Source organism: Homalodisca vitripennis, chromosome 2, assembly GCF_021130785.1.
Source record: "Homalodisca vitripennis isolate AUS2020 chromosome 2, UT_GWSS_2.1, whole genome shotgun sequence".
Classification (NCBI taxonomy): domain Eukaryota; kingdom Metazoa; phylum Arthropoda; class Insecta; order Hemiptera; family Cicadellidae; genus Homalodisca; species Homalodisca vitripennis.
Genome location: NC_060208.1, coordinates 144114912 through 144259090, shown reverse-complemented (window position 1 = coordinate 144259090; position 144179 = coordinate 144114912). Strand labels below are relative to the sequence as shown.

General features: G+C 34.5%; 2 protein-coding genes across 6 annotated transcripts; one reads left to right on the top strand and one right to left on the bottom strand.

Annotated features, from left to right (window-relative positions):
- Positions 1-38984: 38984 nt before the first annotated feature.
- Positions 38985-99952, bottom strand: LOC124354838. 4 transcript variants are annotated; one of them, XM_046805593.1, is made up of 6 exons: positions 99728-99952; positions 49006-49175; positions 47910-48034; positions 44976-45034; positions 39456-39542; positions 38985-39234 (listed from the first exon to the last, which is right to left on the bottom strand). In XM_046805593.1, exons 2-6 carry the CDS (start codon positions 49168-49170, stop codon positions 39083-39085), a joined length of 588 nt encoding a protein of 195 aa, XP_046661549.1. In that variant the 5' UTR covers positions 49171-49175; positions 99728-99952; the 3' UTR covers positions 38985-39082. The 4 variants fall into 4 exon arrangements, with proteins under 4 accessions (XP_046661549.1, XP_046661547.1, XP_046661548.1 ...); XM_046805591.1 differs by having other exon boundaries at positions 99778-99951; XM_046805592.1 differs by having other exon boundaries at positions 99635-99768.
- Positions 99953-116065: 16113 nt separating this feature from the next.
- On the top strand, positions 116066-131410 carry LOC124354837. 2 transcript variants are annotated; one of them, XM_046805589.1, is made up of 5 exons: positions 116066-116207; positions 125588-125750; positions 128220-128372; positions 129307-129368; positions 130772-131410. In XM_046805589.1, exons 3-5 carry the CDS (start codon positions 128285-128287, stop codon positions 131084-131086), a joined length of 465 nt encoding a protein of 154 aa, XP_046661545.1. In that variant the 5' UTR covers positions 116066-116207; positions 125588-125750; positions 128220-128284; the 3' UTR covers positions 131087-131410. The 2 variants fall into 2 exon arrangements, with proteins under 2 accessions (XP_046661545.1, XP_046661544.1); XM_046805588.1 differs by lacking the exons at positions 116066-116207; positions 125588-125750 and adding an exon at positions 127524-127664.
- Positions 131411-144179: the final 12769 nt, after the last annotated feature.

Below are 144179 nucleotides of genomic sequence, written 5' to 3'. Positions count from 1 at the left end.
ATGTTTGTTTATACAAAGTTGCATGATACAATTAACTAACAAAACTAGAAGTAAACTAGGAATCAAGAAACACTTAAGTAAATAACGAATAAACGAATTCAATACTTAACAAGCTGAATAGTGAGCTGTAAGTTATAGCACTTAGGTGAAAATAATAAAAAATGCTTGGGAAATCAGTAACAATAAGCAAGCAGAGTACTAAAATAATAGCAACCAATAAACTATTGAAAATTTCCTGTATAACAAAAAAATCCTGTATAAAATCAGCAAATAAAAATAACGACCAATTGAATAATAAAAATAGTGTATAAACAATAAGCGTGCAAGTATGTGTGTGTATGTTATGACACAGAAGAAGAAGTCAGGTTTTGGCTAGATGTTATATGAGGTCTACGAGATAGTATGTTGACGGGTTTAATTATCTGTTTAAATACATACAGAGGATTGGTTACTAGAATTAATTTAGAATAGACTTTGTATCTCAAAATATTTTAATATCAGCACAGTCAGTTTCGTTGTATTATTCATGTTAATATTAAGTGGTATTTCTATAATCCCTCCTTACATGTATACAGTATCTTTATTATGACTGATATCTTCAGCTTACTAACAGGTATGCGCTAACTTTGTTTTCCTTCTAATGAATGGAGCATAAGTATGTTCTTAAAACCCTCCGCCTTTGATTTTGACTCATAACGATGGTAAATATTTGCATATACATTTTGCTAAACACTAATAAGAGAGGTAATATGAAGCAAGGATAAGGAGGGTTGATGTATTAGAACTAAAGATTTTTATTCATTTCAAGTATACAAATCAATGTAGAAAGAATATGTTTAACTTTTTTCAATTTAGAGCTAAAGAAGTTTTACTTTTCTCATTTCCTTTTATCAGTTATCTGTACTCCCATCAGTGCCTTCATGAACTAATTTTGTGATCTTCTTCTTTTATATTAATTTATGCTTACTTTAATGTTGGCATTAATGAACGTTGAATGGTGGTTGTACAATTGTATTACATATGACATACAAAATACCCGTACATGGTATCAAAATACATGGGATCTTAATAAGTATACGAACAATAAAAAATGTTTAGACCATCTTATAACAGATAGGATCTCATTGTTCTATTGCTATAAGTACATACCAATTATATAACAGCAATTAGATTTAACAATTATATTATGTCAAGTTTGTTTAGAAATAACTTTACCCAGTGTTTTAATACATGAAAAATTAAAACTGAAACACAATCATGTTTTTTTTTATTATTTCTACTGCCCGAGTGTTATTTATATTAGTGTTAAAAGGTTAGTTCGTACTAGTTAAATGATACTCATATTTTGTAACAATTCATTTGTCTTATATGAGTAGAGTAACCCGGAGGATAGCCCCGCGCTCTGATTGGTCGAGAGCAGGTCACGTGATCCAAGATGGCGGCTAAGCCCCGCCCCCACGGGAAAAATCCCTCACGCGCGGGAAAAATCCCCCACGCGCGGGAAAAAATCCCCCACGCGCGGGAAAAAAATCCCTCAAATTGCGGGAACCAAAAAAAAGTGGCGGGAACTTTGAAAAATCAAATACTTACATAGAAAAAAACTTGTTTATTTTGTACTATAAGAGTATACTGCACTACAAGAGTCAGCCGTCAGCTGTACCCGTAGCCACCTGAAACAAAACACAGTAATCAGTAAAGCAGTCGCGTCCGGCTCGAGCCCACCACATCCGCGAAGGTCAACAGCACTCCTGTCTGGGAATGCCGCCTGTCTGGGAATGCGGTCTGTCTGGGAATGCCGCCCACCCAGGGTCACCGCGTCCGGGAAGCGCTGTCGCTAATCAAATTCGCAACCAACGCCTCATCCTGCTCCGGTTCCGCTTGGCAAGATTACCCGTCCGCCCAGGGTCAACGAGGCCATTGCCATATCCTGGATCCTTGTGACCGGGGCTTTATAAGAGACCGAAATTATTCCCTTCCAGTCAGTTGCGGTAGAGGCACGCTAGATTGCAGCACACCACAGCAACACATCCAAGTAATAGTCTATAGTATCGAAATCTAACCGACTAACCCACTAACTAAGTAGTACTAAGCATTCCTAACACTATACTATACTATACTTATACAGTTACTACAGTTATACAGTTACTATACTTATACAGTTATATACAGAGATGGAGCCCGTATGTGTAGTGTGTACCGACGAGACCTATGTTACAAGGTTTCGAGTCCGTGGTACTAAAGTGACTTTTAAATTTAATTCTGTCCCTGAAGGGGTTACGGAACTCGACTGGGTAAGACGGGGGTTCGCCGAAATCATGGACCGAATGAAGGCCGATGCCGAAGACACAGACCAACTCGGTTTCACTCTGAGGTCCCTAAATTTAAAATTCAAAGAGCCGGGGTACGTAGCATTCCGACCCGCCAGTGAGCTGGACAGTGACGTGTTGTGGACCATATTCGGAGGGATCGTCCAGAGCAATGCCGAAGCCCTCACCTCCAGCGATACATTCCAAGTAGAATGCACTAGAGTAAATATTCCGGTAGGAACGGGTAGAGTGAGACCTGGCTTGTACAATACTTTTTACGAAGAGTGTAAGTCCCGTAAGGGTATCGTAGTTATTAATAATAGCGACAACCTATGTTTACCGCGGGCGTTGGTTGTGGCCGAAGCCTACGCCAAGAAAGATCCTCAAATTAAAGCAATAAGGCAGGATAAGGGTAAGCGGCAAACTTGTAGAGCCCAAAAACTGATGACCAAAGCCGGTGTCCAAATTCCAGAACTGGGAGCGGGGATCCCCGAACTTTCAAAATTCCAAGACCACCTGAAAAATTACAACATTACAGTCTACAGCTATGGAAACAAAGGCCGGATTGTGTACTTTAATGGTAACAACTCTGATGCTCAGTACAAAATCAACCTGCTTTATCACGATGGACACTACAATGTGATTACATCTCTCACTGCGGCTTTTGTATGCACCTACTTCTGCGAGCCTTGCCATACCCCTTATGACCACAAGGGTGAACACAGGTGTTCCAATATCTGCCCTGCGTGTCAGACTGTATCTCCACCATGTAAAGAGGAGCATGGAGGAATAGTTTGTCCAAATTGTAACATCAAATTCAAAAACCAAATTTGCTTCGCAGCCCACAAGGGTGAGCGTTGCAAGTCAGTAAAGAAATGTAAAGACTGCCAAAAACTCGTATATTTCAAAAATCGTAAGTCAAAACACGTGTGCGGTGAAGAGTTTTGCAAAACTTGTAACGATTATATGCTACCAAACCATCAATGTTACATGCGGGTTGACACAAACAAACCCAAAACTAAAGATTTCCTGTTCATTTTCTTCGACCTTGAGACCCGCCAAGATGAAATTTTAACCGAAAATTCAAAAATTCATAAAGTCAATCTCTGTGTATCGCAGCAATTTTGTTGGAAATGCATTGATAAGGGAAATTGCCAAAATTGCAACAACCGCACCAGGGTCTTTAGACAAGACCCGACCAATCATTTTATGGAGTACGTAATGGAGGAGAGAAAAAAATTTAAAAATGTATGCGTCATTGCTCATAATGGCCAAGGTTTCGATTTTCAATTTCTGCTAAAGTACGTTCTCGAAAAAACCAAATTCACTCCAGAGCTAATTATGCGTGGCACTAAAGTCATACTTATGGAGTTGGACAATGTGCGATTTATCGATTCGCTAAACTATTTCCCCATGGCCCTCTCTGCATTACCCAAAGCCTTTGACCTTCCCCCGGAGAAGAAGAAGGGCTACTTCCCTCACCTCTTCAACACATTGGCAAACCAAAATTATGTAGGCCCCATACCATCCAAGGAGTACTACAGCCCTGAAACCATGTTCGAAAAAACCCACAGAGATTTTGAAAATTGGTATAACGAACAAGTCGCTAACAATGTAGTTTTTCATTTTCAAAAAGAGTTGATCGAGTACTGTATTTCAGATGTAGACATACTGGCGCAAGCGTGCATTAAATTCAGAGACATTTTCTTGAAAGAGTGCAATGTTGACCCCTTCATGGAAGCCGTTACCATTGCAAGCGCATGCAATCTGGCTTTCAGACGCAACTTCCTAAAACCAAACACCATCGGTCTGATCCCTAAGAATGGATACCGTCTTGTGGACATTCAGTCGCCTATCGCTTTGCAATGGCTGTCTTGGGAGGAAGAAAAGCGCGGTGTTCAAATTCAGCATGCGGGGCGGGGGAGAGAAATCAAAATTGAGGGGCTAAAAGTAGACGGTTTTGACGGAGAACGAATCTATGAATTTCAGGGCTGTTACTTCCACGGGTGTCCTAATTGCTTTCCTTTTAAAAGGGAAGAGCCCCTTACAGATGACCCTTCCGATACTCTGCATTTAAGGTTCGAGAGAACCAAATCTAAAACTTCTCGACTTGAGAATGCAGGGTATGAAGTAGTTGAAATGTGGGAGTGTCAGTTCCAAAAACTGAAGAAAGAACAACAATTGGATTATCTAAATTTTCTCCCCATTCTAAACACACTCCCGCTCAACCCCAGAGATGCCTTCTTCGGGGGAAGGACAGGAAATGCAAAATCATATCACAAGTGCGAGGACGGGGAAACTATCCAGTACGTGGACGTATGCTCACTCTACCCGTACGTCTGTAAACGTGGAATGTATCCTCGGGGGCACCCAAAAATCTGTGTAGGGGACAAGGAGTGTAGAGAAAGAGGCTTGAAGGCCGAAGGCCTCCTCAAGTGTAAAGTCCTGCCTCCTCTAAATTTGTATCATCCCGTCCTTCCAGCACGCATGAACAATAAATTAATGTTTGTTTTATGCCGTACATGTGGTCTAGAAACGTCAAACACAGAGTGTAATCACAACATCGAGGAAAGAGCATTGACAGGGACATGGACAATGCAGGAAATACGCAAGGCTGTGGAAAAGGGATACGAAATTGTAGAAATGTATGAGCTCTGGGAGTACGAGGTGACAAGATACGAGACAGGGGGTCTATTCACAGACTTCATAAACAAATTTTTAAAAATCAAACAAGAGGCATCAGGTTACCCCTCCTGGTGCCTAACTGAAGAAGACAAGGCCAAGTACATTCATAGTTACCACGAACACGAAGGTATTCACCTGGACCCGACCAAAATTGAGAAGAACGGGGGTCTTCGCTCCCTAGCTAAATTAATGTTAAATTCTTTCTGGGGTAAATTCGGTCAAAGAGAGAATCAAACAAAGACATCAATTGTTAGAGAACCATGCGACCTGTACAAATTACTTACAAGTCCGGGGGTCCAAGTAAACACGTTACAAGAAATAAATGAAAATGTACTCCTTGTTAATTGGCAACATATTGACGAAGTCGGGGAATCCTTGAGAACAGTTAACGTCGTACTAGCTGCCTACACCACCTCCCAAGCAAGACTCAAGCTGTACGAACATCTGGAAGCTCTGGAGAACCAGGTCCTCTATTACGACACAGACAGTGTCCTCTACGTACAAAGGGAAGGTATGTACAAGGTCCCCACAGGGGATTACTTGGGCGAGATGACCGATGAACTGGTTGACTACGGCCCCGGCTCTCACATCGTTGAATTTGTTTCAGGCGGCCCCAAGACTTACGCCTATCTTGTCTGGTCAACAAATAAAAACACACTAGTTGAAGTTTGTAAAATAAAAGGCCTTACTCTAAATTTAAAAACTAGCCAAACATTAAACTTTTCCAAATTAAAAGAAATGGTGCTGAGTGAGACCGATGTAAGCTTGGAGATAGTTGAAAACAGAATAAGACGTACTAAAGAAAAGAACATTGTTACCGTGGAGGAGCACAAATTATTTAAAATTACTGGACCCAAAAGGAAACTCGAAGGACCCTATGACACTTTACCTTTTGGCTTTAAAAAGCATAAAAACTAACACATTACATACAGCAAGACTTACCTGACTCGTCCCATACACCCTTGAGGATCGGTAGCAAACCACGTGGTCCCGACTCTTCAAAATGATGAAGCAACCCCTCTCTACTCTCGAATCTTCTGCATACCTGAAGAGCGGCTAGGGCTTGGAGAGTAGGGACCTCGTCCCACGGGAGCCATGCCGGGGTGACACAGGGGTCAGGTAGGGGCTTCCACAACTCAGAAACGGTGAAGTCGTACTCCACTACCTGACGGGTGCGCGAGCGGTTACCTCGACGTGACCTCCCAAAATAAAGTCGCCACTCGCGCCGTGCATCCCGCTCCAGCTGACGGTGAGCCCGACTCCATGCCCAGGCAGAGATGGATGGCTGCTGTGGCGGCGGGTCTGTCCATGCCAGGAGCTTAGACAATTTTACAATCACTTGCAGAATCGTTAGAAGTGAGGTCAACATTGTAACTAACTGTGTTTCAGAGCACGGGAGCTCAGCGTCCAAGTGGAGGGGAGGTCACATGACCGGTCATGTCACAAGCCTACATCCTGGGAGGTATCCAGTATAGCTCCAACCATTCCTACATCCAGTCCACTCTCGCTCTCAGTGCGGTCACCTGCAGAGATGGCTTCTACCCGATCACCGGACGAATGCGAGATCTGGCAAATAAGTTGTGACGACGGGTTCATGTTATACCACATTATGCCAAAATACGGGTGTAACGACTGTGAGCGCTGTTATAGGGCGATGAGATGTATTAGAAACTCTCTGGGGTATTCCGCTTACAGCGTGGACCCTATGCGCGAAATCCCTAAAACTCTTGCCAGTGAGCGCAGGGACATTGTGGATAGCCTGTATAGGTTTTTAAATTTTTGGCAGGCTCAACCGCGTGACGAAGAAGAATGGGAACTGCACAATGAACAATTGGAAGAGGCCCTTCTACACGATGCTATAGAAAGAGAATACTGGGAAGGTGTGGTGAACGAGGTAGACTATCTCCTAGCCTGGGAGGTAGAATTCAAAAAGCACCTCAAACGAAAAGGGTCCTGCTCGGCGTCCGAACAACCAAAAATCGCCAAGTTGTAAACACCCATCCTTTGTCCTGCACACTTCCAGTCGTCTTCATCACCCTTCTTTCCAACCGTCCCTGTGCAAATGGGTATGTATGAATGTGGGAGCTCAGTAAGGGGTTTGGACTTGGGCATGGAGATGAACAAGACTAGGCCCTCGAACGGTTCGGTACGAATGTGGTCCTTCGGGGTGGGCTAAACCCCATAAGTCCCTGAGACCGTGAATGTATGTGTAATGTCTAAGAATAAGGGATGGGGCATTATTGGGTCAAGGAGTATCAACCAGTCACTTCTGGACGGACTTCCAAACCCAATAATGTTTAACCTGGGCGTCAGACACTCGCGTGCCTGACGTGGATGTTTCCAAAACCACACCACTTAGACATTTATAAATACACTTGTATTACCACCTAAGGATCACTTCCCAACATGGACGCTATAGCGAGAGAACTGCACAAACCGGCTAGACGAAATTATCCTAGACGCAAGGTCACGCTGAAAGGACTTAACGATCTCTATCAGGCCGACCTTGTAGAGATGATTCCGCATGCAAGAGCGAACAAAGGGTACAAGTATATATTAACGATGCTCAACTGTGTCACAAAATTCGCATTCGCCATACCCATAAAAAACAAAACCGGTGCAGAGGTCGCAGCCGCACTAGGGTCCATACTAGCTAAACATAAGATGAAAAACTTGCAAACGGACCAAGGTAAAGAGTGGTACAACATTCACGTCAACAAACTCGTACGGAAACACAACATTAACCTGTACTCCACCCAATCACATTTGAAAAGTTCCATTGTAGAACGACTAAACAGAACTCTTAAAGAAAAAATGTATAAAATGTTTACGGCACGCGGTAGCTACGAATGGTTAAGCATCCTACCTATTATAGTTAATGAGTACAACAGTACTGTACACAGGACGACCGGCATGAAACCAAAAGACGTTAGACGAAAACATGTAAAACAGATTCTCGACCGAATAAACAAAAGTAGACCCATCAAGCCTACAAAACCTAAATACCATGTAAACGATCGGGTTAGGATAAGCAGACACAAAGGAGTTTTCAAAAAGGGTTATTTACCCAATTGGTCAAACGAGACGTTTACAATCTTTGCAATAAAACCTACAAAACCTGTAACATATATTTTACAAGATATACGAGGCAACATTTTGCAAGGCGGATTCTATGAGCAGGAACTGATAAGAACCGCAACAGGAAACGTCTATCTCGTCGATAAAGTTCTTAGGCGGAAAGGCCTCAAGGCCTTGGTGCGGTGGCGTGGCTTTGACCATACCCACGATAGCTGGGTAAACTCCAAAGACATTATTCGCCCAAACACAGTAAAATATAAAAGGTGACGCGGTGTCTTGGAAACTCCATTACCAAAATGAAGGTCGTAAAACAAGGTATAATGTTTAAAGTCTGCAATATGGACGAGTTTATAGGTAGCGGATTAGGTCGCAAAAACAAGAACGGTCCGCTCCTACCCGACACTATAAGGAGCCTGATTGTAGGCCCCTCGAACTGTGGCAAGACAAACGTACTATTCAATCTACTTGTAGATCCGAACGGATTACGGTTCGAGAATGTGTACGTATTTTCAAAATCTCTGTATCAGCCAAAGTACCAACTACTGTCAAAGGTAATGCCGAAGGAAGTTGGATATTTCGCCTTTGATGATAACTCGCAGGTCATTACGACGGACGAGGCCAAAGAGAACTCAGTTATGGTTTTTGACGATATAGCTTGCGAAAAACACGATAACATCCGTAACTACTTCACTATGGGCAGACACAAGAACATAGACACGTTTTATCTCGGGCAAACGTACACGCACATACCTAAACAGCTTATCAGGGACAATGCCAACTTTATAATACTGTTCAAACAAGACGACATAAACCTGCGTTACGCCTATAGCGATCACGTAAATACCGACATGGACCTGGAAAAATTCAAGCAGTTGTGCAATATGGCTTGGAAGGACAGACACGGGTTTATAGTCATAAGCAAGGACGATGACATTGATAATGGAAGGTACCGCGTAGGTCTCGACAGTTTTGTTCAAGATCTATAATGGTTAGGATCTACACTTATAACGACATTAGAGGGTTCTCGAACCAGAGACTCCACAAAGTCAATTCAAATCTGTGTACATGGTACTACCCAAACAAGAAAAAATTTTGCGGTAATTACTGTAGCAGACGACCACCACACGGCTTTCTATTCAATAGAAGGTGTTGGAGACACAAACGCCAAGGACAGTACAGTGCAACCATTCCTCCTGTAATTCTGCTAATGATCTCGTCCAGCGAACGCTTTTATAACCGCGATATCTGGATAGAATTTTTGAAAAAGAGCCAAGAGAAAGGTGTACCATTTGAACTAGTTGTGTATCACGAAGACATGTTAAAGTGTACTGTGCGGGAATCACAGAACTTCTTGTCCAGATTCAGACCATTTCCAGATCAATTCGGAAAGCTTGTACCGCTGAGAAACGCGCACGGTGGTATACAGTTTGCCCAAGTCTGTATAAAAATGTTAGAGTACGGTTGTAAAATCCCACACGCCTCACGTTGCATCATTCTCACGGAGCGAACTATACCTATTAGGAAACCTGTTACAATCTACAGACACGTACTGGCATCAAAGTGTTACAGTGACATCAGCTACAACGTAGCGTACGGCCCGGTCCCTGACGGACTGCCGAGAGGCGAGAGGAACAAAGTGTTTGCAGGCGTAAACAATCTGTGTCAGAGTCTCTTTACATCCGAATTTCTCAAGGCGGCTCTACCAACGGTGCCCATGTATTGCGACAGATTCGGAATAAGTCTGCGGGACGGGGTGTATAGCATTACAGACCGTAAGCAGTTTGAGGCGTGGAGGCGGTTCACAGGAGCCAATCCGAGTGAGTTCTGGCTACTCAACTCTTACCTAATTCACATACACGGTACAGTGAGAAACCCCATCGCACAGTTAAAAGGGTTTATGGATAAGACTGTAGAGAACGACAAGTATACAGTGGCCGAGATCCCCCAGTGGAGGGACGGCTGGAAGAGAACCTTTGTGTTCAGATCACGGGGACGAGTACAGATACCGAGATCGGTATACTTCAAGAAACTGGGTACGGAAGCGTCACTTTGTGAAATCATTCACTTCCTTCGTAAAACCAAAAAAAGGGCAATGTTCTTCAGACAAGTCGAACTACCTTAAAAATTGAGTGTATATAAGTGTTAAACGGACAGATGGTGTCATCATTGATAAAGATGGAGCGGAACGAGAAACAGCTAAAGGCCGAGATATCAAAGTTAAGAACGGCTATTAAACGAAAGTACAAGGAGTTCAAACAAGGAAACCTGTCCTCCGAAGTCCGTCTGGAAAAACAGTACAAACCCCTCCTCTCGGAACTGCGAAAGCAAACCAAGGACCCCGATATTAAAGGGGAACCAAAAGAAGAGCATGACGAGGACGGTATAAAAGACGAACCAACCAAGTTTTCTCCACCCGTAACGTCTTCTCCGACAGTACCAGCTGTACACAATAAAGTGCTGGAAACCACGGTACCCGACGTAAGCACGGCCCTCTCCACGGCCGAAGGTCAGCTGGAGGCCTCACAGTGGGTCAAAGATTCATTCCAGAACGCGTTGACTGTCAAGTACATGAAGGCACTAATGAAGGACATTCCCAGCAATAGAAAGATTGATTCCATATACGGTCCACGCTACGAAAACAGTACACTAATGGTCGGGAACAAACCGTTAACTTTCGATAATGACGGCAGTATAGTCATAGACGACGTACACTACACGCCTACAAAGGGTCTTTATGAATTGCTCTTCAAACGTGCACCACTCAAGGAAGAGTACGACGAAAACGATTTACACGCTTACAGGGATATAATGAAGCGGACACAGGCGCACAAAAGAGGTTACAACTATAAAAGCAACATAAACCGTAACAACTCCACAAAATATGAGCTCGTAATTTCAAAGTTATTCCCCAAAACACACACTGGTAAGGGATTCAAGGACCTGTCACGTCCTGACCCTGTGTACTATGACGACCCGAATGAATTGTGTGAGAGGCTAAGAGTGTTGGTAAGCTCCGCCGAGGCCGGTAATACGGGGCATAAAAACGAGATTATTAACATCGTAGAAGAGCTGAGGGAGCTAAAACTCATAAGCGGTAGTGGTAACGCCAGATACAGAGCTATGGTATAAATGTATAGACAAAACCCCTTAATGTACAGTTTCGAAATGAGCGTGGACAAGTTTGGTCGCACCGGTAGTGAGGCCGGTAAGAGAGGGCCGCCTGGACAAGGATTCAGTCTCACAGTCGACGGCAACTACGATATCAAAGGCAAACGGTTATGTAACGTGGCCGATGCGCAGCAGAGTCTAGACGTTGTAAACTTGCAGACCTTGAAAAATAATGTGGATAGCGCAGTCCTCAAGACTGTGTCTGACGTTTCGCTTGTATCCAAGAAAAATGTGATGGACGCTAAAGGTAACAGGATTAGCAACATAGGTGATGCTATACTCTGGACCGATGCTCTGAGTCTTCGCCGTCTTGCTAGTGAGGTGCCCTATAAGGACACGGACAGCAAATATTACAGGTTTGACAACTACAGATTGCGCATGATAGGTGATCCCACTGGGGATACAGATGCAGTGACGCTAAAATATCTTAAAACGAACACTCTAAAAAGAAGTAGTGATGGTAACGTCTGGGAATGTGATAACAAAAGACTCGGACAGATGGCTGATCCTCTTCTCGCTGGCGACGGGGTAAACCTGCAGACCTTGGACAAGAAATTAAAAGACACCAAAACAGATATGACCCGGTCTATGCTCAAGACACTAAATGCGAATAAACTCGATGCCAGAAATAATAGACTACCTAACGTAGCTGACCCCACGAACGAAGCGGACGCCGTCAACTTGCGAACGCTAAACAAAAGAACACTAAAGTTCGATACTGAGATAATAGACGCTAAAAAGAGAAGAATAATCAACTTGAGCGATGGTGAGGGACTGGGCGATGCTGTGACTCTGTCACAACTACGTACCCTTACACCTATCAAGAGTATTACAGATTCTATCTTTACATTCGATAATTTCAGACTCTGCATGGTTGGATGGCCAGTCGAGCCTACGGACGCTACGACTAAACGATATGTAGATAGGGCACTATCACTTCTACCTCAGATGAAAGACGGCTACTGGAGTTTTGGACGTATGCGTCTGAGCGAGATAGAAGAGCCTCTATACGAGGGCGAAGCTGTTAATCTGAAATACTTTCAAAAACACGCCATGAACAGAGCGGGGCGAAATTGGAACGCACAAACCGGTAAAGTCACTAATCTGGGAGATCCTACCGAAATGAGTGACGCGGTGTCCATGAATTACCTAGTGAGAGTACTGAGCGAAGTCTATTACGGTATGTACAAACTACTGGCTCCGACGCTGGACGCTATACACTTAACCGATAAAGACGAGTGGATCAGCTTCAACATTGTCAACCCATACTTTAGAGATCCAGTGAGCAGGGTTAGATCGAAACCGTGATGGTTTTATTTATATGTGAGTTGCTGACATTTTTACCGTCAGTTTACTTTAGAACCTGGCGAGATGCGGGTCTTGGTATTTATTCTATGTGTAGCTCCTCTGATTGCTGCTAATAAAACTTTGCTGTACTTGGAGAGATACGGCTATCTCGATACTAATACCTCAGAGCTATCCACAGACATTACACAGGCGATCGTTAGGTTTCAAGAGACGTTCGGCTTGAATGTGACCGGATATGTAAATGAGGAGACGACTAACTTAATGAACCAGCCCAGATGCGACAATTCAGACGAGTTAATAGCGTCTTTCACTGCAAACCCAAACTACGGATGGCGGAAAAACGATATTACCTGGTTTATGTACGGTAGTAATTATCAGTATGACCAACTATGTCGGGATGCGTTCGCCCTATTCTCAAGACATTCCAACCTGACCTTCCGGCGGGACCCTATAAGTCCCACAATCATTTTAAGTATCACTCCCAGGAAACATCTTTCGTATTATCTACGGAAAAATTGCAGTAGAGTGTTTGATGGTAGGGGTGGTTCAGTGGGTCACGCCTTTCTCCCTATATTGGGGATGAACCAGACAGATGTTCATATGGACGGTGAAGAAGATTGGGATTATACAATGGATCTACCTGCGCCCGGAAAAGTTTCCTTCTTTTTGGTTCTATTACACGAAATTGGACACGCTCTAGGCTTGCAACATTCATCACTTTCGTCGTCTATAATGTATCCTTTTTATTTTGTACCACATGGTATTTCAAATCTTTACCAATATGATTTAGACAGAGATGATCAAATGGCAATACAGTATATTTACGGACCACCGGCCTCCTCCACCTCAACATCCACTACAACATCTACAACACCATCCACAACAACAACAACAACATCAACTACGACGACAACATCGGCTACCAATAGACCAATAGAGGTCACGCCTACGCCTACACCTACAGATTTGGACATTTGTGATTTAAGACACAAACTCAACACGTTCTTAGTAGTGAGAAACAGACTATACGCGTTTTACGGTAAATACGTTTGGATACTAAGCCTGAACGAAGCCCATAGAACGCGTGAAGAGTTTACCAATCCTATGATAATTACAGAGTGGTTGACTTTCTTACCGTCAGACTTTACTAACGTTTCGGCCGTGTACCAGAGACCGAACGGGGACGTAGTCATGATCGTAGACAGAACTCTATACGTTATAGATTACCCGTCACTTAGACTGTCCAATCAAAGACCCATTAGCAGAATCGTACATACCAGAGTTAAGAAAGTCAATGCAGCGTTAAACAGTAATATGGGTAAAACCTACGTCTTCGTCGATGACAAGTTTGTTGTAGAGTTAAACGAATGCACCCTCACAGGCACCATGTTGGGGATGACTTCAAGCGTACTCCCCGGTGTTCCGGGGTCCATAAAGGGAGGTTTCAGATATAAAAACGGTCGTATTTATTTTATAACAGACAGTTACGTGCTGGAGTTTGACGAGTTTACCGGTACTGTCACAAAATCCGAGGCGGACATCTTCGACGTACTGCAGATTACGTGTGTGCGTGAATCGCTACTCAAACAGTTGTATAAAGTGATACGGTATATAAATGGCGAACCACAAACGTAATTCAAACAGAGTGAAACGAGCTGTCAAGCGGGGTAGAGGTATAGTGACCAGCGTACTGAACAACGCACTGCCCGCTGTAGGCACCATAATAAACCGTGCTGTTGACGCGTTACCTGTCGAATTACACCTTCCCGGCGGCTATCAGTACTGTGGGCCAGGTACGAGATTAGGGGTGAGATTGGCAAGGGGTGATAGGGGTATTAACAAACTCGATTCTGCCTGTAAGCTTCACGATATAGCGTACTCGAAATACACGGATTTAGAACACCGGCGAGAGGCCGATAAGGAATTGGCCGAAAGAGCTTGGCAAAGGGTGAAATCGGGAGACGCTAGTGTAGGAGAAAGGGCCGCGGCCTTAGCAGTGACGGCAGCAATGAAAGCTAAAACAGCGTTTGGGGGTGGGAGAAAGAAAAAACCAAAGACAAAGCGAGGGAGGGGTAAACCTAAGGGCAGAGGGCTCTACCTGAAACCGTATCCAAAGAGGGGAGGTGGTGGGGTGAGGAAAAAGAAGAGGTATTGTAAAAAAAAACAACAATCTCGATACCGATAAAACCTCTAACAAACCACGAATTGATCCGTTATGCGAGGCTACTCAATATTCCAAACTTTCGAGGTGTCTACATGAGGGACACACTGCCCAAGACCCCGCGGCAGTACGAGTCGGCCATAGTTAACCTGGACAGTTCCCACGGTGAAGGTACGCACTGGGTCTGTTATAAGAAACTCGGAGACAGAGTGTACTACTTTGACAGCTTTGGAAATCTGAGACCGCCGGTAGAACTCGTATCCTACTTTGGATCAGGGGTGAGCGTACAGTATAACTATGAGCGTAAACAGTCTGAGGACTCAGTAGTCTGCGGTCACTTGTGTTTAAAGTTTCTGGCGCGTAATGTTTTCACTTAACGGAGCTGCTCCGCACGTATCTTGCGAGGTCTTTCCACCAATGGATTTGAGCGATGGAGAGTACGAGATTGGTCTAATTGATCTCTCGACGTACTATACGATACCAAACATTGAAAGAGGTGTGAATGACATGTTCCACTACGGAGTCGACAAAGAAATAGTGATAGACGAGGGGTCGTATGAAATTGAAAACATAGAAGAATATATCAAGTCGCACATTGACGGAAGTGTGACGTTCAGTCTTAAGGCAAACAATAACACGCTAAAGTCCGAAGTATCGTGCAGTGAAGCGATACATTTTGAAAAGCCGAATTCGGTAGCCTCAGTACTTGGTTTCACCGCTAAGGAACTGGAGCCTCATAAGATCCACATGTCCGACCTCCCCGTCAGTATTATGGCGGTAAACACGATACGTGTCGAGTGCAACATTGCACGCGGTTCCTTTCAAAACGGTATGGAAGGACACGTGTTGCACGAGTTCTACCCCGATGTGGCTCCCGGGTATAAAATAGTTGAGAAACCGAGCACTGTCATCTATTTACCGGTGAACGTCCGCAGGGTGAACAATATAGAGGTCTCTCTCAGAGACCAAAACGGCGATTTAATCAACTTTAGAAACGAACCCGTCTCGTTACGCTTGCACATTAGGAAGCGGCAATGGGTCTAGTATTTAGAGAAGTGTCTGCTCAGGCATTGGCCAGTAAACACCGGAAGACGGTAGTGTTAACATCGCGAAACATTCGGTTTCTAGCGTCACTGGGGTTCAAATATGGCGCTACTGGCAATAGAGTCGGCCGCAGAGTATGATGAAGTTGTTACAGGTTGGGAGTTTCACTCTCATAAGCCTTACGCCTCGTCAACTCTGAAGAACAACGACGAAATCAGAATTCCGATAAGTCAACAGGATATAATTACGGCACCGTTCGAAAGCAGTATACACATCACTGGTAAAGTGAGTGCTAAGAAAGCTGACGGGAGTGAGGCCAGTATCTCACTAATAAACAATGCCATCGCATTTTTATTCGACGATGTAAGGTACGAGATAGGCGGTATAGAGGTTGACAGGACGAAAAATGTAGGTATAACGAGTACTATAAAAGGACTACTCTCCATTAGGGATGAAGAGCAAAAGTGTCTCGTAAACGCGTGCTGGCTCGGTCCCAATACGACAAGTGAGGCCGGTGAATTTACGTATTCGGTGCCTCTGAAACTTTTGATGGGTTTTGCCGAGGATTACAAGAGAATTGTTGCGAATGTTAAGCAAGAGCTTGTTCTCTTGAGGTCAGCTACGGATGTCAACGCCGTTATCTCACCGGACGCGTCAAACCTCGACTTTCAGATTACATCGCTCGAGTGGCGTGTACCACATGTTACAGTGTCAGATAGTTACAAATTAAAATTATTGCGCGTGATTGAGAAAGACACTTTGATTCACCTACCGTTTCGGTCCTGGGAACTTCACGAATATCCTTCACTACCGCAAACGACTCGACAGAGCTGGACAATAAAAACGAGTTCGCAAATTGAAAAGCCTCGGTACGTGGTGCTGGCCTTTCAGACCGGTAGAAAGAACGACCTAAGAAAGGACGCCTCTACTTTTGACCGTTGTGCCCTTACGAATGTTAAACTTTATCTGAATTCACAGTACTACCCTTACGACAATGTCCACGGCGATCTCTGTATATTTTACGACATGTACACACGATTCCAAAGTTCGTACTATCAAAAACCAGGGTCTCCGCTGGTTGACTTTAAAACATTCACGTCTCATGTGCCTCTGTACGTGATTGATTGTTCCAAGCAGAACGATTCGATCAAGTCGGGACCTGTAGATGTTAGGTTGGAATTTGAAGCTAAGGAGAATTTCCCGCCAAACACAGCTGCATACTGTCTCCTACTGCATGACTCCCACATGGCGTACACAGTGCTCACCGGTTCGGTACAACGTATAATGTAGGAGCGGTGGTGGTGGTGGGGGAACTCTTATAAATAGCTGAATTTTGTACGTGTGTCTCATTCTGTGTCATGGAGGAGCTAAACAGTTTTCTAAACGAGCCTGACTCGCTCGATGCGATCCGATACCTAAAATTAAAGACCGAACTACTCTGCAAGGTCGAGGGTATGCGAAGACTCTTTGCTCAATTTAGACCTACAGTTAGAGTACCCAGTGACCCTTATAATTACGACCATTTCAAGGAATGCGTGTGGTCACGACCCGAGGCTACGTCAGGTCCTGACACTTGTGGGTGCTACTATATGGATTCATACATTGGAGGTGCGATTACGATTTTGGATCAGTTAGTTGGTATGTACGACCCGTTTCTTTCGAGATTACAGGCTCTACTTGAACCCTTCCGTGATAACGCAACACAGTATTGTTAGGGTGGGGGTAATTGTATAAATTGAGGGTTCCTGATGCTAGACTTCATTAGCTCAATCATGTCTGACCGGGAGGGGCCTAACCAGTGTACCATAACTCTTCAACTGCTTAAAGATAACGTAACTGTTAGCACTAATAAATTAGATGTAGAAGAGGGCGAGTCTGATTACGGAGATGATTACGATGTAAGCAAACTCCCAGAGTTTGATGCATTTAGAATCATATTTGAGAGATATGAACCTGTTAGCGAAGGATACGACGAGACTGTTCTTGAGGATTTTGTTAATGTAATATTCAAGAAAGAGGGTAGCTCTGTTGGTGAACTAAGCATTAATGTGAAAGAGTGGCATCTGTTCCACTCTAAAATATTTTACGTCAAGGATTTTCCCGCCTTTGACGGTTTCGTGTTGGCGTATCTACAACACACTGTTGAGGATGATTTAGAGTTCTGCATGTATTGTAGCGATTACACATACGAGGTCCGTTACAATTAGAAAATTTAAATCTAACCGTATTTCCTAGCCCTCTTATTGGTCAAAATAAGCACGTCGCTGATTGGTCTAAATTGGGTATATAAGGGAGTAGTGTGAGGGGCTACGGTCAGACGGGACCTGGACTTCATTGGGTGCTGGAATTCATTAGCTCTCATCCACTCGGTGACATTCAAAATGGGCGTCGAAGCGTTTGTAACTGTTTACTTTTACAAAAACGGGAAATTATTAAAAAAAGGCCACATTAATTGCTACAAGTTTTCTTCCAATGCCGATATATACGATGTGAAGGACTACGACCAAATTAGGGTTAGGTTTTCCTCAGAATACGATTCAGACTTTGACTCTGACGAAGAGGAGGAGGAGGAGGAGGAAGAGGAGGTAGACGCGGAAACGGAACCCTTACTTCGTTAATTTGCTGCTTTCCATTGGTCGAAATAAGCACGTCGCTGATTGGTCTAAATTGGGTGGTATATAAGGGGTAGTGTGAGGGGTTACGGTCAGACGGTACCATGCAGGCTTCAGTGATGGACGTGGAACCTGCGAAGGTTCCCAGGCGTAAGGAACGCATAAATTCGTTAACGGGTATTTTCCTAAAGTCGGTTTACTTTTTAGGTAGCGATCTATCAAAGTGTGTAATTGTGGGGTTGTTTAAAGACAGAGGCGATTCTCTCGGGGTGCTATTCCATGGTAAGAAGGGGAGCGTTTACTGGTCGCACGATGTATTTAATCAGTTTGCTCCGAATTTCAACTGTATCACTCAGGCTTTGGAGACCTCGCAGAGGTTGAATATCAAGGTGGACAGTGGGGAGGATGTCAGGGTTTCGAACGTCTTTGGTCAAATGCATGCGTATCTCTATGACGGTGAACGTTCTTTAACGCTTAACAAGACCGAGTGGGTTCAGTTCGTTAACAACCTCCCGTCGATCTACATCGCATTACGGGATCTCTTTTCCATCGAGGTGTCAGCTAAGAGTGTTGTTCGGTGTCTGCTGGCTGGCGAGAAGGAGGAGGAGGACGTGGAGTATAACGACATCCCTAGTCCCGTACTTTGCAGACTGGTCCAGGAAGTTGACCTTTTTAAACGTTGGCCAAATGGAAGCGATAGTGGAGTTTCATGCATTCAAGGATAATGAGAACCGGTTTATTGTGAAGGAGTTTGTTGTGGTCAGTCATCTGTTTCGCTCACACATAGTGTTCAAACCCCCGTACAGCGTAACCGAATTAGATTCAAAAGCGGCTAGAACCGCCCGTTGGTTGGTGCGTCACTTTCATCATATTAATTGGAATGACGGAGGGATCCCTTTTGACGAAGATATCGTCCGCGCTCTCTGTAAACCCTTCGCTACTGTATATACTACAGGGTTAGAAAAAGTTCGATTTTTGTCTCGTTTTCACGATAACGTAGTTGATAGGAATATTGTAGATAGTAAGGAGGCTATTGTTTCCGATGCTCAATGTATTTTACCTCAACATAATAGTGACTGTACATATGCTTGTGCTTTAAAGAAGGCTCTAGGGCGGGGTGAGTGAGTGGCAAGCCCCTAAGGCTGGCGTAAAACCTGTAAGTCCTGGGGTTTTCAACTGCTCTTACGGCAGGCCTAAACTCCGTAAGTCCGGGGGCGGTTGTGTGTGTGTGTGTGTGTTTGGATACCTCTATGGCAGGCCTAACCTCCGTAAGTCCAGGGGTACGAGCCTCGCTCTAGTTGCTAAGAAAGATATGTAAAAAAATATACTAAAAAACAAAATGTTTCTTTGCGAGTGTTTTACGGGTTGCATTGAAAGGCTTCTCCGAGTAAAGCGGCTTGTTACACTAGCAAGGATTACAAAGAAAAAAAAAAAATTGTAAAATAAAAAAAAAAAAAAAAATATGTTGGGAGGTAGCAAATTTGTTATGGAGTGGCTACCACCGTAAAGAGCGATGGTTGGGGCTCTTTACACACACGTGGATAGGCCTACTGGGGAAGGAGCCACGTAAAATATCTCCTAACGCGCCGGGACCCTACCCCTTGGGTGGTGTGGAAACTTGGGTCACGTTGCAACAAGGACAAACGCACGTGTGGTGGGGGGGGGTACGCTGCGCTTGCATATAAGCGACTGCTGCGAATGTATCCAGCATTGTGCAATCATGTACAGTTGCAGGCACCTTGTGTTGGCGTTTTCCGTGGGAGTTATGACTGTGTCTACGGCCTTGATAGCGATTCTCTGCAGAGCACGCCTGCCTCCCGGAGTTGGCTACACTCGCTTGATGCTGATACTGGTGGGCCTTCTTATCGTTGCAGCACCCCTCGTTGCTGGTGACGACGACGGACCGCCTCCGCGGAAAGCCCCTCGATTGGTGGTAATGTTATTATTACTATTATAGAATTAATAATTAGATTCCGTTTTTCCGATTGGGTACAATTTGTTTTTGTTTTTTGAAGGGCAACGACGATGACCCCCGACCCGATCCCCACCCCGAGGTCCAGGACTCCCCATTGTCGCCTGACCCTGATGACAGTGTGGAGGTACGTGTGCGCTTGTGTTGGTTTTGTGTTTGTATGCGTGTTTGTTTGCGTTACGGGCTGAATTGTTTTTTCTTTCCAGGAGTATGACTCGGATGCCACCGTGGAGAACCTGATACCCGGTGTAAGTACAATTGGCTTCCTTGTTTTGTCCGTCTCGTGTTTTTTGCTATTTTCCTACGGTTTGTTTTTTTTGCAGTCTCCTGACCCGTGGGCTTTTGGACCGAGGCCTAGGCAGAGGCCTCTCAATGACACAGCGGTTGAGGACCTTCTGCTGGGACCCTGGGAAGTGTTGGAGGCTGCCATCACGGGTATGCCTCTACCACCGTCTCCATCACCGCCCCGGGCCGCAGCCCGCAGGCTCCCTCTCCAGACGATGCCGCTTCCTCGGCCGCGGCGACTTCCGAGGATAAGTATCGCCCCGGCCCAGGCCCCCTCGACGTCCCGGTCCTCTGGTGGGTCCAACGTAGCGACCGTCGCCCCGGCCCCCTCGACGTCCCGGTCCTCTGCTGGGCCCACGACCCAACCCTCTACCTCAACGGGTCGAACCGGCGCTTGTAGAAGGGTAAGTGTCCACCGGTAGTAGTGGTAGTAGTAGTAGTAAGTAGTATTAGTAGTAGTGGTGATACCTTACTTGCTTTTCAGCCTCCTACAGCTGCATCAGGAGTAGATGTTGCACGGCAGAGGTTACGGGAACTGGTGCTGGACCATTTCCTTCAAGTATTTGTTTCGCCGGCGCACGCTCCCGTGGCGTGCACTGTGGGGGCGTTGGTTGCGATGTCCACCCTGAGGGCCGAGCTCAGGGATATGCTCTGGCTCGTCGACCATCTTCTCGACGAGACGCCCCGTGACCAGAGCCTCGTGATAGCGTACGCGCTTTGGAGGGAAGTGCGCTCGTCGTTGGAGGGTCTGCTCATCGGCATCGGCGAGAGCATGGAGTCGGCGGCCTCGAGGGATCCCTACGACATCGACCCTGAGGAACCGGAACCGTCGCCCCCGGCTAGGCACGTTCGCTGCTGTGTCTGTATGGACAGATTGCCGACGGTAGGGTTGAGGCCTTGTGGACACACTCTGTGCCCACAATGTGCCCATAGGCTCTTACGTTGTCCAATCTGTCGGGTGATCATCCACGGGAGGATGCCATTGTTTTTTTCTTAAAATTTTTAAAATAAACACGTTTTTTTTTTGCTATGTACGTATTTGATTTTTCAAAGTTCCCGCCACTTTTTTTTGGTTCCCGCCATTTGAGGGATTTTTTCCCGCGCGTGAGGGATTTTTCCCGCATTTGAGGGATTTTTCCCCGTCAGCGTGTGGGGAGTGACGTCAGGGGGCGGGGCTTAGCCGCCATCTTGGATCACGTGACCTGCTCTCGACCAATCAGAGCGCGGGGCTATCCTCCGGGTTACTCTACTTATATGAATCTAAAACGATTCAATTGCACGTAAGGTTAATTTACATTAATAAATGCAATACGTAATAAATATTTGAATTTCTTAGTACTTCATTGTTTTACATTCATATTGTTAGACTTGCAAAATTATACAAGAATTATATAAACAGAATCACAAAATAGCTTCAATAAACAGATGGAGTGCAGCGTACTTCACTTGCAGGTACGTACCCAATTTTTTTCTAATAAATATTCATATAAATGTTTAAATTATAGTAGTAGCAAATAGGTGTATACAGCATGATTACGATCACTTAAACAATTTGAGTTAACAGCTAATTAATATCCATCATACTGTGCAACTTCCATGCAATTAATTGCTACACATTTATAAGCAAGTGATGTTGAACTGAAGGTGAATCAAAACTTTGAGACTGATGTGGTTGACTGCACCTGTTAGTAAGGATCTGTGTTTAAATGCTCGGAAACTCTCATGTGTTCCCTCTCAATACATGAACTTGATAATACCGCATTGTTAATTACTTTATTGTTTGTCGACTATTAGTTCACTGACTTGTCTAATGATGAGATTTCGCGCCCTGAGCTGTTGATGATGTAGTTCATTCGTCATTCATAACGTGTTTAATATTTTAACAGTTCAATGTTCTGACTGGCCTATTTGATCGCCTGAGTTTTTCTGCAAAATAAAATACTAAGCTGTTCAGGCTATTAAAATAATACTATTATAATGTGTAAAATTAATGTTTTATTTGGTAATGTGACAGATGACTAATTTAGCAATTTGAAAATAAATAACGATTTGTCTTGTAACGATAGAAAAAATAGACCTCATTATTTTTAATTATCTTATAAATAGTTTTAGTTTAGGATTCAATCCGTTGTTTATAATTTTACAGGATATTTAAAACGTACCGTATTATATTAATAATATACATAAGAACATGAACAGATTTAATTTTTATATAATCGCTTGAATTATATACTAATGATTTCCATAAGAATTTCGTAAATCCATGGTTAGAAGGAAGCCGATTTAATGTAAAATACTAAATTAAAAAGGCAATCAGCCTCCGTTTTTCATGTGGAGGAAGGATATTGAAACATGTATACGGTGTTTGATGATATCCTTGTTTAGTTTTGTAGAATTTCACCACTTTTCACCATTCACTTCTACCTATTATTTCTTTCAAAAGATAATATAAAAACATTAAATATATTAAAACAGACTTCACATTGTATGGGAGTTACATTTGATTCTGTCATTGCTTTGGATATTCTTTTTATTTTTTACCATTACTTTTTAGTCTTTTTACTTCTTATTTTTAGTCGTTATTTCATCAAATTCTAAAAATACAGACTATAGATAGGAGTTTATAGAATGTTATAATGTTTATATAGTCTGTAAACATTAATTATTTCACATTCAGGCAATGACGCCTAACTGTAGAATCTCTCCCTACAACATCGCTTTTTAACGGACATTTCTCATAAATATTGGACAGTATACGATGAATTATATCGCATATTGTGGAGTTGTACTGTTAGTACCTTACAACACAGGATCCCACAGTAAAGAATATTAAGATCTTTTGGAATCCGTTACTCCGTGACGGCCGACACGCTTATGGATTGCGTGCCAATGCAAACTTATTCTTTGAGCTAACGCTCTTGACATACTTGCAGATTTTCTGTTTGACTTTGATTTGTCTCTTCATTTAAGGAGTTCGAGCTTAGAAGTAGCAAATTTTCATTGCAACACACACACACACACACACACACCTTACCCCTAAACTTCGCCTTGTAAAATAAAACATCTTTACATTACTTTACTTTTACCTTAGAACAGAATGTGGATGGTAAAAAGTAAACCACTTTTGTATAACGTATTATAGATAATATAAATCGTGTCTAAAATTTGGAATTACAGTTTCCACATTTATTGAAACTTTCAAAGAAATTTAATATGGTGGTGTGTTTGGACCTAACATTACTTCCAAATATACTACTAAATCATGATTTTATTATACAAAATTCAAAGGCCAGGATAATATTCAATATTCCCCTTCAATCAATTGAAATATGAATACCTTACAGTAAATCCTATCTGCGTTATTAGAAACACTTATTTCTTTAGTAGGTTTTAATGGACGTGGTAGACACTACTTTAACTTTTGAGGTTTGATTATCCATCAACATCTGATTCGTTGTGTTCATTTTAAGGGTTGAAGTATATTTTATGCATGTAAATATAGCAGTTATGTTACAGTAGTTATTGTAACTCTGCACAATAGTAGTGGAGACTAAATATTTTAGATTCAGTAAAACATTACGATGCATGCAGAACATGTTAAATAAATTGCTTTTCCTTAATTGACTGAAATATAGAAGTCAAATTAAGCAGCAAAAGGGGGCAATTCAGAATATGGGTCGTCTGAGTTTGACAGAGGTTGATATATTGCCATTAGTGTTCCGGATATTACATGTCAGTTTGGAAAGTTGGAGAAACAAATACAAATTTTAAATCTTTACCAACTTTCTTCACAACATCGGTAAGCAGTAACAGTTGTTACCACCTGTAGCTCAGACGATTGATAGCCAGCGTTTACAGACAGCACGATCTAATTCTACAAGTGTTCCGAAAATTGCATTTCAGTTTGGAAAGGTGGAGAAATAAATACCATTTTGTAACCTTTACCACCTTTCTTCACAAAATCGGTGAGCAGTAACAGTTGTTACTACTAATAGCTCTGACGATTGATAGCCAGCGTTTGACAGATAGCACAATCCATTTCTACAAGTATTCCGGATATTACATGTCAGTTTGGGAAGATGGAGAAATAAATACCATTTTGTAACCTTTACCACCTTTCTTCACAAAATCGGTGAGCAGTAACAGTTGTTACTACTAATAGCTCTGACGATTGATAGCCAGCGTTTGACAGATAGCACAATCCATTTCTACAAGTATTCCGGATATTACATGTCAGTTTGGGAAGGTGGAGAAATAAATACCATTTTGTAACCTTTACCAACTTTCTTCACAACATCGGTGAGCAGTAACAGTTGTTACTACTAATAGCTCTGACGATTGATAGCCAGCGTTTGACAGATAGCACAATCCATTTCTACAAGTATTCCGGATATTACATGTCAGTTTGGGAAGGTGGAGAAATAAATACCATTTTGTAACCTTTACCAACTTTCTTCACAACATCGGTGAGCAGTAACAGTTGTTACTACTAATAGCTCTGACGATTGATAGCCAGCGTTTGACAGATAGCACAATCCATTTCTACAAGTATTCCGGATATTACATGTCAGTTTGGGAAGGTGGAGAAATAAATACCTATTTGTAACCTTTACCAACTTTCTTCACAACATCGGTGAGCAGTAACAGTTGTTACTACTAATAGCTCTGACGATTGATAGCCAGCGTTTGACAGATAGCACAATCCATTTCTACAAGTATTCCGGATATTACATGTCAGTTTGGGAAGGTGGAGAAATAAATACCATTTTGTAACCTTTACCAACTTTCTTCACAACATCGGTAAGCAGTAACAGTTGTTACTACTAATAGCTCTGACGATTGATAGCCAGCGTTTGACAGATAGCACAATCCATTTCTACAAGTATTCCGGATATTACATGTCAGTTTGGGAAGGTGGAGAAATAAATACCTATTTGAAGCCTTTACCAACTTTCTTCACAACATCGGTGAGCAGTAACAGTTGTTACTACTAATAGCTCTGACGATTGATAGCCAGCGTTTGACAGATAGCACAATCCATTTCTACAAGTATTCCGGATATTACATGTCAGTTTGGGAAGGTGGAGAAATAAATACCATTTTGTAACCTTTACCAACTTTCTTCACAAAATCGGTAAGCAGTAACACTTGTTACCGCTACTAGCTCAGAATATTGAGAGCCAGCGTTTGATAGATATTGCTTTTTGCAGAAATAATCCAAACATACCGAGAAAGGAGTAGGCAGCACAACTAAGCACAATAATGTGCTGACAGTACTCCAGTAGACAGTCAAAACACAATGTTTGGTCAAGCTTTTTTCTTAATTCAGATGTCCGATGGTATTTGATGAAATGTGTTACCATCACTGGAGGTCATGTTAGACTGTAGTTTAATAATGTATAGGGAAGAAATCTTATACACAAACTTGTCCTTTTATGCTAGTGACAATTTTTACTACAATGAATAAAAATATTGTTTTTTAAATATAAGATGGGTACTGGCACAGTGTAATTTTTAGAAATAGGTACAGATTAACGCTCTGTACATCATCATGGGTAAATAAAAATAGCGGTGTCTCGTAAGGGCCAATTTTAGGCTCTTTGGTATTCATTACTTTTATAAATTATCTGCCACATAATGCTTAGAATGATCTGGTATTGTATGGGGATGACACAACATACCTAGTAAAATGTAATTGATGGCAAGATATAAGATTATAAATTGTCAATTCTCTTGCACATTTAGACAAATGGCTTATTATATAATTTAAATGGTAATTGTCTTCCATTAAATAGTGACAAGACTCAAATTGTAAGATTTTACACAGTTTAAAATAAGGACTTGAATTTCTTTGGAAAAGCTCAGCTTGCTATCGAATGTACATTTTAAGGGCGTTTTGTATACAGCTATAATTGAATGCTTACCTATATCACACAGACAATAAATACATTTAAAACATGTACGTGTGTGTATGGGTAAGATAGACCGTGGATGTCACTACTATTTGTCAGCTTATCTTTACGTTTCCATGTTACAGTGTGATTTGTGTCAAGTATCTGACAGAGTTTCACACCATATAATAATGTGTCATACACAGTAAAGTATTATACACTCGTACAAAATAAACAGGTATGATATACTGTATGAAAATTAACACATCGAATGTAACATATAAGTTTTAAATAATTAAATGTATATATAATTTTATATATATAATTTATCTTTAGCACACGGTTAAATCGTTCAAAATTAGTAATACGAAGGAAATGTTCATGTTTGGAGCAAGTTTAGAAAAATAATATTGATTTGTTTTATTATTGTTACGTTTGAAGTTATTTTGGTCATTTAAATTACTGCCTACTATGACATTCTTTTATTAATTAACGATAATTATCTGGCTTCAATATATAACGGCAATATATATTAAAAAAGAAATTACACAATATTGAGTACTTTTGTTCTGAAAATGTTACTCTATGTTATTGTATTTCATTGTACATACATATTTTTATACAGGTATTTATGCGCATTATGCCCAAACACCCGTAGTGATGAAACAAACAAATCGTTTAATACCAAAGGTTATTCATTTTTATAGTAACATTAGGCTTAATTTGTCTACTTAATAATATAACAAGTTTTGAGTTATGTACTTATATTTCTTAATAAGTAACCTGTAGTTAAATTATATCCTTACATACATTTTAAAATTTCAGGATTTTTACGCGAAACAATGAGAATCTCAGATTAAGATTATTTTATCAAAGTACTCTTGGGATTTGACTATTAGATCAAACATGAACTGTTGAAAGCAAAGTTATCCGGATTGTACAGTTCAGCCGCCTCAGTAAATACTTAGTAGAGTGTGAATGTGTTCCGTTTTATGTATGCACTGTTTGTTGTATGTATTGGTTCTTAACGGATTACATCGTTGAATTTTGTGTAGTTAAACATCTTTTATATTCTGTATAGTCGTAATATTATCTCTTGTCTGGGTCATTAGAGGAACAACAAGAGAGTTGTTATTGAATTCCTTCTTCAATAATAAGAAAAAATCAAATTTTTATCATCTTTTTTAAATAAAAAGGTAAGGATGATCCCCTTTATTCTGCCCATCCTCATTGGATACTAGCTTATACGAGGTTACTATCAAATAATAATAATAACACAGAAGTCAATACAGTACAGTATAAAAACCTGATAAACAGTTCTGCAGTCATAGGCAGGATTTGAACCTGCACTATCTCCAACTCAGAACCAAAGTCTTATATCTAGGCGCGGAAAAGAGAGAATAAAATTTATTCTTTCCACCCTGTCTAGACCACAAGGCCATGGGATTTCTCAGAATATTATCTGTATTTCCTTTCTACTGCAAATGACCATACAAAATTACAACAGCGTTCAAGCATCAGCTCTGCTGAGTTAGATTCTATTAACATTGAACCAATTAACATAAAGAAATGCGTAATGATTACGCGTAAAAAAGAAGATAGTATTTATAATCGATGTGACTCATAACCGTGACCTGAATCAACGCGGCGATTGTCATTATTTTTAAATTTGTAACACCTATATATTGTAACGTCCTGTCACTCAAAAGCTACTTTTGAGTATTCCAAAGTTATGTTCTAGAGTTCTAGATTTGTAAGTAAGTACTTTAAGGGGCGTCCGGGGGCCATATGCTGCGCATGTTAAATTAGTCATTTTAAGGTACACATATCTCTAAAACCTTACAACGTAACCTACTCTAATTTTTTTTATTTTGTTATGTATGTCTTTTAGAGTATTTATGGCACAGGAATTTCTAAAATAACTTTATTTAGGTATTTTAACCAATTTTTCTAAAATTTACTTTTTTTATTCGAAAATGTTGACTTTGCAACCATGTAGAATTAGTGTTAGGTTTTAAAACCAAATTATTTCCTGTGCTGTAAATAAACCCCATGAAATTGTGAACAAAACAAAACAAAAACTATACTAATACCTCGAGTAATTTGGAAGATATGGGTACCGAAGTGTAAAAAAACAAGTTTTTCGGGAATTCCATTTATTCTAGGCTATAACCTAAACAGTAGTGACTCATGCACCCTGAGTGCATTCCTGCTGCATAGGCTGGGTTTTCTGGATCCTCCTGCTCATATATATCCTCCAGACGTCTTTTAGCTGCCTCCCGCTTCTGGCGACACTTCTTTTAATCTCTTCCACCACCTTTTTCGCCTTCCTTATACTCGTCTTGTCGAATCGCTTCATAACCTCAACACAGTTTTTGCCTGGCATTATGCCTACTTTCTTGAGTACTTCACATTTTAACAATGTTTCCTTTGTTGAAAGAGGCAATGACTTCATAAACACCAAACTCAAGGGTCTTTTTCATAACTAAAGTCGATTTTTGAATACGCAACCACACCACATTGTTTAGCGACTCGCTCGGATTTTGGGTCTGTCCATGAAGACATTTCACCAGCAGCGTGAGGTTAGCCAAGTCCTTGAAAATTTGTTTAACCTGTTCCATTACTACAGGGGCAATGTGGAAGTGTTCAATGTGGTCATAGGCTTCTTTCTTCTGGATAGCTGGTTGGTATTTGCACCACGTATCAGCAGTTTTCGGACACAAACTGTGCGCTGGTTCTTCATTTGTTGAAATGAGATGGAAATACTCCGCCCAAACAGCCCTCTTCATATTTTCCAGACTGTCAACATTTATTCTAATGGCTAGCCCATCTATAATTGAATTTCATTTATAGCCTCAAGAGTCAACCTACCTTTCCCCCTAATAGTTTTATCATCGGGAATTGTAAACAACACAATTCACAAAGCAAATAACACAGAAACTTTGGTTATAACAGATGACAACAAATGAGAAAGAACCATATGACAGTACAGAATAAACAGTGTTACCAACATAACAAGTATGTGTAGCTTATATTGTTACAACTGTAGTATGTATAAACACACGTCCCTCGCCCTGACGCTCCTGCCAGCGAAAAACACAGTGCAGACCATTACAAATAAATTAGTTACAAAAGGTTGCACTCGTCCAAATTGTATGTATGATATGTCAAATTACTCGTAAGATTCCACAGAATACAAAAATGTCAAAAAATAAAAATTGAAATTTTGACCCAAAATGGACCCCGGACGCCCCTTAAGAATACTTTTATATTAGTGAATAACATACACGTTGCGAACACTGCAGAAACATTAAAATTACAAAACTAACTTTATTGGTCCTGAAGTACACATCATTTTTATAAAAATCTAGGGATTTAATTAAACTTATACGTTGTATATAACTGCAAAAAGGCGTCAGTTTTTAAATTAATTTCCCTTATAAGTTTGTAAAAAAAACCGAAACAAACAAAAATGAAGAAAGACAAATTTTTTAAAGAGCTTTGTTTATTTTATCCTATGCACATTAAAAATAATACTATAGATACAAACAATTTTATACTGCCATATAACATCTTATGTTATAACTTTCAACATTTATTAAAAATAATAAAGAGTTGTAATTTATTATATTTTCTATGTTTCACATGATTAAAAACAATCATGTGATCCTACACTAACCATGGTGATCCAATAACTAGTACATTTCGTCTAACCGAACGTGTGTGAATCAAGTTATTTCAGAACTTTTATACATGAATTTTATGCAGAAAATTCATGACCAGCTTAATTTGTTTAATGATTATAATATAAGCTTGTTTTTGAATAATAACGTCTAATGTGGGTGATAGCGATTTAAATTATGACTAAGAGTGACCTCATTTAGAAAAAAATGTCATTTGTATACTTGTGTATAACTCGACTCGTGGTGTAGAGTACTCCTACCATGTATAGTATGAAATGTTTTATGAGCTATTGTTTCCAATTCAAGAATAAATTAAAAAATATTCATGACAGGGGATACCGTAAACTGTTACAGTATTGAGGTTTATTGTATTTCTTGAGCTGAAGTTATTTATTATATGTATGTATGTATGTATGTATATATATAAAGGCTGACTTCATTTAGAAAGAGAATATCATTTGTATACGCCTTGATAGCATTACTAATAATATGTTATTGTTAAATGTTGTTTAACATTGAATTTTCTAATAAAAACTCTTAAGTTAGATAAGCAGTTGGATAACGTGGCTGCAGATTTGCGGAAAACTCAAGCCTACTCGCAAGACCTTTATTACTTCCTGGAAAATAAAACGTTGTGGAAGTTATGACGTTTCTACCAAACAATACCCCTTGGAGCCTTTATATTTAAAGGGGTTTGACGTTTATATTACTCTGTGTAACATGTATAATACAAGGTAGCAGTACGCCACACCACGTGTCGTGTAACAGTCTTCGCTGAGGCTGCGTGCAAAATTACTAATCCATAACTTGTTAAATTCTCGAGATGTCCTGCAGGCAGATAGACAGATGGACAATAGTACAAAATATAATTTAACAAAATAATTCTGTTCATCCTAATTTCATGGTTGGTTATGTACTATAATTGAACCTTTCTTATATATGTAGAAATTTAGTTTCATGCAAAATTTAAAGTCTACGGATGAAATCTTTCTCAAGATATCTTGTCTCGTGATACATTCACATATTTTCTCATTAAATTACGTTTCATAGCAATGTTGAAATACGTTCCGAGGAGCTAGTATACTACAATCTAAAAGTGCGCTTAAATAAAATCATGTAACAGACTTTTAACATTGACTTGTCAATCTAGTTTGTTTTTCATTTTACTCTATGAATGAACATTTCATATGCATGTGATTATAAGTAGATTGTTTAAAAATGTATTTATTCTAAAACTTTCTTGTTGCCATCACGGTTACTTATAAGACTAATGTCAAAATATTCCCTAAAGCTCAGCCAAATCCCATTAAGTGACATGTATCATCATCGAAATCGGTGTATCTCATATAGCAACGAAGCTTCATGCAAAAATGTAAGTTATTTCGTTTTCGAATTATAGTGCGGAATACAGTCAGACAGAAATAAGTAATTTTCCTGCATCTCGAGTGATAGGCTTAACTAAAACTCATCCAATAATTAGTTTTAAGTATTCAAAGGACCTCTTTGTCACTCCTTTAAAAGAACTCGTTTAAAATCACAAACTGATTGATTAGGCTTTAAATAATTATGTAAGATAAATATATACACATTTATACTTTAATGTGCTTTAAGTTTTACGTTTGCAAACCTTCCACCTTCCAAGGGCGAAATTATACGCATTGGAAGATATCACGACCTTATCATCGTGACATATTAGAGCTAACTTCATAATTATACTTGTGTGTGTGTGTGCTTATGCTTGTGTGCGTATTGTTTATTACGGGTATTTTACAAAATATATGAAAGCTAAGTAGTATTTTTAAAGCTATTTAAATAAAGCTATTTACACGTTATTTGACAATTTCTTGATTGTAAATATTTCCTCACCTTGATGGTGGATGTTTAATGTTTATAGTTACGTATCATGTATTAAATATTATAGAATAAATCTAAAAATAATTTTAAATTCACGGGTTATTTATAAAAACGTTCTTGTTGAGTTTTATATACGTCAAGAGCCATTTGATAAGGCGGCCATTCAATTCTTTGAAATGTTTTTATTTATAATTTATTTTAATAAACTAGTAGTAAACTATAATAACTATAATGTCTAACTGATTTCTTTTTATACAAACCTAGTTCAATATTATTTAGTATGTCCTAAGTGAGTTCATAAGCAAGGAACAAACCCCACCAACTCCAACAGTCATCTCCCACAGTAGACTAGACCTATCGAATTGCCCATGAACCCCAGAATCTCGATATATGCGGTTAGTAATGTGCCGCTCCTGGACATACATAAGTTTGCCCAGATTGAAGTGACACATCTGTTTTTGCTGTGCCCAGTGGTGGGTTCAACTGGAAGGTATAAACCAGCCAGAAGTGATCCCTGGTGGGTAGACAGTTCGTGTTGCTCAAATCAAAACGCCTTACCCCCGTGCATGTAAGGGATAGGTTGAACTGTTTCATTAAACTATTAGTCTCTTCGAGCAATGGATTGTGACCTCCATCAAAATGAACAGGATCTAGTTTATAATATTTAATGTACGGATGAAACGATGCCATGCCAAGTCTGTTACAACTTAAACTTGAAATTCCAACTACTAAGCGATATTTCATTTTAGTTCATTACAAAGTAAATTGTATTTGAGAGGTGGATGGATACAAAGTTAAAATTCAAGTAAAAGTAGACTGAGTCCAAGAAACTCCTAAACAATAAAAATTTTTTATTAGCTGATCGTTAGCAAAGCCTATAACTCTAGACAGCTCTGTAACTTACGTCTGTCCACACGAATCTCAAGAACAGTCTACTCTATAGACTTAAAACTATGCATGAAGCTATATTTATACATAAGCAACGCGGGATCAATTATGTTGCATGTCCCTACGTCGATTTTGCTGAAGGTTTAGTGAATAATTTTGCATTGATCTTAGGTTATGGATAACCTAGATTACAACGATAAAAATTGCGTAATAAATTTGTAAACAAATTGAGTAAAATCATATGGCATTTTAACATATCATATACCACACTCTGGTTACACATGTTAGCTAATGAAATGAGTTACAGACTTAAAGTTGTGCGTACAACCTTAACAAGTTTGTGCATCGACAACCAGAGAAGTCTGTCGCGATATCTTACAATTAAAAATACGAAAATTTGACAAATTTATTATATATTTATTTAAAATCATTTGGAGAAATCAATCTTGACCTGATTTTTTGGTGACTTAATTTCCTTTTAAAAATCTTTGACACAAAATCATATTTTTATCAAAAGCTAAATATATTATTATCAATTTAAATTCAAATATCATTGCTTATACCCCATTACATGCCTATCATAATGATACAGATCGCAAAATCTTGGCTCTCTTATACATATGGAGATACTTACAATTTACAATTTCTTTGATACAATTCAAGTAACAAAAACAAAATATATTACAATATATTTTATTCGATTCCTCATATTGATAATTTAAATAATAATAAAATAAGTTACAAAAATTTTAATATTTAATTGGTTGTTGCAATGTTAACATGAACAGAAAAATACAGTACCGCCATTAATGATGGCCATAAAGTTCTGCAGACATCTGCAGTTTCTAAACTCAAACAGGTATCGTAAATAGACGTGATGGTTGTTCAGCGCCACCATGGTGTGATTGTTGTGTGCTCAACAATTAATTCTCATCAGCTTGCACTCAGCCGCTGTTGTTTTAACCTGGTAAATCAATCAATACCGGTGATAGAGCCTATAGATTTACAACAAATATAAAACCATTCTACATTTATAAAATTTACCATGTGAAAAACATTCCTTTTATTTCACATAACGTTTTATGCGTGTAATCTCAGAGGACAGATTACAAAAACTAGCAATAATGAATAAATAATAATTAAATAAATACAACAAAAACTAGAAATATTTACATTCAGATTAAAAGGTATACTGCATTATGATTTTATGCAATAATACTGATAATTTTTTCAATATTGAAATCCAATTTTTATTCCCGCCTAAAACTTTAATAAAACTGTGTAAAATTAATTGCGTATATGTGACTTAGTGCATTTATATATAGTTTATATATGTTTAAGGAAATGTAAAATCAGAATATAAATATTTATAATTAGAAACAAGATTTAAACATTATTATTAATCTTAACAAGATAGACTAAGTGGAATTTATAGAAATCTAAAATGAGGTTGTTGAATAAACCTTTTATAAACATAAGGCATGAATCTGCTTTGTATAAATTTATAACTAAACTCAAACAGGTTTAGTTTTAAAACCGTTTTACTCAAGAAATGTATGGCTCAATACAATCGGAGTAACCCCTCCGATGCAGTGATTTTAATTGTTTTAAAGAAAGCTATATGCTTCTCGCTTGGTTTTAACAAATACTACACAAATGTAACCAATAATAATACTAAATATTGGTACTTTTTGCTTACCTATTAACTCCAACACATTGAATCTTGATTTTCATTTAAATTAAATTAATCAGTTTCTAATTTCATCCATTTTTCCTTTTAACAGTTCTGACACTACACTTATATAGTGTAAGTTTTAAATATTTTGACTAGCAAAATTTTTAATTGCGGATTTACTATTTTTATAACTAGGACACCACCTTTTAAAGAAAATGTCCATAAAGTATGTTCATTTTTTATCTGATTCTCCCACATGTAATTTAAAATAAATATGCACACTCACTAGAAGAAAAATCTTTACTTCATCACAAAATTGAATAAAGAAATTATTTATTTTATGATTTTTCACATATGAAATAAATATCGTTCATCTTCTAATTTAAGCACTTTGATAAACACGAAGCATAAACATTAATAACTTAATTATATAATCAAACCCAACAAGAATACGCACACACAAATGATGCATTTGCTGCTGTAATTAACATGCATGCATTAACTCAAAAATAATGTGGATATTGTATATAAACATGGTGCGAAAACAATCAGCTAGTAAATTACTAAACTAAACGTTTCTTGACACTAACATTAATAATCGAACAGTGGAAACACACAGAAGCGGTACAATTATGCACAGTCCAGCATAATTCATGGTCAATAAGTAGCATCAAGGGAGCGGATAACTGGCAATTATGCCCGGGTTGAGTAGCACCGTTAGTGACGTAGGCTCAACAGACCCCTTAGGAGTATAACTTCAATAACTCAGACTTTGGTAAGTATTAGGAAACATATTACCTAATAGTAGCAAATGTCATTTCAATGCTAGTTTTTGAGGCGGCACTTATGAAAAGTGAAACCATAAGTCCATTATGGTTATAAACTTACAAATAGTGACTTTTGCATTATATAATCCACATACATTTTTGTATAAATATTAAACTACATTAAAAATGTAGTTATTTATTACCTTATTTATTAAAAATGTGTAATAAAGGCAAATATTTCTAATTTTAAAACTTTTAGTAAACTATTACCACAATACTTTAAAAAAGCATTACAATATACTATGTATTATTTCAATACAAATTAAATTAAAATAGTGAGCAGTACATGGCAATGTAGTGTATTTTGAAGTAAGGTGGAAAAGGTTAATGTTTGAATGAAAAATTCTACATTATTAATTTGAATTAAGTCAAGTGGAAATGTATAAACACAGCAACTTTGATTGGTTCTGAACGAATCAGTAATGTTTCTGGTAATTACACGAAAGTGCTTCTCACTCTTTAATTTTAAGTAACAGTTAAAATAAATTAAAACGTACTTTTATAAGAAATATTCCAGAGACTACATCAGATAATGCATTACTGAGTAATCAAAGATTAAGAAGAAGAACAATTCCTAATAATGTGTATTTGTTTGAACTTTAAATGTTGTGATGCAGTACCGTAATATGACATACTTTAAAAATTTAAGTATGATTCAGTATTAGTAACATTTCAATCAAACCCTATTATAAAACATCTTTAATAACAAATGGTGTAGTTATTTCAGTGATCTTGATGTTTAATGGGTAAAAGTATAAATCTTTAATCAGTACAACAACCGATGGTGTCAAGGTTCAAGGCAGAGTTAGCGTAAATTCAGATTTGAACCGGATCACTTTTTATCGCACTGTTCACCTGATCATGTTTGAACGATTCTTCCGACCATCATTCTGCATAATATGTTCAAGACCTTAGGCCAAGAATTGGAGGAATCTAGCATCTTCTTCAAAACAATAATTTTATTTAAAGTAACTTATGATTGTTTATACTTATACGATCAAATGTCCAGACTGGTGATGCTAAAATTAAAAATAATGACCGACCAGTTTTTATAGTTGCCAGTTGTTATTTAAAACATCTGGCTCATAAATATCGAAAAGTTTACGAACTTCACAGTTAAACAGTAAGGATTAGTAATTTTATAATATTATCTTATATAAATAAGATTGCATACAAATTGGAAACAGGTTAGTTTATTTGTCAACGTCCAACTATCATTTCAAACACATGTGTTTGTTTGCTTTTAAATACTGAATCGTATTTCAATCACCAATATACAGGATCTACAAAAAGTCCGGAAACGACATTTTATATTTGAACTATTGCATATAAAGCAATAGAACTTTACAAATAAGTAATATGTTTATAATCTACTTTTTAAGCAAATAGAAATTGTTTCTTCATACTAGGGATTCTCCACAAGGAATCAGAAATAGATTTTTAAATGTAAGCATGGGTTTATATGCACATTGAAGTAAAGGTTTTACTATTAGAGTACAATGTCGCAAACCTGACCTAATCCGGACAACTATGCCGGAAATGGCACAGTTCAAAGTCGACTTTAATTTAAAATTAATAATAGTATACAAGTCCTGGACGGTTAAATATTTTATAAACGATTTTAGATAGAGCCACAGAACACGGTTCAACATAAATTGGACATAATAATGTCATTTAGCACATATTCAATGACCCGTTATTTCCTCAGGAGGACGGCCCACAACGAGTCAGAATAAAATCTAAAATGTAAGCTTAGGTTAAATATGCACATCAAATTAAATAATTTTATTAGTTTAGTAACTGTTGTAAATTCTAAAACCTAAAACGCACCAATTTATAATTAATGGCAAATTCATGCCATCTTTTAGCTGCTGCCATTTCCAGCTCGGTTTTTAGAAATATATATAAATTTGAAATATATATATATTTCTAATTTATATATATAATATATATAATATATATACATACATTTCTAATTTGGTGGGGTGTATACGTGCCGTTCAACAATCTCCATCGAAAATAAAGTCGGATATTTTTACTTGTGCAAACTAACATTTAAATGCAATAACAACTTCCAGGGAAATTGCCTTGATATGTTATCACATCCAAGAAAGCACAGATTGAACCTGGTCTGTTACTGAACTTATCAATATATCAGAGTAATAACATTTCAGCTCGAATCTCATACATATTACAGTATCAGGGCGTTGAGCAACTGTCAGTTTGATAGTTGTTCGGCAGATCCGAAAACTTAAAATATATAATACACGCGACCAGTCTATATACAAAAAAGCTACAATCTAAAGTGAGACAGATATGAAGTTTAAATTAATTAGTTAAATTCGTTCCTATTTTATAAAATGCAAAAGGCTGTTTTCAATATTTTAGTGATTTAAAGTTATCTTAAAAATGAATAAATATTTGCTCAGCAAAATATAAGTTGTGCGAAAAACTGAAATAAAAAACATAATTTATACGTAATGGGATGATACATAAACTAGTAAAATCATAAATTACTGCAATTTACAGTTTTTTGGATGATAGTTGTCATTTTATATTATAATAAATCAATTTACAGCTTGAATATACTTGTTCATCATTTATAAACATTGTACATAATTTGAAATTAATTAAAATTTGTTATTGTAAATGGTAAAGTTGAATAAAACATTTACTAAAATTGGAATTTGAAATTCTTGCTAAACACAGTTAAATTCTAACTTCGCGCGTGGTGATTGGTCGGTTTAGTTCGTTTGTTTGGTCGCACTGTTATGACAGGTTAGAGGTTATAATTTGTTATTTTAAATGTTTGACTAGCAATACGCGCTGTTTCTTCTCAATCGACTGAATTACGATTGATTGCAGAGTGATTTAAACTAATAATTTACTTAACACTATCAACATTTGTCAATAGTATGACATAACCTATAAACTCAGTTTTCTCAACTTTTGTGTCAATCTAACAATTAATCAATCAATCATGTTTTACGATAATGAAATATCAGTGTACAATTATTTACCTTTATTGTTGTAGTTGTTGTAAATGACGAATCTAAGCACTCCACATTTTCACGAATAAACATAGTTATCTGCTTTATCCCGTGCGGCGGACCCACAGTTATCTGCTTTATCCCGTGCGGATCCCGTGCGGCGGACCCACTGGACGGGCATCGTAACGTTACCGGGCGTTACACTTTTTTATGAGTGACTCCGAGCCGCAACCTAATTTAAGACGTTGTCACGTCAATAATACAATGAATCTCTGGTAATGCATATTAATAAATCGCTCTGGTACAACTCCGCTTAAAGTTTTTTTTTCACTTGTATCGTTTTTACTGCAATCTTTCGTTAAATGACAAATTGTAAATATAAATATCTGATAGTGTCTTTTATGTAATGTATGCTGGCTGAATTGTAGTAACTAGTCAATATTTTGTATGAGATAAATAATTATATTCTCCTATTGTAATGCTCAAAGGCCTGTTCTTAGATCTGTAAACTTGTTTAAAGCAGATGGAGGTATGTGGGGTAAACCAAAATCAACTTGTAGTAGGTAATTCTCTGTTTATTCATTTAAAATATATTTAAACTTAAGTTCGCATGGTTTTCAAGTTAGCAAGACTATGAAAGATTGTCATCTTTTATTCAGCAGTCTTTACATCTTTTTTCACACATTCTTTTTCCATTGGCTATCCCACAAATTTCCAATCGATATCGCGCGCTCTCCAATCCTTTTCTGCATACCTCATCGTCTAAGGTCCAAGGGCAGTAGATGTCCACATGGAAGGGTGACTGACCTAGAACATCATATAGTTGTCCTTACTCACGTATTGATACTCACTTGTCTGACAGCAAGTAACAAAGGGACGTAGAGGATTAATACCAGCTGGAACACAGCAGATCGCTTAAGTTCCAAAAGCGTGTCTTTAAGTTCCTTCGCTTCATTTTTATATTAAGTTCTGTTGTTAAAAGCGTGAACACAAAAAGTTAGAAATTATAGCAATATTTGTAGACTTACCATACGGGCTACATACGTAGTAAGAAACAACTTGCGTCTCCTTGCAGTGATAAATAGTGTATGCATGCCATACAACCCCTCCTTCATCTGAAATTAAACTTAGTTGTAAGTAAAGTTGTCAACAACAACATACATTAGAAGTTTACTTTTGAATATGCTATGTTAATTTACATTTATGTTGGTAATCTGTAAAGTTTATTACAGCAATATTATTGTAAGTAATTTATAAAACAAATTTAAAATTAAGAAATGTTAAACAAATGTTTATTTTTACCTTTTAAGCGTTTTTAAATATTGTATAAATTATTATCTAGTCGTAGTCTTCACCATGAGGCAAGGAAATTTTGGAGGTTAAACCCATCCCCTTCCTTCACTAGGGAAGAATAATGAAAACAAAATTCACAGTAATACATAACTAATTGTTAAGGTTAATGAATGTAATTTTGTAAACAATACATAAACTAAAAGATTTAAAATGTTGCAAATATCCATCAACAAAAGATGCACCGCTGACAAGATGAAGGCTTGGAATTTAGTGTGTTCATAAACGTAAAATAAAATACTCCTATCTCTTTTAAAAAATAAATAATTACAGATCTTTCAAAAATCTTATTTTATTTAGTTCTTTACATTTATTTAGTTTGCAACATCTTTTCATTTATTTTAACATTTAGCAAAAGGTTCCACGAGCTTTTTGAATACCGATGTCTTAGAAGTCTGCCACCTGTGAGGATAACCCATCTTTAACTGCTTCTTTCACCTCGTTATCAGTGTTGAAGCGCTTAACACCGAGAGAGTCCGAGCGGGTGATCAATCTATTACTAACCAAATGATCTGATGAGATTTTTGGTTTGGATAGCAGAGTGGGGGGCCTGACGTTTTCATGTAACAAGAGAACTCCAGATGTCAATTGACTACGTTGTTTATTCTGTATTCCAAGTCGAAGTTTAGTCAGAGCATCTTCATAATCGGCTGCATTTATTGTTCTTCCTCGTTCCATAAACTCGACTAAAAATATTCCATGTTCATCCCAAAACACGGTCGCCATAAACTTGCATGTTGAGAACTTGTTTGTTTGTCCTGGACTTACCCGGTGACGTCGTGTGACGCCCTTCCATTAACTGGCGTTTTGTTTCTGGAGTATGTGAGAATCCCATGTCTCGTCACCTGTGACAATGTTCTCTAAAATGGTATCACCTTCCTCCTGATATTAGTACTAAAGCTCAAGCCAAAACTTATTCTTCTCATTTTGTGTTCCTAAGTAAACAAGTTGGTAACCCAACGCGAGCACGATATGCGAAATTTTAAAAGTTTAGTTAGGGACATTTTGTGCAATGTTTATTTAACTTACGGTTGGAAATTCCAATGCTAACAATGAAATGGTAAATCGCCAATCTCCACGAATCTTTTCACCAACGATATTGACTAAATCGTCCGTGGCCACTGATGGCTGGCTGGCCAGATCGCGGATTATCATAGATATTTTTCCGCCTATCTTTAAAAGCTCTCATCCATTTCCGCACTTATCACTGACTCATTAAGGTCGTACACTTCATTTATCTGTATATGAATATCCTGGACGTTCCTTGCTGTCAAAACACGGATAACTGATCATGTTTCGCAGTCGGTTGGTCTATCAATTGTTTTGAACATCTTAGATTCGCACAGTATGCTCTCTACAATGAGCTCAATGTAAATAGCATAAATTTCTACGCAATGCATGCTAGGAACCGGAACGCTGTTCGTTCGCCGTTCGAATAGTTATCGTGAAACGGACCTTACTTCCCGGATGACCTGGGTATATACGTCAGTAGAGAGTGGCAAACAGCGAGTTCTGTAACAACACTCCTTTTTAACAGACCCTTATATAGAAATTATAATTTTAATTATTGTTGAACTTAGTTCTTCACCTATGTCATGAAATCCCAAATCATAAAATCGTTTTCCTATTCTCGATTCGCGATATACAGAATTTTACTATGGACCATAGAATTTGGGAATATAGACGTCCATCGTACAAGTCTGTATTGTCGGACCCATGCACGCCTCTTCCGATGCACTATTTCCTGCTATTTAATTGTGACTTGCAAAGTTCAATGCGACTTCGTCTTCGGTGAATGTGATAGCACACTTCGGCTATGTTATTACTAATGTACGCAGCACTACAGTACACTCGTCCTCAACAGTCCTTGGTCATTTTGCCGGTTAGTCTACAAGCCACATTATACTCCTCGAGGAGTATGTTATACTCGTATGGTATAATATTTAAATGCTTTACATTAGAGCCGTTAACGATCTAGGGCATGGGACTATATTTTACCTGTTCACTGTTTTTAGATAGTTTTCATTTTCTTCGATATAACACCAAACTATCACACAAGCGTTTTGTTTAGTATACGTATTTTAAACATTTAAATGGAACAATAAACTATGTAGATCTCTTACTAAAACTGAGATACGAAATTATATATATATATATATATAATTATTATATATATATATATATATATATATATATATATTATCTTGATAAGAATTAGCTTCTTTTATTTATTTTAACAGTTATTAATACTATCCATCCAAATGAATAACTTAATATTTTCTCAATTTTTATTTCACTGTACAACTAGATGCTTCAACATTTCCTCCAGAATTAGAGTAAAATACATACCAAACACTCATGTAACTCCGTAGATGTTTGGATGCTAAATAAATGTATAATTTCCTCATACCGTTTTGTAATCTATGGTTATATAATTACAGTAGGCAAATAAACTAGTAATTTCTGTATGGTGTACACTCATTCCATGTTTGAATGCAGAACATTACTACTTAAACTTATGTATTTAATGTTTTTAATATTGCTGCTTTAAATATTGAGATCTAATAAATAAATCCTTACATATGAGATTTTTATTATTTATCAATGTTTTCATCAGCTATCAAGAAAACTATTGCAGTCAGTACAAGACCAATGGAGCTTTGTGGGTGACAGCAAGTAATGTTACATTTATAGAGTAATTCCTGAAATTGCAACAGAAAGTTACGGAAGTATTTACCCAAGGAAAACAGAAGACGCACGATTTTTCAAATTTAAACAAAGTAATGCTCGCCTGATACCAGGTCAGAGTGAAAGGTTTCACGTTTCTGTGCTCTTCGCACGAATACTCCCGTCATCCGCAACACAATTTCCGTTTCATAATTGTTGTAGTCCGTCAGAAAAATCTGCCACAGCCTTGATCCTTCGTTTCTACTGGTTTACACGTTTATTTTAATGAACCCTAGGTATAGCATTAATTATGAAATCTTTAGGATCTTATTACTTTAAACTTTGTAAATGCAAATATATTCTTACGTAATTTTAAAAATATGAAATGCACTTCATTAACATGTACATCACAACATTTACTTAATACATTTGGCCTTCTTCGACAAGACTTGCTGTCATATGATAGAAGATATCCACCCAATTACACGCATCCAACTTAGTATGGACGTAACCAGCGTGATTTACACTAATAGTGAGTATACAAACTTGCACTTGCCACGTGCCGTATTGCACCAATACCCTGCTCGCTACACGACCTGTAACTGAACTGAGTGCTACAAGCCTCGTATTTAGGAAGGGAATAAAGACATTTTTAAGACACATATAAGTTAGAGTGCAACAGTTTGTCCATAAATATTCGAGATAGAGCCTCACAAATACTGAATTTAAGAACTAGTTGTTATAGGAGACTAGATAGGAATACTGCTGAGACATTTGTGTTGTATTAGACGATTTTGCTACTATTTATCGTCGAAACGTGCTATTATTATTATACTTTAATAACATTAATACATTGGTACTCACTATACCATTATCACCCTAACCACTAAAATTTCTAAAGAAGGCAGACAAATACATAGTCTTCTCACGTTTTTGTTAAGAATGATATTGTACTTTTGTAGTGCTTGCAATTTTATTCGTATAATTTTACTGTACTTATAAAAGGATAAGAACTTAAATTAAAGGTATCTGCCGTCAACCTTTATAAGAACCATTATTATATGAAATATGTGTAACAAATTTTGTTAGTCTTACCATAAATTGGTAATAAAGAAATGTTCATGATTATTTAGTCCATTGGTGCAAGCAGAGCACACTGATTGTATTATCAGTGCTCGCGGTGCTAGTTAAGCTCAATGTTATTTTTATTTAGGCCGAAAACTTGTACTCGAAATAGCATCGAACCTTGACTTTCCTTTGTACAAGAGTTTAATATCCCTACTTTTACAAACCTCACGGGAAGGATTTTAACATTGGCGTTCACTTAACACTTCTGTTAGGAGTAAACAAGGCTAGAGAGTGGGTGAAACGATAACGATTACCCTAATTCCATCTCCAATAGTGACAAATAGACAGCTGCACTGTGTTTGGCCTACACTGACAATGCCAACAATGCCTTCCCCAACAGTTTCACTGCCCACGTCTAGTAGGCGCAAACAAGGACAGAGGCTGGATGAAATGATAACCACTAGGTCTAATTGCTCTAACTCCCTCACTAATGTACGATTAGCGCCTAATGATACTTTTGCTTCGTGCGGTGAACAAAAGTTCTTATCCTACGCTTAATTTAATTTGTGACGCTCTATGTTTATTACGCTCTATGTAATAAACATAGTGACTAATTTAATTACACTGTTATACTGTCAATGTTTCATATCAAACACAGCTGTCTTTTTGGATTTACTTAAGTGTGAGGGTAGCGCGCTGTAAAACTAGAATTGTGCGCTAGCAGATATTTCTGATCTCTGTTACAAGGTGACGAAAAGCAATCACTTTATAGACCAACTTAGTTATCAAATACAGCTGTTATTTGTGCAGTACGATAAAAATAAATGTGTTTTGTTACCTTATTATGGCTGTATGCTTTTAGGCAGTGATTTTATTTTTCTAGTTCATTATTTCCTGTGGATTCAGTATTTACTAAAACAACACCACAGTCATAACCGTTTGATCAGTACGGCATTTATTGAAATGTAAACTTATGTTCGAGAAAACATAGTGATAAATGTTCACTAATAGATCAATGACTATTTATTTCAGCATGTACTTAATGCTACTACGTCCTTTACTTACATAATAAAAGATCTGGAAATTATTGTTAGTTTATTAATAATAAAAATACAAAACAAATATTAATATAATGACGAGAAAATTTGATAAAACAACTAAGAATAATTATTTATTAAGGTTTTTTGAAAGCAAATCTCAGTCATTTTTTCGATTAAATTATATGACAGCAACAGACAACACTTGAAAAACAAAAAATATCAGGGATTAAATGTAGTTTATTGGTTTTGTAATTTAACTTATTGTTATTGTTAGACCTTTTATTAATAAAATATACATTACAAATTTAATCGTTTGAAGTTTCAGTTAAAGTGGAGTTCACTAAATTAAATTTTTAATCGTCTAAAAATTAAAAACTATCGTTATGTTTCATAAAATAGATCTTATAAAGCCTCAATACTTACTATTTGCCTCCATATAGTCGTCTATGTACGTTATGTTGTATCGACCAGTTTTTACGTAACTGAAAAATAAATCGTACAGTTAACTTAACTAGCTGAACTTACTATCTTAACAATAAGCATACTGCATCAGTATTATAGTACAACACGACTTATACTAGCCAATTATGTTGGCCTCGTAATAGATTAATTCTCAGGGGTTTTTACAATAGCCAATTAAGCCACCTATTTCTTTACTTTTTATATCTTTTTATTAATTTGATTGCTCTTTTAAACTTATGCATCTTCGTACCACATTACAAAAATATCAGGTATTCAAAATTTAAGGATACATTTAATTTAAGTCTAGAATAATTCAGTCGTAATCTTATTTAAAAATTGAATTCATTTTACTTTGAATCATTAAAGTGTTTTCTTTTAATTTAATTTAAGTAATCATGATGATACTATTGCCCTACTCTAACCCACAATTTATTAGGATATGTGTGGAAATAGATACTTGGTTACTGGTTAATGCTTTAGCTCTAGAGCATGGAGGAAAATCTACGTCAGTAACATTTGGGTTTTATCTACACTAGTAACATTTTGGGTTCTAACTACGCCAGTAGCATGGTGTTTTATATCTATGCTATGCTAGTGGCATTGTGGGTTCTATCTACGTCAGTAACATTTGGGTTTTATCTACACTAGTAACATTTTGGGTTCTAACTACGCCAGTAGCATGGTGTTTTATATCTATGCTAGTGGCATTGTGGGTTCTATCTACGTCAGTAACATTTGGGTTTTATCTACACTAGTAACATTTTGGGTTCTAACTACGCCAGTAGCATGGTGTTTTATATCTATGCTAGTGGCATTGTGGGTTCTATCTACGTCAGTAACATTTGGGTTTTATCTACACTAGTAACATTTTGGGTTCTAACTACGCCAGTAGCATGGTGTTTTATATCTATGCTAGTGGCATTGTGGGTTCTATCTACGTCAGTAACATTTGGGTTTTATCTACACTAGTAACATTTTGGGTTCTAACTACGCCAGTAGCATGGTGTTTTATATCTATGCTAGTGGCATTGTGGGTTCTATCTACGCCAGTAGCATTGGGGGTTATATCTACTGCTATCAATATTTATTTTAACTAGCAATAGTGTTCATGTGGCCTTGGTAGTCTTTTACCCGTACTCCACCCATCCATTTTCCAAATAGCTACACTCTGTTACGGGTTTATATAGTTACGTATTACTATTATTTATATTTAATTTACATTCTATACTTAGCTGTAATTTTAGGATTTGTTGTTGTGTGAGTGCTTCTAATCGCATATCGTATGATCAGGTAAGATTAGAACACAATCAAGGTTACAGTTATCCTGCCTCTCCTACTTAGACGACAACTTACTCAAAATAATTATTGTCTAAGTATGCTATGTACATATATCACTGTACATATATCTGTATATTATGTGAGGTTGAGTGGTAGAGAGGGCTAAATAGCCCTAACTCCGCCTCTTAAATAAAGGCATATTTCATTTCATTTCATTTCTATGTAGTAAGCATCCCAATAAAGCAATGTGAACCAAACACTTTCTCAATTATGATTGAATGTTATCGTAACAGTCAGTCTCTTGTGCCTGACTTATTATTATGCTCTTGGTTAGACTTATTTAGCCCCTGGCCTTTGCTATCCCTTTTGAAGCATATAATTTTGTTACAATCCACAAAGATTTGAACGCCGAACCTTCAGAAATGCTTCGTTTTTCGTTCTTTTCAATTTTCATTTTCCCGTTTACGAGTATTAGGCTTTGGCTCAGCAAACAATGGCTGCCACCTCTTCGGAATACTTTCTTGCGATGATAATACTTTCTTTCGTCGGTGAGTGGCATTATATCTACGTATAGTGGCCGTGTTTACCACTTGGATCAACGCTTATGTATATTCTCAATTCTATTTCCAACTTTTACTTGTAAAGAGTTCTCCTTAAATCTAAAATAAAATATCTGCTAGTATTTCATTTAAATTGATTATCTTCATTTACAGTTTTCACTGTTTTTCTATTGCCTGTCTTATTCCATTTTTACTTTCAACAGTTTTTACAAGTATTATTCAATCAATCTAAAATTTTTCTTTATTCAAAAATAACGTATGGTACAAATTTCCACCTTTCCAAAACGTATTCAGTAACAAGTAAAAAAAGCAGAGGCTATTTTGCCTTGTCAACTTACGCTGATGAACTGTGTGAGTATGTTTTTTTTTAAATGGATCCTGAGCAGAATACTGTACTGGATTCAATTGATTTCTTTACTATTTATAAAAGCTGTAGTTAATATATTTGGAAAGACTTGTTAAATTACTTATTCAAAAACTTTGGATTTGTGAGTTTTGCAAAGTGAAATATTTATATTTCAATGCTATTCAAGTTCTCTTCCTTGCAGTATTTAAATAAAACGCTAATGCATTATTCATTCCTAGTGATAACTATGCAATAAAAGGTATGGTGTTTTTATGACTTAGCGTTGTCATAGGAAGTAAAAATATAAGGCCATTGTCTCTCCTATATTCTTATTTAGCCCAGTTTAGTTAAAGGTATTGACATAAGCATTGCTTTAATTAGCCAATTACCTTCTGTAACAAAGTTAAACAGTGTTAAAACAATCAAAAAACACTGTTTAACTTTGTCACTAAAGATGGAAAGAAACAACACAAGGAATCTGTGGCAATAAGTATATTATTCTTTAACGACTTTACATTTATAAGATTTTAATCAAAGCTCACAGTTTCATTTAAAAGCCTTTCTCATAAAGTGTCCTTGCATTAAAAAAGTATAGTGCAAGGTTTCTGCCAGGCAATTCGAAATGTACTGGATAGAGAGTGTTTGATCTTTTATATTACTAGCGTACTTATAACGTTTGCCTTTATAATGTTAAGATAATCCATTTCTTACTTGCAGTTATTGTAGTACGTATCATAACACTCCTCTATACCGATGTGTGTTGATATGCAATCAGCGTGAGCTTCTTCGGCAAAAAATATCGAGTTGTAGACAATTCTCCAGTTATTATTGGCAAGCTGTAACAGAAACAGAAAACAAAACATCATCTCAAAAAATATATTTACTGAACTAAATTGAAATAAATAAGAAATCTCCCTACAATAATAGGGTTATGTGTCGTTTCGTGTCAATCTGTACGGTTGTATTTTAACTCGAATTACTCAACTCAGTTACAGTTAATATTTTCTACTACGACCAAATCAATTGTAACCTACAAAACCAATAAATGAAGTAAGACGGGACATAAAATAATATTGAGTAAATTATTAACTATGAAATTAATGTTGTAGTTTAAATATGGTTTAGTAATTTCTACTACATTGTAGATCCTCTTAATCCGATTCGATGTTCTTCCTAAATTTAAACTTCAATAATCTAATAATTTCAATGTTATGTTTGTTACCATAGTATTGTTGCTGTCTAGGGGAACGCAACAAAACACGTAAACTGAGTCATACAAATTGCATATAACTTAACCCCTAATTGCAGGCATTTCAATAACATATCACAAAATATAATATTTAAACTTTATTATCCTTTATTAAACCTTTTATTATGCTTTAATCACTGCTTTTATCACTTTCTTAATTAACATTGTATTGTATTATAATATAATATCAAGAATATAAAACCTTATACGAATTCTTATTTTAGTTATAAATATGGTTTTAATGTACTATTTTATCACTCAATTACAACCATCATTTCCTATCTGTATGATCAAACAAATTATACACGTTCTGTTACAATAACTAAGACTGAGTATATCACTGTGTAAATAAAATAAATGATGACTCGATATGAATAAAGATTATCTAATGACAATTGACAGCAATGAAAAATTGTCAGTCAATAAAACTATGACAATTGGGTGTTACAAAAATATCCAGGAAAGATACAAAAATATCCAAGCAATAGGTGTAAGCTATACAAAATGTTATACGTACTATTGTTTATATAGCCTCAGACATATCAAGAGTTGACAGACCTGTTCATCAAACGATGGAGGCAGAGCTCCTTCATTAACAGATCTGATACACGCAATAGTCTCCTCGTCACAAGGCGGATACTGAGTAGTAACATCGTCCCCGGCTGAGACCCCGCCAAAGAAACCATTTATCGCCAGTACCAGCAATATAGGTAATACTTCCATGTCGACTGAAACAATTTTTTTTTTCAATAATTATTGCAAATATTATTGTAGTATTATTTATGCTGATTAAATTTTGAAGCAAGTTCCTCATTTTCCATATTTACAGTACGTAGATTATAAACATAAAAATATAGTGTAACTGTAATAAGTATACTTCATATTTCTACCAGCAAATAGCAAATAAAATAATAGTTTTTTGTTTGATGCCTTAGATTTTTATGATACTCATGGATTTTTTAAAGTATTTACAAATACGTTTATTTGAAGCGCTGGTCCTAAACTCATCGCAGACTCATGAATCAGCGTTCAACTGTTAATTTTTAGCATTACGTTTGCCTTTTATGACGTCCCAAACGTTTCACAACAAAAGCTGATTTAGTGTTCATAGAAAAATCAGTAACTCTTCAAACAACAAAATAAAATCGGTAGAATCATTTCCAAACATACTAGCCTTCACTGTATTAAGAATAATTATATAGAAAATTTCTTCTAACATTTGAACACTGCAGTGCTGTTTAAATATTTTACAAGGCAATCCAGAACGTAGAGATAGTATTTTCTATTACAGTTAATAAATAATATATTTATTTATATTTTATTTATATTATCAATTAATTTATATAATCAAAATATAAATACTCTTATATTATTTATGTAGAATAATTCTACATATATTCATTCTTCAAGACGTATTTTATTATCACGCCTTGATTTGCAGATCATCCTCATATGATCAAATGCAATTACAAAGTTGGCTATTGTATTGCGCCATGATCACACGTGAAAGGTGAATAGACCAACTGTTTTAGGAAAGTTTCTATTAATAACAAATATACTCCGTTTTAAGAACACTCTTTGTTTAATATCGTTACGCATCCACCCGAACTTATCCAACTTGTATGACTGAACAAACATTTCATATAAAATACATGACGCTTAAATCTAAAACTGTCACAGTCGTAATGAAGCCCCTCATGCTTACAGTACCTTCATGATTAAGTCTAAGAATAATCAGTTGAGTAATATAAAATCTCTCTCAGAATAGGGATTCTTCTTTATATTTACTTTGTATTCTTTTTATTCATAGTAGAAATTTAGATCAAACAAATAATGAAATAGTTTTGAAAATCAACACTTACCTTATTTCAAGAATTATGTGTAAATATTTTCAATAGAAATAACTCTATTTCATCGATTAGAAAGTGTTTAACTACGAAATGTTACTATTTATCGCTTTTCTTTAAAGCAGCCACGGTTAACTATGCCATGCATGACTAAATAACTCAATTCGAAACATCAAAAGTTATCTGTTCGTGCATTTGGTTTTAACGGTTGTCACATTGTTTTATAGCGAGTGTTCGCTATAAAACTAGAGCTTTCTATGGAATAATCGTGCCCTTCAAATACATACAAGATAACTATAGGAAAGTATTTGTCATCATTTACAAATTTTGAAATTGAAATCCTTACTTCACATACTGGGATACTTTAATTTTAACATAGTGTTTTTTATTGTGGGGGAAGAATATTAAAATTAGTTGAAGACAAGTTTTTGTATTCTTAAATAACGAATACACCCCAAAAGTGCTACAAACTTATATATTGGTACAATTGGTACAAACTCTGATCATATCAAAGTTAAATCAAAATTAAGTTAAACATTGGAAGAAATTCTTAAGCCAATAAATCAAATTGGCTCACACAAAACTATGATTATAGAACGTATCTATCCCATAAACAACGTAATTAACTCTTTACCTAACCTAACATCTTCAACAATTAAAATATTTTCATAGTTCTTGAAGTACAAACTGGGTACTATGTGTTTAATGTTACCTAGCACTTAACAGACTACTCAGCACACTAGATCTGGACCAACCTATCCCGGTGAGCTCATGGATTTTATAGACTATTGTTTATGAGGGTCAACCAGTCTAATAGTCACCAAATCTGTTTAGCATGATAGGATTCAAAACGACGATGTTCCACTCCACCTTGTTATGTGGACACTGGAATAAACAAACACATGCTATGACATGCTTGCCTTACGATCAGGTGGGCGCTGAATCAACCCCTTTGAGAGATGAAAAATGCATCAAAACTTATTAATAAAAATTAGATATTGCATTTTATGAAGCTATCACAAAATATTAAAAATTAAAATATGAAAATCTATGACGGTTTCAGACTCTGTAGGTGTACGTCTATGTCGTATCCAGTCAGAACCAAAACTTTAAAATACACATAACGTTTGGCGCGAATAACGTATAAATGTGTATAGTTTATAACAATTTTATGTTTTAAAGTATTAGATAGAATGGTTGTTTAAAATGTATGAATATAATTTGAAAACAACATAAATAACACTTTTTAACGGTATATTTTTCTGATTTAGATTCACCCAAATCAATCTATGCACTGTGTTGGTTAAATACAATCGGTGTAAATTTGTAGTATGTTTACGATACTTTTTCATAATATGCATAAAAAGTAGATAATTTTATAACGTTTGCAAATCGGAAGTTGAAGTATAATTATGGTCATAGTGTTTTAGTTGTCATATTATCGATCTGGGTATAGTTAAAAACGTTATTAATTATATAGAATCAACGTTACAAGTTGGTATTTTAAAATATTACTCCACTACACAAACCATCTCGGCAACCATCTATCTAGCACAAATGTGAGTATGCTAGAGCTTACGTTCAGTAAAAAATGGATACCTTTTTATTTCTTAACCACTATTATTATTATTAATATTACATGGTTTTTGAGATATTGATATGTAGACTAATTGTTTTAACCCAAATGGTAGAGCTGGAAATAGTGCAGGAGACAATTAATAAATGAAATCAAGTCAACACAAACCAACAACCCGAAATTCAGGTGGAGAGGGTTTGTAACGAGGGTTTAACTTCATCATGTTACACAGATAATAGAGTAATGGATAGATTCTCGTGTTGCACTAATCTTTCTCTTCTCACCAATTTGAGTACGTGTTTAATATTCATATTTTGTTTGATTTTCAGATTTAAATTAACATAACATTTAAAACAACACATTTTGTTCAAGAATATTGTGAAACATTCATGTCGTATTTTTAAATATATTTTTGGGACTTTATGGAAAATCAGTCTTATGACCAAATTAATATCTGAATATGCTTTGCATTTTTACTAATCCTACCCCTCCATAATCAAAAAGCCTATTGATTAAAATATATATTAACAGAGTGTTCCCAAATGGGTGTCACAAACTTCTGTGCCTGATAGTATTCAACAGTAAAAAAAATTATATGTAAACATAGGTCAAGGATATTTTTGTTTAGCAGCTAGCCGCCATTTTGAATTTTTCATTAAAAACTTATCTCTAACACTACTTAAGTAATGAAATCTAATATAGCACATAATTGTAAATAGGTAAGAGGAAATTTAAAAAAATATAATAGTTATATTTTGTATAATGTTAACAAAATGGCGTCTGTTGAAAAAGTGTAAAGTTAAATAACACAAAAACCAGCATAGTTATAAAAAGGTTACTAGACACTAACTATTTTATAACAATTCCAACGGTACTTGCTCCTACGAAATGTAAATGTATAAGCTAGCACGACCACTTTAAGGGTACGTTTGAACAAGCCGGGAGCAGCAAACATTTTGTTTTTTAATAGACATAAGCTGTATTAGATCAGCTATAAAAAATGTACAAAGTACCAATTATTTTGAAATTTTTATAACTAATTCAACGGTACTTTTTCCAGCAAGATCCATCAACACATAAGCGAGCACGACCACTGTAAAGATACGCTTGCACAAGCCAGGATCAACAAACAGTTAATACCTTTTAACTGTGGCTTGTTTTTTCGTAATTATTCAAAAAATTGTAAAATAGTTAACATCTTGTAATTTTGTTGTAACTGATGCAAAACAGCAGATACAACATATCAACTGATAAAATCTTTGTTGCTCCCGGCTTCTGCAAGCATACCTGCAGAAAAAAAAACGTGCTCACTTATTCGTTAATGGATTTCATTGCAAAATATACCGTTGAAATCAGGGCCGGATCCAGGGAGGGGCAGGGGGGGGCATGTGACCCGGGCGCCGAGTTAGGGGGGGCGCCGCGCCGTGCGCCAAATGATGGGATGAGGCCACCATAAAAAAAAACATTTACCATTTCTACTGTCAAGTGTCAATAGCACAATATAGTCTACGTACATACAATTTCTTACTTCAGTAAACTATATTTGCGCAAACCAAAAGAACATAGGCCTAGTAAGAAATATCTTTAAAGCGGCAGGGTATTTTCATAACTAAGGCTGTGGGTTGGCAACATTGTCTACGGCTTGACTAGGACTAGAAAGCGCAAGCGAAAGTCTCCCGCTCCCGCCCCTGACTAGTGACTCGTGAGTGTTCCCGCTTGACGTGAGCGTGAACTTTTGATAAGTTTTAGGTTAGATTTCATGTCGCAGTTGTATGAATATTCTACCTGTGACTAACATAGATCAACATGTCGAAAAAACCATCAGGGTGTTTCCACAGAAAGAAAGCTAAAGCAAGACAACAAGAGGCCGCGAAATCGTCAACTTTAAATGTCATCATGGTTGCAAAATATCAAGGACCAAGGTAACTAATTTTTGTTGTATTTTAATTTGTTAAGATTCATTTTGAGTACAAAACAGTTATAGGCTATAGCGGCATAATAACAACAAACTTCAGTTTTAATGTTAAAAATAGTGGTTATAGATCATTAATTGTAAATATAGTTTTAGTTTATAGATATTTTATAGATTCGTTGCCTGAATGAAAATCCTCTCCCGTTCACATTCGTCGGCCGACGCCCACCACACCTTGCGTAGCATAAACACATTTAAATATTCAGAACTAAATACATTAAAAAACATATACATAAAATGCTTCTTTCACTTACTTTCTATGCTATTATTAACGATAGTTTTAATAGGGTAACGTACGTACTAAAATGTTAACAATACATTGATTGTAATAATATCCCCCTTGGCCCTTACTACTAAAACAATTAATATATCGAATAGGCTGTAGGCTAGTACTGTAATAGTATCCTAATTAAGATAGCATGTTTTTTAGCATTATTGGCACTATTTAACAACATTATATTTTTGTAACGTTTTTAGTTAGGCCTACATGATTTATAAAACGTTACACAATGTAATAATTTGTTTATGTTGTACATGTAACCTACTTAAAAAATTAAAATGTTTGGTCATGTGTGCATTTATGTCTGTTGCTTACAGACGAAGCCGAACCTGAAGCAACGAGAAATAAACCGTCTGTTCAAGAGGATGCGGTGGGAGAAGAAAACGCTGGAGGAGAAGATCTCATGGACGTTTGTGCAGAGGAAGAAGACAACAATGACTTTATTTGTGAAAAACCACATACTTCGCATGCTACTGATTTTGGGCCTCTTCTACGTCATTTCAAGAAGCCGTTTCAGTTTCAGACTCAAAAGGGCCTAACCATGAAGAACAGGAGAGTGAATGTGAGTACAATTTTAATTTTAATGACCCTGGAACTTGGCCAGCTCAGCTTAGTGACAAACAAAGATGTTACATCATACAAAGGAGATGTGAAAACGATGATCATAATCCTGATTTGAGTAAAAGCGGTAGGGAGGGCCGAAACCTTACAAAAGATTGGTTTTACAAAATTTTGAAAAATGGTTCAAAGGTCAAAAGATCTTATTTGGCTTACAGCGAGACAATGAATGCTTTGTACTGTGTTCCATGCAGGCTTTTTCGTCATTTGAACACAGAACATGAATCAACAATTTCGTTTTTAGCAAGAAAGGAGGGATTAACAAATTGGAAAAAACTCAGTGACAAATTGCCAGAACATGAAAACTCCCAGTACCATAAGAAAACCTTTGTTTCATGGAAAGCATTAGAAACGTCACTTGGAAAAGGAGGGATCGACAAGGAGTTGCAGGATCAGATAAAAAAGGAGGAATCCCACTGGAGAGAAGTACTACGCTGTATACTAGATGCTGTCTTATTTTTGGCAAAACAGGGTAGTGCATTCAGAGGGACAAACGAAACTTGTAACTTTGCAGATCCAAATAGTGGAAAATTTCTCAACACTATAGATTTAATTTCCCACTATAATGAGACCTTGCGTGAGCATATTGGTCTCCATAAGAAAGGGCAGCTCAGCTATTTTTCTCACACAGTACAAGATGAGTTTCTTGATCTCATTGCAAATGCAATTAGAGAAGACATAATTCAGGACATAAAAAAGCTAAATATTTTTCATTGATTTTCGACTGTACCCCTGATATAAGTAAAAATGAACAAATGACTGAAGTCATTCGTTACATTAAATATACTGACGAAGGGCCAGAGGTATGTGAAAGCTTTTTAGATTTTTTTACTGTGAGTGAAAAAACAGGCGAGGGGCTTTTTGAAAGCATTGCTAAAAAGCTCAAAGAAGATGGTCTAACTTGATGTTTTGCAGGGGCCAGTCGTATGACAACGGAGCAAACATGGCTGGGAAATACAAGGGTGTCCAGTCAAGGATTGTGCAAGAGAACAAACTGGCCTACTTTGTCCCATGCTCAGCCCATTCCTTAAATTTAGTTGGGGTTCATTCAGCAGAGGCCTGTGTTGAAGCATAATCGTATTTTGGTATTATAAACAGCCTCTACAACTTCTTTCATGGCTCTACATCAAGGTGGGAAGTTTTAAAACAACATGTTCCCCTTTCGTTAAAATCAGAAAGTAAAACAAGATGGTCAGCAAGGATTGATTCTGTGGAGGTTATTTATAAACATATGGACAAAGTGCTCTCTTCTCTTGAAGACTTAACTACCCATGAGTTCTCATCTCCTGAAACAAGAGCTGAAGCTAAATCGCTACTTAAAAACATGAAAAGGTTTGAATATGTTATTATGACATGCTTTTGGTATTCAGTCCTCAAGAAAATTGATAGAGTTAGCAAGTTTCTACAAAGAGAGGACACAACAGTAGACAATGCTGCAAGAAACATACAAGGTCTTCTAAATGTATTATCTTCAACTAGGGATTTAACTGTTTCAGAGGCAATTGATGAGGCAACATTTTTAGCTAATAATATGGGCATAACAGCAGAGTACAAGGAAACAAGAAAGAGAAAGATAAAGAAAATAACAGGAGACACACATGAAGATGATAGGCCAAATTTTACTGAAGAAGAAGAAGAGCTTTTCAAAAGATCACTTTTTCAAATATGTGATAGAATTATTAGTGAGCTAACTAACAGATATGATGCCTTAAAAATCGTTGCTGATAAGTTTAATTTTTTTTGTGGGGATCAAATAAAAAAATGGATGTTAAAACTTTGAAAAGTAAAGCAAAAGAATTAGCTACAACATATGATAGTGACTTAAATGAAGAAGAGCTTGTGAATGAAATAGAGAGTTTTAAATTTCATGCCTTAAATATGGAAGATGGATTGGAAGAAACAGCAGCATCTTTGCTCAAAATATTGCATAAGAGCAAGTTGAAAGAGGGTTATCCAAACATATATGTAGCTCTTAAAATCTTTCTAACGCTTCCAGTCTCTGTAGCATCTGGAGAGAGAAGTTTCAGCAAATTGAAGCTTATAAAAACCTATTTAAGAAATTCTATGAAACAGCAAAGACTAACTAATTTAAGCATTGTATCAATTGAACATGAAAGGGCTTCTTTGATTTATTTTGATCAGATAATTAACACATTTGCAGCAAAGAAGGCTCGGAAGATAAATATTCTATAATTGTTAGTATTGTTTTTTTCTAAAACAATTGTATTGTTTTGGATTCATGTAAAATTGTAAAATAGACATTTCTATTTCATTAAAATAACACTTTCTTATTCAACCTAACTTTTATTTTATTTCAACCCCATATACAAAGCATATAGTAGTAAAACTTATGGTAAATAGTTTGGTATCGGGGGGGGCGCCAAAAGTCAAGCTTGCCCCCCCCTAGAAGAAATGATAGATCCGGCCCTGGTTGAAATTGTAATAAAATTAGAAATAGATGGTGTATTGTGCAATTTTATAAGTATATTGGTTTATTGTTTTTAATTTAAAAATTGTCAATAGGAGCCATCTTGTTAATATAAAAGGAAATCAGGTTTGAAGTTTGGTATCTGTAGTCTACTAGTTCTATAGATATTAATTTTTAATAAAGATAGAAAATGGTGGCTAGCGGTTAAACGAGACATTTATCGAACTATGTATAGTATTTTTTGTTAAATTATGTGTTCTAATACCCACAGAAGTTGTTGACACCCTTTTGTGAACACCCCGTATATATAAAATATACATACATGTACAGTATATAAGGGAATATATATATATATATATATATATATATATAATTTCAATAAACATTGAATCACAAAAAGTACTTGCTCCGCCGGGAGTCGAACCCGGATATCTCAATTGCCGGGTGAATGTGCTACCATTACACCACGGAGCGCTTACTTTTTCCGATTCAATTATTTTGTATTTGGCCGTATTTGTCACATATGCGTTTAAATAAGCAAACTAACATGATCGGAAGACCATATACCTGTCAAACGACTTTTATTTACGTTAAATTGTATAAATGGCAATAGCCTTATTTAATTTAAATAAACATTGAATCACAAAAAGTACTTGCTCCGCCGGGAGTCGAACCCGGATCTCTCACTTGCCGGGTGAATGTGCTACCATTACACCACAGAGCGCTTACTTTTTTCCGATTCAGCGGTGTATTATATATATATATATATATATATATATTTTTTTACTTATATATATATATAAATAAATCCCGCCTATATTGCCCTATATATATGTATATACATATATATATATATATATATATATATATATATATATATATGCAGACCATTAAGTCTTAGGACAACCTTATAACTTTTAAACGACAAGAGATATCATAACAAAATTTTGTATACCGTTACTGTAAATTGTAAGCTACTTTTCTGTGTACATGCTGGTCGTATTTCACCTTTGGGGGACGGCCCGTCGGGGGTTATAAGAAAATCTTTAATGACAGCCTATGTTGAGTTGTACATCATTTTAAAGGTCTAGTTGAACTGAAAACAATGCCGCAAACCGGACTTCAAAAGGTTGATCCAGTCGGAAGAAATCGCTGTTCAAAGTTTTAAAAAATGTTTAATACCATTATTACATAATAAATAACTAATACTGTAGCTGTTAGAAGTTAAGGGGAATACTTAGTGAACTCATTTGAAAGTAGATGTTCAAAACGTTTCCTTTCGGCCGTCTGACAATGTGCTACGTTTAATCAGAAAAACCTGCTGCATTAAGAAGTATAATGAAATGTGAAAGCAGTACCTCTAGGTCAAGGTTTCCCATCCACTGGACTTCCCCATAATGGCTGTTATCTGTTTATCAGTTCTCTTATCAGTTTCACTTAAGCTACAGTACTTTTTGCAGCCATATCCTGTTACTGCAAGTTATAAGTTTTAAGAGATGTTGCTTAGTGAGCGTGAAAGAATTACACTTTTAATGATACGCGACTGGGGTGATAATGTAAGACCGTTTGCAGAAGTAACACATTTATTCAATGCTACTTTTCCTGATAGAGCTCCTATTTCTAAATCCACACCACAGTACACAGTTCCTCGCTTTGTAGACACTGGTAGTGTTGTGGATCGAGCCAGATCTGGACGACCAAGTACTGTGACAGACGAAGACGGCTTATTAGACATTCTTTCATTGAAAATCTAACTAAGCGAAGATGTTTTTGATCGCCGGATGGAATTCAGTGAAATTATGATGAATAAAATTGACCAAAACCCAATACTTTTAGACGGTATTATATTGAGTCGACTTTTATGTTGCATGGCCATGTTAACAGGCATAACTGCCGGTATTGGGAAAATGTTATAACCCACACTGGATGAGTGAGTGTCACACACAAAATCCCCAAAAATTAAACGTATGGGCAGGTATCGTACGTAATTCAATTATAGGACCATTTTTCATCGATGGAAATTTAAATGCCAACAAGTATCATGATACGCTCCAAAATGAGATAGTTCTTGCTTTACAAGCTACTCTGGACGCTGACTTCCAAACATGATTTTTCCAACAAGACGGAGCACCGCCACACTAAGGTGTTCAGGTAAGGCAATACTTAGATTCCCACACCGGTGGATTGGAAGACGTGGTGCGATTGAGTGGCCGGCTCGTTCCCCTGACCTAACTCCGCTTGACTACTTCCTATTGGGCTACATCAAGGACAAAGTGTATCGAACTCAGCCTACAGATCTGAACGAACTCAGACATAGGATATCACATGAAGCTCAACCTATTCCACGAGAATACATACAAAATGCAGTAGCCGGCATTTATAACCGTTTACGGTTGGTACGAACATTCCCTTACGTTTGAGAAGTTTGTTAATCAGTCTTAAACAATAATAAATATGCAGTTGTTCATAAATTCTTTTAATTCCTATAGTATCACACTTACAACACTTTTAAGACGTTACAGTTATTAATTAAATCCCTCAATAATTGTATTTATATTAATTATTTTATATTTTGTTAAATATATTTTTTTTAAGTGCTGAAGGTATAAAGTTAAGAGATTTTCATTTTTAATATAATAGTTTTGTTACAAAACTTCCTTAAATACGCATTATTATCTTACGTTAAACATTTTTCGGTAAAATACGTAGTTTTGGTTTGACGTGATGGTTGTACAAAACATGTCTTATAATCCAATTTCCTCGGCATTAAAAATTCACAAACTTTGAATAGAACACGAGTGTTGGTAATAAATAAACTAGTTGTGAAAGATGTGTGCATCTTTTCTTTAGCAAGAATACTGCACTAATTAACAGAAAGTGCATACAAGGACGTTGCTGCAGTAATTTATCAACAATCTGACGCTAATGCTGCTGTATATTTTTTAGAGCAGACCAAACTTTTTACCTAACTATTCCTAAAGTATGCATAAGCACAAGTTTGAAACTTTACTCATCTCTCTGATGCTTTAATATCTGTAACCTAAAACACAGTAACCAATCAACCTAGATTTTAAATCAAAAACATAGAAATTAAAATAAACTTTGCTACTTTGCATTTAATGCATTTGCCTATATTTGCTATCGTTTTTACTGTTGGTTAGTAACATTTATATTAAAATTCAATATTTCTGCTTTAAAAGTCACTGTAGTATGCTCATACTCTGCGCAATACAACATATTTTAAATATATTTAGTTGCAAAATGATCGTGTTTTATTTAAATTCTTCAATACTTAAAATTTTTTATATTAAAAAGCCAACCATATTGATCAGGTTATGTTGTACAGTAGACTGTTTAAGATTTAAAGTGTATAGGTATACTCAGTAAGATGGTGAGGGAATTTAGAGGTGTTTTTAATTAATCATCTTACAATCCTACATACATTAAGGCTATGTGTTCTCAAAGGAAATATACTTTAAGAATATGTTTCGATACTACCTAAATGTAGGCCTATGAAGATAAAGGAACGCCCCAATTTTGTATTACAACCTCTCTTTGGAATGGGAATTTTACCACAAACTGGTGTTTTGGTATTAATTCTCATTATTTTAAATGTTTTACATTTATTGAGTTAAATCTCTGATTAAAACTTTTATAAGAGTTATCATTACTAGCACTTGTAACATAATAATTAGGAGTATGCTTATTCCTAAGTATTAAGTACAAAGTTAAAGTTCTGCTAGTTCTTTTGTTTTGTAGTCCAAACCCCAAATCATACCTATTATTGCATTCAATTATTGTTATTGTAAAATTTCCACACCACAACTCACTAGGATCGAAAGTTTCTGGTCTTCAAAGGCGGTGACAGTGGACATTTGTACAGAGAGTTTTTGATATAAGTTATGGGCATTAAGAAAAAACCTCCTTCTCATAACACATACACCCTGACAAAGATGCTACCAGTATTTTTACCTGAACATTTCGCTGCCACAAGATATTTGGTAGGTCAGTGATAGATATCAAGAGATATTTTTACTTCGTTTTTTATATTCCGGATTTCAAACTATAACAATAATAGGATATAAAGGGTTGAGGGCATCATAAATCAATTTCATTAATCAGATGTATATGAATCAAAATTTCCTGATTTTCCGTGTTCCTCCTATGTCGGCTAAAAAACTTTTTGACGTGACAACGTCTTAAATTAGGTTGCGGCTCGGAGTCACTCATGAAAAAGTGTAACGCCCGGTAACGTTACGATGCCCGTCCAGTGGGTCCGCCGCACGGGATAAAGCAGATAACTATGTTTATTCGTGAAAATGTGGAGTGCTTAGATTCGTCATTTACAACAACTACAACAATAAAGGTAAATAATTGTACACTGATATTTCATTATCGTAAACTATGATTGATTGATTAATTGTTAGATTGACACAAAAGTTGAGAAACTGAGTTTATAGGTTATGTCATATTATTGACAAATGTTGATAGTGTTAAGTAAATTATTAGTTTAAATCACTCTGCAATCAATCGTAATTCAGTCGATTGAGAAGAAACAGCGCGTATTGCTAGTCAAACATTTAAAATAACAAATTATAACCTCTAACCTGTCATAATAGTGCGACCAAACAAACGAACTAAACCGACCAATCACCACGCGCGGAGTTAAAATTTAACTGTGTTTAGCAAGAATTTCAAATTCCAATTTTAGTAAATGTTTTATTCAACTTTACCATTTACAATAACAAATTTTAATTAATTTCAAATTATGTACAATGTTTTAGTAAACAAAATATATTTCTATAGTTAAAATTTGTGCAATTTTTATTTTCATTCAATTCCTTGTTCCTATTGTGCAATTTAATAATATTCATATCAATAAATATTCTACCGAGAAAAAGACGTTGTCACGTAAAATCTTCGCCCGTAAAACCGACTTTACAGGCAACCATTTTTTTTATGAAACGATACAATGAACATAAGCCCGACATAATGAAAAATAAGCAAAGATCCATCGTCGCTCAACACTTCATTGTTAAATATCATTTAGTGTATTCGATTGAGAATGGCCTGGAAGTTCTACATTTATGTCAATAAGGACGAAAATTAATCACATTCGAGGAATATGAAATTCACAAATCATTAAAAACGAAGAATAAACCAATGTGCTCGATGAAAAATTGTTGTTCAATTCGTGCTTTATCTTTAACGCCAACCTTAAAGGTGATGGACTAGTACAAACAATAGATCACCGCCCTCCTGATAACGCAGTTTATTTGTAGCGACGGAGGCATAATGATCCTGTAGTCTCCTACTGCGCCTAAAAAATGTGAAGACCTGTTAGTCTTCCGGGTTTTGTTCGTTTGTGTCGTGTGTGATATTTGTAATTTAACTGAGTAATACTATTCGTACTGACGAAGTTGGCGCCGATGTACGTATGTGTTTTTATTTTCTTTTGATGATATATTTATACCGAAACGCGTTAGTGGATTTTAATATTTGATTTGTACTGTTTAACCTATAACAGTCTGCGTGCTGGCAAAGCCTATAACACGTGGGGCTACAAAACCCTCATTAGTGTGGGTCCATCCGCACGGTATCTGAGAACAAACTGATTTATAGATTTGAAATTTTGTGCATATTCCATTTCTATGTAGGCAACATCGAGTTCGATTTTGGTACATTTCACTTCAACTATTTGGCTGACCATTAACGAACATTTTTAAATTGATGTTATAAGTAACCATAAAGTTAAAGAGAAAACCACAGAACATATACATTTACAATCAAATTTATTATCATAATACATAATATTGATTAAAATGTGACATAGTAACAAATGTAGCGTAACTAAATTACAAAACACATCTGGATAGATTTCATTCGTACGCTGAATGTTGCATAAAAACTCATTTCTACATAGACAAGAATGTATCTTGATGGTGCATATTGATCCATGAGATTTAGCTAGGCATTACTGAAGCCTATCACTTGGTAGGCCGGCACATTTCTCTGTTACTTGTCGCGCTGTCTATATGATTTTGTCTGTCCAGAGAACGTTTCAAGAATGACATAGAGGTACAGCTACAGAGATGCCTGTTACAATCGTGTATCAGGATTCGCTATGGCTGCAGGTATTAACGTGATGTGGCATACTCCTACCTTGTAATAAGGATAAAAATACCCATAGGCATACTTGCGGTTAGTAATGATAATTAGGAAAAATAGCTAATTTGCACCTGGCATTATCTATCTTGACTAGCCTCAGAATATCGGAATCTCTAAGAGAGGCATTTATATATCTCAATAGAATTTGAGATGTCTCTGAGTATACATTAGGTGCTTACATATACATGATATATAGAGACAGGTTCATGACGTTCAATATTTTCTACATATTTCCCATTTTTTTTCTAGTTGATTCTAGAGATAATTTTCCTGTTTATGTTTAAATTTCATATTCTGGAACAGCAAAAAAGGAAGAATGTCGAGAGTGAAATTTTCCAAATGGTCATGAATCTGTTCATCGCACAACGTGGCATTCGACTAGAGCTCCTATGATTCCCTGTGTAGTATCCGCAAAAATCATGTTGCAAAGTATATGAACGACCTGAATTCATGTCAAAGGAGTTCCTATAATTTAAAATTAACAGAATGAGGACTTATATTGCATCATGTTCTCACAAGTAACCAATAGTAGTTTAATATGCAGTTGTGTATAGTCATAACACTAAACTGTTTGTAAAGTGGAACATAGTTATAACACTAAACTGTTCGTAAAGTGGAACGTAGTTACTCAGCTAGTTAATAGTCAAGCGACCTTAGGGACCAATAGTAGCCCTATTGTTCGTCTGGATTGCATTGATGGTCAAAGCCGAATCTCAATTAATTGCCGAGTTACCGGAAGTTCCATTGATATCCTCTGATCAGTCTGGCCGGATTAGACTTCTCTATTATTTAGTAGAATCAGGATGCGGGCGTACATGAGGCCGTATTAATACCATAGTAAATCCTGATTGCCTCAAATCACCTGTACAGTTAGTCTCCAAGTACAATACTAAACCTCGAGGACCAGTATATACGCAAGGCCAGACATTAGTCGTTGTCATACATGTTGTTTTCTAATAAGCATCATACGAGAGGACAAGGTTATTTTAATATATGTTCATTGTGTTTTGTAAGACTTGTATTTTTAGATGAGGGATGTTGCAGTAGTACATAAAAGGAATCCTAAAAGCAAACGATTCACTGGTTATTTTGTCTGTCGTGGAGAACCACTTCAGAATTAGACTACTGAATTTCACATAAACTACAGTGTTGTTCGTAATGAAATAATAAAAAGAGGTAAAGTATTATACTGTAATGGAGTGAAATAAATTCAAAGAGACCTTATCACTACGTTTGTCCCTTTCTCTACTCAAACTATAACCAATTATTTCGCTATATAGTTCTGGTCAATCCTAAAACGTTACGATTACCAAATGCGTTGATCATCTAAACTGTAAATTGAATTCTGCTATAATTGCTGAACAGTAGATTCATACGCGATAATGGTTTCAAAGAAACTTTGTGTAAACATTAACCACACATACGGGCACGGAATAGCTGTGTTGTATTCAATACTTACTATAGTTCCACAGTTGATACATTATTTACTACGGTACTACAGTTGATTAACATTAATTACTACAGTTGGTATAGCAACAAACGCGTAAATTGTAGTGGATGTCCCAACAGAGTTTGTTGCTTATGCTACTAATACCAATTACGATGATGTTTGATTGATGTTATACTGTCACCAATACTTCAAATTGGAGCGATTTTAATAAACTAATTTAATATTTACAGTTTTCTTTGACCAGTAACATCTTAACAAAAAGCGAAACTTTGTTAACACGAAAACAAAACCAAACTATCTAGTTCCCTTGCTATCAATTGTTGTACCGAGCTGGAACTTGTTTCAGCATTCCTATCGTCAGTTCTTGGTAATATGATAGAGTAGTTCATATTAACATGTAATCAATATCTCGAAAACTGTTAGAGATACCAAAAAATTGTTTATCATAAAATGTTTATTAAGTCTTATATGCATCAAATAATACTTTTAGTATTCTTCTCTAAATTCATAAACAACGAAGTTGTGAATTTATAAAGTTAAACGGTCACTATACTGAAACTAAATGGCTTTTCAATCTGGCCAACAAACTTAGTGAGACATTTATAATATCAATTTCTTGTACCGAGTCTCAACTTGTTTGGGCTTTTATAGATTTCTTATTAGAAAGCATTTATACATAAATAATTTTTAACGGAGGTGGTTTTGCGCCCTGGGGTCATTTTCGGAGAAATTAGGCAGAAATTTTCGGTAAGTGCTACCATGATGGTGATTGCATTAGGCTTATTTTGTATACAAAGTCTACTTAAAACCCAAAATACATTATTAGACGGAAATCGCAGTAAATATAAAACACATGTCTCACTGGAATTTATTTATTTTTAAACACCCATATAAAAAACCAGTTGGAGGAAAAGTCCTGCAACTAACAAGCATTTGTCCCAGTTATTTGTTCTGCGGAAAATATGTTTATACCTTGTAATGATCTCTCAGTATAACTTTTAATAGTATAGGCTTGCAATTAAAAGTGCCTTTGTTACTATTTTCTTGCTGTTTTATTTTTGTTAAATTGTTTTTATTTTATACTATTTAATTTCCAATGAGTCGTTAAAATTCCAAAAAGTTATACTCGTATGTATGCGTTGTAGACACTTTCAGTGAGTCAATGTTTATACACACTTTTAGAAAACTAACTTAAAAACGTTAAAAATAACTCGTTTATATAAATAAATTAAATATATATTTCCTCAATTATATGTACAATATTTGTTACAAACACTTTTAAACTCTCGTAACCTGCAGTGATAGCTAAAGATCGCGTACTTTTGTTAGCTAGCAGTCGCACAGACCGTGACTGAGTAATGTGGCTCACTGTGGCACTTGGACAAACCACTCAGCTCTCCTTCTCTACACATATTCATACCTTATCAAACTAATCATTAGTGTGCAGGGTAACCCCAAACAACCTATGAGGTCTTCAATTCAACTATAAATTTACCTTTTTACAAGGATTAACAAAAGCATTACATTTCTGTATCAGTTTTTCAAATAAATTATATAAATGTAAATGTATTCCCTTTATCAAGTTATAATATACAGGATAATACTCATTTCTCATAAAAAAGCACAGATTGTAAAATAATGTATTATTAATAACCTATTCATATATTGGGCATAGTTAAACTGTAAAGACATTTTCACAAATACAAGCATAATTGAAAGTTAGATATCAAATAGAAATCATAAAAAAATATACTTTGTGTTCCGAAATGTATAAAAATAAAGAAAGCTTTTCATCCAAAATTGTTCATTATATTTCAATCACAATCAGTAAAAAATTCAAAACTTGAATATGCAGTTGACAATTAATTTATTAGGATGATTGACAAACGAATATAAATCAATAGAGGCCTAACATCTTATATGAAATTAAAAAATTTCTATTGGGATGAAAAATGTGAGATATTATTCGCACTACAAAACACCTTAAGAAGAAGTAACTAGGTATATATAAATATATATATATATATATATATATATATATATATATATATATTCGTTCAATTCCCATCGCCATCGCGTTCAATTCCATTTATTGCAGAGTCTGAAATTGAACGCTGATACAGAATAGCTCCTGAAATCTGGTGTACACGTCTGTCTAAAGAGATCCTCAAAACATCGGCTACGAAGACGTTCAAAACGAACTCCAAGCATCGTTTCGACGTCGAAGTTGATGTCTTGCAAAAGAGCTCAGTTTGGTACGGTAGTATATTGGACAGTCTACTACAGTCTGGTGCAGTCTACTTCTGGTGCAAATATGGTCTGGTATACCACAGCTATGTTATGTGAAGAAAACTCGGTTACTACACCATGCTTTTTGGATCATGTCTAAATCGTTGTAGTGCATTCAATTTTGCAATCTAGACAACATTGGATAGCTGCTGGGAAGCCAGACAGAACCTTCAGACGCTTAACTAAGCGGAGGGTGAAATGGAGCTTAACTCAATATTTGAATACGATACTACAGATTCATTGTTTCTAAATATTTCAAACTAAAATCTAGTAAAATGTGGAGGAATAACAGGATTTTTCGGTGTTTGCCATCGTTATATGTTTAAAAAAATGCACAATGTTTCTAATATTGGACTTATCTTCTGCAGGTGCCAAAAAGACTAGCAGTCGAAAATGGTATTATAATTATGTCCTGAACGTTTCATAGTTTTGTATTATGAATTAGAATATACAAAACAAGACTGATTTATGAATCAAATTATTATTTTTGATGCAAAACCAATTCAACATTAGCACCTGTTATTTACATACGATAGAGACAATTCCAGTTGGTAAATAATCATTTAGATTGATCAAGCAAATCACCTATTAGTAATCCAGTCTTTGACAGATACGATATCGTTCTCCATAATTATTGACAGCTGACAAAAAGTTCAGCGAAGTACATCATCATGTCATAATTAGCAGCAATGAACTCACGCGGGACAGCGTCTGATAATGGCTCTATTTATAAAGGAGCTGATAGATGGACGTATCAGTGGATAGATGTTGATGGGTATACATTTTAAGTGCCTATGTGTTGTGTTTTGACACTGAATTATTTAACACTTTCTTTACACTTAACTGCAAATCAATAACCTTTTCAAACAGCAAGAAGATTAACACCACTCTTGCAGTTCATTTTGCCGTATCATGCCTAACTATGTAGCTTAACATATGTTTAGGTAGTTAATAATATAAAACTTACGTTTTCGCCTGTCCACATAATATAAAAATTTGAGAACACTGTATTTTACTCTTGTATACAACAAAATATTTTTACGCTATGAGTATTATTTTTCAGTTCATAGTTTTCAAACACATAGTAAAAATATATGAACCAATGATTGTCTAACTACTACATTTATAGGAATTTCAGTAACTGACTCTTAATGTTAAAGTTTCACTACTGCAATATAATATATAATCCTCATGGTATAAAACTCTGAAGAGATTTTGTTGTAACTATGTTAATGTGGCTTTTCCAATCCGGGTTTTTATGAAGTTTTAAAACCCAAAGAATGTTGTAGTTTGTGTCTGGATAATTAAAAAAATGTAAAGTTACATATGGAATTATTTTATATTTATTTTGAAAAGTATTAAAAGACAGAATATTTGTTTACGCCTTCAGAAGCAAATTGTTGTTAAAAACCCAATTGAACAACCATGTAAGCGCAGGTACAACTCAGGTTACTATACAACTCTGATGGACTGGTTCCACGATTAATTACTTAATTTAGTTCTCTAAAGACAAAGCAGAATATTATTTGAATTTGTGTTAGGTATATTTTATATGTAAGTCTAACAGTAAATATTAGAGAACACTATTAGAAATATTAGAGAATCATGGTTCTTATAAGTTTAGTTAATTCATGGTCACTTCAAATTAGGAATAGTGATGAAATAGTACCAGTCTAAAGTAAAATAATGTATGCAGGTAAATATTTGCTAATAGAAATGAAAATATTGATGTTCAGAAAAGTAGAAAGATTTATTTGACCAGCACGTAATCTTGTAATCTAATGAGGGATTTTAATTGGGGAATATTAATAAAACAGACATGAAGAATCAATTCCGTAAATAGCTTCATGAGAGTTTAAAGTTTTCTATTGATGATGGAAGGTTTTAAATAATAATACCATTTCAGACATTTGCCATCTTTATACATTTTGGGACATATAACTATGGCAAACGTCCAAAATCCTATAAACCTTTCATGAAAATTGTTGACACTGTCTACAAGTGAATGACCATGACAATATTATATTATATTTCGTGATATTTTATTGAACAGCTCCAACGATTAAATAACAACTGAGCTATTTTAGGCTAGTTTGGAGATATCCTACGTCTAAAGGGAGACTACAGTCGCAGTTCTTAGCTTCTTAGTTAACTCACATATTATGTCATGAACGATGGCATTTTATTGCAGTTGATTACAATCACAATAAAAACAAAAGCCGACAAAGAAAACCTTCTGCACATAATTACATTTGTAAAGTGTAATTGATTTTGAAAGATGAATAACAAGTCATTACTATCACATGCTTAAATTTATATAAATTATTTTACATGTAATCCTTGTCTTTGACAGGTGATTAAAACACATTTACTATCTGTTGATTAAGTCAAGTCCATAATTATAATAGATAGAAGGAAGTTTTCGGAGGGGCGTAACCCGGAAGGATTTTCAAAATAGGAACAGGCCTATATGATAACCAGGGATTCTAAAAATGTTCATTCATAAAATTTTAGTACAATCGGTAGAGAGGTTTTTACTCGATTTATGATACACACAGACACATACTATTTTAGTGCTATATAATACTGTAGATAATTTTACACTGTGTATTTCTATGCTAATATAGACTGTTTTACTAACTAAAACTTTGCTCTTAAAAAATTGTTAGTTTTTGTTTGTGCTTTCAAAGTCCCCAAATTTTCGGATTGTATTGTAATGAGCATCGGTTAAAGTAAAAATTAATTATATATTGTACATACATGTTTAAGATAGGCACATTTATAACCCTATATAAAGAAGTTCGAAAGAAGCCAGTTTGCTTCACAAAAGGTGTTTTATGTCTGGCACAGGAACAGACAGATTTTATTACACTCTTCTAAGGTTTAATTTGTAAAACATTCAAAGGTTGTTCCTTTTTTTGACATTTGAGAAGTTTTCTCTGCAAATTTAATTCATGTTTTCTCTTTTCTTTGTAAAGCAATACTCACTCAACTTCAGAAGAAAAAGTTACACAAACAAAAAATTAAAATTAAAAACAAATCTTTTTTGTTCATCAAAAATACTTTTTGCTTCATTTTATGTAAATAGCTGCACCGAGTCTATTTTTCATAGAGTATAATAACACAAACATTTTATCAAAAAGGAATGGCCATATTTAATCATTTTAAGTCTATATATCAATAAAAGTATTTTGCCCTTAACCACCAGAACAATTACCTATCTTTATATCACTTAATAGAATAAAATTATGAAAAAACGAGTCATAAATTATATTTTCCTCTCGAGTGATAAGCTTTAGTAACCCTCGACCAAGTAAGAAAAAAATAATAGCTTAGTGTGTAAATATGCGGCTATTTACTAAATTTATTTTATGCCAGTGGTATAAGTAAATTTTATGGCTGAATACGATGTTACAGTTATTAAAAAACAATTAACTTTTTCTAAGTAACACAATAATATTACAGTTCATCATGGATTTAAAATCTATGGAGATAGTGCTGTAATTCAAATAAAATGTCTATATAATATATATATATATATATATTATATATATATATATATATATATATAATATATATATATATATATAAACTGAGGATAGTAATAAGATAATAACTAATCAAAGGAGGCAATCGTAAACTAAAAACAATACAACTGCTTTTACACATGGTATTTATTATTGTATTATAATTGAATTTAAGTCAACTTTTTCTCTTTTCAAGTTCAAATCACGACTACCTGTAACTTTTACGATTTTGTATTATTAGATAATAATTCCATGGGATTAAAAGCAAACAGCGTAACTTTGAACTGTCTTCCAATGAATATTTTATTTATATATACAATGTTTATACGTTCCTCATTTCCTTCGACAATTTGAATGGCTGCCTTTAGCATTTAATGTTGCTCCGACCATTGTATCCTGTTTGAGTCTAATTAAGATGATCGTTTAAACGAGCGTGGGATATCATGTTATACTCCTCTCTACTAAGAGAATTCTGCTTGTACAAGTCTAGTCCCATCACTCGCTGTATCTAGGTCTGAACATATTACGGTACTGCAGCTTATATTTTGAACATATAAAAGTATTTAAGTATTTAATTGACCATATCTTTTCTAATCTTATCTACTTTACCACTTTCGTTTGCAATCAAATGGAAAATACATGAACAAAATTGTGTCATTCATAAACATAACCTTGATCTGGGTCTTCATCTTTTCATATCTCATATTTTGACCTCCTCCAACACTAGAACAAATCGTGATCGGTTTCTTTTTTTCATGAAATTCCTTTATCATCTTAAGAAAATGTAGATTCTGTGTTTTTACAATCCAAATTATACCAAATTTAAGGTTAATTACATAACTAGACTTTTACGCATATAATGTCAACCAGTGCTCGTTCTATTAAGTACTCAAAGTTAGTGACATGTACAAGGTAAAAATAATATGCATAATGTGGAGTTACAATAGATGAAGAAATGAGTAAAATACTCTATTTACAGAAAATGTAAAAGTGTTCTTATACATGTTACTTATTAGTGACAAACCATTATTTGTTGCACACTGTTAATTATTTTTTTAACATTCTAATGTTATCTGTTATGTACGGTTTTTCATCGGATGTATTGTAATACAAAATTTGATTTAAAATCGACCCTACTTTACATATAAAGTATAGTTATCTATAGATAGAGGTCTCTGTTGTAGATAATGCTAACTTGAATTATTAGAATGGAAAAGATGTTATATTTATTAATTATTGTTTATCAAGTAAAGACTTTAACTCTGAAAATGCCGTTACATTAGATAAATAAATAAGTATAAATTTGCCTTCCTTGCTTTACAAGAATAAGAAGCTCAGTTTTACTTATAGGAATAATCTAACTCTCAGCTGCAGATGGCAATCCAACTCTCAGCTGCAGATAGGTGTGGTGTTTATATCATGCGATAAAACACATTGCCTTCAATACTCGTTCCATACATTGACTTAATTCTTACAATAAATTTCAAAAATCTATGCTTTGAAATAAAGAAATGTATAATAATACGGCAGTTCAAAGAGCAAAGGAAGCAAAACATTAGCTGCAAATCATTGTTCGCGGGCACATATTTAAATCACAATTTTATATGAAATTTCAGCTGCTAGTAACACTCTTATGTCAATATGTTGGTAATTTTATTAACTAATAACACGAGCTAAACAATCGTTATTACGGAATCATAACGATAATAACGGTAGCTTCATCATCCGATGATAACCGATTATAGCTTCATCGGTTTGGGATGGAATTATCACACTCCGATGGAAATTCTAGATTCATTCCAGACATTAGGGTAAAAACAGGTATCTTCTACGAATAAGCAGATCCAATAAGAAACACTGTTTTGTAAAATTTAAACTTGAAAACTTAAATTACAGCAACGTTATGAGCTTATCTGAGTTTATATACATTTGTGAAAGTTGTGTTAGAATAGATATTATTCCACGTTAGATTTTTTATGGTTTTTTTAGCACTTCTTGAGATGCAAGCTTTCTTCCAGTGGAAAATTACTGTACCAATTACTTTATAACGGCTACGACAAAAATAAAAAGGTATAAAAACTAAGTCTTTTAAAAATGCGTCTTATATTAGTATAAATTATAATTTTTTGCGATTTTTCTCACTTGGAATAATTTGGAGGACAAAGCGCAACTGAAGTTTGTTTTATAATTACATCGTTAAGATACATTTACAATCTTGTATAGTTATAATTTACAATAAAACTGTTTAATTTCACAAAAGGCGTTTTATGTCTGCGACAAGAATTGTCAGGCAAACGTTATTGCACTTTTCTCAGATTAAACTTGTAAGATATTCGAGAGTGGTTTCGTTATTTAACACTTGAGATGTCATTTCTACCAGTTTCATTAATTGCCTCTCTTACATTTGTGAAATAATTCTCACTTTTTCACTGCAGCAGGAAGAAATACTTAAAGTAGCTAATTGCTCTCATTAAAGCTATTTTATTTTGGTGTTGTATATATACCTGCAATCTAAACTCACATACCGATCATTTGGCTGAGGGGTTAGCAAGGGGCTGGGAAAATATAATTAATTCTTGTCCTTCTTTTTGTATTTCCGCATGATATTTAAAAAACGAATTAACTTATAAACTTTAAAGTTTGCACGAACCTTCATTTATGTATAGGCAACACCGAGTTTGATAAGAGTGCATGTCACTTCACGGTATTTTGGTAAGCGTTAATGAAAATTTTTACATTTGTCTTATGGTAAACGAGATGGTAACGAGAAAATAAGTAGAATAAACAAACTTGCAAACAAACTGAGTAGAATCATATGAGTTTTTTACATTTACATATTAACCCTTATGGCGTAACCACCTCATGTGCAAAATATTTTTGTAACTTGATCTGTGGACTTTATCTGTAGATATTATTTAAACTAAACACTGCTATTCGCTGAGAGTCACTGAAGCCTCTCTATCATATAATGTCACTTTTGCCTGCCGGAGGGAGGAGTAGTCTAAGAATTTGTTTTCTGATTATCTGTCTGTATATCTGCAATTCCAGGAAACGTTGAGAATTAAATGAGCCATTTATAAACGTGAAATGTTGTATGCTCCCTCGTCGAAACTCCTACTTTAAAGAGTATATAATTAAAATCATGCAATGGCATTAAGACTATTTTTTTATGTTTTTGGTTGTGTCTGTAACTAAAACCATGATGCATTACGATTGCACAAAAAAAGGTATGCCAGCCTGCTTAGTGATAGACACCAGTACCACTAAGATAAATTCCATGGACATGATCCACCAGATAACCCGTTCTCGTGTATATAGAATAACAATACTGTTATAATATTTAATTTCAGTGACTCTTACGTTGCAGTACCCTCGCTGGCTTACCGGAAATTTTATTTTGAGCCCTTCTATAAAACCTGACTTACTGAAAAAATATATTAATGTAACTTGTGGAAATGTATCTCTAGAAAGATTGCATATGTTCATTTTCCCTTTTGCATGACACTTCATTTCTACATTGACGAATGAATTTTATGATTTTCCATGTCCAACCATTGGGCCATTTGACTTGATTAGTGTCCATCCCTCATTAAACTCAATTTCTCTTTTGTTTGCGGGGAGATATAAACATTTCTTTTCTTTAAGATTGTATTATGACTGTCTTTCTATCTGCAGGACATCTAGAGAATAAATTAGCTATACAGATTTGAAATGTATTTGAAATTTACCAAAGCCCGTCACGCAATGCGTGATGTGACGCACTCCTTTGTACCTCGTGGTACCTTGTATCATAGTTTAATGTGCCCTAATCGAAATTCAATATCAATGAGAGAGAAGCACCTTGTAGTATTTAATATATTATAGTTTACAAAAGTACTCTATTATCGATAGCTTATTACAGCTATATGTATACTTTATAGAACATTTTAAGTTTCTAACCTTGTAGTGAATTTGACTGAAGGTTAAATTGCAAAGTTTAAGAATCCCGAAATGATTAATAATATTAATTTTAAGCAAGTACAAAAAATTACTGCTGAAGCGTTTGGTGTGTCTCGAAGTCGAGTTCAGAAAATAAAATAAAATCTGTTGAATGGGATGGAACTTTACCTACATTTAGTAGAAACAATAAAAACATTCATGAACCTGCCTATGTCACTATACTATGTTATTTTAACCTTAAGTAAATAATTGTTCATTTTTTACGAGTGGAAAGAATTCCGAATTGCATAAAAAATTTGAATTGATTTACAGAAAACCTTACTTTAGAGGTTCAACAAAATCTGTACTCAGAACACTCAAGCTGTTAGGATTAAAGTATAACAATATGAAAAGTATATTTAAGTAAATTTAAATTATAATTAATTATAAATTATAAGGAATGTAACGACGCGACGATAGGAAATTCCTGTTTGAAATAAGTAACATAACCTGCACTCACCCCGACATCTTTAGACAACTCTGACAATTAGAAATTAACTTTTTAAAAGACCTATATTTTATTTATACAAGACTTGGGTAAATCATAATTACTCTATAAAGCAGTTTGGCAAAATTAACTTATAAGAGAGAACTAAAAGTACCGGTCGAAAGGGGGCAGGTTAATTGTGCTGCATGTTGGTTCATTGAAAACTGAATTCTTACCTGAATGTAAATTTTTCATTCGTAAAAGTTCAAACTAAACCAATTCAACACCCAGAAATGAACAGTGCTTTATTTAAGAGATGCTTCAAGATTTTCCTGGGTCTACTTGAAGGGGGTTTCGTCATTGTCATGGCCAATCTAAGATTTTGGACGAACTATAAAACATAGTATGTTTAAATAAATCTTGCAATTACGTATAATTCTTTAACTTTCTTGCCTTGATCAGTTCTCTGAGCAAAGAAAGTACTATGAACCAAAACTCTTTCTGGAATAAGCTATAAAAACTCTACAAAATAAAAAAAAACGTTTGGAGGTTTGTTAATTGTATCTTTAAAATTAGCCATCTCTCATAAATGTTCTGCTAATAATAAGGTAAAAGTGCATGATATTTAACATTGCTCTTATGCAGTAACAAACAAACAATACAGCTGCTAGTACACCTGGGATTTTAAAGACTGGGCCAGTTAACCCCTATATCTCGTGCTCTGATTTTGTAACATTACAGTACCGAACTGCTACATTCCTGATCTGGTATCTGATTTTTTCTCTTAGGTTAGTTGGAAATGTAAATAGCTGTATTTAGTGGATTGTATTGTTGATAATCAAATGTTTGATACCCATTCTTAATATCCAGTTGATAAATTAAATAAAATAATAGTTGATAAATAAAATAATATCATTTATGTAGTTGAAATTTACTACTGTTTGGAATTCATAAATTACATCATAAAGAAAAATGGAAGTTCCGATACGAATATATTTATCTTGTCTTTGATTAGTTAATGAGTACTATAATTGTATTTCACAAACGTTTTTTAAAAGTATATCAATTATTTGAAGCATTATTTAACCTTACAATTATTAAAATGTATTATCGACCAATATAAACTTGACTTCTAACGTTATCCAAAAAGGACGCAGAGAAACTTGAAGAATTGAGAACTTGAGCCATTGAAGAGCACGTTATATTGAATAGTAAACTAATACAAAGAAATTAAGCTTTGTATAATTATTTCTCTCTCAATTAGCTACACAGATTGAATTTATCCTCTTCTAACTTTATTCATCACACTTGATAAAAAGTTTAATTTAATTTTTCTGGTTGTCAGCTTATGTAAATTACAAATTTAATTAAATTTTAATCCCAAAGGGGCTTTAATATCATTATTGTGAAAGAATCAGAAATTCAATCAAGCGTTCATCCAGACTGTTTTGTTTGCTGATTCCAGTTTTATCATTGCAAAATTGAAAGTGTAATCTCTAACTTTAAGTAATGATTGATTTTAATTTTTGTCTATGTATGAATATACATTATTCAAATAACAATTGAAATTCCTCGTATTTCAGTTGTTATGCATTATTTTAATTTAAATGTACTTACTGAAAGTATTAATGTTACCTGGAAGCAAGACAGGTTTTCATGCTTATTACCAAAATTAAAACTTTTCTATTCTAAAAAGTGTAACTTTTTTAATCCATATTGTTCGTAACTTATAATTTTATAGTAAACTTTAAAGACATTAATATTTTCAGTTGGTTATTTCTTGGTGTCAGGCACATGGAGGAATCAAGTCGCTTGTCAAACTTATTGATTGACAATTATTTCAAGGTCATTGTTCCAGATGTTGAGACAGTGGTGAGGTGGTTGAACATTATAAATGCTGAGTGATGAGATTTCCTGTACGGTTACACAGTAGACTGTTTCCGCCCTTAAATATTTTATTTACTCATATTAGTAGTTAAAGTTTAACTTGCTTATTTTTAAAGATATCTATTATAAATCACCAAAATCACAGTTAATAAGTCAGAGAATAAAAATCTGCGTAAAATGCTCCAGACCAATATCATGTTTTCATCTTTTTCAAAAGTTCAAGTTCAAATAAATATTTTTGATTTTTAAAAACATTTAAGCAAAATTTTTACTGCCAAGCAACCTGGATTTCACCAAGGAGTTAAACCATGATCAGTGTCATTAATGGTCTTCTTTAGAAAAAAAAGTTATTCTCTTGGTATTTGTATAACATAAGCCAAGGCATTTATTCCATCGATCACATTCTTTTAGCAACACCTAATAGATATATGGAGTTATACATAATGCTCTTCAATTTATGAAGTCGTATCTGACCGAAAATAATCAAATTGCCCAAATTCATAATGTCTATTACAACATAATAATGCTCTTCATATATATCTGTAATTTTTGTGTTTACCAAAGATTTATTCTTGGTCCAATACTATTCTTCATATATGTAAATAATCTTCAGGCAGTTTTAATAGAGCTTCATACTACAATTTTTTCTTACTTTTTTCTTATATATAATAAATCTCAAAACTGTACTATAGCTACTGGATACATCAAGTTGAACTCTCTAAACAAGTAATTCAGTAAAATAAAGTTAAACATTTACAAAAAAAATAGCTTGTTCACGTTTATTTAGGAAACATCCATCCGATCCATCCGTCTCATCATCTGGGTCTTATTAGAAAAAAAGAAAACTAAGAGATCAAAAACAATGTTATGAGCTTTTATTCATTTTTAACACTGATAAAAAATTAATAAGGTGTCTATATTGTACTATGCTGTAGAGTTGCTATTGTTACTAATGTGGTAACTTTTATTATTGTCTGCGATATTTGATAAATTACTTGCAGTTGTTTCGTAATACACTGATAGCAAATAGTCATTAAAACTATGCTCAAAATATGCTTTATTGAACATACCGTATTATGCAAGTTGGTTGTTTAATACACCTAGATACCTAATTGCCTAAAGCTAGATACCTAAGAAACATGATACCCAATTACTTCATTAGGACTAATTCCAAGCGAAAAACATTTTTGCCACATATATGGCTTGAAGAGTATTGAATAAAATAATAATAACATAATAAAGAGTACCAAGAATGCACTACCTCTTAACTGTAAATACTTTACTGAAACTCTCTGTCAATTTACTTAATGACTTTAAATTGCCTGTAGTTACCTATGTAAAAGCACAAAGTCATAACTTCAGATTCTCTAGAGGTCATAAATTACTTTGAATTTGAAGTTAAATTTTGAGTATGAGAAAGATATACCGCAATAAAGAGATTTTAAAAACTGATATCTATTCAGTGATAAATACTCTAAATAGAGACTCCTACAGTTTATAAACCTTTAAAGTTTTTGTCTCTGTTAAATGCCAATACCAAATTTATATTTATTTTTTCAAGCAATTCTCATTTACTATCTCAATAGAATATTTATAAAACTTGGAAGATGAGAATTTCTAATAAAAAGATCATTAGTAATACCTTTTTCTTACCATTATCCTAAAAACAAATAAAAAAGTCAGATGAGATTAATTTTTGGGAACAATATTTGTTCGTTGATGCCACTGTTAACAGAATTGAGGAACTAACGAGAATGTTAATTATTGAACACTAAATCACAACAGCCGACGTAAATCTCGAGTCAATTAACCAACTATATCTAATTTAAACTGATTACTTGTCACTTAGGATTATATTGGTTATCTACCAACCTGTACTGTTAGTAATGATTACATTTAACAAAGTGTTCACTGCAGTTAACTACGCTTAATTTGCACATAAATACTATAATAATTGTTCTCTCTAGATTTTATATTTCATTTTTATTGGGTGAGGATTAGCGAAACCTAGATATCCTAAGAACGGATTGACCTATAGTTATAACATTTGAACAATCAGTGGAGCTGTCGAAATTTTATTTGTATCTTTCGCAGGATGTCTCAAGAATGACTAGCTATAGAATTGAATGTTGCAAATTTATTCATATAATATAAACATCAAGTTTGGTAATGGTAGTAGACTATATGTTTTTTCATCAGAATTGGTTGAGTGTCAGCGAAACCTAAATCCGTTCGCAGGATATCTCGAGAATGAATTAGGCTACAGAATTTAAACTTTGCGTATTTTGATATCCTCTGGGGGCTGTACAATTCATCTGTTGCCTATTTTACTGTCTATCTGCCTGTTTTCTGTAGGATTTTTGGTAGAGTTGTAGACTTCAAAGTTTGAGTTACGAGGGAAATATTTTAATCCAAAACGTTAAACATAGCATAAAGAAAATCATTCAAAAACACTGACTTAAAGGGTATTTTTATAATTCATAGCCAGCTATGCCTAGGCAGTTACTTGAAGTAGTATATTCAGTACAACAAGAACATTGTCAAAAACACTAATTTAAAAGATATTTATGAACTATACGTATGTATACCATGTAACACACACACACAGAATTGTTTTCAAAAATATTGTATGTATTTGTTATAGTTCCAAGTACTTGTGTTTGTATTCTAAGGGAACGGTCTAAATTTTATTATCTATGTTCTAAATCATGTTTGAAAAATAATAAAATGTGTTTTTTATTATAAGTAAAGCAAATCGTGCTTGTGCATCATTGCTTCCAATATGTTAAAGGAGTACTTTAAATGAAGCAAGAAACATATCTAATATATTCTCCATAAACTCATAATGTTTTGACTTCTGAGCACACTGGAACATTCACTTCTGACTAGTTCACATTTTCCAGTAGAATCTAAATCTTGCGTGCATCAAAAATCGATGTATCACTAACCGCAAATGTCGAGATTCTGGGGTGAAAAGATAGACCGATAGGTCTAGTCTACAGTGAGAGATGGCTGTTGGAGTTGGTGGTGCTCCTCAAGTGTTAAGGGCTGTTGCTAGCCCAGACTTAAGGGCTCAGGGGCGAGCCGCCCCCCGCCTGCTTTGACCGGAGAGGCTGCTTCAAAGCTGGCTTTCCCTTCTTCCAACGAGATATGACAGATTAATGCCCTAAGTCCATCCTCATGTATCTTGACAGGAGGCGGCCCCTACCCTCAACCTTAACCATCCAGAATATCCTGTCACTCCGGAAGCAGCGCAAAGGTTCTTTTAGGACTAAGTGCAATTTCTAAACTTCTTGCCCTAAGAAAAAGAAACCCCTTTTTTATCGGACATACTATGTTTAGTAAAAAAACAATGGAGTATGGCCACAGAAAACAACACAGAAGGATAGTTATTAACCCCAGTAATATAATCTGGGCTCAATTGTCTTCATTCGGAAGTAATTCTTCAGCGAACTTCTTTCATCGGCCATAAGTTGGGCTACACAGTTTACCGTGATTGGAACATTCAAGATTTCTAAGAAGGTGGTTTTCCTTTTAGGCGTGGTAGTTATTTACTTCGCACAATCGAGGTTTAAGCGTATGCATTTAAACTTCACCGTGGTCAGACGTTTGCCGGAACGTCGTACATTGTGTACAATAAACTGGTAAAATGATTGTTATGCAGCCAACTTCATTGCCAATAACACCAGTCCATGATTGTATACAAATAAAAGAGCATTGTCAATGTGGCTTTTATGGCAATGTTTACTTAAATAAAGCGTATTAAATAAGAAATGTAACAAATAAATAAAAAAACATTACGAAAACACTGCAAAAATGTATTTGTGAAATAAATTTAGATAGGAACTTACAAACTGGCATCAGGCTTTTATGGAAAAACACTCATACATTTTACTTTTAACATTTTAAACATGTTTTACATAATTAAACAATATCGTGCATTGCTTATAAAAATTAAGAAATCATGTTTTTGGTTTATAAGGAACCGTATTAAATCGATTTGAAGACTAAATATGTCGTAATTAAATTACAAAATCGATTAATTTATTTTAGAGTTCAGAGATTTTCAAAAGATGGAAGAGAATAATAATAAATAATTAATTATAAGTTACACATGCCGTACTGATTATTCGTTAGAAACATTGAACCTTCCAGTTTGGAAATATACTATTTTTCTGATGAGTAATGTGCGCATTTTCTATGGGAGGTTAACTTACAATTATTAAAGTCTGTAATTATGAGTTGTAATTGGTCGTATATTTAATTTCGTACAATAGACCAAAAGTAAATTTATAGTCTTTTAGATGTTATGATATTTAATTAAATTTACAAATTCAATTTCAGCCTTCAAGAAGAAAAAACCGAATCAGCAAACACAACAGACTGGATGAACGCTTGATTGAATTTCTAATGCCACCACAATAATGATATTAAAGCCCCTTTGGGATTCAAATTTAATTAAATTTGTAATTTAAATAAGCTTACAACCAGTAAAATGAAAGTAAACTTTTAATCAAATGCTATGAATAGTCTTAGAAGATGATAAATTCAATCTATAGTTAATTGGAAGAGAAGTAATTATGCCAAGCTTAATTCCCTTGTATTAGTTTGATCTTCAATGAAATATATTTCATTCTTACGCAAAATTTTTGGATAGTGCTAAGATCTTATTTCTACTGCTTTTTAAATATGATATTATTTAGTATATAGTGAATATTAATTACAATAAATAATCTGTATTATAAATAACATGTGTTTTAATTGACTTGATTTGTTAATATACCTAGGTAGCATATTCTTCGTAAAACTTATGCGTTAACTAAGCGAAAAGTGCAGTATATTGGTTATTGATACAAGGTTTGGTAGTTGCGCTTGCAGCTACATCAAATAGGGGAAGTGGTTTTCCAATTGAATTTTGAGTTTAGCTCCAGTTCATTTTCTTTTTTTTATTGCAGCGTCTGGTATTTGACGCTATCTCAGACTTAACTCCTGAAATCTGGAGTCACATTCGTCTAAAGAGATCCAAAGAAAGTCGACGACGAAGAAGCTGAACAAAAGGAAAGTGAACTGGAACTAAACTCAAAACTGAATTGATTCAACCCTTCCTACCATAGTTACATTATGTACAGAAAACTCGGTTGCTCCAAGGTACTTAAAGATCGTGTATGTCACATCGTAGTGCACTCCATAATGTACATGATGAGACAATGCAACTACCACTTCACTTATTTGTAGGTGTCTCTGATGTCGAAACGATGTAAATGTTTCGTTTTGAGCTTCTTCGTCGTCAACTTTCTTTGGTTCTCTTCAGACGAACGTGACTCCAGATTCCAGGAATCATATCTAAGACAGCGTCAGATACCCTTCATACCATAGCTTTGTTATGTGCAGTTTTCAAATGATTAAAACAATTTTGTAAATGTTAAAGATGATTATGATTTATCTCTAGGTCAAAATTTTAACTAAAAGTAAATTAGCGTCCTGTTTTAACGAACAGTGCCAAAAAACCTTTGTATTAGTTTGTAACAAACTACTTTATCAGTCTCATTATTTTAAGATATGCGATATATACTCAAACAATTATTTCATAAGTAATTTCATTTATATTATATTTCATGTATAAACACACACACATTATATAACTTGTAAATGTCTAGTTACCCTCATCTAACCCTGTTTCACGTAGTAAACGAATGCATATTAAGTATATTGTAATAATTCATGAGAATTTCTTCTTCGGGAATAAATTCCTAAATTTCTCTGAGTAATTGTCATAACCAAATTAAAACGGAATACGTAAATGCTGACATACTTAGGTTCACATTCCGCTCTACAGTCCCTACTAATAAGACGTTGACAGTGAAATGGCTAACTTCGTGCTCTATGATCGTGCTACTGAAGTTTTGTTACGTGTGTATCCCAATTATATACTATATACAAAAGGTGTTAGATATCTAAAATGTTTCTTTTCCCAACCCTCAGCAATGGTACTGGGGCATCGGCAGTGAAAGGTTTCAATCTAAATCAGTTGCTTTTATATTTCTATAAGTTTTTTTATTATTATTTAATACGCTTTAAATATTTTTAGTTCCCCTAAAACCCGTATTCAAATGGATACTAGCCCTCCTAAAAAGCAGACAGGTGAAAGCAAAGTACGGAGACGAATCTGCCGCGATCACGGCCCAGAGAGGCTGCCCCCAGGGGGGAGTTTTGTCTCTTCTCCTGTGGGCGATGGTAGTGGATGATCTCCTAAGCAAAGCAGAGAAGAGGGGAATTAGGCTACTATGTTATGCGGACGACCTAGTGCTTATGATTAAATGAAAAAACAAAGGCATGCTGGAACGCCTAATACAAACAGAACTTAACTTCATAAGTAACTGGTGTCATGGGGAAGGTCTACGGATCAACCCATCAAGAACAAATATGATTACCTTTACCAGGAAAAGAAAATTCAAGCTATCACAACCTGTTCTGGAGGGAATCAGCATCAACCAAACAAAGGAAGTGAAGTACCTGGATTTAATCCTGGATGAAAAGCTCACTTGAAACTCCCATATTAGAAACAGGATATCCAAAGCAATAATGGCCCTTGGGGCCTGTAAGAGACTTTTTGGCTTTAAATGGGGACTTAAACCCAAAATTTTATATTGGAATTACGAAACCAAAATAAAACCGATGGTCACATATGCTGCCTTAGTGTGGTGGCCGAAAGTAGAACAAACAACAGCTGCAAAAAGGCTACAGAGTCTTCAAAGGTTAGCTTGCTTAAGCATCACGGGAGCGATGAGCTCCTGCCCAACACTAGCAATTGAAGCGGTCCTGGGTTACACTCCTCTTGGCCAGGAGGTGATGAAAACAGCCGCTATAAGCGCAATGAAGCTTCTAGGAACAAAGGTAATAAATGCTACCTCCTTAGAAGGCCACATGAAAATATTGCAAGAATTTCCTAAGGCTGAAATGCTTACCAAAGTGTCAGATGCTAAGGTTAAGAAATACTCCTTTGACAAACCATATACGGTCTCTATCGGAAGTAGGGAGAAATGGATTAAAAAGGAGGCCTGCCCTACAAAAGGAGTCCTGAAGTTTTTCACTGATGGTTCACTCCTAGACTCTAGGGCAGGATACGGAATACATGGACCTGCACATGGCTGTGCCCCTAGGAAGACATGCCACGGTTTTTCAAGCGGATGTCATGGCAATAGATTCATGTTCCAGAAGACTCATACAATTGAGGACAAAAGGATTATCATACCTAATACTTTAGATAGTCAGGCTGCACTGAAGGCACTTGATACCTGTTCGTTTGATTCGAAAGCGGTCTGGGAATTTCCTTTTAGGACTAAGCGCGGGGATAAATTGTCCTTTTCCCTCAGGAAGGAAAAAACCCCCCGTATTATATAGAATATAAAACCAAATTTAATAAAATTACACTAAAAAAACTAATTAACTATATAAACACACTTCAAAAATTTTGTTTTTATTTATTTAGAGAATGAATTAAGAAGGGATAAAGGTAGCAGTGGTGTACCTAGGCGATAATATCGGGCGAAAAATATCCCCCATCCTAAAATTTTAAAAGAAAGGAATATTTTAAGATCAGTAAAATGTCGTTAGGACAGAAATAAATCAGCTTACAAAGTTTAAAAAGTACGCTATAAATTATGGCTCGATGATAGTAATAGGAAAGTATTTTGTTAGTTAATGGATAGCCTAATCCTAAATAACCCTACCATGTGAATCGGGCCCTGATCAAATGAAAGTCAACTTAAATTATGGGCCTCCACTACGATAGTAAAAACAGTCGTTTATCGCAATGCTTCCAACCACCATTCAATGAAATGTAGTCCATTTCCACTATTTCTGGAAAAAGTTTGTGTGTCTTAATCTATGTAAGATCTCTACGATACAGTCCATAGTGTTATTCGAAAATCTCTTTTTGTCAAGAATGCTAAATTTGTTGAACAAGCACAACCAGCTTTCAGAGGACCAATTTGGTTTCAGAAAGAGAAAGTCGACAATTGACACTATAGTGAATCTTGTCGATATGGTTGTAGAGGAAATTAAAGGTCATAATCACAAATTTAGTGTATTTCTTGACCTTTCTAAAGCTCACAGCTGGTGACTGTGTTGACCACAAAACACTGCTTGACAAATTAGAATCTCGTGGCATTCGAGGTGTGCCGCTTTTATGGACTAATTCATTCTTAAACCATAGAACACAGGTCGTCCAAATTTCGAATTAAATATCAAAGCCTACTGAACTGAGCTATGGAGTTCCCCAGGGACCAATACTCTGTACAATTCTTTTCCAGATATATGTTAATGACATTGAATCATCACTACTGCATGAATAGCTTATATGCAGTACGCAGATGACACGACTCTCTGTTTTAGAGGAAGCACAAAACATCATTTAGAAATACAGGCCTTTGTTGACCTTAGCAATAGTATCCAACATTTCAATAGCCTCAATCTTCAAATAAATTCACCAAAATCAAATTTCCTAAACTTTTAAATGCGCTCTGCAGACATTGAAAGAGGTCCTGCTGTTATGGTTGCAGATACATTATTGGAGGAAGTCTATTCCTCAAAGTTCCTTGGAATACACCTTGATCTAGGGTTAACATGAAAAATCACACTGATCATGTTTATGTTTGAAGATCGTTGGCAAAATATTGCCCGTCAGGTACTAAGGCTACTGATATACATAGTAACTGATATACCCTTACTGTGGCGTTCTAATTATTCACACCTTCCGTATGGAATCGTTTTGTGGGGAGCCTATGAAAACAACCATTTTATGAGAGTTTTCAAATTACAAAAAAAAACCAATTCGCACTATCGCTAATTTGAACTTAAGAGAGTCCTGCAGAAGAGCGTTTAAAATTTGCAACTGTTGACTTTGCCATGTCTCTACATCTCAGAAACAACCATATATTGTTTGTCTAAATGTGCATTAAACCAGAGGAAGAGACATACATGAATATGAGGCAGGCAGAGATAACTGTCGGGAATGCACAGAACGGTGGTTTATGAACATTTACTTCGCAGGCAGATATTCGTTGCGAAACCCAATGAAAAATGCCTCAACGCCCAAGATGTTAAAAACTCGTATCAAACTCTGTCTGACGTCAAGCGCTTTTTACAGTATTAATGAGTTTCTGGCATTCAACTGGGAGACCACGCGATAAAGAAACTGACTCCAGCGCCGAAAGTGGGCGTAATTGGCATTGAATGAATGGGGTGTGAATGTCTGAATTTTGTAGTTTGAATGTGGCCTTGATGTGGGATGAATTAAAAAAAAAAATAGGTATGAAAATTGACGTTTGCTATGCAATGTATATTAACTGCAACTAAACGATTTGATTTTATGTGATTTGATTTGTATTCAAAAGAATCATTATAGGAATTCTTAAAAATGCAAAAATAGCAGCTCTAGTGAATCTAAATGGTTCGTGTACGTATTTCATCCTTATCTCGCACCTCAATAAACAATCATTTTCATAAACGCAAGAGAGAGAAATAAATTAAACTGAAGACGTCTCAAGTGTCAGACAACCTTTGAGTTTTGTACAAGTTTAACCTGAGAAATTGCAGTAAAGCCTAACTGACAATTATTTTTGAGCAACATATAAAATACCTTTTGTTAAACAAATAGTCTCTCTTCTAATAATACGCATCAATGATTGTAACTTTATATCTTTAACAATGTAGGCACAATACACACTTCGGATAAATATACGTATTTTACCAATAAACGCTATTCTGAAATATTTTTATTATAAGTTTCCTTACTCTATTCATGATAGAGTAACATAATTTATTTTTTTCAGTGCTATCAAAGAATTCATCGTATTAATAGTTGCCATGTCCAAGTCTTGTGGAAAGTTGAAGTGCAAGCGAATTGTGAATATTGTGGCTGCAACTTCAAAATATAACTTACACCACTGTATGTTTCACTTTGATTTAATATGTATTTAAAGTGCTATAAAGCAGTAAAACCTTAAGGCACTATTTTTTTGCACGTTTCATTGCATCTTTTCTTTAAAATATTTCTAAGAAATATTTAATCAGCTACTAACATTCTAGCCGATTTCATATAATGTTGAAGCAATATTAAGTAATATAAAATTATCCTAAACATTTAATTGTTAAGTACAAATATATTTTTATGACATTATAAAATTCGTTTTACACTTAATTCTAATGCGTTATACAACAATTTATCCCTTGAGGAAATCTTGTAGCATGGGAAGTACTTATAAAACGTTAACAAGGATCAAACTTTTCAAGATTCTCAGATAACTCTCAAAGTCTACATCAACTCAGATAAGCTCCTAATATCGCTTTAGTTTCAGTTGTCAAGTTTCGAATCCACACAACCACGTTTTCGTATTGAATCTTATCCCATAGAAGATACCCATTAGTCATATGACAATTCCTAATTACTTTTAGTGTATGATGTTAGCCTTTCACTGCCTACGGCCAGTCCTTTTCTCTCTGAAAAGAGATATAACTGTCCACTACTATTCTAGGTGGCAATAAAAATGTTATATGACAATATCTCATTGCTTTTAGTAGACGATGTTACTACAGTACTATACCAACGTCCAGTGCTATTCTCTCTGGACTGGAGGCAGGTATAAGTAACAATGATGGAACTAAAAGTGTGCTGTAGGTAAAAGCTAGTGGTTTATTTTACAAATAGGCCTACTGATCAGTTACACTTACATCTTATTTAGTTTCGCCGATACCTATTGGCGCTTTAATTTAGTTTCTATCGTTTTCTTGCAAATGTAGGAATTAAATTAATTTTTCTGAACTTCCCCTAGTCTCATATGTATTTAATTATAGTTCAGAGTTAAATTGTTTGCCGGCCTGTATGTATCGAAATTTGCAGTGCCGAACTCGAGAGAAATATCTCAGTTCAACACGCAGTTTCAGTTTGTCTTGTGAAGCGGGTAGGTGTGTCTACTAATGTTTCAGTTTAAGCTAAGGATCAGGCTTGTTTATGAGTACAAGAAAGTTCTGCCGGTAATTTTACAGCTATAATAAACAGGAAATACAGAAGAAAAGTAATATTTCATTGAATAGACTAAATTAACACATTCAGATAAACGCAGTTACGAGATTTAACGTGTACAAGATACGTCTTACTTAGCAGACGGAATGCAATATCCTATATACGTTTAAGGGAGCGTATTAATTTATATGAATTACATTCGAAAAGAATGAAATATCAGGGAGCAACATCAAATGTCACCGGTCACTATTCAACTAACGAAAGGAAATGAGTAGTAGAAAGAGTAGAAGATCTGAGATATAAACTGCAAAACCTATATCGGAAAAAGGTTCCAAGGTATTAATAGGCCTATTGGTAGCTTTGAAACTCATTGATATGTTTGTATTAATGAAAATATTATAAACAATAGTGTATAGTAAAAGTTGCAAAATGTTGTGATTTATCTTCAGAAAAAGATTTACTGCAGTATTAAAGCACCGTTCCCTAAGGCTGGAGTCTATCTGCTTCCTCAGTTTCAACATTTTATCAACGTTAAACAATTATTCCAATAATAGCCTTACCAGTATAGTTTTTAAACATCTGAATAACCTACAGTGATTCTGTTTTATACAATGAACAGTCACGATTTCAAAATGTGCTAATAATTGTAAACATCTTCTTTTGACACTAATTGTCATCCAATACCTTTGACATTGTCATAACTTAAATTGAAAAAGAATAAATAAATGGGCGCATACAAATAAATTCCGTATATTTTTCATAGTAGTTTCAGTTTTATTTTAGCCTCGTTGAAAATAATTGAAGTATGAATTCAACTTAATGAGTAAATTTGACGATAGAGTTAACCCTTTTAACACTTCTAAAAAGTGTTACACAAGATCCCCACTATCTTTTTTTTTGAAAAGTTTCCAGGTTTAAGTTAGTATCTTCTCTTGATTTTACTCCTCGGATGCAATTGCATGTTTTCTAAACATTTGTGATTTGGTTGGAATATTCGAATCCGGTCTACTTTACTGTTGCCTTGTTTCAATAAAACATAGCATTTCATTAAACTATGTTCCAATTTTTTCTGATGTTATTAAAACCTTTCCTCCAATTTATCTAGTAATAGACAATTTCGGTCTGCAAACAGCCATTGATTCCACTGCAAAATGGGCTGCAATCATTCTTGTACCTTTGAACCTTAGTAAAATGATGCGGCTATTTTTAACGAGAGACCGATCCCCTTTAAGCCTTATTTCCTCTTTAAGCTTGTGCCTGTGTAAGGATCTTATCAAACGGAATAAGAGAGAGAGTCGATGCAGTACAAGATCGATAGTGCTGATAAAAAGTGCAACAGTCTCAGACAGGATTTGAACCTGCGCTATCTCTATCTCAAACATAAAGTCAAACGTCTTAGACCGCTCGTCCATCAGCACTCCCAAGTTACTTTAGTTAGTTCCTTCATTATTTTTCTGAAATTAGAGGAAATGAGATTAAGAGAAAGAACATTGTGCAGTGTCTTCGTATGTTCACAGGAACTGTGCCAATCGTCTCTGAACACAAGCAATGTTGAATTAAACGCTGGAAAAACTTGTGCCTTGAGATGTGAATCGCCCGAATTTTCTTGGGAGATATACAAAAAATGAGACTATGCAAAGGAAAGTCCTGTTTGTCTGAACGTCTGAGCAGTTGGAATAAATGTGCAAAATACTTTGACTTTCTCTTCTTTAGCATGTCTTGCTGTGGTTGACTTTTTCTATAGTGCAATACATGCAGAATGGATTTGAGAGCTTTAGAGTACACCTCTTCATATGAAATGTTAATTTTTCAGTCCCTATTTTTGAACATGTGAACGGTTGAACTAGATTTACTTACGTATCGGCACTTTCAATAATTTACATATTTTATAAAGACAGGAGTAAGTTTTTACAAACATGACAATGACATGAGATGTGGCTGTGTGAGGTATACTCTCATCCAGGATGTTTTGAGTGAGGCATTACGTTTAGGTAGATTTTTTACACAAAATCGGCCTATTGAAATTCTGCTAATTGTAGCACTTTGGAAATTTCTACATAACTTCACTAAAAATGACCTAAAGAGCTCAAAACCACTCCTAGCTTCAAAGCTTATGTATCTGCATAAAATGCTATATGGTCTGTGTAAATTATAAATGTCTCACAAAAAACCCAAATAATTTGAAACTTGATAAAAAATGCATCTTACAAAAATCTCGGTTAAGTTCATTGGCCAGCTTGTTACACCATTTCCTTCCAATAAGATGACCATTCAAACCTTAAAAAATTCATAACTCTGTTATTTTTGGGAGAAGAGAGCAATTGTTTTGCAAATCTAGTTGGAGTTCTGTATTTCTAAAATAAACCATATTAATATTTCAGGTGTTACAAGACGTCTACTTCTTCCACAAGAGCTGGAAGGACTTAATAGTCCTTCCAATCAATTAGTAATCTACGATCAGGTAGTTTGGTGAAGTTATGAGTAAGAGACTTAATTAAAACATCCATTTTATCCATGGTATAGTATTAAATAAATAAACTAGAATAGGCTGTGCAAAATTATTCATAAATTTCATTGTATATAATAATGCCTCTGACTTTATTTTAATCTGATTCAAAAATTAATGTATTTTAAATATTTCTTGCTGATTTATTAGTATTATTTAATTGGTTAAAAATGTGCTATCACCTTAGATAAGGTGATAGCACATTTTTTTTTAGACACCACCTCAAGTGTTCATTACTACATTCACAGACATTATCATCATTCTTTATATATTTCAATATTTTCTCAATATTTCTCAATATTTTACTAACTAAAAATGTGGTACAAGACTACAAACTACGCATATTGTATATCAAAACTTACGTAAACATACATTTACAGTAAAATGTGACATACCAGATGTCATTAACTTGTGAATTGTTGAAATATTTTAACTCATTTGGGATATGTAGTGTCGTTATGAGTTTTTGGTTTATTTCTTTCAAAAGTGCAATATAAATATTTACTTCTGTAAATGTTTGTATGACCCATGCAGAAGAATTTTGGTGTGTCAAAAATCTTTAATCCAGCCCAACTCACATCACCTCATTTTTTAATGTCTCAAGGTAAAAAGATTGCCCGTGGGAGACTGGCATCCTCATCGGCATCAGCCACTGTCCCAGATGGGATCGTGGGTGATGTACCATCATCGTCTTGTGCTGCAACTTCTAAGGGAGTCGCAGGGCAAGGGGAGGAAGCCACCTTCCCTTGTCACTATTCCAGTGTCAAGGGTAGAAAACCTTTCCCCCCTCTTGGTTTGGCCCTGAAATTGAGAGTAGTTACCTATCCCTTCCTTTCCTGATGTTCCTACCCCTACTTTACCAACAACCCCAGACTAAGGTGTTATGCGACCCGTGCTGAGAGTCTCGTGGCACTGGGGGTATATTCAGTGTCTTCAACGGAGCCTTCTGGGAACCAGGGGACACCCAGTCGTAATTACCCTTATCTTCCTAATCGGGTCACTGGGAAGATGGACTGCAAACACCCGGTTCTCGTGGGAACAGAATGGAGAAGGAAAAAGTAAACAAAAACAAAACTGAAACTCAAGAGGTAAGCGAAACTCAACCAGAAGAGCTACCGATTGAGCAATTAAGAGTGTCTGAGATGACCCCAATGGAGGAAGACAGACTTCTCTTGTCAGAAGGCGAAGTTTGGCTGGAAGAGCCAAAAAAGAAGCGGCTTTCGAGAGGCGAACTACGAAAGCGGAGGATTGAAGAGGCTGTCGCTAGAGGTGAGCCGATAATCCCCCGGAAAGAAAGGCAGAAGAGGTGGGAAGAGAAAAACCGAGCTCTGATAAAAACCACACAACGAAGCCGGTTCCTCAAAAGGGAACTTGGTTGTTGTCGGGGCCCCAGAGCAAGGGAAAACTCATTCTGTACCAGCCCAAAAACAACAAACCCCAAGCTATGCAGGTGTGAAGAGGCTGCGATCGCAGCTGACACCAGAAGAACAAGCAAAGGGAGGGGAGAAAAGAAGGAAGGGGCATTATGGAGGTGTCACAAAGAAGACACCCGAAACATATGCCGAAAAGATCTCTGTGGAGAAGCTGGCTATTGTCCGGCTCGAACACCCAGAAGTAAAACTATCGACGGAAGAAGCCAACAACCTGAAGAAAGTGCTGGGCAAACGCGCCTTTAAGGGCAAAAACGTTAGGATGTCCAGCTGTCATGTTGAAGGTGGAGCGATAGTGGTCGGCTGTGTAAACACAGAAACTAAGGAGTGGTTGGAGAAGCAGGTCCAGGAGCTGAGTCCTTTTGAAGGAGTTCAGCTGAAAATGGGCCCAGCTAAAAGCCTGGTAAAGATTTTTCAAGTTTCAACTTTTATCCCTAAGGACATCGAGGTGGACAGCAAGCAAGAGCTGTTCGAAGCCCTCAAAAACCAAAATGACCTTGACACGGATCAATGGACTGCTGTTGGAGGGAAATCTAGCACCAACGGCGAATTCCTGGCCCTTCATGTGGACGAAGACTCCCTGAAGAAGCTGAAGACTCTGGCGATGCGCCCATTTTTGGGCAGCGACAGGATCACCTTCAAGCTGCAGGGAGGTAACGACCAACAGAGGATGACAGCGGTGCTTCACATAAACCTACACCACAGCAGAGCAGCTACGGCAACACTCTGCCAGAAGATCCTGGCTGACGACATAGGCGTGGTCCTGATCCAAGAACCATGGACCGTTGGCAGTCGTGTGATGGGGATGAGCACCGCTAAAGGTAATTTGATATACGATTCTGGCAGTAACAACCCTAGAGCATGTATATATGTCAGTAACAAAATCAAATCACTAAAAATGGCACAAATGTGTTCTAGAGACACAGCCATGACAGAGGTTCACTTGTAGACAGGTGATGGCAACATCAGAATCCTGTTTGCAGCGGTTTACCTCCCATACGATTCTCCAGAACCACCGCCAACTGCGGAGATGAGGCGGATTGTGGAGTTCGGAACCCTTACGCGGAGGCACCTGATTGTCGGTTGTGATGCGAATGCCCACCACACCGCTTGGGGGAGCAGCAACATCAACAATCGGGGTGAGTGCCTCTTGAATTTTATAGTAGAATCTAACTTAGTTATTATGAATCAAGGCCGTAAACCAACTTTTGTACAAAGAAGAGGTACAGGGGTAAGAGAAGAGGTCTTAGATATAACTCTGGCTAGCAACTATATTGCAACTAAAGTTTTAAACTGGAGTGTGCTAGATGAAACATCTGCTTCAGATCATAGGTATATCTCCTTTGACATGAGGTCGTACAAAATAAATGAGACCTATAGAAACCCAAAGAAAACAGATTGGGTAGCTTTCAATGCAAAGCTAAAAAGAAATCTAGTAAGGGAAAATGGGTATCAGGGGCAAGGGGTCGAGGACATGGCGAACTCTTTGCAAAACGCCATGAAAGAATCGTACCACAAAGCCTGCCCCGTGATAGAAAAAAACTCAAGGAAAAAAGCATGTTGGTGGAACCAGGGGCTGGAAACCTTGAGGAAAACCCTTCGCAGAGCATATAATACATGCAAACGTGCAGGGAACTAGGATAGGTACTCTGCTGCCCTAACAGAGTACAATAAAGAGGTGAGAAGAGCTAAGAGAAACTCGTGGAGAGAATTCTGTCAGAGTATTGATAAGGTACCTGACTGTACAAAACTCCAAAAAGTCCTAGCTCGAAGCCCCATAAATGTGGTGGGTACTATACTTAGGGAAGATGGGACTCACACCAAGGATCCTGAGGAGACTCTTCAGTGTTTACTGAATACACACTTCCCAGGATCTTTTCAAACCAGTGAAACAGTTGTTAGTGAATGGCGGCGAGAACCTAGAGATAGCTCGTTTAAGGAGGACTGGAACTGTGCAAAGACTGTTATCAATTACTTAGGGATAAAAAAGGCCCTGGAGTCTTTTAAGCCGTTCAAATCACCAGGTACCGATGGCATTTTTCCTGCTTTACTGCAGGAAAGTGGGGACTTGGTGATACCTCTGCTTCTACGACTGTTTAGAACCAGTCTAGCGACAGGAGTCATACCCTCATCCTGGAGGACCTCTAGGGTTATATTTATCCCGAAGCCAGGTAAACCCTCCTATGAGGTTGCAAAGGCTTATAGACCAATAAGCCTAACATCCTTCTTTGTCAAGACCATGGAGAAGGTTCTGGATAGGCATTTAAGGGACACAGTCCTCATCAACCGTCCCTTACATCCAAATCAACATGCCTATCAGAAAGGCAAATCTTGTGAAACAGCCCTACACTGTCTGGTTGGCAAGATTGAGCAAGCTATTGAACAAAAGGAAATAGCTTTAGCAGTATTCCTGGATATAGAAGGAGCTTTTGATAATACGACTACTCACTCTATAGTGTCTAAGCTTACATCCAGGGGTACGGAGAAAACTGTTGTTAGATGGATAAATAACATGCTTAAGAGCAGAAGAGCACAGGCATCTCTGTGCGGAGTCACAAGAGAGGTCAAAACGCAGCGAGGATGTCCACAAGGAGGTGTATTATCACCAAGCCTGTGGAACATAGTTGTGGATGACTTACTCTGGACTCTGAATGAACAGGGTATGTATGCTCAAGGCTATGCAGATGATGTTGTCATATTCATAAGAGGCAAGCATATGGTTACGTGTCTGGAAATGATGCAGAGAGCACTGGCCATTGTGGAGCGATGGTGTGACGAAGAAGGACTTGCAGTGAATCCTTCAAAGACCGTCATGATACCATTTACAAGTAGGAGGAAACTGGAAATCACACAGCCAGTCCTATGTGGGGGCCAGATACAGATAAGCAGGGAGTTCAAATATCTAGGAGTCAAACTAGATGATAAACTCACTTGGAATAGTCATCTGGAATACATAATCAGCCGATCTCAGACTACATTGATGATGGTGAGACGTGCGGTAGGATGCACATGGGGGCTTAGACCCGACATGTCGCATTGGCTGTACACCAGAGTCATCAGACCAATGATGGTTTATGGCTCAGTGGTATGGTGGCCAAAAGTCCAACAGGTGACTGCCGCAAAAAAACCTGTCAAAGGTACAGCGGTTGGCATGCTTGGGGACAATGGGCGCCATGAGAGGAACACCAACCGCTGCTATGGAAGTAGTGCTAAACCTCCCACCCCTAGACATATTCGTCATAGGAGAGGCTAGGATGGCTGCCTACAGACTGAAGTGCAATGGGAACTGGCATCATCACCATGCTAGTAAGCACTCCAAGATCGTTGACATTCTCAAACTGGATATTCTAGAAATGATGTCTGACAGAATGGCAAAGGTTACGGACTGGGAAAAACCATTTCAAGTCAACAGTGTTGAAAGGAAGGAATGGTCAAAAGGCGAGCCTGACTACATGAAGAAGGCTCTAACCTGGTACACAGACGGGTCAAAGACTCTGAAGGGTACTGGGGCAGGGGTCTGGGGAGCCAAACCTAGGGTTAACTTAAGCTTTAGCCTAGGTAAACTGGCAACTGTCTTTCAGGCTGAAGTTACAGCCCTTGCAGAATGTGCAAGAGTTAATGTGGAAAGGGGCTACAAAGACAAAACCATCTACATTAACTCGGACAGCAGGGCTGCTCTGAAGGCCTTGGCCAACCATGACTGTAATTCGAAGACAGTCTGGGAATGCCTTAAGGTCATGAAATTGCTGGCGAAAACCAATAAAGTTATTCTAACTTGGGTGCCTGGTCATAGAGGAATCACAGGTAATGAAGGGGCAGACAGTTGCGCTAACTTGGGAGCCAACTGTCCTCTTACCGGTCCTGAACCAACATGTGGGGTCTCATATAACTTAGCACGTAGATCAGTTACCAAGTGGATGGTTAACAAACACCTACAACATTGGAGAAATACTGAGGGGAATGTACAAGCAAAGCGGATGCTCAAGGAACATTGCAGCAGATGCCCTTAGAATGAGTAGAACGGAGATCCGAAAGGTGACTGGTTTTATTACAGGTCATTGAATATTCCGAAGCCACCTGAACAGAATAGGTATTCCAGTTCAGGAAACACTGTGCAGGAAATGTGGCGAGGCTGACGAAACAGCCAAGCACGTCATATTTGAATGTCCGGCATTACAGAGCAAACGCCCAAGATCCCTAGGTGTTCTTATGCATACAGAAGAGGGGTTGGAACAGGAAAGCATTGTTCAGAAGATCTCATGGTTTTGTAAAGGCCTGGGATTTGATACAGCTTAAACCTGGGAGATGGTGCACAATAAGCCGGATGGCTGAGAGGCAACTACCAGGCCTAGGAAACCTGGCCCTCTGTTACAAAAAAAGGTGAAAAGATGAATTGGATGTTTCTAACTTGACTCTCTCTAAAAATCGACCAATTGAAGTTAGTACTTTACTTTTGTAAAAACACTGCTTGCTTTGAATGAAGTTACCAAAAATTGGTCTTTTTAGTTCTGATAGTTAGTTCTGATGTATTAACTGAAATGATATCCCATTTAAAATATTAATTTTTCTCCCATTTTCTGGTAGAGGGACATTTTTAAAACCATCAAAACACTTCCTCAGGTGACGATATCCCAAAAGAGATTAGAAAATCCTAACCATTTAAAGGTTAAGCTGGAAGGAAGACTTTTGAGACACCCAGAATGACACAAATTATTCAAATGTTATAATTACTATTATACAAACATTTTATATGTTTTGTTTGAGGAAGGTCAGATATAAAAAGAATACTATTAGATGTAGATTTTTATTTTCTATATGACTTTGAAGTTTGTATTAAATATTAAAACTTACATTTCTTATTCAAAGATTTAACCAAAATTAAAATGAGATTGTAGTCATTAAAACACAATCAACTAACGAATAACAAAAACAACAGCTTCCATGTTTTTAATTTCAATACACTACTGAACATAGTATGAAGTTGGAAATTTGACATAGTTCATAATATAAATTGTAATTCATAAAATAAAATAAAATATTCCCCCATCAATAGATGTAGCCCAAGGCAGGTCACAAGGTTAATGATAACATATCAAAAGATATCCATGTTTGGCAAACTACTGTTCTATTGATGTTTCAGTGTGTCTTTCAGGTTCAGAGTTCATATTTAAATTTGTGAAAAGCGAGGTTTATTTTTGTTTGTAACCAAAACTTGTACCTGAATATAATGAACAAATACTTATCGGTAAGTTCTGTTATTATTTTTCTGTATAGTCATTTGGATTACCTGTTAAATTAATTATTGACAAACTTCAAACATAAATATACAATTTTACAACAACTCTGATAACCTAGAATTTATTCTAATACAGATAGCCTATTTATTTAACTGTTTTATTTATTTGTTTTAACCTTGTTTATCTATCAGTTGAAGTATTTTCCATTGATTTATTTCAAATGTTAAGGCAATAATTAACTAAAGTGTATCTCAAAATCCGTTTCCACAAAACTGTTTACAGTCTATAAACTGTTGTGAAATTTGCAGTACTTACAAACAAAACTATATCTGATTTCACTGTTATTCCAAAGAGGACAATCTGAAAAATTACATAAAAATCTGTTGTGACCAAGAAGTATTTTTTTGGATGAATTGAGGAAATATAGAGGATATTAATAATAAATATACTTATAAAACAATATATAGGTACTACAATAAAAGTATTGTACTGTAGAAAGAAATGTAGATTGTTTTAATAGAACCTATTAGAAAACATGTTTGTCCAATCAACTATGATTTTTTTTATTACTAATAATGGTTGATAGACATATTGCTATAAATAAATAGTGAAACATTTTAAACTAGCCCCAGAGCAAAAACCTTTTCCGGGCTTTATTTTGTTGCAAAAGGCATATCAACATTTACTTACCTGTAATCAGTTATTGTAGTGTAATATTATAATGTAATCAGTATTAATCAAATCAGACTATAACTAATCGCACCAACTTTATAAATATAATATCCTCTGCAATAATAATGAAACACTGTCCACGTAAAATAAAAATTTGAGAACGATGTATTTTAGTATTGTATACAACTAAATATTTCACTAGAACTATTATTTTTAGTTCCCACTTTATTTTATACATACAAGCCAACGTATGTCAACATATTTAATTTAGAGAAATTTTTCATAATTGATTCATGGAATTTCACTACTGCTATATAATATTTTCCTCAAGGCATATGTCTGAAGAGATTTTGTTTCAACCATTTCATAATTCCAATTCTGGTTTTCAAAACCAAGTTTTAAAAACTAAAGAATTTTGTAGTTTGTTCTAACAATAAGTCAAAATTGGAATTGTTATATATTTACTTTGAGAATTAGTAAAAGAGAAAATATTAGTTTTCACATTCAGAAGCAAATTGTTGTTAAATGGCCAATTAACAACCATTTGTAAACTCGGGTTACTGTACAACTCTGGTGGACTGGTTTCAGACTTAATTACTTCATTTAGTTCTGTAAACACAAAGCAGAATATTGTTGCAACTGCGAATATATGCTAGGTATCAATCTAACAATAAGTGTTAGGGACAAATTAGTTGTAATTTTAGTTATTTCATGGTCAATTCGAATTAGGAGTAGAGATTAAATAATACCAGTCTAAAATACAATAATGTATGGACTAGCAGATAAATATTTCCCAGTAGAAATGAAAATATTGATGTTTAGAAAAGTAAAAAAAATGTATGTGACCAGCATGTGATCTTGTAATCTAATGAGGAATTTGTATTTGGAAATATTAATAAAATAGACATCAAGAATCAATTCCATACATAGCATGATGGCTTCATGAGAGTTTTAGAGTTTGTTATTGATGATTAAAGGTTTGGAATAATAATAGGATTTCGGACTTTTGCCATTGTTACAAATGTATAACACTACATGTTGAGATCTGCAACCTGATCTCGAAATAAATTGTTCTACTTTATGTAACATATAATTATCGCAAATGTCCAAAATCCTATTATTCTTTCATGAGAGTGCTTGACACTGTCTATAAAGTTTTCAGAATCATCTGAAGCCTGAGTTGGTGGAGCAGAAGAACCTGCTCACCATCTCAATGTGACTGGAAGGAAAACAAACAAAACAAAAAAGGCACAGCTGTTATAGTTCTAATATGAAGAAGATGAATGATGAAGATGAAGATTATGATCCCGAAAATGCAAAAGAATTAAGGGCTGGGACTTGATAGCTGAATGGCTAAAAGATTATCAATAATGAAAAATTAACTGACCGAATTATCTTAATATAGGACGGTATCATTATTAAATAAATTGCCTTTATTCCAAACAATTAATCAGTGTTTCTACTGTTAGAAACACTACATCTGTATGTAGTAGCTTATGGAAAAAATCAATTTCAAAAATTGTACTTCAAAAGGGAATTTTACCTCACCACTTTGATCAAAAACAGGCTTATGGGAGATTATTAATTCTGTTCAATTAATTAATTAAAAATTTTATTAAGTAAAAAATATTTGTATATCCTCATACTTCACTTTGACAGCTTAAAAATGTTTTCCATAAATCATACTAGATAATAAATCGTGCTAAGTAACATTGAAAAATGGTGCTTTTGCTTTAGTAAAAAAATTAGTCAAAACACTTCATAAAATGTTAATACAAAGGCATATTAATAGATTATTTAAAACATCCACTGCAAAACTGATTCTATTAAAGTGAATATTGCATTACAACACATTTATACAAAACAACTTACCTGGACTGGATCACTGTAAATTAAATCTCAAATACGACAAAAAATCTGAAAATTTGCAGAAAATCTTTTAGACTTGAAGGTCAAATTACTTACTGGCAATCACAATTCACACAGGTATAATAGACAGTGAACACACTACTCACATGAGCAACTTCAATCAATTCATAACAATACAAAAAATTATCAATCAAATTAAAACGAATGCTCAATTTTGATACTATGATGATAGAGAATATAATAACACAATCGTGGCATGAGAGCCTAACTGCCAACACACAATTGTAGTTCTAAATTAGAAACTCCAACACATGTTACATGATTCAGGCATGTACAACTGTTGACACTGATCTCACACAATACTTCTGCTTGCTGACATTCCATTAGACAAACCAACCTAAACAGCTATGTCATTACTCATTAGGTTTTTTTAACAGGTTGATTACGGCAGAGCAATAATGAGTGCTGCATCGTTGGAGAACTCAAAAACACTCAGTATAGAGGCAGTGTATGATAGTCTATATAAGTATATTAGAAGAATTGCAGTCAGTTATGTTTAAACAAATTTAAAAGAGCTGTTGAAAATTATAAAATTTGTATACAAATCTATATCTATCAACTAACAACTATTTATACAACTTTTTACCATAAATAAAAGTTCACTACACTGATGACCATTTCATTGAAATGGCTTCAAACTGATTTTAAATTATCTTTTTTCAAATTGTAAGACTATTCTTACTGGCCAAGAGTATTTAATAATATAACAGGCACAGGAAAATTTACAAAATACTGTATTAAGTTGAACAGTGGTGATCCATGCCACAGTAAAGCACAGCAATTCTTGTCCATATTAAGAAAGTAAATCAGTATACATGTAGTTAGATACAATTTATTACAAAATCTCTATTCCAAAGTTAACACTATCAGCAAAAGAATCAATCATTACAAAAAGGTCGGAAACTAAATTATCTTTATGAGTTTTTCAAAAATTGTATATTAATTTATATTTCATGATTCTCTGTAACGTTTTTACAAGGTGCAAGAAGACTGAAAAGAAAGTCTTTGTACAAATATATAAAACGTGTATGATTGTCTAGAAAAGGCAAAAATTATTTCATATGAAGAATGATCAAAGGTGCAGCAAAACCTTCCTTTACTATTTAACTTAGTAGAGAATGGCAATGGGAATGGTTTCAGACGAGTATTAGGGGCTCATAAAGCTAGCTTAATCCTCCAATTTCAGGTTACAAGTCTGAGACATAAAACAGTGTGAAGAAACAGGATAACATCAATAAAATATTGACTGACAAGAACAAGAAATTTATATCTACTTACGCCCCTTCCCCAGAAAAACCAAAGGCTACAGTAGATATCTGCAAGTGATGAGTGTTAGTATCTACAAACAACACCAACCACATGACGCCCTTGTGTGAATGAGGTGGATTACCGCATAACCTCTGCAACTGTTGTGGATATTTTATTCTACCTGTTAATTTAGTTTTTCTTATGATGACATTCTTCAGTGATGAATAACTGCTCCTTTATTGCAGTCCAACCAGCATCAGATAAAACTCACTCCATAAAGATCAATCCACATTCAAACGTTTTGCTCATTACTTATCAATATTTTTCTTATGACAGTTGATTTGAATGTCAACTGAACATAATCATGATCCAACATTGAAGAGAAGCAGAGTTCACCAGTGCAGGCTTACGCCACAATCAAACTGTCTACCAGTTCAAATCCATCCATCAAACTCTGAAATTCCCTACTAGTTTTCCTATTAGTACTTTTAGATAACTGTCCTTTAATATTTTGAGTAGACATTCTATGCACAAAAAATTCACTTCCTTTTGTACTAAATGTCATACCAACAAATATGGAGTCTGGAGTGATAGTAAACTGAGCAGAACTTATAACAACTTCAGATGATAACTTCCTCAGGCTTTGCAACTTGCCAATAATCAAACCATAATTGATTATACACAGTGAGGAAATGCTTAGTCAATCATACTAACGTAGGTGGACGGTCACATAGAAAAAGTGGTCATCGACTAGTCCTTTGGCCACCATGGCTACTCTCAATAGGAAGTATATACAGACTGATCAAGGTATCATTACATTACTTAACCAAAAACAAAAATAACACAATAGGAAGTGCTTCTAAGGTTTCAAATGTGCCTTTATTATCTTATCAAGATGCAAGTGAACATCTTTATCCACCTTCTTTGGTACTGATTTGACCTTGCAGTCCACTTTGAGGAAACTCATTACCTAGAAACAGACATCTGGGTAATTAATACATCTTCTTCCAAGGAGAATGTTAGAACTGTGATAATTACAGTCTTTTTAACTTTGTCCACTGAGATAATAGACAAAATACAGCACTTTGCCAGCAAATTCCTATACTGATTTTACCTGCTCTACCTGATTTAGACCTGTCTGATCAATTCACTTCAAGGAGGCAATAAACATCATCAGCAAGAGTCATAGTAATTTCAAGCTCACTCTTGAAAGTCATCTCCAAGTACGGCCCTAAAGCAACATCCAAAAAAAATGTAGAAGAAAATCAATGACAACGGATCACTCTGCCTTATACCACATCCCACATGAAAAACCCATCACAACCTCTTGCCTGCACATCAACAACCTCCAAACTTAGCTTGTACAACCTTGTCACGTTACTCTTGAAATCCAGTTGGCACTCTCAATTCCACATAAACACTTGCAGTAGTGAAGTGTCTCACTGCCAAACAACTTACGAGTAATAACATCCAATAAAATAATGTTAAGCTAACATTGTTTCTGACAAAATAACACTTTGAGATTTTCAGCACAAAGTCATTGTTAAAGCAATGCCAATAAATTATTTCTATCTCTCAAAGTTGAGCTGAGGCAGATGAGCTGAGATCCTCTGGCTGAAGGGACTCTTCCTATTGGGTAATGAAACTGCCATGGAAAGTTCCAGAGCAAGGAAAGGTATTCTATAAAAGTGCTACAATCTATTTCACTATAAGACAAACACCATAAAGTCCAGATTTGTATGAAAGAGGGATCTCAGCATCCAAAACCTCCCCATATGAAACTAGATCATAGAGGAGTGGCAAAATTAGGCCTTTGAAGAATTGGTAAGCCTAATGTAACAGAATGCAATGACTGACATAAAAATTGACATCAATATTCTGCTATTAAAGTTTAAACAAGACATGTCAAGATGTCTCTTTACACATTCCAAAATTTCTCTTTGTATCTCCGTTCATATCTTCTTGTTTTAAATTTTAGACTCATATAAATTTTCATCGCCTCAACATCTTATTTGATGAGTTACCAAGAGTGTGCAACAACTTCAACTAATGCAAAACAGTCTGAAAATTTGTTCTCCCAAAACATATTTGAGAAACACATGACTAATTGATTTTTATTGCTAGCAACAGACAGCCAATAACACAGCAAATTTTCTTGTACATGGCACTCCACACAGTGTCAGTAACATAAATAACATGAGTGCAGGATATCTGGGAGAAGGTTGGATAAAATTAGGATCCTAAAACCATCAGACAATGAAAAAAAGAGATATGTTCAGCCTCATTTTCAAAATTCGTTTCTCCAAAGTCGATGTCAAGGTCTCCTCCACTAGATTTCTGAAACAACAAGTGATCAATTAATATGCCTTCATCAAATTTCTTGGGATGTACCATACATAAAACAAGATCCAACATGATGATGATCATTTTGAAAAATGTATTGTTTTGCTTTATAGTACCTTCAGCCAAATATTATGTACAAAGTCTAGCAATATTTTTTACTGGAAGTCTTGAGAGAGATTCACTTTACCCACATCTGGTTTATATACAGATAACGTGTCAGAAATTGTTTCAACTTTAAAAGAAATCTGTGTACTCGTATATCATATTAAAGTTAAATAACAGAGAGTTATAGCAGAATTTTTTCAGTAAACAAATTGTTAATTTTACCCTTCTTATAAATCTTCAAAATTAGTTTTGTCTGCTGTCCAAAATGCACCTTGACTCTATTGCTGTATATTTTATTCATTAGAAGAGTTCACAGTGTCACTGAGCGAATCTATTTGTGAAAAATATTTTGAGTTGAAGTAAGTCTGATACAGGAATGAATGATTGAGTGCGAAACTGACGTATATGTTTTTATATGTTGTATTAGGGAATAATTTGTTTTGCTGTACAATATCTTTAAGCTTCTATTCAACGTAGTATTGTATCAAAACAATAGACAGATTTGATTCGAAAAATTCTAAAACAAAATTTAAAAGTTTAAAACTGGCTGCAATTTATATTCTAGAGGTCATACTTGGTATAGTCAGATTGCATTCACAAAAGTAAACAACAATAAGCAATAAGTCTGTCACAAGACACTTACCAGGACTAGAAACCACATTCAATAATCATTGGGGATAAAATTCTATAGCAGGTCTTTAATAGTACTCTATAATAGTATATAAGTCATTCTAGCTGGTAGAATATTTATTACAAAGCTTACATTCAGGATTCTTTAAATCTAAACTACTACCAAGATAATAGTTAATAGTTTGGACTGCACAATTAAAAGTGAAACAGAACAGATTTGCTCTATCAGTAAGTTTTATTGTCATTTATGTTCTCATTTCTAAATCAAATAATGAAAATGCTACAAACCCATATGGTACCATCTCTGAATCTGAATTCGAACCAGTTGTAAACGTTCAGGTTAATACCGTATTATGAACATATAAAACCAGAGATAATGTACATCCCAACCCATGTTGTGCCTCATCTTTTAGTCTTAATCCAGAAAACGTATGTCAGACAATCTACACCAAATGAATATAACATTATAACATATAATATAACAATAAATCCAACTAATACAGTTTGTAAGTACAAATATACAAAATTAAACAAATAAATAAAAGTTCTAAAATTGCTGTCCTTTCCCACCAACCAACTCCATCAATTTATAACTTACTTTTATGTTTCTTCTAAATCAGCTTGAAAATAATCCATAAGTAAATTATTATTATTACTACTATTATATTTGCAGTATTTTTGTACCAATGATAGAACTGAAGTTTTTATAACTGTTTTATTAGAAAGATGAGGACAAACCAAAAACAGTTTTTATCTATGTAAATCATTAATATATCTAGTACTAATTTCTATTTTCAAATTTTTAATAATGGCACACAGTCCAACACAACTAATATTTGACATTCTTTCAAGTTAAGACAATCTATTAGCTGTATTATAAATGAAACAAAGTCAAAACTTTATATAAAAGCACACTAACCCCTGTATAAAAACTTTATAATAAATTACCATGTAATAAAAAAGAAAGAATACTGTTTTTTTAAACGTAATACAATTTAACTTTTGAAGAGTTTTTTGCTGCAAATATATTAATTAATTGCGTAAAATTAAATTTGCATGCTCTTTGATGTTCCATACATAAATTTGTTTAATCTGTTTTGCGGTGGCTTCTTAAATAATGTTTAATTAATTTTTATCTTGCTCTCTACTGAAATGGGGACAGACTGGAAGAGTAAGGATTATTTAGAGTTATATTGTGATGTGTGGGTAACTTTCGTTGTAACAAGTGTTGCTCATAAATAATAATTTTAAAAGTCTATTGAGGTATAAAATGTCTTTATTTTTTATTCCATTTCAAGGCCATGCATTATAAACCTTCTATTTCTTTGACCAGTTCCTCTCTTTTTATATCTTATAGATAACTGTCAGCCAAAGTCTTTGCACTGACTTTTTAAGCCCTTTAAATCAATAATAATCACACAAATAACAATGACACAATATCTTAATCTAAAATTGTATTGTAATCTATTGAGAATCAGTACTCAGTCGTGTCAATTCGAGCCCTCCAGTCGCCAATTGATGTAGTTATATGGATATGTCAGTTATTTAATTGCCCAACGTAGGTTGCACCATATGTTGTTGGTCGAGTATGAAACTGCCCACATGGTGATGTATGTTGGCAGTGTCAAATGTGAATAGTATTTCCCTTTACGTTGTTTACAGCTGAAAATGTAGAAATTCAGAAATGTGGGTCAATAAATATATGACTAGCCCAGTGTAGGTGATGCCTTCTGTTGAAGTTCCATATGTCGCATATGTAGTTCAAATTCCAATATTGTGTCCCACGCTGCAGATGCCCTGGGCTGTTGATCAAATTTGAATCAATGTAGAATGTTCATGTATAGTATTAGGCCCTCAATGGTTGTACCATTCTCTCAGGATCGCACATGTAACAACTGCCTCTCACTGTTATGTACCCCAGTGTCATTAATTTATTACAATCACCACCAACGTACACATTAGGCATATTCAAAACTCATTTCAGTTTAATATGAATTTGATTTTATTCATAAACTTCACATGAACACGTGGTTTTGGAGGTCACCAGCTTTATTGCTTTTACTTTTTCCAAATCACTATTCACCACTAAACATATGTCTTAATATGTATTTAAATGGCTGTGTACTATTTCACTTCAAATTACTGACGAACAAATGGTAAAACATATTAAATTACTTCTTTATTGTCACAGTAGCACAGCAGCTCCTTCAACTAGCCAAATGATGAAATACAATAAGATTGCAAGAGGATGTTCTAACTTTAAGTCTCGGACCCAAACTACTACGCTTGAATTTCATATTTTTTTATTACTGTTTATAAAACATTAAATACTTTCATAACTCTTTTAATTAAATAAGTTGAATTTATTCTGATATAAGGTTAATTTACCTTTGTTCTATTAATTATTTTAATCTTCACATGAGATTCAGCGTTTGTTACCAACAAAACTATATTGTTAGAGTTGATTTGACTGTATATACGCCTATCAATTTACCACAAACTTCAAAATTTGAATTGCGTAATACTGATCTGTTATATAATATAGAGTAATTCTAAAATTTAATACTCAAAAACAGTACACTGTACTTATCTGTACAAACATTTTAATCAGATCTTAAGTTTCCAAGTTATGAATTCTAAAATTTGCAGGTTGGTTGTAATTTATAATTTGCTTTATATACCTAAACGCAGAAATAAGCAAGCTAAGTTTTAATATAATTCCCATTATCGTAGCTCTACTATTTAGTCTGCGGTTAACGTTCAAACTCAGGTAGGTATCTATAATTTTGTATCCTCAATTAAAGCGCATTCACATGGAGACCGACAAAACTATGTGTAAACAGTTGTGACTCAACTTTTTATATTCTTGCTCCCTGATGCAAATGACCCCACCTGTCTTACTCTAGCTGCAGCTCTGGTTGGAGTGCACCAAATTCATTCAGAAAAAATAAAAATTACTATTGACAATGTACAAAGCTGTGTAAGTTTTAGGTCTATAACACTAGGATAAAATATAAATGTTCATCAAATAATGTAATAAAAAAAGGTAGATTTAGATCACTTCTGTTCACATCTAGATTTTGAGTGCTTTGCGGTGGAATTTGAAAGCCAAAAACTATTGGTGATTTGAGGATTATGGTCTCCTAGTTGTAAAACAAATGTGTTTTTACACTCCCTTGGATAAATTATATGGTCAAACAATTGTACAGACAAGGAAGTTGCTGCTGTTGTGGTACTTTTTATAAACAGTGTAAGTGTTACAAGAAAAAAGAAGAAGTGACCAGAAACTGGCTGTAGAGTAGAAATAACTTTAGTTATAGACCTATAGTCATATAAACGTAGTCAAAATAAACAGGAAACAAAGAAAAAAAAACAACAAACATGTACTATTAAGGTAATAGGGACATCAACTACTGGATGTGTGGCCTAAAAGCAGCAGTGCACATACAAGTATTATCTTATGGTCTATCAATTTGATCGCCAGGCTGTCCATATGCTCTTAACTTTTAGAAAACTTGTCACTGGCAATCAAAAGATTTCCAGTGAAAATAAGGAAACCAAAATATCCCCGGCAACCTCAAAACTGCTTTAAATCTCGTTAAAAAGCCCAAACACACTGGTTGATAAGTTACCACTTATGTATGATTATTTCAAATGTTTTCCATTGAACATATAAAATAATGGTTGTTTTGAAAATGTAACCATTATTTTACCATTATAAACTCTGTTCAGACAAATTAAACTATCTGTCACAAGAAGTTTAAAGTAAAAATTAATTGATTATTTTATAATTTCTACTTTTAAATGAGTATTGTAGGTTTCAGTAAATTAGCTACCTTTCCTTTTAATATAATAGATCTTGTCAGGATAACCAATGGGTAATACTCCAATAATGTCAGGTAATACTGTAAATATTTTCTGCTATTTCTTTTTTAAATATCAGTTTGAAGTCCAAAGGTTTGAAGTTTTTACAAACTTGAAGACAATTATTTAATGATTAGTCATTGAACAAAATTAAACATTACACGAGTTTTACTAAAACAGAGCTGATTTAAAGGTCCTTACCTCTTAATATTTAGTTAAAATTTTAAAAAAACTCTTTCCAAAAAAGTAGTCTAGTAGCATCTAACGCATACTCTTGACAATGAGTCCAGCTGGCAAATATCTAATTAGTAAATTGTTGTGACTAGAATACATAATCATCTCCTATTTTCCAAATAATTTCTCATATCTAAAAGTTATCATCATCTGTGCAGGCAACCTTGGTGATGATTGTACTGCTGGTGGGAATGGCAGAGATCTACCTGGCACTGTCCTGGGATGAAAACATGGCCAATGGCAAGTGGAACGTCACACTCAAGTGGGCTTTACTCAGAGGCGAAGCACAGCCAGAGACGCCCTCAAGTTCTTGGTCACAGTATTTTTTCATCTCACAGGTATCTCATCTCAATCACAGTATATTACTCATTTGTATGTGGAAATAGCTGAAAGTAGAAAGGTATAAGGAGTTAAGTTTGATACTCATGTATATTCCATTCTTGTCTAGGGAAGCTTGTTTTAAAAAATGAACACATGGCATAGAACGGAAATGTATGAGGACACAATTTCGGCAGGATAATTAACAAAAAAGGAATTAACCAAGTCTAAAATGTAACATTACTCAATAAAGTCAATCGAAGTTGCAAGTTCTGATTATAATTTTATGTTATCAAATTCTTGATTCAAAGGTTATTAAAGCAGATATGGGTAGATTTGAATTGTAAATATAGCTAGCAGATTAAAAAAGTGAATTTCTTTTTTCTTTTTCAGTGCAAACAGTATTACATTTTAAAATATGATAAAAAAAATGAATTACTAAATGTGTTGCTAAACACCAATCTCGGTAATGGCTGGACCAATTTGGCTAATTCTTTTTTTTATATTTTTTGACAGTTCGAGGAATATATATATTCTTGATGAGCAGGCAAACCAAACTTGGCATCAGAAATTTAATTATTTAGATCTTTATAAATGTATGCTCATACACTCGCAAAACAAATATGAACCAGTAAAAATTGTATTTAACTTATGATGAACTTAACTGTGGTTGCTGAACTAATAATTAATATGCCTATTTTTGTTTCAAAACTATCATAGGGCTTCATCATATTACATCATAGTTACTTTCACTAAGAAGGCTAAGCTCTTTGATTTTGAAATTTTTTGTGAAACCGCAGGTAACAGCCAATCAGAATAAATAAAGAATTGTTATAAAAGACAACATACCAGAGTAAGTTATAAAAGCATTAAATGTTAAAATTTTAGTGATACCCAGTGGCGTCGGGCCGGGGTGGGCACGGGGGGGCACGTGCCCCCCCCAACATTATGCAAAAAAAGAAAAAAATAATATAAATTATCTTTAAATTACGTATATGTATACACTAAAAGTTACGAATGAATAACTAATATAGATCCCCCGTTAGTCTATTTTTCTGTATGCATCTAATTTGATTCTGTGTGTGTAAAGTATGCGCGTGTTACAACTAAATTTACAAGTGCCGGTGAGCCGACTCTGGCCGGTTGCGCCCGAGCTGGAGCAGCCGATCGAATGCACCCGAGCCCAGGCCGACGCCGGCCGAGGGCCTCCGAGCATTGACGACGCCTGGCGGAGGGATATCATAACCAGCTCAGTGCGCGTGTGTTGTGTTGTGTAGGTGGTCGCCACGTTTTATTCGTTCAATAAGCTTATTGTTACTAGCTGAGCTGCTATTGTTTGTGTAATTTTTGCGGATGTTCGTTTGTTATCATGTCTAAGAAACAGTCCTCTGTATTAAACATTCTTTAAAAAACTTGGAAATTCAAGTGAAAGTGTAAATGAAGATAGAACATTTAGCGGGAAGTAGCACTGGAGTAGCGTTGGTGATGAATCGCCATCTTGTTTACGCCCAGATCGTGATGCTACATTCCAGGGCGAAAGTAGAGATCCTTCATTGGGAGTACAAAGTGCAGATATTGCAAAAGGAGCATTTCAGCCTGTTGATTGTTTTAAGGTAAGCAAGATTCAATCCAAATCGAGGCAGTTCAAAGAATCCTGGTACAGTGAATTTAATTGGGTCGAATATAGCCCCATTAAAGACGCTGCATTTTGTTACCCATGCCGACTATTTTGTCAACATAAGTCTGGTCGCGGGGGAGGAGTCATTCACTAAACTGGGCATGAACAATTGGAAGAAAGCTTTGGAAAAATTCAGGAAACATGAGAATAGTGAAATGCATCAAAAATCTAAACAGTTTCTCAATGAGTATAGAAAAGCAGGAAGCACGGTAGCAGATTCGTTGTCCTCGGCACATACTAAAATGGTTAAGATGCATAGGAGGTATTTAAAATTCATAATTGAAAACATCCTATTCCTTGGAAAACAGAATCTTGCCTTAAGAGGACATGATGAGAGTACTGCTTCATTTAACAGGGGGAACTTTATAGAACTGCTACAACTGAGATCTACTCAAATGGAGGAAGGAATCCAAACATTAATGAAATCCCCAGTCCATTCATACAAAAGTGCCCAGGTACAAAATGAGATAATAGATTGCATAAAAAGTGAAATGCTTCAACAAATTGTCCAAGAGGTGAGTGAGGCTTTGGCCTACTCAATTATTTGTGATGAAACTACGGATATTTCAACCCGTGAAACAGCTTAGCATTTGCATTCGATACATTACTAAAATAGATGGACACATTAAAATCAATGAAAGGTTTTTGGGCTTCGTTGATGTGTGTCAGACACTACTGGTGAAAATTTACATCACACTATTAAACAGTATCTGCAGCAGTTGGGTATAAGCTTAAATAAAATGCACGGCCAGGCATATGATGGAGCTAGTAACATGAGCGGCAAATTCAAAGGTGTTGCCTCAAGGTTCCAAGAAGAAGAGCCTAAAGCTTTGTACACACACTGCCATGCCCACTTGCTTGATCTGGCTGTTTCAGGAGATTTTGTGAGAAAAATAAGACAGCTTCGGAATTGCTTATCCATAGTAAATCACCTGTATAACTTAATTAATGCATCAGCTAACAGGTTTTCAATATTGAATCAATATGTAAGCAAAGCGGAGAAACAAAAATGAAAAGACTGGTGAGCTTGTCTCGAAACTAGATGGACAGTTCGACACAAAGCAATCCATGTAATTCTAGAGCAGCTCCCTGAAGTGTACGAAACTTTGGAAGTTATTGCAAACGATGTATCAAATCGTAAAATTGCAGCCGAAGCTGATGGTCTAGCCAAACAAATCAGCACATTTGAATTTGTATTCAGTTTAAAACTATTGCACAGCGTTTTGAGTCAGACTGATATACTCTCCAAAGAACTGCAGAGTGAATCTCTTGACATTTCTAAGGTTTTTGCAAAAGTTTGAATCAGTCATTGACTGTTTAAAACTGGACAGAAAATGATGATGGCTTTATTCAGATGTGGAATGAGTCAGAAGAACAGTGTAACAAATATGGTATGAAAGGTTTGTCAGTTGAAAGGCCTTCACTACCACGCAAACGGAAGATTCCGAAAAAAACTTGAAGCTAGTAGTAGCTCTTCAGATGCTGCATTTCATCAATCACCTGAACCTGAACCTGAACAGATGTTCAAGACTGGCATTTACTTTGCTGCTTTAGACACAGTAATTGTAAACCTGCAATCTCGTTTTTCCAAGAACGATTATGATAAAATCAACTGCATTGCCCAGTTACTATTTAATTGGACCGAAATTGACAACCAACGCTGTTATGGCAATCCAAAAGTTTTATAACTTGTCTTTAAGTTTCTCTGTACATCTTAAGTTTTTTCACTGTTATGCAAAGAACAATTTTGTCAAAACAGACAAAGCAACCACACAAGAATAACGTTCCAAGAGTTGGCTGATTTTTTTATTGAGAATGATCTTCAAGCCAGTGCACCAGATGTTTTGGCAGCTACTAGAAATATCACTTTCGTGGCCTATCACAACAGCAAGCGCAGAAAGATCGTTTTCTACACTACGAAGGCTAAAGACATTTCTTCGAAGCACCATGACAGAAGACCGCTTAAAGTGGGCCTTGCCCTGATGTCTATTGAGCAAGAATTGACGTCTGAATACATGAATGATAAAAACTAGATCTGTTAGTTGACAGATTTTCAAATCTATGGTGATACCTTAATACCAATCTTGGACACAGAAGGCCCTATATGAAGTAATGGAAGGCTTTTACAGAGGAAGAAATGTTGGGGGAAGGGTTTAACAGAAAATTACTACCAAACAAAAACAATCAATATAGAAATTGTAAGCATTACATAGTGGCTCTATACATTGATTTCAAGTCAAAAATGATCAAAATGTAGATGGAACATTTTGTTGTTATATATTTTTAACCTAGATTTGGCATTATTAAATTTATGTTTCCTGCCTGACCCAAGTCAGGGCAAATGGTGATAACAACTATAAATTCCTCCAGAAGGGAATAAATAGTAGGAGTAAAACACAAGGTAGCAATTGGGGTTTGTAAGAAACATTCATCAAGCCATATAATATACCGCTAATAAAACAGGTCTGTTTTTATTGCCAATTTAGTACTAGTTATGTTCACATTATGGGCTATTGTCTCTATTTTACTTTTTTAATCCTTCTTAAATGAACAGTACATGTGAAGTAAACAGTGTTAGACTATGAACAAAATCATCTTCTCCTCCCTAAAAATATGTATATGCTTTTTCCTATGATACCGTAGCTTTTATTTATAGGTATAGTGTTAACACTTTGACTACATAGAGAAGCTGATAATAGGATTTGTTATAGTAATGTATTAATGTAAGATGTATTGGGGAGTGTGTTAATTAAAGCTAAAAACATACATAGTATTGAAAATTAGCTAGCCTATAACCACAAACAGGAAAACCTGTTTAGATACTGATTGACTGTTATAACTACAAGAATTATTATGTACAATTAACTACTGAATAAGCATATTACTGTAATTGTCTTTACTCTGCTCATATGAAGAATTTTACAGTAAAAATCAAATGTCTTAGGCTATGGAAGTACAAGATCCTCTTCCATCAAAATCCATAACTGTTTTTGTTAAAGGGTTGGGATTAGAAATGAAGATTACAAACTGATTCCTGATGGACATATTTAATGCTTCATTAGAGGCATCATTTCGTTTGTAAGGTTGAATATTTTTAAGTCCTTATTAAGAGAAATTGGTGAATGGAAAATTGTGGCCACTTAAAAGTACTTTAACCCTCCTAGACCTCTCTCTCTTCTTCATTGATGGGTCTTCTATCACCAGGGGATGATTTCATCTTTCGAGATGTGTTTACCTTCTTCTGTCTTATTCACATCCCATTGTCATAGACTTCAAATCATTGTATGATTTTTATTAAGTGAACAATTCATTACAGTACAGGGAAAAGAATCAAGGTGACAGACAACACCATAAAATGGCCACAAGAAAGAGAATAGATGACTAGGATGGAATATTATTTGGATTTGGAATTCTCTTACCTTTGGATCCTATTTACGAAAATGCCTATGCAATAAGTGAAACTAGAGCATTTATTGAGGGTAACTTCGAACTCTGCTTTCTTCCAACTACCTGGGATGATTTATGTTTAGTCCATTTATTTTCTAATCAAATGTTTCTTTAATAAGTACAATATTAAGTGTTCAGTATCAGAATAATGTTGTTGGTATAAACATTGTGCTGTCTAACAGTGCTTCAAATCTTTATATGATACCTTCACAATTTGATATTTGATACAGCATTTAAAAAATGTTATAGCAAACTGTTTTTATAATGTCCAGAAACCTACACAACTTTAAAAAAATGTTAATGCTTAGAATGTTTAGAACTAATGTTTGGTATATTTAGAATGTTATATCCATGCACAGTTTTTGTGTGAATGTCTGTAATTCGTTGATTAAATTTTCATTATTTAGCGATTGAAACCCTTGATTATAAATCCCTCAGAAGGATTAATAATCAAGGTTGAAACTTACAAACAAATCAAATATTACAATTAATACTTAAAATCAAACCAAGCTGTCTGTTCAGTCTAGGACTACTAAATGGGATGTTGCAAAAAATGTAATATTTAAAAAGTATATGAAAAATTCAATATTATAATATTGCAAGATTAACTAAAGTTGTTAGATATAATTCGTATTATGTAACACTAATTTACTGATTTTTTTCAGAAACCATCAAATAATATAATTATTAATGCCACTCTTCCAGAGGACCAAATCTTATAAGGACAAACCATGAAATGAAGTCAACAAACAGAAGTACTGCATTCACAACTTTGTAATAAAGTGCATAATAATTAAATTTTGGGCTTTTATCTGAAACAGAAGATAAATAAATTATTTTAATACAACACAAATTTAAAATGTACAACTAGTGTATTCATACATAAATTTATTTATGAGTGGATTTAATTTAAATTCAACATCATTAAAACGTAATATGTACCAGCATTTTCATATTTTTGTATAAATCAATAATGACTGTGTTTGTACTATACAGTATAAGGACATATTTTAATCATTCTCTTACATAAAAGAGGGTCTCAATTTTTGAAGAGTAGCATGTGCTTAGTAAAAAGCGAACTTTAGATAACATCTTCCGAAAGCACTACCTACTTTTAGTGCTAATTCCCTCTTCCCTCTCCACTGACTACAAAACAAAATCAGTTACAACATTGATTATTATTATTATTTAGTAATGGGTTTGAGCTACGAGAGAAGGGAATATGGAGCATGGGACAATCTACACTGACTAACCAGGATGCATTAATGTGAGAAATGTGATTTAGTACAATACTATTTTGAACAATAAACTTTTTGATGAATACCTTCTTTTATTTGATATAAACCTTTGATTCTTGTACCCATTAGAGGTAAATAATTGTAATTCATAATTATTGCCTACAGAGTCTACTTACTGAACTCATATTGGAAGGACACACTCAGAATATATTTCATTATAGAATATATAAAATATATGCAGCCACCAATAACAATGAAATAAGCAAAATATAGTAACACGTTTTTATAAACTGGATTTCAAATTTTGCTAATCCTTAGGATAAAAACAGGTTTAAGTTAAGAGTACTTGTCATGTATTTTACATACGTACCAATATATCATTATGCAAGAACCAAGTTGACTAATTGACAGCTGAAAACGCCAACTGCTGTCTACGCTAAGACCTATCATGGCAGCAGAGGAGATTTTTAAAAATATAAAAAATGAGGTGGCTGTACTTTTAAAACAATAATGACTCTATAATAAACAAGTGATGTGAACTTGAGAATGAATAAGAAACTCTGATCCACAGAGGGAACTGACACATCATATCTAAGTAATATAGTCTAAGTTCTTCAGAATCTGTTAAATTTTGGTGGGTGGCCAATACACTAATTTCTTGGAAATTCGGATGTTTTATTGAAAACTATAGCAAAAACCCAATCTTAGACAGATCTTTAATTATTCTTGATGATTTTAAAGTTGTTTTACCTTAACTATAATTAAAAAGACAAATAAATTAAAAGACAAATGAATGTTTAGAAATTGTATATTTATGCAAGACTGTATTTAATGTTTGAGTATTTCTCTTCGTCTTCTTACTTAATTATGTCAGATGTCTCATTTCATCTACTTCTGGTTGATGAATTTTGAATTCAGGATATTTTATAAAAAGCCTTTTCTTCACCATAAATAGGCTACTACCCATTATTTTTTTAGTTTTTTTAAGAAATGTAATGTTTTATATAATTTTGTTTGAAATGTGGTTATATTTTTCATTCTGAAGCTTGGAACTTCAGCATCTTCAGATTCAGATTAACTTCTAGCATCTTAATCCGTAAAAGAATAATGATGCAACTCTAGAACATATACTAGTCTATTAATGCCAGTTTAGTTCTTAAATACAAACAAAAATAAGTAGAACTACACTATATTGCAGTGCAGTTGCAGTGAAGGTCAGCAAGTGTTTGCTGGATTGTATCCAGAGAGTTGACAAGTTTTCATCTCCAGTAATTACAAGCACAGCTGTGTTTAATTAACTATTGGTCACTCCACTCAGAGTGCAGTTTGAACTCTACTTAGAAGGATGACATTCTCAAGCACTGCTTCTCTGGTAATCGACAAGATCAAAGCATTTCAGCCTCTCTTCCTTGTAAGTGATATAGTAACACAATTTTAATTTTGTAAGTACAACTAAACTTAAAGTTGTATAGCAGTGTGAACAAACAATAAATTCGTTAAGAATATGTTAATTTTTTATAGTTTAATTGCTGTAGAAAGCATAGTTCCTCTGATGTAAGTCATTGGTGAACTATCAGCGCATACTGAGTAATTTTTGAAGAATAAGAAACTCTATCTAAGAGTGCTTAGTGATAATAAAATAAGAATAGATTCAACAATTTAAACAACTTTTGAATTGAGTTTTTTTATTACACTAAGAAACCTAATAATTACTATTGTATACCACCCTTTTCAAAATATCCAGCTTGCATAGTTATTTTTAAAGCTAATGGTCGAAAATGTATTTTTTGTGATTGAAGAACATGTGCCAAAGGTTAATTTGGACAATGCTGCAACACTGATAAAAATTGTGGCTATTTCATTTTTTTTAATTGATAAAAACCATGTGACAGGTATAATTTCCTAACAGTTATATATATTTTAACCGTATATCCTTTTCCGTAAAAAATCATAGAAATATTTACGTATTACAGATATTACATAATTGTCTCTGTTTTATCAATCGATTCATTTCTCCATTATAAACACTAAATACTAAACCACACAATTATAAAGATAATATAAAAAAGTTAAAACCTTTAATACTTTCAAAACTTAAAACTTTTATAGTTTGTAAGGTCTAAAACATCCAAAATAATGTTTTTATGTTACGATCCTCACCTCATTATAACTGTATTAAATCCCATCAATCGTATTCTTGCATCAACATTTTTTACTGATTTTTAATATTGTTCCTCTGAAGGGATAAAAAACTCTAAATGTATCAAAAGATTCGATTATATATGCAAAATTAAAACATAAAAAATAACCGGGTCTATTATAAAGTGTTTGACACACCTGGCTGACTCCATCTAAGAATAAATCATAATGTTCTGTAAATTGTAATAATTTAAGGATGAACAGTTATAGAGATTTGCTATAAAAAAACTACCACTCATATTCATATAAAGGTTTTAAAGTTCTCTCATAGCAACGCACAATATATGGACATTGTTAATTAACATGTTCCAACTTCTATGCCACAGCCAGTTATGTAACCAATGGCAGTGTTCTCCGGTATACAAATTTAAAAACCTGCCAATTTCCAGGCAGACATTATACAAATAAAAATAAACAGGCAGGTGCTCTCTGTTTCTACTTAAAACTCCACCTTAGGTTACTTTACTAGTACTTGACCCTGTTTATCAAAATCCAAACCAAATATAATTGAAGGTAATTTCTTTCATTTGCACAAATGTTAGGTATTCTTTAATTGCCCTGTTTGAACTTACTCATAACTATGCAAGTAGGAACTATGCACTAATTTTTTGTAAGAATCAAAATGAGGGAATAGCAAAAAAGTTAAAAATACCATAATGATACATTTGTCCGGATGTCATAATTTTAGCTGGGCCTATTAATTTTGTTTGCTGGAGTATTTTTTAAGTATTATCATGTTTGCTGGACCGATAAACATGTTAATAATAGTTAAAGGCAACATGATAGAAAGACTAACAAGTTCCAAAAATGGTAACTTTCAGTCTATCTATTGGCTGTATTCAGTTCTGATTTTAAGTGTATCCAACAAAAAAGTAATGACCTTTGAAAGTAATTATGATATTTTTAACCCTTTACTATTCTCCCACTTTTTTCATATCCACCCCCACTAAAATCAGTACAGCTGAAAATCAAATTTATCTATAAGAGTACAGTTTTCTTTTGATTTCACAATAAACTAAGTTGTGTCCTCATATAATGCAAATTGTCTCTCACCTCATGTACTGTTGTAAGAATTCCCATCTCCTCATCCAGTCTCATCTAACTGGATAAGGATATATTCTCATGATCTTTAAAAATACACCATTGGACACCTTGGATTCCATTAATTTGAGAGTCAAGTACACATAGTGCATAGCAATTGCATAGAGTGTGTTGCTGTAGAAAGTATCATGTTGTACAGATAAACAAATATCAGATATGGTTACATACCTATCATCCTACCCACTAGTACACATGTCAGGAATATTACACAGAGATAATCTAACTTCATATTTCAGTAATGGGTAATAATTTCTAATCAAGTAAGCTGACCATCCTTCTTAAAATTTCAAATGTGTTATGTTTTCAAACTAAAAAATATTTAAATTGATTTTCTTCAGCAATATAAACAAATATTTAGTGTATATTATGCTCATTCAGTTCAATATTTAGTATGAGTCATAAAAACATAACGAACCTAGATCTTCTGATCTGAGAAATGCCAGTTATCGTGTTGACATCAAATTTCTAACCATTCTTAAAGGAAAGACTGCAATTGGTTACATAATTTCAATTCAAGTAATGTATCAAATAGAATCAAGATCACAACTGAAAGTTCCCACCTTCAATTTTACTCCTAAGAACAATGTTGAACTTCAAAAACTTTTATTGTACAAAAATCGGAGGTATCTCATTTGAAAGATATTAGTATTCATCCAACCACATTTTAATTTTTCTAGTAATGTTTAAACTTTTTCAGTATTCTTGTGATTAAGTGTAAAAAGTTTTTTTCTGAATAATAAATAAATATACTTTTTTAAACAGATAAACTTTTGAATGCATTTGAACTACATCGTAATAATGAGATATCTCCTATAATTATATGACGAAAAAATAAAGTTGCAAAAGAGTTTGAGGTGTAACATTGGTCTTATAGAGTTAAAAAACAATATTGCCCCTAGTACAGCTTCTAAAACAAAATACTACACAAGATTACATATATAACTACGAGTATAATTCAAGAATGGCTGGACTGATTTGGCTAATCTTGGTTTTGAAATATTTATAGAAGTCTAAGGAAGGTTTAATATGTAAGAAACATTAGAAAAGTTTCTTAGAATATTTAATAATTCTGGAAAATAATTATAATGGTTAAGTTGAAAAGTCTTAGACAGAAAGTAAATAATAAGAGCCAAAAACTAGACACTTTTTAATCAAAGTTTGTTTTAGTTGATATATATTGTATTGATCGGGGCACAAGTCAAACTCAACTATGGTACTTGAAATACCATAGATTTAGATAGAAAATTAATTAATCTATGCAGTTGAAAGTTGACACTTTTGGACCAAATTAGGTTTTTGAGACTTATATGAATATATTTATTTATACAAAAAACCTAAATATAACCAGTTGAAATGTTATTTACGTTTTGAATCTCTCAACTATGGATAGTGAAATAATATGTACCTGATACTCATATATCTACTTATGTTTAAAAAAGCTTTAGGGCTCCATCTCATTAAATCATAAATTTAATGCTTTCACTAAGAAAGCCATGGCCTTAAATTTTGAAAATTGCATGTGAAGCTGCGGGTAACTGCTAGTCACTTATACAAACCATTTCATTTTTACTTTATTATTCTTATAGTCTCATTCTCACACAATGTTATGAAAGCATACTAAGTATAATAATGATATTATTCAATACAATTTAAAATTAAACCTTGTAACTTTAAATATGCTTTGTGCAATGATTTTTATTTTTTTTTAATTACTAATTCTATTTCTCATGACATATGTAAAATTACACATCATAAGTTGTATACTGTGTTGGATTCGTAGTTGGTTGCTTATATTTACAGCAGTAGAATCAGTTTTGCAAATACAGATAACTTCATTATATTTTATATGGTTTTTCTTTGGTGATTGGTGTTACTTTGTAATTCATTTTCTCAGTTATATTAGTCAATCATTTGAAATAGTTATTTACAAGTATTGAGGACTCAATGATTCTCAATTGTAAAAGAAAGGTATAAGGCCTACTTAGTTTGTTTATGTCCATAACTTAATGCAGATTTCATTTAAGCTACTGTAATAGTAAAATGTATATTGTGACCTTTTGAGCATTGAAATCTATTCTCTTCCTCAGGTGTAAAAAACTTAATACATAAACATGCACTTAAAAGTGTTGCAATAGAATATCACTCAAAAAATGTGTATCATACCTGTCTAGTACACAAACAGCTTGAAGTCCAGATTGGAAGAAAAAAACCTATATGATATCTCTTCACAGGAGCCAAGAGAACAAACAACACGTTACACACAATTAGTAAAAATGAAACACTGAAAAAGAAATCAATGTGAGTAATTCCTGTAGTAATCACAATGCGTCATCTGAAACAAAGAGAACAGGATAGAAGGCAATGGTTGGGATGAGGAAGTATTCTGGCCTTATGTTTCGGTGCTTGACTTCAATGTACGGATTTGATTGGTTGAAGTTTGTGTTGTTACCATCATTTTAGGTTTCATAGTTATACTAATATAATATTAATAATTTTTACTATATATAGTATGATATATATGTGTGTGTGTGTGTATATATATATATATATATATATATATAAAATATACTATATATAGTAAAATATATATATATATATATATATATATATATATATAAAATATATATATATATATATATATATATATATATATATATATATATATATATATATACTGTATATACAGGGTGAGTTTTTTTAAAGTGATCCAATAGCTAACTTTTTAATTACACGACTTAGCACCACACTTTAAATTTGGAACTTGCTCAATTTTAAGTTTCACTCAGGGATACACTTTCAAATTTTTTGAAGATGGACGCCATTTTCCAATATGGCGGTCAACTTTAAAATTTCTTATGGAACACCCTGTATTTTATGTTGTTTTTAAATTCTACTCAACAAAATAATACATTTTTGCTTTTGAGAGTTTTTCAATATCTCTAATGGTTCAGGAGCTACGTGGACTGGAAGTTTTCATAATTTTTGCCAATATGGCGGCCAACTTTAAAATATTTTATGGAACACCCTGTATTTTATGTTGTTTTTATATTCTACACTACAAAATAATACATTTTTGCTTTTGAGAGTTTTTCAATATCTCTAATGGTTCAGGAGCTACGTGGACTGGAAGTTTTCATAATTTTTGCCAATATGGCGGCCAACCTTAAAATATTTTATGGAACACCCTGTATTTTATGTTGTTTTTATATTCTACACTACAAAATAAGACATTTTTGCATTTTAGAGTTTTTCTATATCTCTAATGGTTCAGGAGCTACGTGGACTGCAAGTTTTCGGATTTTTTCGGACTGATGATAAAAACTTGCAGTCCACGTAGCTATCAAATTTGGCACTATACCCAGTATTTGGAGTATGCCAACCAATCTTTAAAAACAACTCTTTAATGCAAAACAGAACACAAATAAATAATCCATCTTACAATCAGAAATTAAGGTATGATACAAAATTCTGTAAGGTCTATCATAAAACAAGAGTTAGGTACAAATTGTAATAATTCTAATTAATAAAAAAGTCAGAATTGTCAACATAAAGTTGGCAAAAGAATAGTTGATGATTGAAACAGGATTTTTCTGGATATTTGGCTCTATTTAGTGATACAAGGAATTAGTAAAACTATGTATCAGGATCAGCAATCAGATCTCTTGCTCAGGTTGATAAATAACATACCAAGTAACCACAATCTAGGTTAAAATAAACAAATCATACTACAGAGTTGTGCCATGCATAAGTCAGGAACTATAACAAGCCAAATGTGCGTTAACTCCATGCACAGTATCCCTAAAACATCCACTTAATAAAACAAAACCCTAATTATTGAAACTGAACTATAAAATACAGGTCCAGTCGATGATCCTTTAACGTTAGATATTTAAATAAATATTTTATTGATGTAGTTAACATATTAAAAATCTATCCAAGTAAAAAAAATAATTGGGATGAAATTCCTATTAAGTTCCTGAAATTAAATGCAAAAATAATAGCTCCTAGTTTGACTGAGGTTATAAACACCATTCTTTCTCTACTGTTATATTTAGTGATAATTCGAAATACTCACAGCTAAGACCCTTTCATAAAAAGACTACAGTATTTTTGTACTTTCCTAGAAATATTTCATACATGTAACTAAAAAAATTACAACTATTACAAAATGTTAACATTATTTTAATTTCAAGAAAACCCCTTATTATTAATTTTTTTTAATTTCTTGCTGACAACTGGGACTGACAATAACAATAACAATGGGTATAATATAACAATGTGTTCTTATATTAATTATTTTTAAGTACCTGACACTAACAAAGAACCTGTATATTTGTACTCTGTACTGTTTTATATGTCAAGTACCAATAAAAGTTGTCTGATTATCATTTTATTTTAATTTTATTTGGTGTGCTGCTGCTAAGGATGTGAGTAACACTATTTTCTTCTATGTAATTACATTAGGGCCCCCAGAAGCAGACCTATAAGACCTATACTCAAACCAGTTTTTTTAAGGCAATTTTACTGGAGCCTTGCCACAAGTCTATTTGAAGGGACCGTGTTGACGGACATCGCGGTGGCGGGGCTCGGCTGAATATATTTTCCGGGACCCGTCAAAGCTCAATATGGCCCTGCCCAGGAGGGTTCACGTCTGGCTGATTTATACCTTCTAGGTGAATCTACACTGGGTACAGCAAAAATCTATGTCACTTAAATCTGGGCAACCTAATGTATGTCCAGGAGCAGGCAACTAACCGCAAATTTCGGGATTCTGGGGTGCAAGGGTAGATCAATAGGTCTAGTCTACTGCCAGAGATGACTGTTGGGGTTCCCAAAGTGTTAAGGGCTGTTGCTAGCCTAGACATAAGGGTGCAAGGGCGGGTTGCTCCCTGCCTGCTTTGATTGGAGAGGCTGATTCAAAGCTGACTTCCCCTTCTTCCAAGGAGACACAACTGAGATTAATGCCCTAAATCCTTCCTCATGGATCTTGACAGGAGGCAGCTCCTACCCCGACCTTAACTCATCCAGAATATCCTGTCACTCCAGAAGCAGTGCAAAGGTCCTTTCAGGACTAAGTGTAATTTCTCTGTTTCTTGTGGTAAGAGACAAAAATTAGTTGGGAAAAACTAATATGATACCTTCCCAAAAACAAATTAAAACTGTGAACTTCACTTAAAATGTTTAGATATTGCCTTAATAAAAGATTGTTGCTATACCAACATGCAACTCATACCACAATAACTCAATATACTACCACCACAAGCCCAGAAGCTCAAGATTATTACTTGTTGTAAATGTTTGAATATCTTCTGTTTGTACTTACTTTGTTTGTTAAGAGGTTGGTGTAGTAAGTATCTTTGTCAAACAGAAATAGGTATTATAGTCATTTAGACTTTTGCCTAAGTTAATATAATATGAGAGTCCATCTTAGAATAATTTGTTAGTCATTTTTTGGCAGTTATATAGAACCAACAAAAAAGTAGATAACATTTTATTTTAAGGATTAACTCAGTTTTTTCTTTTTTTGGAAAGCAGCAAAGGAAGTTTACGACTTTTTTAGTCACATTAATAATTTTGTGAATATTAGAAGATACACTCCATAAAAACATTAACTGATTGATAATATATTCTGCATGAAACTGTTACATTGTGCAATGATCGAACTTGGATAGATTCATCACTGCACTCCTGAAACAAAATAGCATCCAAGATAATGGAGAATTTTCTCCACTATCCAAAAGATGAGACACATTCTATACACTGAAAATGTGAGGAAGGCAGTGTTTTGGGTCAATTTTTATAATTTAGTAACTTGAAAAAAGGATAAATTATTACTGCTTTGAACTGATTGAATGTTGAATGCAACAATATCATACCAATGCTCAGGAATGGGTAAAAAAGGTGTGCTTTTTCATAATGCCATCCTCTAATGCATTCAGGGCCGTACTCAGCTTTGGTGGGTCCCAGAAAATATGTTTGGCCGGGTCCTGTCATGTCCTGCTACTGTGACACAGTTCCTTCAGATAAACTAGTGGCAGGGCCTCAGTAAAATTGTCCAAAAAAACTGTTAGTAAGAAGTAAAAAAATAATTTTGGAAGCATTGAGTTTTCTCAACACAGTGAAGGAATCACTAAGCTGGAGACACAATAGCACAAGTGTGTTGGAGTAGGAGAGGACTTGAAACTCAAAATCTTCTTGTGTAGAGTTCCTAGTCTTCCATTACATGCCTTCTATAAGTGGTAGATAGGGGTAGTCCACTGGAGTTTATGGGTAGACTACTGGTGAATTCAGTAAACCAAAGTTGATTATTTATCTTCAAGTACCATAACTATTTCTCTTTTAAATATTTACAATGGCTGCCATTAATATAACAGTGGTTTGTTCAGTTCATATTGTAAGTGTAGTTTTTTTAATAAGTGTATGTGTACATTGAGCATATGATGGCACTTATGTTGGGACGATTTAGAACAAAATGTGTGTTCTAAGAATAATATCTTTCCCTGAGTGTGCTGTGCAACACATTTTGTATAAGTACAATATGGTAACAATTTTCAAAAATCAAATGACAATGTAATGATAATTCACACATTCAACTTAGGAATGAAAATTGATCTTGCTATAACAGAGTAATAATTTTCATAACAAATTAAATTCTTTGAAAATTAGGAGCTCTGTCTCCAAAGGTTGGTAATGTAACTTTAATTTGATATTAATAACATATTTTTATGATCTCTGCAAATATTTATTTTCTGATTATAATTTAAAATATTGTTCAAAAATGATTTTTTAAGATTGCTTATTTTCTTTTTAATTTAATTGTGAATTTAATTATGCATTAACCTAACAATTAATTTAATGTACCAAAAACATAAAATTTGGTCATTGAAGGTTTGAGATGCAGGTTGAATGCAAAAAGTGGAGTAAACCTTTCTTCAAGAAGCTAGAAGTGTTGAATCTTGTATTTTATATTTTACATAATGCTTCCTTTAGCTGAAATGTAACTCAGTTCAACGCCACAACACAGATTAAATTATTGCTTTGAGTTAAAATTTGAGCCTACAAGCCCACATTTCATTTCATTCACCTCTAGACTAATATCTATAAGATAAATGCAATACAAACTACAAACTTACAATAGAGAACTAATGAATACAATTACTTTGGTTTCATTTAAACTTACTTGTATTTTCATAAAAGCAAAAAGAATCTAGCAAATCTAACAACCCAATACCTTTAATAGAAAGTTCAATATAAATTATATGCATCTGTGATACAGATTCTATTCAGCAAATTATCATCTCAAGGTACTTTTTTATCTTTAAACTTCTAATGAAGTTATATGATTCTATGTTATATAAGTTAGTAAGTTAAATCCTTATGTTTATTATAAATTAGTCTTTTTCAAACATTTTTATGTTCAACTTTGTACATTATCTCGTTACTTTAATGTTTGTAAAACAATAACACTGAATGTCTAATGTCGTCATGTAGATACTGCTGGGATTGGTGCTATTGTCATCTTCCATCTACCTTCTTATATACACATTAAGGATTCCACATGCACAGCAATAGACATCCAAGTACTCCTATTGTATCACTCCTAATGGTGCTCATAAGACTTCAAGTCTGATGTTTCATATTTCAGAAAATTGTGGTATGTAAAAATATTGTAATTTTTATTCAAAATTTAGATTTAAATAATATTAATTATGATACTTGCCCTCAACCCCTCCCCCCTACAATCACCTTACTGCCTTGGCCTTAGCTGACAGCCACTCATTCTTTCTATTTTAAAATCAACGTCTTTACAAACTATAATGGTTTTGATTGAATTTTAAATGGTATATCCCATTAAATACTTAACAAAATGACACAACCTCCATCTCTATGGTTCTTTTCAAATTTTAGATTGAATTTTAATGTTTAATTAGATGTAATTATTGAAGACACATTAGAAAATATTAGAATTTGTTAAAGTTTATGTAAGTCAATAATATTTGACATTAATTAATTACATTAATTTAAGTTGTTTTAACCCTAGAACTGGCATTCAATTCAGTTGACTTGAACAACAACAGCGGGTATCCTAAATGAGCTACTGTATCTGCACATTCATGTCATCAACTCAGGATGGCTGTGTAGTCTAAGATGCTACTCTCAGATATCAGGGAGTTAGCCTTGGATTCATGGGTTTTTTGCAGTCTGGTGTACACTTATAAGAGTTACTGTCTTTGGTGAAGCCAGTGGGAGGGCCCACCTTAAATTAATGGTGGTAGGCTTAAGTGGAAGTTGGTGAGATCAGTGATTTTCTTATATAAGTGTACCAGACCCGAAACACGTTTTGCATTTTTGTCTTTACAACTAAAAAAAAAGCACTTGCTTTATTTTTATTTTACGCTATATGAGGCATTTATTATTGATTAATGACTATAATAATAGCACTTAAGAGTTACAAAACCATTTATACTATAATCATACCCATTAACATATGCAGAAGTTCATATAAAACGGCGGGGGAAAAATTAGTCATTAAAACATCGCTAGTTCCAGGGTTTTAACCAACAGCATTGAATTTTAAATACCTTTTACAAGTACCCTTAAGTTTAAATGTAAACCGTAATAATATGAATAATATGATGCCATTTTACAGCTTCAAAAAGGTAACAGTTTTCAGCCCTCAATATCAAGTTTCTTGGAAACATTAAATTTAGTGGAAGATTTTTACTAATACACAATAAATCAATGAAAGCTATAGAATATAACCCCACTAAAACCAAAAATACCTAATTTACATCAAAGTATTTGTTTTAATTTCCAATGCTCTTACATTTTTTTAATAATTTTTAATTTGTAGTAATTAATAACTTAATTGTTAATTATTAAACCATTTTATTCAATTAGTTTTAAATATCATACAAATTTCAGTAACAAAGTAATCTAACAGCACACAATTTTATCATTTGAGTAACTGGGATATGCTTTGGTTAAATTATTTTATATACAATACTTAATTTTCAATATTTCACGTTGTTTGTGAATTGAAGAAGCCACCAGGTATATGAGTGTATACAGATATATTTTTTGTTTAAAGAAAGTACTGTGATAACGCTTTTATAGTATAATATCTTTCTTGATGAAGTTAATATTTTTATGCTCAACTTCTTTAAAAGACTAGTATTAGTACTCATAAAAATAGAGATTTAATTTGAGAAAAGATAACTTTTATTAGGAATTTAAAATAAATCAACTCATTATAATGTTAACAAAGCCTTTCCTCAAATAACGAAAAATATTTCAACAAAAGTTTTGGCCGCTGAATTCCACGCCTATAAATAGAAGTACTTGCGTTTTCAATATGCAGCACTTGCTTTAATTGAACCTTACAAGTAGGGTTCATTCAAACCTGTGATGTAAGCCTCCCCTCCCTTAGGTTGCCAAGCAACACCCAACACCCACCACCCCCGCAACCATTGATGCCAGGGTAGCCATTCCATTGTGCTGTCTCACCCCCCAGCTTATTGTTTACTTGCCTATTTCCTTCGTTTCATGCAGATCACCCCACTTACAGGTAAGATATTACACCATTCTTCCCAACACCTCTGACATTGTTTACTTGTCTCTTCTAATACTCATTTATCTACCATAACATAAATTAGATCAGCCACTGTAAATAGAACATGGTTTGTTATTAATAGCTCTCCCTTGTCTGACCACAAGCAAGATGGTCCATTCTGTCAGATTTGAGCGGGTTCCTCTCCAATAGATTTTTTCTCACTCGTGTTGTGATACCGACTTCAGATATCACGTTATATAGCAGAGACTAGTTAGTAACAAATATTAAAATGAGAAAAGCTTTAAATACTATGTATACATCAACTTATATATACTTTAGTTCATTCTGAATGGGTTAACAATGGATTCAGTGGCAACATAACCTTAGAACTTAATTAAAATAAATTAAACATCAGGAACATCTTCTTCCGATATTTTTTAAGACTAGATTATAATGCTAATGTGGAACCATGCTTTTGCCTCCAATCAACAATCTATTATGAAATTACTTTCAAAATAGACATAAAACAATGTAAAACAAAAATGCATGTGCTACACTTTTTTCTTTCAGAAAACCACCTTCCTTGACCCAACTTGAAAACAAACTTCAGCAGTTCTTCACATCCCATAACACTAATGACGGTTGGAACTTTACAAGGACAAAGATGTTTATCACCTCCTTCAAAAACTGTAAATGTCTTCGACTTAACACCAAAATTAAAAGGTAAGTTTGAACATTCGCATCAAATGATTAAATCCAAATGTTTTATTGCAACGATAGTCTTCCAATGTTTGAATATTTTCGAAAGTGCAGCACATTCCAACGTTCTATTTAACAATGTAGGTAGAAACTAGTAGATAACTTTATTATAAATGATAGAACAAAACAAAAAGCCACAAAAAGTATTAATAATAAATATGTTGTGATTTTTCACCAACTGCATTTCACTGCACAAATATTACAACATACTTAGAAACCATTGCACCATCAGAGTTACTCTTAAAAATGTCCTCTGCCCAATATTTATGTAATAAAACACTCTCTTTCCTATCCAGCCTATACCCAGCATTAGGTAAATTCCCATGACATTTGTTTGCTACATATAAGATGGAAGATAAATAGCAATAACCAATTTATCAAAGTAATATACCAACATATATATTTTCAGATGAAAGAAATTTAAAGGATATAAATGAGGTGTAGTCTTGTTACTATAGCTGAGGTCAACTGTTTTAGAAGGTGTTATTTACTAATAACCAATGACAACCAAAGGTGTAAGAAGTACCCAAGGTTTATATAAAGTTTGAAAGTGGATTTAAACATTGGCAGGGTGCTGAATCCAGTTTTTAACGCAAAATTCCATTCCTTCATAACTCAAGTGTGATCTGGACACGTTTAAGCTCAAATGTCACCAGATAACACAATCGTTACATGACGCAGAACACCCAACAGCAATCCACTCCAGTCTCAAAACATCCTCAAAATCTGACCTCAGCTTCAAGTTGATTGAGTTGTACCAATTTGTTGCATACAGTACTACCAGTCCTTGTGAAAAACATAAATAAAAGAGTAAGAAACATACCACTACAAAGTAGAATTTTTATTATCACATGAAGGCTACTTTGTATCAAGGGCCTCATATTCTTTTCTTTTCCAGAAAACTTGGATACCACAGAGATAAGCTCTGCCAAAGAGAGAGCTGCTCGGATAACATTATGTGTAAGTAAATAATTTAGAATCCTTATTAATATTCTATTTTTGTTAGTAGATTTTGAAGTTATAATTTTAATCTAATGTACATGAATATACTTGTGTTTGTTGAACATTAGAGGTCAATTTGATTTGTAAATTTGCAATGGACCTTTTCAAGGAGAAGTCAATTTACTCTTAGAAATACTATCCAAATACATTCTGAGCAGCAGTTACTTTATACCCTCAAGAGATTAATTGCAACATTTACAAAATGTTGGCACGCAAATCAAATTCTTTATCTGTTTAATTATGAGGATAAATTAAACTTTTTCCATAAATAAGTTATGTAATCATTTACGCAATTGTGTAATTATATAAGCCTCTTTAATGTACTGATAACAAACTGGAAGTTATGAAAACAACTTAGCTAGTCAAACTAATCTTCTTACTTAAATTATATTTATTAAATTGATTCTACAACAATATATGAGAAATATATATGTCTTTGTAACATTTATCATTTGGTACTTTATAATATGAGTATTTATAAAGTATTTTGCAATATTTTGATATTAATAGCGTTTTCTTTCATAAATCAATATAACTTTATTTGTGTTTTAACTCTTTTCTTGGCATTATATAGTGAGTGTGTCATACCACTGAGACTAGACACAGACAAGTGATACATCTAAATGAATACATGCTAAGTAAAGGGTTAAAAATCTTGTAACGCTAAACAATTTTGTAAATTTTAAATGTAATTGTAGAATGCAATAAAATTCATTTCTCTAAAATAAAATTACTATGTTCTCACAACATTGAATATTATTCAGCTCTAAATAACATAATACTGAAAAATATAAAAATGTCTACACTCAGCTGTATTTATAATTGAAATAAGTTATTCAACACAATCAAAACAGTACATTACACTTACACTACATTACACTAAGTAATTACACTTTTTAATACGGCATTGCCTGAGTTGAAGTGCAGGTATATTTCAAAAGATACTATATAATTGGTTAGCAAAATTACGCCTAATTATAGCTAGGAAGAAAACTTCAAAATTTAATTTACTAATAAATAATTGTTATTATCCACATAAATTCTGCAGGTAACAATTTGGTATTTAAATCTAAACATTAATACCTTTACTCACACACACACGCACACACAAATTAATACACAAGTTTGTTAATTTCAACAAACTAAATAAACTCATCATAAATGTGATACCTTTCAGGATGTAGCCTTTTGGATGAGACATTTGAATGACTAAAATAATTATTTAGTTTAATGAAGCTGTTACAATTCTCCATGAATTTGTAAATAAAGAATACTGTAAAAAAAAAATGTGTTCTGTAACTAAAAAATATACGAGTATATCAAGCAAGAGATAAACACATTGATGTTCATATTTATTGCAGGTTATTTTAACAATGGTGATCTTAACTGCAGTGTCTCTGCTACTCGGTGAGGCATTAGGTCTGCAGTGGACCTTGTGTTCCAAGCCGCACAACAAAACGGCCCAGGACAGCAGTTGGTACCACTGGCCCTGGAATTGGAAGCATGATGGACCATTTTTAACACCATCAGAGTCTTATCAGGAACGCTGGAACTCCCTGTCACTTCCAGAGAAGAGAAAAGAACTTTTCAGAGCCACTTTCGGTGAAGTTGACCTCTACGACATGTACGATACAGCTAAGGATTCACACTCTGTCAACTCTGATGAAAAAATATAATGGATTTAAAATAACTGGACTCCACATTGAAATAAGTTACCATATATCCCTTCCTAATCATAAGAAACTAAACTTATATTTTTTCATTTGAATACAGTTCTTAAATATATAACTATTTTGTATTTGTGAATTTATCTGCTTGAAAATAACCATGCACATATATTTATAACATGGAGTTAAAAGCAATACAATATGAAAATAATGTTACAGATGGTGTGTCTTTCTATGAAATACTAAACTGACTGAGATACTCCTATTGTGGTACAGTTAATAATATTTCATTCTGACTTCCTCTGCCCTATGAATAAAAATATATCAGAGAAAGTTTGTGTTGTTATTTATCCTTTTCATGTTAGGAAATCTTACTATTTGTAATGGTAAATAGTGAAAAATGTATTGAAATGTACATAAACCCATATCTTGTACATTTTTGGTTATTCATTAAGTCCTGTCTCAATCTTGCCAATATTAAGCAAAATTTTAGAAAAGCTTTTTTTGTCAAGAATGCTTGGTTTTCTTAATAATCAGCTGTCCAATCACCAATTTGGTTTTAAAAAGGGTAAATCGATGGTAGAAGCAGTAGTGAGTTTGGTCAATATGATTTAGAGGGGTTTTAAAACCGGAATCCCACTTTAAGTGTGTTCCTGGACTTATCCAAAGCATTCGACTGGACCATTTATTTTTCAAGAGCACTCAACAGCTCAAATATACTTACAGTTTCTTCAAGATAAACTACCGCATTGCTTGAAGATATTCCTCTTACAACGCGACGCCAGCTGTACTTCCAATATTATGGCGTGTCACCACATTTTTCAAATATTTTTTCCACCTACTTGAATCACAAGTTTCAAAATAAATGGATCAGTCGTGGAGGTAATATACACTGGCCATCTAGGTCTGTAGATCATTCACCATTGCAATTTTGCATTTGGGGATAGATAATTCCATTAAAGCACTACTTAGATATATTAATGAAGCTTTTATACAGTTAAAGGAAAGCCCTGTTAAACTATAGAAAGCAACAAGAAAAAATACATTGAAATCTGCGGAGACAGTTTTGAAAATTTACTGTAATTTGGTTGAATAGGTTTAGATTAATATTTTCCAGTTAATTTTACTTTGCACTGTAATGAATAAAAAATTATTTAATCAAACTTTGGATTGAAAAATACGTTTTTCCAATCCATTTTTTTATTTGATACTGGTTTTCTTAAAAAAAAATACTGAACTCTACAGTTCCGTGTCCTGTTTTATTTGATTTATTAGGTCAAAAACAACAAGAAACGATTTGCTCCTTAATCTACCTAACCAGAATTTCAAAAATTCAGAAACTCGTTTTATATGATGAGCTGAAATCCGGGTGAAATCTTTTATGAGCCGTAAATCGCAAATAAAGCATATCTGTACCCATGTTTATATAAACTTTTTCCAGTATTTTTGCATGTAGAATGAGCTCCCACAGTTCCTGCATATCTTTCTGAACCACTCTGTATAACAGTAAATTTAGCTATATGGTGCAGTTGTATACACAGTTAGAAGTAAAATTAGTACATTGTCATATAGAAGAATCAGTTACTTTAGTAAAATCAATTTGTTTCCTAGTTTTCTAATGCTAAGTCATAAACAATTATAATGATATAGAGCATAATATACTACCCAAAATCTTGACATTATATTTAGAAAATTATAGAATACCATCTTAATTTGACATAATTATATAAACAAATGTCTTGTTTATCATTTACCTATCTTGATTCTTTAAATATGTAGGATTAAGTAATATTGTAAGGGCAAGATATTTAGTCCTACTCAAACTTTCTACCATCTTTCCACATCACAAGTTTCTTTTAAAAATATCCTGAATTTTAAACATCTCTTACTTTTCTAATTAAGAGAGTGCATAGTGTGCAAACTGACAGTACATTCATTTGACCAAATTTTATTCTTATACATCTTTTCTCAAACCAATTCTTTTTTAGTAGTATTAAATATATCTTATTTGCAAGTTTAACTTTGCAGCCAATATTTAGTTTTTCAATTCAATTCCATAAAAGTACCAGTGTTTGGTATGTTTCACAGATTACTATAACTCTCACAGCACAATTTTTAGGAGACTGGCAATTTCAGCGATCACAACTCTCACAATACGAAATCACTATAATACTAAAATGTATTATACCTAAAATACATCTATGTACTTCTTTATATCTATGTATATATGGGAAGAGTCAGATAAGTGTCCTAACCATATAATGGAGGAATGATCAAAGCTAAAACAATAACACAAAATAAAGCTCCTTTACTCCCGAAATCACATAGAAAATCTATTTTAAATTGTTTTCGTCAGATTTTATATTATGTGCGAAAACTGAAGGTCTCAAGTTTGAATCTCAAAAACCTTCAAATATAAAACTGAGAACTAATTATTTTCTTGTAAAATATCCCAATCACTTGTTGGTACCTGTCATTGGTGTTTGATTTAGGTGGAGAAATTGTATTAAAGAAGTTTATGCAGTATGGAATTAACATTCATTGCAGATTTTATTATGCTGTTTATAGATGCCTAGAATATAAAGGCGTTTATTTTTTATATGTTTGGTCCGTAATTTTTGAATTGATAAAATTTTTTTAAATATGTGTGTCATATGTCCATGTTATAGTTTTTAGTTAGACTTAATCTCACTTCATCCCAATATTAATATTTTTGGAGGAAGGAAAGTTTTAGTGGATATATTAAAGTGATAGATTATTTTAAAAGAATTCGTCTTTCTTTATATTTTGGTCCGCCTTTTTGAAACGGTTTCATTTTTGTAAAATATCACCAAAATATGTATTGTAATCTTAAAAAACCATAGTTTTACTTATAAAAATATTGAAATTTCAAATTTAGGCTATCCATTTTTTGTACTCACTGTACATAAAATATGTTACATCTATTTTAAATGGATTAAGTGTGTATGTGATTTGGAATGATTACAGCTTCTTATGTTAAAGCTATAATATTGTTCTCCCATACATTTAGGACACCTTATCTGATTCACCTTTTATACAATTTTTTTCATTATAGTTTCATTGTCTCTAAAAACAACTTAAATTAACTTTTGTAATAAAATATTTATGGGTGCCGTTTAAGACCTTGAGATATAAATAAACCAGGTGTTGAATTTCTCACATTTCACTCACAAAAGTGATAGTGCTATGTGATATTACACTATTATTAACAGAATAATATCTGGACATAAAATCACGGATAACGTAACCTTCAACTAGATGTATTTCATCGCAAAAAATCATGTAAAACCTGAGTTTGATCATCCCCTCTGTCAGGATTAAAGATGAAGGCTAACTCGGCAGATTTGTAACTCCAATCTAATTATGCTATAATCCCAAGCTCCTGAAGCCATCTGGATTATATGTTGGACCGTGACTATTTTAGACACATGAAGCCAATTTTTAATCCTCGGGATTATCCCTCAACCATTAGTGGTCTTTTTGTTTCACTTATGAATTCCCTATTACAAGAACATGTAAATATTCGTCCATTGTTTTTTTTCTTTTTTTTTCTTTTTTTTGGGGGGAGGGGGCTTTCAAGCCTCAATATCCAATATTTAAGTTTTAGATTAATGTAAGTGATATCACAGTTTCCCAAGAGTTCTTATGACTAATTATGAAAGCATGCCAAAAAGTCTTTGTGAGAACTAATTTATTGGTTTTTATATATTAGTACTTCTCACTATGTTGAAACAACATGTAACATTACTACATTGGTCTTTTAAGATTTGCATAATTATTTTAATGTTGTGACATTTTAAAACCTGTTTCTTATAAGATACTCATATTTCATTGTGTTGAAATAATTAAAATGTAAAATAAGAAAATATATACTAGCTATTCAATGTAAGTGCAAACGATTTTTGTAATAATCAAATCATTTAATATGAAGGGTAAACCAGTAAAATATATGATATATGTTCAAAAAGTAACAGGAATTTTCACTTTTTAAATATTTACTTATTCTACAATAATATTGCCACTTTCAAATAGTCCCCATTAGACATTATGAACTTGTGCCAGGGCTTCTTCCAATCCTCAAGACACTTCTTAAACTTCATCTTTCAAATAGTATTTAGCTCTTTCATCGATGCACTTTTAATATCATCTATGCTTATAAATCGTCGGCTCTTTAAGGTTCTCTTCATTTTTAAAAATAAAGAAAGTCACACAGAACCATGTCTGGAGAATATGTAGGTTAGAGCAGCGTTACAGCACTGGTTATGGCCAAAAAAATTGTGAACAAGCAATAAAGTGTGAGCAGGTGCATTTTCATGGTGCAAAAGCCATGAATTGTTTTGCAACAAATCCATGTACATGGATTTGTGCCACAAGTTTTTTCAGAATGCTCCACGCAAACAGCGTTGAACTTACAAGTAGTACTCATTATTGATCATTTGACCTTGTGGCAAGAATTCATGATGCACTATGCCATTAAAATCTAAGAACACAGTGAGCATAATCACACATTCAACTGTGCATGTTGAGACTTCTTCGGTCTTCATGATCCAAGTCTTAATCTTAAGCCTCAGTTTTGAAGTCATATCTATAAACCAATGTTTTGTCACCTGTAATAACACATTTAAGTAATACTGCTTCATTTAGTGACCTGAGCAACTTCCATTCGTCGCTGTTTTTGTTCAAAGCCCTACATTTTGGAACAAATTTTGCTGCCACGTTTCATACCCAAAGCATACAAAAAAAAATCCATGTCATGAGTCAAATGGTATGCAATCACCAGCGACTTCACTGATTGTAATACGTAGAACTATACTTTAAATGGTGATCGTTCATGACCATTTCTTCCACATTTTTCATGTTTTCATCAGTTGATGTGCGTCCGGAGCGTTCTTCATCTTCAATGCACTCACAGCCGTTTTTGACCCACTTGTAAATCCTTCATAGCAAACTCATAGGCCTTTATTAAAATTTCCCACTCTTTATTTCATCTTTTACAAAAGATTAGCTACAAGTTCTTTGATCCTTTTTTTAACAAACAAAAATCTATGAGTTTATAAAAACATGTCTAACCTTAGCAACTGCCACTGAAAAAGTAAACAATGAATACAACTGGAAATGTTATTATACTTCAGGAGCATGTATGTACCAGCATGATAAAAAAAATCTTGGCAATCAGAATATCCAAACCCGCTAAACGTAGAAAATTCCTGTTATTTTTTTAACACAACTAGTATTACATTATTAAGTGAAGCTATAAGAGTATGTGACTAAAGAAGGGTTATACAACGAGAAATTTGTTTGTTGAGTTCATGTAGATGTAAAGAAACTGTAGTAGTTTAAACTAAGGTATTCTTTTATAGTTTAGTTTCAATCAATATTTGTAATGCAAAGAAGAGGTATTTATTTGTTCAGAACTACTTTTAGTTCTATTTATATTGTTTCTTATAATGTACAATGGTTTATTTTGTTAGTAACAGTCTCTGATGTTTCAATAGTTTAATTTTATAGAGCAGAGATGGGTACCGAGCACACATGGTGCTAAAAGAGATAAAAGTATTATTTTGTTCTCAAAATTTGCAGAAAAAATGCTAAAAAATACAGTTTTAGCCGTATTATTCAATGTTGTTATAATTAGAATTTAATTACCCAATATATGGATATATATATATATATATATATATATATAATAGATTTTGAATCAAATTTTAATTAATAAGGGCAAAAACAAATAGTAAAAAAAAAAGATCTAATTTTTCCTCCTTACATAAATGTATGAAATTTAATTTCATTTAATTCAAAACCAGCATATTCTTCAAGAGGATCATTACCAAATAATATCGTCAACAAGACGAACATCAATTTCCATAAGACCAAGTACAACATAAGCCGTAAACGCATCACGCACATAATGTATGACGAGGGTTTTCAATACTCAGTAAACTTAAGTTGGACTGACGTTTTACACCACTAAGGCCCTCCATACATGTTTTGTCTTCAACTTAAGGCCAGGCCTTGAGGATAAAACTGAAGAGTATGGCCTGAGTCGTAATCTCTCCTCATACATACTGTTAAGACTATGAAAACCAGTCGTGCAGCAGGTTTCTTTTGTGGTAAGTATGCATGTTAATTTGGTATCAGTACTTCAGTACCATTCAAGAATATTAGAAGAACTATTTAAAAAAGAGCAAAACAACTTACTAGAAAGTTATTTGCTCAAGGGAAAGCGAGAGCCCTACTGATAGTACTAATAATTTTAAATTTTGAAATAAATTGAATGAGAAGAGTTTTCTGGGTAATAAATATTGCTTTCTCAATTTTCCATAGCCCTATCCAACAGCAAAATTATCAGTTAAATAGCTCTATTTTAGAGCCGTGATTGCTGCCATCATATCATAATGAAGCAGAAGGATAAGTCTATTTCATTCATTCATAAGTAACCATTGAAAGAATTTCAAACTTTAAAACAGAATTGTGAACTTCATCTTATAAGATTCCCAAATGAGACAAAAGTTTATGATAAACTATTTATTGAAGGTTGTGCGAGCCACATGCTTTATGTAACAATTTATTTTACCACAGTATCTTATCTCTACTGTCATTCATTGTTCACTATTGTAAATTAGCTGGTTAGTTAAACCCTTCAAGTTTGGTAAATTACACTTTGGCGTGTTCATGAACAATGAATGACACCAGAAATAACAGTCAGAACTATTTATAAAACTACAATAGTTTAGTGTAATCCAATATGAACAAAATAGGTTCCATGTTATTTTTTTAGTTATGAAATTCACAACTTGATTCTGCCTACAATATACAGTTGGAGGAATTTAGCTGTGCTCGTAGGGCCCTTTCAACAAATAAACGATATCTGTGTGGCGGGTTGCGTTTACGTGCTAGCCGCTGAGATGAAGGTGCAACAATCGCTTTGACTTTAAACTCACGATTTCGATTTGCAGATTAGTATTGACAAATACGTTATTTTCAAAAACACGTTAAATAACACTATAACAACTGAAAAACAAGGATAAGTCCTATTATTGCTATTATTTGGTATTATCTTATTATTTAATTCCACCACATCAGCACTGTCACAAAACAGACTGATTTTAACGAGTGTCGTGAGTTATTTGGGCCAATACGATTCCTGAAAGGAGGGTTTTACCCATGTGTCACAGGAAATGTTTTCGGGACGCAGCACATAATGCTACCCCGCCACCCCTCCCGCCTATCACCACACACTCAAGGTCACGCGCGCAGCTAAAGTCCTCGAATTGTACATTCACATTGCCGTTACTTTTGGTTTGAGTAATATTTTCAAAACACATAAGACTGATCTTTCTTGGCTAAATGCACTTTTTGTCCTACAATACACAGAATTTGGTCAAAAGGGTTAGTTGTTCAAGGCTCATAAACTGTGGGGAAGGGAAACCTGGAGTCTCGGACGGAGGATTCACTGCACATGTTCAGTTCTACCTGAAGACAAACAATCTGAAGGACGAGCGGCAAAAATCTTCAATCAGTCCAGCCCTCGGTCTGCCATAAATAGTCAGTTTTATCTTAAGTCCAGGACTGTACAGTGTGGACATTAAGGGCAAACTGGATGTGTATGAGAGGTCAACTTCAACTTCTCTAGTTTGACCCTGTGACTGATGGTAACAGTACATGCTAGTCTGACTGGAAACTGCGAACATTGAAGCACAAAACTTAGGTCAACTTCAACTTCTCTAGTTTGTCCCTGTGACTGATAGTAACAGTACATGCTAGTCTGACTGGAAACTGCGAACATTGAAGCACAAATCCAAGCACCTTTGATGATTCCATTTGAAAGTAACAGAACCCTTAATCCATTATCTAATAATTTGTTTGTATTTTGTATAATTTCGTGTTTTTAAGGAACATGAACATTTGTCAAAAGATACTCCATGTAAGCGGACACATTGCCTGAAAATAATAATTGATTTTCAATTTGAATTTTTTTAAGCTTACCTAACATTATTGTTTACGTGATTGCATTTTTATTACTCAACTTTTGTATACATTTAAACCTTTTGTTAAAATATCACCTACCATATGCAAGGAGTCTCGATAACAGTATTGGTTATAATGTAATAAAGTTTATCTTTAGCTTGCATATGGGTAAAACCGTTAATCACTTCGTCAAAACTTAAGATTGTTTGTTATGTCTGTTTCAAAGCAAAGCACTGCCTTTCAAACAGATCAAATATAAATATTGCAAATAACATAAATATTTGAATACATCTTCTTGGTAAGCAACTAATTTTTAAACCTGCCATTGCTGGTCCAAAGCCTCATAGTCAAAATATGTTAATACAACCAATTTTTAGCAGTCTGACAGTTGTCAATGAAACCAGTGTTAAAATTAAGTGTATACAAAGTTACGTGCCTAAGATAATACCGTAACCAAAAATATTACACAGTTGTAACTCTCTTATATAACAATTTGGTCTTAATTGAATCATAAGTTTCCAAAATAGAATTTGTTTAATTTCACTTTGGGTTGAAATGCACCAAAACCCAGTGCCTCTTTTGTTGTAATCAAAATGAAAAGGAGAATTGTTTGCATTTATTATTGATTTATTTTTTATTTAATGTCTAAACGCAGAAATAAACAAGTTAAATTCTAATTTAACTTCCGTTGCAGCTTCACTAATTTGTTCGTGGTTCAAACTGGTAATATGTTCAAATTATGAAGGTTACGGTGTGCCACCCTCAATCTCGGACAAGCTTGTAATGACATGATTCATGAGTAATATAACATCCTAATAATATTATAAATGTGAAAGTGCCTTTGTTTTGCTTTCATGCATAAACTATTCAACTGATTGTTCTGAGATTTTATATAGACATTCTTACAGACAATCAACCTGGGATAAATATAAGCCAATTCTTGTTTCAAAAATCCCTCCATTTGCTATTCCCTATGTTTGCTGACTGTTGATTACTAGCTTTTATGAATGCTCAGTAACTACTGGTAACCAATATTCTTGGCTTTTGAAAATGTTGTAAAAGAATACAAATATATTTGAAGAAAAGTTTGTGCTGCTGCCAAAAGAATTTATAATTACAAATATATAAATGATTCTGAAAACAAGAGCAAAGCTGTGTGGCAGGTGGCAAACTCAGAATAAATTAGCTATTTACTGTAATAAAGTCAGATTGCACAAAGCTCAAAGTAAATAATGGTGTTTGACCTGATGTAAAGCATCTTGCCCCACTTCAATACCATGTTTATAATTTAATATTGTAATATAATGAAGAATCCTAGTTCTAGGACCCAAATTAATTCTAAAGGCTGAGTCTTCATTTAACAATTATTACTGGTACTAGTAATAAGCAGGCTTCATTTGCATTCAAGCCTGCTGAGGTCTATAATGTTGTTTTGAGTCGGAGAACACAAAGCTATGGCATGGGATGAAATCCCAGTTTACATTTCAAAATCTCTGGCATTTGTTATGTATGGCTTTGACTCTGGTCACAGCAAAATTGAGACTGGATCAGAAATGATTTAACAAATCCTTGATGTCTTGGATGGGCCATATAATGTAGCTGGCGTCTTCTAAGACCTCTGTCAAGGCCTTTTACTATGCATCTCATTCATACTTCTGAGATTTTGTGGTATTTTGGCATTGTTTCAATCTTTTCTTACCGATAGAAAACAAGAAAGTTACTCGATAATGGCAATAATTTACATCATCAAGGGCAAAAATATGTAACAGTGTACCACAGGGATCTGTTTTAGGCTCTCAATTATTAATATTTTTTATAAATTGCTTGTTATACAATGTTAAAAACTAGTGGTTCTCACAAACCACACAATATTTTCACAAATATTTTGTTCTTTTACCAGTAATATATTTTATTGCAAAATTACATTATTAATTTTTGATTGCTTATGTCCCATTTTGTTTTAAAATATGTTTATATTTTTAAGCTTCTGCTCCCAATAGAGGCAGAGATTCTGTAATGTATTGAATGGGTGTTGCAAGTTTTGTCGTTTCTTGTGATTAATTAATAAGACATGAAAAAAGTACTCGATTGGGATCAATCTGTTTCTTGATTTTATGAAATTACCTCATTAGTTTCACAGTTTTAGACTCCACACTTCGAACCTCAACAACCAACATATAGGAAGGTTTTGTAGAGTTTATACTTTTAGTATTATAAAGATTTTTACGAGTTCTTGCAATTGGTTATGGAAACACAGAAACCGTAACTTAAGCTATAAAACTTAATGAGAACCTAATGATTATTTTAATGTTTTATTGTAACATTATGTTAATGTTTCTAAATGAAATAAAACTTGCCATTGTGCATCAGCCAGTGACATTTTCAAAGTTTCTGAGCAAGCACCTAATACGGAAATTTAACACATGTACAAAATTCCATGTAAACCAGTTCTTTAGCTTCTGAGATTTTGTGAATTATTATTCACTCACTAGCAGACCAATAATTGTTTGTGATGTTGAGCAAAATGCCATGCTATAGAGCAGGTGTTGTGTTAAAAATGCCAGCCTTAACGTGTCTCATATAAAATTTATAACTTTCTCATTTTTCATCAGATATAAATAAATTTGGTCTTTTTATGACAAATTTTTTCTATTTTTTATAAGTACAGCAATATACCCCAAATAATAAGATCTTAATTTACTTTATTTTTATTGTAAAATATAAACATACTAGTTACCTCACATTTACAGTAATATCTTGAGACTATAAGTAAATAAATAATTCTGCACTCTCCAAATTACATTGTATTTGTATTCCCCACAACATGTGGTAGGGGAACATTTTATCCACAGTGCTTGCAAGGTCAATGTTTGCTTAACCCTTTCCGAGCCAATGACGTTACTAGACGTCATGCCTAAACTAGCGCTAAAAGCCAACGATGTCCACTGACGCAAAATCAATTTAAAAAAATAATATTATTTAAAAGGATTTCTGGGTAACAAACTTAGTAAAAACTGTTAAACAAAGTTTATTTAAACAAGGGACAACCGTTTGTGTCTATTTTGAAGGTCACGGCTCTTGTTCGAGCGACAAAATGGCGGGCGGCCGGATGTTCATAGTCTCCCGCTCCCGCAGAGCCAACGACATCTACTGACGCGCACTCAGTATTTATATTTTCTCTAAATAAAAAAAAACTATGCTTGTTTTTTGTAAAATATTACAATAATTGTGTTCAACTATTGTTAATTTTATATATGAACAGATAGAATGTAAAAATTTAATTTTTTCAGTAAAATTATGATTTTACCATTTTTTGGCTGCAAATTAACAATAAAGAGTAAAAAAAAAATGTTTTGTCGTTTTTTTTACTCCTTATGTTATAAGAATTATAACAAAAAATTGGTTTTGGTATGTGGGAATTTTTTTATTTTTAAGGTGTATGGCTCTTAGGAGTAGTTTTGGTTATTTATTTGTGGCTCGCTAAGTGTGCTTAATGGTGACATTGTTTTACTAGTTTTCAATATTTAAAACAATAAAAGCAACAAAATTACAACATTCATGTTAATTGCAAGTAAAACGTAGTAGAAGGCAGACCAAAGGTATAAACAAATATAATTTAGAAAATAAATGTACTGAGTGAAATAAGATAATAAATTTGGTCAACACGGTGACTAATGTAAAAATGCCAACATGTGCAAATACACACATCAGTAGTAAATTGATCAAAATAAAATCTCTTACAGTTCTATGACAAAAAATAGGATCATTAAAAGTTCAACATTATTCTAATGGAGACATTGATCAAGATTGACATCGGTACAGGCCCAGCTTTCTGCCGGTTGTTTAATTGAACAATGTGCAGCTGTAAAATTTTGTTTCCTACTAGTAAAAGCACCACTGAAACTGTTTTAATGTTGACAGCAGCCTACTAAGATGCTTCTATGGAAGACAAAAGTGTAAAGAGTAGTTTTCTGGGTTTAAACAACTGTAATACTGTATTTAACCTAGTTCAATGTTGATGGTTTATCGGCACCAGCTGTATTTGCAAGCAATTTGTTGCTAGCGATATGCAAGAAATTCTGTGACGATTTTAAGCTCCTAATTTGTATCTGTCATTCGATATGTCAACAAAACATCATGTATACCTAAAAACTTTCCTTTCTGTGATGTTTGGAAAATACATAATAACTTTCCTTTCTGTGATGTTTTGAAAATACATATATCCAATACGGAATAAACAAAGATAACAAATAAATACCAACACAGTCCTACCATTGTCTGCGTCGACAATGATTTCTTCGCCGGTACACAAGGTCAGTCCATCTGATACTTTCAAACACTTTCCTCTGAACTCTACTTAATTACCTCCTCCCTCTCTCTTACTCTTTCCTTTTTAATGAGGGGGGGAAGGGGCAAGCATGAGATACCACAATACTTCAAAGTAATTTGAAGGGATCTCCCATTATTCCATGTAAGTAAAAATGTATGGATATATATTTACATTTACCGAGAATCTTTTTGTGTACAACAGACATATACTTAAAATAGAATAAAAATTAGCAATCGCCTATTTTCCACTAAGCAGTTACCATTAGCAGAGATCCAGAATACACGATGGCATTGACAAATATATACAGAAAAATAAACATCAATTTATATATTATTAATAAATCCCGGTATTTAGTCACTATATGTTTCTTAATAGTTTTGTTATACACAAAACATGTTTCACCAATCGGTAATTTGCGTACTGCCATCTATTTTGCGTATCTATCGTATTTGTCCACGAATAGATGGAGCATTCTCGACGATGAGCCAAAATATAATGAATTCCAATTATGGCTCAAATATTATTTGTTACAGTAGTTTGCTACTTTCATTATTTATCTACAATTTCATAGAGAAAGTACAAAATGTTTTAGCAATCAACAATTTGCGTACTGCTGATCAATAGTCATCCGGGAATAGAATTTATTTTGGATTCGAGGTTCATCTTCCCTATATAATTCGTATATTGAGTAATCGTGATTTTTCGTATCTAAGCACTTCTGTTGGAATTGAGTAAAAAGGGCCCCAGTATAGAGTATCGGAAATGATCTATCCCAACTAAAAG

What these genes read in the sequence shown, in the direction of transcription:
- LOC124354838 (XM_046805593.1), bottom strand. Translation starts at nt 49,170, where the DNA reads ATGGAAGTATTACCTATATTGCTGGTACTGGCGATAAATGGTTTCTTT. An exon ending in CTCCATCGTTTGATGAACAG is followed by an intron (nt 48,035 to 49,005) that starts GTCTGTCAACTC and finishes TTTCTGTTACAG; the next exon opens with CTTGCCAATAATAACTGGAG. An exon ending in CGACTATATGGAGGCAAATA is followed by an intron (nt 39,543 to 44,975) that starts GTAAGTATTGAG and finishes GTTTAATTTCAG; the next exon opens with ATGAAGGAGGGGTTGTATGG.
- LOC124354837 (XM_046805589.1), top strand. Translation starts at nt 128,285, where the DNA reads ATGACGGTTGGAACTTTACAAGGACAAAGATGTTTATCACCTCCTTCA. An exon ending in CTTAACACCAAAATTAAAAG is followed by an intron (nt 128,373 to 129,306) that starts GTAAGTTTGAAC and finishes TTTCTTTTCCAG; the next exon opens with AAAACTTGGATACCACAGAG. An exon ending in CTGCTCGGATAACATTATGT is followed by an intron (nt 129,369 to 130,771) that starts GTAAGTAAATAA and finishes TATTTATTGCAG; the next exon opens with GTTATTTTAACAATGGTGAT.